General features: G+C 41.8%; 1 protein-coding gene and 1 non-coding gene across 7 annotated transcripts; both read left to right on the plus strand.

The window, feature by feature from the left end:
- Positions 1–54589: 54589 nt before the first annotated feature.
- On the plus strand, positions 54590–119538 carry TMTC4 (transmembrane O-mannosyltransferase targeting cadherins 4). Of its 6 annotated transcripts, none has more exons than XM_041731221.1 (18): positions 54590–54701; positions 60702–60917; positions 65157–65272; positions 66393–66609; positions 72107–72194; positions 90497–90597; positions 94041–94133; positions 94362–94526; positions 95381–95583; positions 96951–97122; positions 97210–97341; positions 104988–105067; positions 105228–105335; positions 105445–105586; positions 112288–112402; positions 113509–113621; positions 116958–117027; positions 118254–119538. In XM_041731221.1, the coding sequence occupies exons 2-18, from the start codon at positions 60756–60758 to the stop codon at positions 118400–118402; spliced, it is 2226 nt and encodes a 741-aa protein (XP_041587155.1). In that variant the 5' UTR covers positions 54590–54701; positions 60702–60755; the 3' UTR covers positions 118403–119538. The 6 variants fall into 6 exon arrangements, 5 of the variants coding, with proteins under 5 accessions (XP_041587155.1, XP_041587156.1, XP_041587157.1 ...); XM_041731222.1 differs by lacking the exon at positions 54590–54701 and adding an exon at positions 55241–55339; XM_041731223.1 differs by lacking the exon at positions 54590–54701 and adding an exon at positions 55380–55537.
- LOC121477222 lies at positions 65481–65585 on the plus strand. Its single transcript, XR_005984150.1, has one exon. It is a non-coding gene; the product is annotated as a U6 spliceosomal RNA (small nuclear RNA).
- Positions 119539–123658: the final 4120 nt, after the last annotated feature.

Raw genomic sequence — 123658 nt, forward strand, 5'->3', positions numbered from 1 at the left:
GAATGATATAGAAGAATATTTCAAATAGAAGAGATTTACTTAATGGAAATACAGGGACAACGTTTTAAAAATGATAACGAGAAAAAAAGATAATGAGATTATAATATACATCTTTCAGAATTTGACAGATCAAGTATAGAAAAATCAATAATGATATACAGGATTTAAATAATATAGTCCACAAGAACAATTTAAGAAGCACAGAGAACTATGTTTTCTACAAGCAGAGAATACAACTTTTCTTTTGTGTCCAGGTGACAAAAAATGATTATGTGCTTAGCCATGAAGAAAACTTCCCTGAAGTAGAAATTGTGTAAGCCATATTCTTGGTTCATACTCTTACAAGGGAGAAAAGATTGATGATAAAATGGTCCCAAAATGTGCATTATTAAAATTAAGGCACATTCCCTTAATTGACCCCTTTATCAAAAATATATCAAAATTTGTCTACAACCTACCTGAAATGCATCCTAAATCAAGCTGGATTGGTGAATAAACAGAGGAATGGGTAGTTCAATATATATGTGATCTAATAAATACAGCAAAATGTTCATTGGAGAATTTGATGGTAATGGTTCTGTATGATTCTTTCACATTTGCTGTAAGTTTGAAATGTTTTATAATAAATATTGGAAGAAATATATCAAAATCAGAAACAATTATCAAAAAAGTATTGAACGGAAGGTTTCATACCAAAACCATAACTAATTATGTTTTTGAAAATAATATTATCCAGGGGTGTCTGGGTGGCTCAATTGGTTAGGTGTCCAACTCTTTTTTTAAAAATTTTTTTAAAAGACTTTTTATGTATTTATTCATAGAAATGCAGAGAGAGAGAGAGGCAGAGACACAGGCAGAGGGAGAAGCAGGCTCCATGCACAGAGCCTGACATAGGACTCGATCCAGGGTCTCCAGGATCATGCCCCGGGCTGCAGGCAGCGCTAAAGCGCTGCGCCACCGGGGCTTCCCAGGTGTCCAACTCTTGATTTCTGTTCAGATCATGACCTCAGGCCCATGTCGAGCTCCATGCTCAGTGCAGAGTCTACTTCAGATGCTCTCTTTCCCTCTCCCTTTGTCCATCCTTCCCCCACTCATACACTCTTGCTTTCTCTAAATAAATAAATAAAATATTTTTTTTAATTTTCTTATTTATTTATTTATGATAGTCACACACACACACAGAGAGAGAGGCAGAGACACAGGCAGAGGGAGAAGCAGGCTCCACGCACCGGGAGCCTGACGTGGGATTTGATCCCGGGTCTCCAGGATTGCACCCTGGGCCAAAGGCAGGCACTAAACCGCTGCGCCACCCAGGGATCCCTAAATAAAATATTTAAATAATAATAGTATTATCAGGACTTCCAGAGAAGATGGTGAAGTAGGAAGATCCCAAGCTCACCCCATCCCATGGATACAGCTAGGTAACAACCAATCAGTGTAAATAACCCAGAAAATGATCTGAAAACTGGCAGAACAGCCCCAACAGCTAAATGTGGAGAAGAGTCTCCATTGAAGAGGATAGGAAGGGTTGAGACATGGTGGAGAGCTAAACCGACCCAAGGGACTGTCGGTGGGATGGAGGGATGCTACAGGCATCACAACAAGCACCTCAAGCATGGGGAACCCACACAGGAAAGATGAATCCCCATGACATTTGGCTTTGAAAACCAGAAAGGCCTAAGTTTCTTATAATCAATCAGCAGGGCTTAACACCTGGAACTTTAAAAATCAGCAGTTTGGCTTTGGGAAAACTGGGAGAGCAATAGGAAACTGAGTCCCCACCCTTAAAGAGCACAACAAAGAGCCCCCTGGAGATACAGCATAGAAGCAGCAATTTGAAAAATACCTGAGGTATGTAGGGAAGAGATTTATTTACTAATCTCAGAGTATGTGCTAGAGGAGCAGGGACTTTTAGGAGACTTCTCCAGCAACAAAGGAGCTGGCAGGTGTCATTTTCCTCCCCAGCCCCCCAGCCTAGACTCACAGACATCTATGGGAACCAGCAAAGCACCAACACTCTCCACCCAGCTTGCTAACAGCATGCCCTGCCACTGAGCTCTCCTGCAGACTTGTCTCCTCCAGCCTTTGGTGAGAATTTTCTAAAGTGGCTGCAGGTCTCTTCTCACAACAGATGTGCACAAACCTTGCTAGCACCACATGCCCTGCCCTCATGTTCTGCAGACCTGCTCTGCCCAACAGGCCCTTGGCTGGAGCCCATTCAAAGCCACAAGCCCGGCAGAATGCAAACAGCCCCCCAACAGGGCCAGCACCACTCCAAATGACTCCTGCCCTGGGGACATAGGAAAATTACCACATAGACAAATCCAATTGCAGCCCCAGCAGTGGGCTGGGAGAAAACATCTGGCCTCACTGCAGGCCCTGCCCACCAACCAAAGCTTCTCAGGGGACAACACAGGGAAAGCACCCTGCAGTTCAGTGCAACCACAGCACTGACAAACACCTGGTCTGACTCAACTCAAGCTCTAGGTGGCCACAAATTGTCCCACTAACAACAGAGGCCCAACTTTGCCCACAGTAAGCCAAACAGCAACTGCAGATGACTGGACTGAAAGCAAACCCAGCTCAGCCACAACAGTAGGGTGCTCACAACATACATAGGAGAAAACCCTGAAGTGCCAGGTCCTGGTGAACAGGGGGCATTGCCCTGCAGGGTACTACATGACCTCTTCTTCATAAGACTACTGCTTTCAGGATACATAGCTGTCATAGAAACAGACACAGAGAGTTAGAGAAAAATGAGAAGACAAAGGAATATGTCCCAGATGAAAGAACAGGACAAAATCACAGCAAGAAAGCTAAATGAAATGGAGATAAGTAATATGCATGATAGAGAATCTAAAGTAATGGTTATAAAGATACTCACTGGACTTGAGAAAAGAGTGGAGGACCTCAGTGAGAACCTCAACAAAGAGATAGAAAATATTTCCTAAGAGCTTACATATATTAACTCATTTAATCTTCACAAGAATCCATTTTTCAGGTAAGAAAACTTACCTGTAAGAGAGTTTAAGTAACTTATCCAACGTCAACCCAGGTACTAAGTGACAAAGCCAGGTCTTGAACCAAAGTAGCTAGTGTTCAGTTCATGAACTTAATCACTACCTTAGACTTCCCCTAAGTTTTTCAGTTTAAGGAAACAATAAAATTTATCAAAAATAAAGGAAGAAAATTGATTTTAAAGATCAAAGCTGAAAATAATTAAATAGAAAAGATAAAAATTATGGAAAGAATGATAAAAACTAACACTTATCATTTGAAAAGATTCCTGAAATAGAAAATCCCTTGAAAGCATAATTCAAAAAAAAAAAAAAAGAGAAAGCTAATACATAATTTATAGGAATGAATAAATAGATTTTACTATAGGTGTGAGATATATTAAGTTTCAAAAAATAATAGGTGCACTTTATAATAATACATTTGAATACCTAAAAACAAATTAGTATTACAAAAAAGCAATCTAAGGAGTTGAACACCTCAAAAGACCAATACCAAGAGATGAGATTGGAATATTAAAGGGCCAGTATTTAAAAAGACACATGGTCCATTTGGTTTTATTGCTGCTTTCAAACTTTTGGACAAGAGAAAATTCTTATTTCTTAGCCTTTCCTAGATCTTAGAAAAAAGTGGAAGACTTCCTTAGTATGACCTTCATATGAATTATGGAGAACTATGCAAGTATGTTCCATTTGTATAGAAGTAAACAAAAATTTAAGCCTTAGATATGTGTATACAGGTTGTTCAAGCATAAAAGGAGTTGTGAAAGGTTATAAACTAGGTTGCTAGTGTTATTTATTTCAAGAGATTGAAAGTTGGAAGGGGTGGAGGCTTAAAAATGGGCTTCAGGTCAGACAAAGCCAAGTTCACTGTATCTTCCTTTCGTGACCTTGGGATTTTTAGGATACCTCTGTCTTCATATGGGGTTATGATAACTAGCAGTGCATTTAAAATGCCTGGTGGTAAAGAAACACTGGCTATGACAACTAGGATTCCCTCTTCCTCCCAATGTGCTTTTTGTAGTTATAAGAAATGAGTCTCTGTGCATCCCACAGGGTCACTTCTCTAAATGTCAGCTGTATCCTGAAATTCCTATTCTGCATGTTTCAAGTGGGTATCATTAACTTGCAAATTTCCAAACTATGTCATAAAAAAATCAGTTGGGGGAGGTGGGCTATTCAGCAAAGCAACTCCCCTTATGAAGGGGAGTTGTCTTTATACAGAATATGCCAGTTTCCAGTTTTGCAAAAATTCAAGAATCCATCCCCCACAAATATGCAAAGATAAAATATCTAGTTAACTGCCACTTCCCACTGGTTTTAGAGATGTGGGCACAAGCTGTGGCCACCACAATCCCTGGCTCACTAACTCTAAGAGAGACCCAGTGCAGGGGTGGGAACACTGCAGGGAAAAGCAGATATGTGGGTGTCTCGAGGGGAGAGTTGTTACTGGGTGTATCCTGTCTCCTAGCAATGATTATGCAAAATTAAACAAGAAGGTTGACCTCTCTGATGTCCCAGTCAATTGTGCCTCTCTCCAGGTGGACATGAAATTACCCATAACTCACTCTTTACCTAAGAGTAGCAGGACTCAACCCAAATCCTCCCAGCCCAAGGATGAAAATGTTGTATGGAAAGGCTCCTGGAGCCCAGATATATTTTCTACACACTTGGTTCTGTTCAGCTCTTTTATCTCTTGTAGAAAAATTTCATCTACTCTATACAAAGCTAGCCTGATTGTTCTGTGTCACCTTTTTCTTTTCTAGGTTATCACAAATTGATTGTGCATTGACATATCCTAGTCACTTCCAAGTACAACAAGTAAAGGGAGCTGCTCTGTAATTACTGAACTTATCATTTGTCCTTTGAAAAGATGGACACAATTGCTGTCCTCCTCTGTATAGGGGACTTCCCACTCTTACCATGGATTACCATGATCAGTGTCTTTTATAATTAAACCCATCACTTCCTTTAGATGAATTCCTTTGTCCTGGAAGAATAGATCCCTGATTATGTTGGCCAAAGATGACTAGAAACATGTGCAATGACAGATCAGGAAACCCCTTGAAAAATAAATGCACTGTGCATACCTAAGTGCCAATGGTGTGTGTTTGTGTTCAATGCAATCCAACGCTTTTAGGGAGGTTTCACAATATTCCTGACATGTTACCATAGAGAAAACTGTCCTTCTGCCATAACATTCCCAGAATTGCTTAAACTCAAGCCAGCAAGAAAAGCATATTTCTGGTTCTAATAGTGGATATGAAACTCTGAAATTCACACACACACACACACACACACACACACACACACACCACATGGATTGAGGACCTGTGTGGTGCAATTGGGACCACCATCCAGCTGTCAGTGGGCTGCCAAAAGGAAGAGAGAGAAAACTTTTGATTGTGGTTCCCATCCTCAGGGAAGGGGAAGAATGGGGGTTATGATTCTGACCCTCTTATTGTGTACATGATTGACTTCAAGCAACTCAGTTTCTAACCTAATAACTTGGTCATAAGCTCTATTTAGATATAATTCATCACCAACAACAGACTGAGTTTTGTTCACCCCCACCCAAAATTCACATGTTGAAAATCTGACCCTCAAGGTGATTATATTAGGACATGGAGCCTCCTGGAGGTGATTAGGTCATGAGAGCAGAGCCCCCGTGATGGGATTAGTGTCCTTTATAAAAGAGAATCCGGAGAGTCCTCTCATCTCTTCCAACATGTAAGGTTACAAAGAAAAGACAGTGTCTAGGAAGTAGACTCTCAGCAGACATCAAATATGCCAGTGCCTTGATCTCGGACTTCTTAGCCTCCAGAACTGTGAGAAATATATGTTTGCTATTTATAAGCCACTGTCTACAGGTTTCTGTTATAGCATTCCCAGCAGACTGTGACACCTGCTAAAGATGATGCTTACATTGCCACCCTGATACCAAACATCAAGGTTTTACAAACTGGACTTTCACAACTCTCACTGAGAAAAGCCAAATAGGAAGCACAGTATAATTTTTGGTAGAACACAAATGCCTTGTTTGAATCCATATTTTTTTGTGCACAATATATCAGAACCAAGAAGTGTAAAAGAACTGGAGAGGGTAGGGAACAAGCTAAAGCCATATCTTTTGGGGAAGTACCTCTAGAAATTGTTTTGTTCTGGAAATATGGACCATATCTCCAAATGCCAAGTTAACTGAGGAGATTAGCTCTATAATTCAAGGTTCCCAATTACTTTCACTGGAAAAAAATATCCTGCTGATCATGCAAAACTGTTTTCTGTGAGTTGAATAATGTGGATAATTGCCTCAATTCTCGATTACATTTTGACTATATCACTGCCATCCAGTCAGCAATGTGTGAACTAACTAAAGCTTTAAGTATGTTGCCAATGTAAAGCTTGTCTTCTTCCCGCATGAATCAATCCCACATTCTTCACAACTAGCTCATCTACTGCTGCCGGGCGCCCTGCAGTACTGAGAAACAGCCAGCCAGCTGTCAGGGAGGCTCCAATAGGTCACGGTTCTCAGTGCAATGTATGTCCCACAAGCCCCTAACTTTGGGGACCTGCCATTCACCCCAGCACTGGCTGGCACATTGACAGTTCTGTCTAGGGAGGGGTCTTCACCAGCACTGTCCTCTTGGACAGGGGTTCAGATGATGGGATTCTGCAGATACTCATCTTTTGATGAATACTTGAGGGCATATCATCTTGCCAAATGAGGAAGCCAGACAACCTTTGGGGTTCCCTCAGTGTCCAGTGCAGAAGAACACATGTAAAGTCACCTTATGCAACTTCACCTGGCCTTCGGATAGCTGCTGTCGAGCAGCAGGAACAGCCTGAATGGCTGGCAAACTCAAGTACCAGTGGGTGCAGATCTCTTTATTTCTCATAGTTCTGAGGCTGGTAGGTGCCGGTAGAGGTGCCAGGCAGTTAGGGTCCTGGTGAGAGCCCTCCTCCTGGCTTGCAGATGGCCACCTTCTCACTGTATCCTCAGGAGAGGGAGAGAAAAAGAGTGAGGCAGGAGAGGGGGTAGGTACCTGAGAAAAGTGCATGAGCCTTTTTACTTGGCGAACCTGCCTCCCTCTGCGGTCTGTTTCTGGGACCATGTCTTCACGTGATGGTTCTAAGACAAACATAGTCCCTTCTTTGATTTTCTTCTTATCCCTAGCACCAGCAAAGAGCCTGGTCCAGCACTAACCAATGCTTGAATGGATGAATGAAGAGCCATAATTGAGTTTAAAGTTAAAGCTAAAGAACCTCGGGGAGAAGATACAGGTGGAAATAAGGAAAGGAGAAGGAATGAGGAGGGGGCACCAAGTCCAATCTAGCCCCACAGACATCCTTGGGTGGTCAGGGCACACTGAAACAGCTGAAATGGGGAGCTTCCTCCTGTTTTCCAGATGATATAGTAGGTGCCTCTTGTGTGCACCTCACCTTGGACTCCTGCTGCAGGTGTGGACAGCAGCCCCAAGGAGCTTTCGATCTATTGTCTGCCCAGGGACCTGCCCTTCACCCTGCACCTCTCAGAGAACAGGGAAGGAGCCTACTCCATCCACTTCCGTGCAGAGCTTGGGAGTGTTGGGAGCAGTCCCTATTCTCAGGGCAACCCGGGGTGGGAGCCATAGGACAGATGCTCCTCCAAGACCATCCCTGTCTATGGGATGAGTTTGAAAAATGAGTATGATTTTTTTTAAGATTTTGTTTATTTATTAGAGATGGAGAGAGAGAGAGAGAGAGAGAGAGAGAGAGAGAGGCAGAGACACAGACAGAGGGAGAAGCAGGCTCCACGCAGGGAGCCTGATGTGGGACTCGATCCTGGGTCTTCAGGATCAGGCCTTGGGTGGAAAGTGGCGCTAAACCGCTAAGCCACCAGGCTGCCCAAAAAATGAGTATGATTAAGGAGGCAGAGAGAAGATAGTGCATTCTGAGCCGAAAGTAGAGTGGAAGCAAAAAGGAAGGGAGGTTAGAAAGACAAAAGGAGGAGGGAGATCATCCTTTGCTGCAGTTACGTCCATGATGGGCGTGATTCCGGGTGGAGCTTGTAGCCTGAGCAGGTGGACAGATCACAGATGAACATGCAAGTAACAGGCCCACCCTGGTTATCAAATGCTGTAAATGTGTCGGGAGGAGCTGGGCAGAGGGAGAGCGCAAAACAGCAGTGTACATATGTGTGTGCAGCCACAGCCCTGGAGAGAAAGTCATCTACATGGGTGCCTCCTGTTTAATAACGTGAAGCGGCATTGCCAAAGCCATCCATCGAGAAGTCCTATCTCTGTAGCTTTCCAATCAGCTTAAATTGGCTTGATCAGTCCTAAACACGAGGACCGTTGTGCCACCTTCATGATGCATGAGCTAAGACATAAATATGTAAGCAGTTCCATATTAGCGTTAATTAGCAGCAGTAGCCTGGAAAAGCTTAGCATAACGCTGGGAAGCACTAATGGAATTGTGTATCTTTCTCCTCCAGTAGGAGCAGTCAAGAATCATGCATAATGTAAAAGCGTGGAGTGCAGCTGGTAGCAGCAGGCTGGATCACAGAAGATGATTTCAACTCGTTTTTATGATTGTGCGGAACTACCTTTCAATCAGGCCCCCAAAGCAAATACTATCTTACAGCCCCAGGGGTGTGGAGGGACGCAAAATCATACTACATAACAGTAAATAACAATCCCACTTCGAGACCCCAACGCTGGCTCTTTGTTGACATTCGATCCACATTTAGAGAGTCTAAGGGAGTGTGTGTGGCGGCAAAAGAAAGCAGATGCCACTCGACCTGCCACCTGACCATAGGCTGGTTGAAACTCAGGGCTTGAGCCCTTCTCTGCTGGGGCAGAGGGCTGGTCAGCCCTGGAAGCAGCCACTGGACATGCTGTCGTCTAATTTTGAAATTGTTCAGACTCAAGACAGAAAGGCAGCAACAGAGGAAAGCCTGTTAGTCTCAGCTCCCCAGCGGGTCCTAACCCACCCTCAATGGTGGGTTAGAGAGCAGAGGAAAATCAAGGAAAATCCCAGCAGACTCCTCAGTTTCACCTGTTCTCCCTGTCTTCCTTTTCTCAACCGGTATGGGTTTTTGGAAGGTTTTTTTTGTTTTGTTTTTTGTTTCTTTTTTTTACAGCTTTTTTGGCATGTAATTTGCATATTGGATAACTCACTGATTTAAAGTGTTTAATTCAATGCATCTGGGTATATTACATTATTCATTTTTTGAAGTGAAAATATATAACAAAGAAGCTTCCATTTAAACCGTTTCAGGTAGGGTAATTTTTATTATGGTAAAATATACATAACATAAAATGTGCTGTTTTAACCATTTTTAAGTGCACGGGCCATTAAGTACATTCACACTGTACAACCATCACCAGGATCCATCTCTGGAACTCTTCATCACCCCAAATATAAATTGTCTGGTCACAAAGCAATAACTCTCCATTCTTTCCTCTTCTCTGCCAGGCCCAGGCTGCCTCTAACCGATTTTCTGTCCCTCTGAATTTACTTATTCTAGATATTTCACGTGAGTGGAATATATGATATTTGTTCTTTTGCGTTTGGCTTATTCGACTCAGCATGATATCTTCAAGGTTCTTCCACATGGTAGCCTGTGTTAAGATTTAATTCCTTTTTATGGTTGAATAATATTCCATAATATGTATATACTGCATTTTACTTATCCATTCATTTGTTGATGGATACTTCAGTTATTCTCACCTTTTGGCTATTGTGAATGATGCTGCTATGAACACTGGTCCCCAAGTGTCTGTTTGAGTTTCCTTTCAGTTCTTTGGTATATACATCTAAAAGGGGGTCGTATGTTAATTTAACTTTTTGAGGAAGCACCAACCTGTTTTCCACAGTTGCACCATTTTACAGTCCCATCAGCAATATATAAGGGTTCCAATACACTTCTTATTTTCTGTTTAGGGTTGTTTGTTTTTAATCATAGCCACTAGAGTAGTAGTAGTATGATTAGTGAAGTGATGTCTCATGGTTTTGACTTGCAATTCCCTGCAGATTAGTAATATTCAGCATCTTTGCATGTGCTTACTGGCTATTCGTATATCTTCTTTGGAGAAATGTAGTAGTTTGCTAAGGTTGCCATAACAAAGTACCATAGACTAGGTGACTTAAATCACAGAAATTTATTTTCTCACAGTTCTGGAAGCTGGAAGTCTGAGTTCAAGGTGTTAGCAGATTTAGTTTTGTTTGAGGCCTCTCTCCATAGTTTGTAGAGAGCTGTATTTCTCTGTGCCTTCATGGGGTCTTTTTTCCATGCCTATCTGTGTCCTAATCTCCTCTTTTTATAAGAACACCAGTCCTTCTGCATTAAGGCCCACACCGGTGACCTCATTTTACCTTAATTACCTCTTCAAAGACCCTATCTAATATTGTCACATTTTTAGATACTAGGGGTTAGCATGTCAACATATTAACTTGGGGGAGGGAGAGACACAATTCAGCCCATAACAAATGTCTATTTAAATCCTTTGCCTATTTTTTTTCAATTGGGTAGTAACCGCTGTCAGTTTTGATGTTGGCTATATGGTTTTATTGTTTATAGAGGTAAAGGTAGGGATAGGAGAATAGGAGAGAGGAAGGTTATTACTAGGTTTTTCATCTTGAAATGTCTTATTTGATTAGATGTAAGCACCCTCACACTGTCCCAAAGGACGTCTTCCCATTCTTTTTCCCTATAGAGTTCCAACCATACTATCCCTCACGAGAATAATGCAATAATATCCAACAGCAGCAAGCAAGAAATCACTACATCATGCCTGAATCATAGTAAATTACTTTTCAAGTGCCTACTAGACTATAACTTACTTGAAGGCAAGTGTCATTTCTTTTTTTTTTTTTTTAATTTATTTATGATAGTCACACAGAGAGAGAGAGAGGCAGAGACATAGGCAGAGGGAGAAGCAGGCTCCATGCACGGGGAGCCCGACGTGGGATTCAATCCCGGGTCTCCAGGATCGTGCCCTGGGCCAAAGGCAGGTGCCAAACCACTGCGCCACCCACGGATCCCGCAAGTGTCATTTCTTACTCAACTTTGAGTCTGCCTCAGTATTTGAGTCCCAGGCCATGACAACATTTTCTCATGTGAGAAACATAATAATCTATGTAGTAGCTCTTATTATGCCCACGACACAGATGAGGAAACAGAGGCTCAGAAGGATCAAGGGGGCTTGCTCAAAGTTACAGAATAAGCAGCAAAAGGACAGTATAGACCTGGACCTAGCCAACTCATCCTTCTATCCACTGTGATTCCTTTCCTGTAAGGGTAGAAATGGGGCATAAGTGCACTGTAAGCAAGCAGCATTGAATCCACTGAGATTTCTGAATGACCTGAGCTCATCTCCAAGTGGTAAATGCTTACCATTTAGAAGGTGGCACTGTCTGGGTTCATAATATATCCCCCCCTCTTCCTTACTTCTTAACTTCTTATTTTAAGTCTTGCTAAAATCAAGGGAGATTGCATCTCTAAGTTAGACTTTTCCTACCAAAATATTTAACAAAATAATGGGTCCTGAATGAAGTTGTGCAATGTATTAAAGACTCTCCTGTCTTCAGCGGTACATAAAACAGCCTTGTAATCAGATCAATCTCTCAATAGCACTTCAATTTTACACATTCACTGATGAGAATCCTCTTGGTATTGTTAGCATAAGCTAAGCTTATTTTTTGAAGTGAGGTTTTCTAATATCAGTCATAAAGGAATAATATTTTAGTATCTCACAAATCAATTAAGTAGATATACTAACACAGGAAGTTCCGTCAATATGCTACATTCATGGTGACTGTAATAGAGACAAAGGATTTTTTTTTTATTAAAAATGATGAGATGGGGAAAAAGGTTATTAGATGACAGTTTCAATACACCAAAATATTGAAAGCTGTCAATGATTATTGTACGTTTTTAAAAGATTTTGTGTTTATTTATTTGGCAGAGAAAAGGAGTGAGAGAATACAAGCAGGGAGAGCAGCAGAGGGAGAGGGATAAGAAGGCTCACGCTGAGCAGGGAGCCTGACTCAGGGCTCCATTCCAGGACCCTGATATCATGACCTGAGCTAAAGGCAGATGCTTAACAGACTGAGCCACTCAGGTGCCCTGATTATTGTACTTTAAAAAAAAAAAATTCTCATAATAAGACAGTGAAGGCAGCACACACAAATTATCCACACTGGCTTTCAGCCCTCTGCTGTTAAGGTGAATTTTTCTTTCTGGCTTTTTTTTTTTTCCAAACAAATTTATCTGTTTTAAAGGATGTATATCACACAGTTTCCAAGTGGTAAAGTATACAATATTCTTCCTTGTAAATTTTAATTCTTTTTTTTTAAGATTTAATTTATTTATTAATGAGAGGCACAGAGAGAAAGAGAGGAAGAGACACAGGCAGAGGGAGAAGCAGGCTCCTTACAGGGAGCCTGACGTGGGACTCGATCCCAGGTCTCCAGGATCAGGCCCTGGGCTGAAGGCAGTGCTAAGCTGCTGAGCCACCCAGGCTGCCCTCTTCCTTGTAAATTTTAGTCAATTTTTTTTATAAATTTATTTTTTATTGGTGTTCAACTTACCAACACACGGAATAACACCCAGTGCTCATCCGGTCAAGTGCCCCCCTCAGTGGCCGTCACCCAGTCACCCCCACCCCCCACCCACCTCCCCTTCTACCACCCCTAGTTCGTTTCCCAGAGTTAGGAGTCTTTAAGTTCTGTCTCCCTTTCTGATATTTCCCACTTATTTTTTCTCCTTTCCCCTTTATTCCCTTTCACTATTTTTTATATTCCCCAAATGAATGAGACCATATAATGTTTGTCCTTCTCCGATTGACTCATTTCACTCAGCAAAATACCCTCCAGTTCCATCCACATTGAAGCAAATGGTGGGTATTTGTCGTTTCTAATGGCTGAGTAATAGTCCATTGTGTACATAAACCACATCTTCTTTATCCATTCATCTTTTGATGGACACCGAGGCTCCTTCCACAGTTTGGCTATTGTGGACATTGCTGCTATAAACATTGGGGTGCAGGTGTCCTGGCGTTTCATTGCATCTGAATCTTTGGGGTAAATCCCCAGCAGTGCAATTGCTGGATCATAGGGCAGGTCTATTTTTAACTCTTTGAGGAACCTCCACACAGTTTTCCAGAGTGGCTGCAGCAGTTCACATTCCCACCAACAGTGTAAGAGGGTTCCCTTTTCTCCGCATCCTCTCCAACATTTGTGGTTTCCTGCCTTGTTAATGTTCCCCATTCTCACTGGTGTGAGGTGGTATCTCATTGTGATTTTGATTTGTATTTCCCCGATGGCCAGTGATGTGGAGCATTTTCTCATGTGCATGTTGGCCATGTCTATGTCTTCCTCTGTGAGATTTCTGTTCATGTCTTTTGCCCATTTCATGATTGGATTGTTTGTTTCTTTGGTGTTGAGTTGAATAAGTTCTTTATAGATCTTGGATACTAGCCCTTTCTCTGATACGTCATTTGCATATATCTTCTCCCATTCTGTAGGTTGTCTTTTAGTTTTGTTGACCGTATCCTTTGCTGTGCAAAAGCTTCTTATCTTGATGAAGTCCCAATAGTTCATTTTTGCTTTTGTTTCTTTTGCCTTCGTGGATGTATCTTGCAAGAAGTTATTGTGGCCAAGTTCAAAAAGCGTGTTGCCTGTGTTCTCCTCTAGGATTTTGATGGAATCCTGTCTCACATTTAGATCTTTCATCCATTTTGAATTTATCTTTGTGTACGGTGTAAGAGAGTGGTCTAGTTTCATTCTTCTGCATGTGGCTGTCCAATTTTCCCAGCACCATTTATTGAAGAGACTGTCTTTTTTCCAGTGGATAGTCTTTCCTGCTTTGTCGAATATTAGTTCACCATAAAGTTGAGGATCCACTTCTGGATTCTCTATTCTGTTCCATTGATCTATGTGTCTGTTTTTGTGCCAGTACCACACTGTCTTGATGACCACAGCTTTGTAGTACAACCTGAAATCTGGCATTGTGATGCCCCCAGCTATGGTTTTCTTTTTTAAAATTCCCCTGGCTATTCGGGGTCTTTTCTGATTCCAGACAAATCTTAAAATAACTTGTTCCAACTCTCTGAAGAAAGTCCATGGTGTTTTGATAGGGATTGCATTAAACGTGTAAATTGCCCTGGGTAACATATTTTAGCCAATTGATTTCAGCCAATTGATTTTAGCCAATTGATTCTCATAGAACACTTTCCTTGATCTTTTGCCAAACTCTTATGTTTACATAAACCCATGATTGCAACTGATAAGCAAATGTAGTCTTGACAAGAATGTCAGTTGATGTTTTTATTTACATTAACAAGTAGGGTGAACCAATGAAGACATTCAAACTTTCACTTAATCATCACTGACATTATTGACTTCCTTGTTGAATCTGATAATTTTCTAATGCAGGAAGAATATTTCCTCAAATTTTTGTGCCATTCACAATGTAATGACTACAGATGTGACCATCTTAAAGTTTAGTCTGTATTGTTAATATTTCCACCATCCCTTCTTATGTCTAGACAGTCATTAAACCAGTAAATCGAGCCCTAACTTGTAGCAGTTGTCAACTCCCATGTCATTATTACTCCCACCATTGCAGACTTGAAGCTACCAAAGTGACATTGAGAGAGATGCACAGTAGCACACCATTATATACTATTGATACCATATAAATACTGTAGATTTACCCCAAAGATTCAGATGCAATGAAACGTCGGGACACCTGCACCCCGATGTTTCTATCAGCAATGGCCACAATAGCCAAACTGTGGAAGGAGCCTCGGTGTCCATCGAAAGATGAATGGATAAAGAAGATGTGGTTTATGTATACAATGGAATATTACTCAGCAATTAGAAACGACAAATACCCACCATTTGCTTCAACGTGGATGGAACTGGAGGGTATTATGTTGAGTGAAATAAGTCAATCGGAGAAGGACAAACAGTGTATGTTCTCATTCATTTGGGGAATATGAATAATAGTGAAAGGGAATATAAAGGAAGGGAGAAGAAATGTTGGGAAATATCAGGAAGGGAGACAGAACATAAAGACTCCTAACTCGGGGAAACGAACTAGGGGTGGTGGAAGGGGAGGAGGGCGGGTGTTGGAGGGGAATGGGTGACGGGCACTGAGGTGGACACTTGACAGGATGAGCACTGGGTGTTTTTCTGTATGTTGGTAAATTGAACACCAATAAAAGTTAATTTAAAAAAATAAATAAGTAAATAAATTGTGAAAAATAAATAAAAATCTCAGAAGATTAGACAGTAAACAGGTGACGAATTTGTTTTTTAATATAACTGATTTAATTATAAGTGCATACAATCTAATTTTTAATAATGGCTGTGTTTAACAACTGGTTCTGAAAATTTCTGAATTTAACCATAAGTTCTTGAAAACCGGTAGGAGCCAAATTCAGCACACAACTGCATTGAACCCACAAAAGATTACATGACACTACCAATGTTAGGGAATGCTTTAAACTATAGGTAATAGTATCTGGCTAAGAAGGGCTAGAATTAGCTCTAGGATGTCAAGGATCTTTGTTCACTGAGATCTCTTAATGTACCTAGAACAGCTCCAAACACATTAGAGATGCTCCTTAAACATTGCTGAGTTTGTTGAAATAACAGAGGGATTTAGTTACTACACACAAAGAAGTCCAAGTGCAGGTAGTTTCCAGAGCCAATCCATCCAGGGCACTCCATCAACCACTTTGTAAGTTTCTGGCCTTCTTATGGCTGGCGAGGTGGCTACCACAGCCCCATTCATACCCTCACAGCACAACACTGAAAGGAGGAAGTAGCACTAGCCATGCAATGAGGGACATGTCCTCAAGTGCTCTCCTGTTTTCTCAGGTAGGTCAAACACAATCAGTTGCAAGGAGGCTGAGAAAGCAGAAGCCCCCTTTTTGGACCCCGTGATGAGAAATAGGTAGAGAAAAGGAAGGTCGGTTATCAGTACACCATCTAATAATTTCCTTGGTTTCCTACTAGGCCAATTCAATGTTAGGAATCGAGTAGCATAAATACTTATTATGGTTCAAGTGTCATCTGAATATAATCATTGCTCTGGAATTCTCTCTTTGTATTGAGCTCCTTGAAGTATTGTTTTAAAATAAAATGTGTAATGACTCTTCCTGATTACCAAATGATCAACCTTTTGAAGGAAATCTAGAAGGTCTAAGTACTTATGAACAATTTGATTAAAGGAGGTCTGTATCAGATTATCACAAATCAGATTTCTAATATAATAAACAGAACTACAAAGAAAAAATTCCTTGTAAAAATTCTCCAGCCCATAAAACATTCAAATAAAATACAGCAAATACAGTAACATTCTGCAGAGAATTTGAACAGTTTTTACAAGTATATTTTCCTAGGCTTTTGATCTACGTTAGTATTACTAACAAAGAAAACAACTGAAAATTATTCACACACAAAATATTTACATTCAAGCAACCCTCAAATATTTTGAGGAGCTTCCTTCCACGCAGTACTCAGAGAGCCCAAGGAAATAAATGCAGCTTACTTTGGGCTCCCAAGGCTGTCAGCAGAGATTCTGGTCACTGAAGAAGATTCTTTCCCATCTGTCATGATCTGTGGCAGAAATAATCCCCGAGTTCAGGAAAAGGCAGAAAATAATTGTCAGAATTAGTACCATCTGGGGTTTACTCTTTTCAGACTCAGATAACGATCATAGGACTTAGAACTACGATGGACTCTAGAGATCATCTTCTTCACTTACATTCAGAACTATGTTATCCTTGCTCAGGTCATTCTAGAAAATGGTTTTATACAGAAGAAATTAGGGCTTTTTACTCTAGACTTCTTTCGTGTCCTGTAAATCTGAACAACTACAATACCTAGCTTTTCCAAACATGATGTGACCATGGAGTGCCCACCCCCTTTCATTTTGAAATGGGGCACATATTTTTTAATTTTTAAAAAATTATGGTAAAACATATAATAAGCCCCCTGGCTTCAATCAGATTACATGGTTATTTAGGGGCTTTTCTGGGGTTGCTGATAGCTTTGTCTTTTTTTCTAATGTCCCTAAGGCATTTCTGAAATTTCTAATATCTGCAGAGATGCTTACCCTTTATACTTAGACAGCCTGTTTACTTTGGGCAGGTTTCAGGAGGAAGATGATGACTTATGTAGTAGGCAAAGGCTCTCCTACTCAAGCCACCCCTTGATAATGCTGTGGAAGAGCTGATATGAGGATTCGTGAGCAAGGGAGGGAATATATATTATGTGTAGAAGGCATATGAATTGTTGTGCCAAAAGGTGTCCTCTGCCAGATTGTGTTTTCTAAACATTGCACCACAACAGGTCCTGTCCCACATGCTCTTCTTGCAATGTGACCTAGACACTCCTCCCAGGGTAGGAGAGTCTCTACCTCCTTCTCATGAGTCTGAGTGCCACTTTGACTGCTTCACCAATATAGTAGGTGGAAGTGACTCTGTGACTTCCAAGGCTTAACAATGCCACACATATTTGCCTTGGGAAGCTGATGTTTGGAATTCAGCCAGGGTGCTATGAAGAAGCCCAAACTAGTTCGTGTGGGGAGATGCTGTGGGAAGGACACATATAGGTGTTTAAGGTAAGAATCTAGCTGAGAACCCGGTTGACAGCCAGCACCAAACACCAAACATGTATCTGAAGACTCTACCAAATGATTCTAGCTCCTAGCCTTGGGCTACTTTGTATCTTCCAGTCTTCCCAGCTGAGTATCTAGACATCATGGAACAAAGACAAGCCAGCCTTGTTTCTCCTGCCCAAATTCCTGATTCCCAGAATCCATGAACATAACAGAAGGGTTATTTTTTTAAGACTTATTTATTTATTCGTGAGAGACAGAGAGAAAGAGACATAGGCAGAGGGAGAAGCAGGCTCCCCACAAGGAGCCTGATGTGGGACTCGATCTGGATTCCGGATCACACCCTGAGCCGAAGGCAGATGCTCAACTGCTGAGCCACCCAGGCGTCCCGGAAGGGTTATTTTATGCTCCTGAATTCTGTGGTGGGTTATGAGACGATAGTAATGGAAATGAGTAAGAACAAGAGCTATACATCTTATTTGCTGGATTTTTCTTTGTCCATTCCAGGAAAGCCTTTATGTTTCCTTTCCTTAAAAATAGACTTTTCTGGAACCCTATCTCTCTTTTGCAGGTTACATCCCAAAGATGGAAAGGAAGAAAATGAGTGTGTGAGAGAGGGGGGAGGGAGATGGAAAGGCATGAAGAAGAAACACAGCAAATAAAAAGAAATACAAATAAGGGAGATCCCCTAAACGAGTATACTAGAGCAGGGTAGAGGCAGGAACTTACAGCTCGCCACCAGGTCCCCCATGACAGCCACCAAAGGTAGCCTAACCACAGGAGAAAGGCTGATGTCATCCTAGAGAGACTGGATTCCAGGCAAAGGGCACAGCACTGGCAAAGATTTCTGTATCAGTGGTGATATAGAAGTAGCAGGACAAGCAATTTGTTTTGGCAATGGGATTCTCAAGGGTAACCAGGGCAGACCACAGATCTGCTCCCAGGATAGCTACCTGCTAACTACCCCAGAGCCTTATTATTTAATGAGGGTACCCCAAAGTGATTGAATGCTTTTTTTTTTTTTTTTGCCAAACAGATAAAATGGTTACTTGGACTTTAATTTGATATAAAATGAATGTCCCATGGCAGATTGTCAACCCCTTTTATATGAAACTCATAAAAATCATCACATAGAGACATTTTAAAAAGTACAAAAATGAATTAAAAGAAAGAAAACACTGGGACAACCAGAAACTGTAAAGACTCTCTTAAAATTACAAAGTAGGCAAGAATACATTAAAGAAGAAAAACTGCAGTCCGGGATGAAGATGGGAGAATTCTGCTAAAAGCTTCAAGGGCACACCAGACCAAGTGGGAGGGAATCCAGAAGGGGGCACCAGCTCAGAGCCACCAAGGCAAGAACAGCAAGCAGCCCCTGAGCATCCCGCCTCCACCCCAGGCATGGCAGCAGGCAGCCATGGTACAGATTCTTACCTTTCACAAAGCAGTGGGCACAGGAACTCTGGGAGAAAGAGAGAGAGGGCAGGGACCTGGTGTCCCTTAAGGACATATCCTGACACATCACAGAAGCTCCTGCCATGCTCACTAAAAACATGAGTACAAGCCTGAATGGCAGTCCCCACACTCCCTCACCCAGTCTGCATAAATTGTAACAGCACATCTGTAACACATAATCTTATCATTAGGTACCTAAGCAAGAACCAAATATTTGAAGAGAGCCAACACCATCAGATAGAAGGAAGGGCACCTGGGTGGCTCAGTGGTTGAGCATCTACCTTTGGCTCAGGGTTTGATCCCAGGGTCCTGTGATCAAGCCCCACATTGGGCTCCCTATGAGGAGCCTCCTTCTCCCTCTGCCTATGTCTCTGCCTCTCTCTGTGTGTCTCTCATGAATAAATAAATAAAATCTTTTAAAAAAAGGGAGTGGGGAAATAAATGGAAAAAAGGAAATGTACAACTAAAGAAGCAGATTGAATAGTGCAATCATAGAAGGTTTTTTTTTTTTTTGACATGTAACTATAGCAAAGGTTTAAAGAAATAATGCAATCAAAAGAATAGATAGAACTAATAAAAGCTGTTGGGCATTAAAATTATACTTCTTGAAATTGAAAGCTTAATATGATGTATTGAGAAGCAGAATGGGCACAGCTGAGGAGCAAATCAATTGGAAAATGAAGCTGTAGAATTTGCTCAAAAGACAGGAATTAAGATACCTCATAGAATAAATCTAATTCCGGCATCCATTTCATAAAAAGAATTGCAAAAGAGTCTACAGAAAATGAAAACAAAATTTAAAGAAATAATTGATTAGAAAATTACAGAACTAAAGTAAAACATGAGGTCTCTGGAAGAACTCATCACCCAGTAGGATCATTTCTTAAATTATTCAGACACAATTGATATTAGAAAACAGTTGTGTCCACATGGCTTAGCTCTTGGGACCAAGAACCAAAACCACCTGTTTCAACATGACTTGTTTGTAGCAGGAAATCCTTGCCCAGAAAGATAAGGCTCTAAATCAATAAATACTTGCCTTTTTCCTCAGGAAACTCCTGAAAACCAATTTGTCTGGGCAAAGGGTGTATGCATCTGGGCAAACAGTTTTCTTCTCTCAACAATAGTGTTTACACCTGAGCAAACAGCTCATTTATCAACAACAGTATATATGTCAATATTTGTTTGAGCTTCACTGTGTCCACCAAAACTAAGCTATTAGTGAGGAATTTTGCCCAATCCTAGTCAGTTCCCTGCATTGAAAGACCTGCCTTAAATCACATGAGCCCTGACTCCAGAACCCTATAAATATCTACCTTGGCTTTCCCCTTCTGAGGCACTCCTAAGAGCCTCTCTTAGGTGAAGGTCTCCCTTTCTGCAGTAGGTTTAATAAACTCAGCTTTGCTTATCAAAAAAGTTACTTCCAGGAGACATTTTGGGGAGTGGGCTATTGAAAATCCATGGAGAAACTTCATTAAAGTAAAAAGAACATCCTAAACCCTCCAGAGAGGTATGTACTGGTTGTCTGCAAAGGAAGATGAACCTGGTTGATGTCAGGCTTTGTGGCAATGGCAGTGGATACAGAAAGACACCGAAGCAATCATCTTCAATATATAAAGGAGAATAACCTTTGAGCCTAAAATTCTATACCCGACAAACTAACATTTAAAACAAAGATCAGCAGGGACACCTGGGTGGCTCAGTGGTTGAGTGTCTGCCTTCAGTTCAGGGAGTGATCCCAGGGTCCTGGGATCGAGTCCTACATTGGGCTCCCTGCAAGGAACCTGCTTCTCCCTCTGCCTACGTCTCTGCCTGTCTCTGTGCCTCTAATGAATAAATAAATAAAATCTTTTAAAAATATAAAAATTAAAAAAAAATAAAACAGAGGTCAGCAAAGTATGGCCAGTGGACCAGCCACCTGTTTTTATAAATAAAAATTTCTTGGAACACAGCATGCTCATTCACGTACCTATTGCCTTTATATATGTAGTTTGTGGCTGCTTTTGTACCACAATGGCAGAGTTGAGTGGCTGTAACTGAGACCATATGGCCTGCAAGCCTAAAATACTTATTATTTGTACCATTTAAAGAAGTTTCTGGGGGTGCCTGGCTAGCTCAGTTGGTAAAGCATGTGACTCTTGTTCTCAGGGCCATGAGTTCAAGTTTCACGTTAGGCATAGAGCTTACATTAAAAAAAAAGTTTCCTGACATCTGCTTTAACGTAAAGACACTTACAGACATAAGCTCTTATGAAGTTTACTATTCAGTGACTCTTCTTGGAAGCATCATGATGAAAATTATGGGGGTGGGAGAAGGGAGTTTCAGGATAAAGAGGGAAGATTTATAAAGGAACAAGTGACAATCACAGTGGTAAAATTAATTGTTACATTAAAATAAGTATTAAAGGCGGCACCTGGGTGTCTCCGTGGTTGAGTTTCTGCCTTTGGCTCAGGGTGTGATCCCAAGGTTCTGGGATCAAGTCCCACATCAGGCTCCCTACAGGGAGCCTGCTTCTGCCTCTGCCTATGTCTCTATCTCTCTCTGTGTGTCTCTCATGAATAAATAAATAAAATATTTTTTTAAAAAGTATTAAATATTTAAGTTTTAGGGCAGCCCAGGTGGCTCAGCAGTTTAGCGCCGCCTGCAGCCCAGGGCGTGATCCTGGAGACCTGGGATCGAGTCCCACATCGGGCTCTCCGCATGGTGCCTGCTTCTCCCTCCGCCTGTGTCTATGCCTCTCTCTCTCTCTCTCTCTCTCTCTCTCTCTGAATAAAATAAATAAATAAATAAATAAATAAATAAATAAATAAATAAATAAATAAGTTTTAAATCAGGTATCCAATGCAGGTGGAATTTCATGGAGACAAGTGAGATTGTGAATAGGTAGGGAAACTCTGAAGGGCAATAAAGTTCTTGCCTTTTTGTTGGGAGTGTGGATGATCGAAGATAAAACTAATTCCAGGCAAAGTTTATTACTTCCGGATTATTTCCAAGTAATTATGCATTCTAGACAATGTTTAGCATTTAAGGGTAAGCATTACAAGATTACATACAAGGGTAAGCATTACATGTCTACAAGGGTAAGCATTACAAACTTACATTTTTAAACTTACAGAAGGAAAAAGCAGAAAACAAACAAAAACCAGTTAACTCAGTTATACACAACTCAAAGGCAAGAGAAATGCAAATAAGACAGCAGGAATAAACCCAAACATGTCTATGAATTTGATCCATATGACTCAGGTTACTTTTAGTTCAACATTGTTTATCATGTGCATCCTTCGTGACTGGCATTCTTATAGGCTCTAGAGACAACAGAAGCTTACATTCCAGTAAAGACACAGACACAAACCAACAGGTATGTAATATAATCTCACATAGAGGTGCTATTCATAAACAAAACAATCAGGAGTACTTGGGTGGCTTAGTCGGTTAAACATCCAGCACTTGGTTTTGGCTCAGGTCATGGTCTTGCGATCACGGGATAGAGCCCCGCTTCAGCCTCTGCATGCAGTGTGGAGTCTGCCTTAGATTCTCTCTCCCTCTCCCTCCCACTCACTCTCTCTGTCTCTCTCTCAAATAAATAAATAAAATCTTTAAAAAAAAAAAAGGCAGAGAAAAAGGCTGGAGAATGATGTAAGTTGGTCACTTTGGAGGCTACTGTGTCAGTCCAAACAATATGTGATGGGCGCTCAGATTAGAGTGATATTTGTGGAAGCAATGGCAGTGATAGCATTTGGGGGAGATTATAGAGGGTGATATTTGTGGAAGCAATGGCAGTGATAGCATTTGGGGGAGATTATAGAGAAAGATGACAGGATTTGCAGACATAACCTATGAGAGGTAGGGAAGGGTCAGGTTACATTGACACATTACAAAGGAACATTCAGTTCTGTGTCAAAACATATGGACAAGCGCACGATCAGCCATATTATTTGTAATATTTGAAATTGCTATCCATCATGTATTGCAGGGTTCTTGCCTCACAGAGTCGAAGAATGAATCTCTTGGACAATAAGGGGAAGCAAAGTGAAAGTTTATTAAGTGAAGGTGAGAACAGAAAGGAAAGCTCTGTAGAGTGAGAGGGATCCTGAATAGGTCACCACTGAGGACTTTTATGGTCGGTCTTTTTTTTTTTTTTTTTTTTTTTTTTTTTTTTTTTTAAATTTTATTTATTTATGATAGTCATACAGAGAGAAAGAGAGTGGCAGAGACACAGGCAGAGGGAGAAGCAGGCTCCATGCGCCGGGAGCCTGATGTGGGATTCGATCCCGGGTCTCCAGGATCGCGCCCTGGGCCAAAGGCAGGCGCCAAACCGCTGCGCCACCCAGGGATCCCTATGGTCGGTCTTTTATAGAAAACTGACCAGGGAAGAGAGTTAATAAATATTCGAGCAGAACTCAATTAAAAAGAGACCAGAAGAACTGTGGAACAGATCAACAAAACCGAGAGTTGGTTCTTTGAAAGAATTAATAAGATAGATAAACCATTAGCCAGCCTTATTAAAAACAAGAGAGAAAAGACTCAAATTAATAAAATCATGAATGAAAAAGGAGAGATCACAACCAATATCAAGGAAATACAAATGATTTTTAAAACATATTATGAGCAGCTACATGCCAATAAATTAGGCAATCTAGAAGAAATGGACACACTTCTGGAAAACCACAAACTACCAAACCTGGAACAGGAAGAAATAGAAAACCTGAACAGGTCAATAACCAGGAAGGAAACTGAAGCAGTCATCAAAAACCTCCCAAGACACAAAAGTCCAGGGCCAGATGGCTTCCCAAGGGAATTCTATCAAACACTTAAAGAGGAAACAATACCTATTCTACTAAAGCCGTTCTGAAAGATAGAAAGGGATGGAAGACTTCCAAACTCTTTTTATAGGCCAGTATCACCTTAATTCCAAAACCAAAGAACCCACCAAAAAGGAGAATTATAGACCAATATCCCTGATGAACACAGATGCAAATTCTCAACAAGATACTAGCCAATAGGATCCAACAATACATTAAGAAGATTATTCACCATGACCAAGTGGGATTTATCCCTGGGATGCAAGGCTGGTTCAACACTTGTTAAGCAATCAACGTGATAGATCATATGAACAAGAGGAAAAACAAGAACCATATGATCCTCTCAATAGATGCAGAGAAAGCCTTTGACAAAATATAGCATCCTGTCCTGATCAAAACTCTTCAGACTGTAGAGATAGAGGAAACATTCCTCAGCATCTTAAAAGCCATCTACGAAAAGCCCACAACAAATATCATTCTCAATGGGGAAACACTGGGAGCCTTTCCCCTAAGATCAGGAACATGACAGGGATGTCCACCCTCACCACTGCTATTCAACATAGTACTAGAAGTCCTAGCCTCAGCAATCAGGCAACAAAAAGAAATAAAAGGCATTCAAATTGGCAAAGAAGAAGTCAAACTCTCCCTCTTCGCCGACGACATGATACTGTACATAAAACCCAAAAGACTCCACCCCAAGATTGCTATAACTCATACAGCAATTTGGCAGTGTGGCAGGATACAAAATCAATGCCCAGAAATCAGTGGCATATATCTGCACTAACAACGAGACTGAAGAAAGAGAAATTAAGGAGTCAATCCCATTTACAATTGCACCCAAAAGCATAAGATACCTAGGAATAAATCTAACCAAAGAGGTAAAGGATCTATACTCTAAAAACTACAAAACACTTCTGAAAGAAATTGAGGAAGACACAAAGAGATGGGAAAATATTCCATGCTCTTGGATGGGAAGAATTAATATTGTGAAAATGTCTATGCTACCCAGGGCAATTTACACGTTTAATGCAATCCCTATCAAAATACCATGGACTTTCTTCAGAAAGTTGAAACAAATCATCTTAAGATTTGTGTGGAATCAGAAAAGACCCCAAATAGCCAGGGGAATTTTAAATAGAAAAACCATATCTGGGGGCATCACAATGCCAGATTTCAGGTTGTACTACAAAGCTGTGATCATCAAGACAGTGTGGTACTGGCACAAAAACAGACACATAGATCAATGGAACAGAATAGAGAATCCAGAAGTGGACCCTCAACTTTATGGTGAACTAGTATTCGACAAAGCAGGTAAGACTATCCACTGGAAGAAAGACAGTCTCTTCAATAAATGGTGCTGGGAAAATTGGACAGCCACACGCAGAAGAATGAAACTAGACCACTCTCTTTCACCATACACAAAGATAAACTCAAAATGGATGAAAGATCTAAATGTGAGGCAAGCATCCATCAAAATCCTAGAGGAGAACACAGGCAACACCCTTTTTGAACTTGGCCACAATAACTTCTTGCAAGATACATCCACGAAGGCAAAAGAAACAAAAGCAAAAATGAACTATTGGGACTTCATCAAGATAAGAAGCTTTTGCACAGCAAAGGATACGGTCAACAAAACTAAAAGACAACCTACAGAATGGGAGAAGATATATGCAAATGACGTATCAGAGAAAGGGCTAGTTTCCAAGATCTATAAAGAACTTATTCAACTCAACACCAAAGAAACAAACAATCCAATCATGAAATGGGCAAAAGACATGAACAGAAATCTCACAGAGGAAGACATAGACATGGCCAACATGCACATGAGAAAATGCTCCGCATCACTGGCCATCAGGGAAATACAAATCAAAATCACAATGAGATACCACCGCACACCAGTGAGAATGGGGAACATTAACAAGGCAGGAAACCACAAATGTTGGAGAGGATGCGGAGAAAAGGGAACCCTCTTACACTGTTGGTGGGAATGTGAACTGCTGCAGCCACTCTGGAAAACTGTGTGGAGGTTCCTCAAAGAGTTAAAAATAGACCTGCCCTATGATCCAGCAATTGCACTGCTGGGGATTTACCCCAAAGATTCAGATGCAATGAAACGCCAGGACACCTCCACCCCAATGTTTATAGCAGCAATGTCCACAATAGCCAAACTGTGGAAGGAGCCTCGGTGTCCATCAAAAGATGAATGGATAAAGATGTGGTTTATGTACACAATGGACTATTACTCAGCCATTAGAAACGACAAATACCCACCATTTGCTTCAACGTGGATGGAACTGGAGGGTATTATGCTGAGTGAAGTAAGTCAATCGGAGAAGGACAAACATTGTATGTTCTCATTCATTTGGGGAATATAAATAATAGTGAAAGGGAATATAAGGGAAGGGAGAAGAAATGTGTGGGAAATATCAGAAAGGGAGACAGAACATAAAGACTCCTAACTCTGGGAAACGAACTAGGGGTGATGGAAGGGGAGGAGGGCGGGGGGTGGGGGTGAATGGGTGATGGGCACTGAGGGGGGCACTTGACGGGTTGAGCACTGGGTGTTATTCTGTATGTTGGTAAATTGAACACCAATAAAAAATTTATTATTAAAAATAAATAAATAAATGGAAAGAAAAAAGACCCCAAATAGCCAGGGGAATATTGAAAAAGAATTCCAGAGCCGGGGCATCACAATGCCGGATTTCAAGTTGTACTACAAAGCTGTGATCATCAAGACAGTGTGGTACTGGCACAAAAACAGACACATAGATCAAAGGAACAGAAGAGAGAACCCTGAAATAGGCCCTCAACTCCATGGTCAACTAATATTTGGCAAAGCAGGAAAGACTATCTACTGGAAAAAAGACAGTCTCTTCAATAAATGGTGCTGGGAAAATTGGACAGCCACATGCAGAAGAATGAAACTAGACCATTCTCTTACACCATACACAAAGATAAATTCAAAATGGATGAAAGATCTAAATGTGAGGCAAGCATCCATCAAAATCCTAGAGGAGAACACAGGAAACACCCTTTTGAACTTGGCCACAGCAACTTCTTGTAAGATACATCTATGAAGGCAAGGGAAACAAAAGCAAAAATGAACTATTGGAGGGATCCCTGGGTGGCGCAGTGGTTTGGCGCCTGCCTTTGGCCCAGGGCGCGATCCTGGAGACCCGGGATCGAATCCCACATCAGGCTCCCGGTGCATGGAGCCTGCTTCTTCCTCTGCCTGTGTCTCTGCCTCTCTCTCTCTCTCTGTGACTATCATAAAAAAAAAAAAAAATTAAAAAAAAAAAGAACTATTGGGACTTCATCAAGATAAGAAGCTTTTGCACAGCAAAGGATTCAGACAACAAAACTAAAAGACAACCTACAGAATGGGAGAAGATATTTGCAAATGACGTATCAGATAAAGGGCTAGTTTCCAAGATCTATAAAGAACTTATCCAACTCAACAGCAAAGAAACAAACGACCCAATCATGAAATGGGCAAAAAAACATGAACAGAAATTTCACCAAAAAAGACATATACATGGCCAGAAGCACATGAGAAAATGCTCCACATCACTTGCCATCAGGGAAATACGAATCAAAACCACAATGAGATTCCACCTCACAACAGTGAGAATGGGGAAAATAAACAAGGTAGAAAACAACCAATGTTGGAGAGGATGTGGAGGAAGGGGAACTCTCTTGCACTGTTGGTGGGAATGTGAAATGGTACAGCCACTCTGGAAAACTGTGTGGAGGCTCCTCAAAGAGTTAAAAATAGAGCTACCCTATGACCCAGCAATTCCACTGCTGGGGATTTACCCCAAAGATACTGATGCAGTGAAACGGCAGGACACCTGCACCCCAATGTTTATAGCAGCAATGTCCACAATAGCCAAACTGTGGAAGGAGCCTCGGTGTCCTTGGAAAGATGAATGGATAAAGAAGCTGTGGTCTATGTATACAATGGAATACTCAGCCATCAGAAATGACAAATACCCACCATTTGCTTCAACGTTGATATAACTGTAGGGTATTATGCTGAGTGAAGTACGTCAATCGGAGAAGGACAAACATTATATGGTCTCATTCATTCAGGGAATATAAAAAATAGTGAAAGGGACTATAGGGGAAAGGAGAGAAAATGACTGGAAAATATCAGAGAGGGTGACAGAACATGAGAGACTCCTAACTCTGGGAAACGAACAAGGGGTAGTGGAAAGGGAGGTAGTCAGGGGTTTGGGGTGACTTGGTGACGGGCACTGAGGGGGTGCCCCCTAGTGTGTTTATATTATCTGGGTTTAGAGAGAAGAGAGCTCGAACTCTGAGAGCTGGTAGATCTGGTAGTTGCTCAAACCACTTGACAGGTGCCCTCAGCACCAAGGGCCGAGCACTGGATGATATGCTATATATTGGCAAATTGAACTCCAATAAAAAAAAAAAGAAAAGAAAAGAAAAGAAAACTGGCCAGGGGAATAGGTAAATATCTTGTCTGTAACATTTAAGACAACAAAATGGATTTGTATATATTATGGAAACATCTAGACTATATTTAGAACAAACAGTGGATTTGTTATGTTCCCTTCTCTCTAATACCTCGTCCATAACATTTTTCCACATCTGGGATTTCTGTGAGCCTCCTTACTTAGCCCCCTGAATGAGCCTGGTCACGTGGCCCCTACCTGTCTCTCCCTACCTAGTCTTGCCTGTCCTTTATTCACATGGACAACAGAGACTTAAAAATGCCAGTAAAATCTTGAACATAGCATCTCACATCCTAAAGAGGGCTCAAACTTGCCAAGGAAGGAATATTCCCTCAGGACAATGGAGAGTTCTCAGAAGCTGTTCTAAGGACCACCCTTGTTGGGCACTCTAGAGCAATTTCCTGTTCGAATTAATAGATTAGCTCTTGAGAGGTCACGACCGTGGTTCTGCACAGGTGTGATTGATGAAAAGCTGCACAGTTGCTTGGGGAACACAGTGATTTATTCCACCTTTGAGGTGGAAGGAGTGGCCACCGCAGCTGCCTCACAGTCGCTGGGAAGCAAGGAAGGCTGCACTGGCGCTGTATTCGAAGCTAGGCATTTGATACATCACGTCCACCAGCAATCTTTAACGTTTTTTCACTGGTTTTCCATCAAGCAGCCACTATAATTACAAACAGACCTTTGAATCGTAAATATTTCAAAGAGATATCACAAGAAATAAATGGAAGTTGATTTTAGGCTTTATCTTTTTGTTGTTGTTGCAACTTTCTTTCAGATGAAAACAATATAAATCTTAATACTTCCGCTTTTCTGACCAAATTTTCCAGCAGTTTTCACATGGAATAGAGAAAAGACATCTCTTATCTTCTAAAATGCTGTATTAAGGAAAGTAGATGGTGGCTGGAAAAACCCTTCCCTCCTCAACCTGATGTTCTGTTTTACTAACAGGTTTCCTGGAAAAGAATTAACAGATTGCAGGAGAATTAGACATGGGATAGTTAGGCTTGAGAATGGAGAGTAACCAAAATATAACTGATTCCAATGCCATCGGGTACAAATGCTATTTCCCTTTGCTAACTTGATTCACCTGCCCCCTACCAAGATCAAGTCAGTGGAGTTAAAAGTCCCTGGCCATGTGGAGGATTCTGCTTTCCTGGGTTATTGTCCTCTCTTGCTTCTGTGTGTGTGTGTGTGTGTGTGTGTGTGTGTGTGTGTGTGTTTCCCTTCTGGCACTAGCTCACAGATATTCCTTCCCAAAGATTCAGTCCCACACCCCAGAATTGCTCAAACCACCCCCACCATCAAGCTAGACTGGACCCATCGCTCTATGCTATGGAGTGAAATTGTCCCCCACAAAGTTCATGTGTTGAAGCCTAAACCCCCTATTGGCAATATTTGGAGGTGGGTCCTTTGAGTGGTAATTAGGTCTTGAGGATGGTCCCTAGGTTAGGAGGAGTGCAACAAGGAGATGAAGAGACCCAAGCTCGCTCTCTCTGCCATTGCAAGAACATAGCAACAAGGTTTGCCGATGGAGGGTTCTCACCAGAACCCGACCATGCCAGCACCTTTGTCTCAAAGTGCCAGACTCCAGAAGTGTGAGAAAAAAACTTTTGTTGTTTAAATCCCCCCAATCTGTGGTATTTTTGTGATAGCAGCCTGAATTTACTAAGCTGGCCAATCCCCCCTTTCTCTGTATTCATCTCCTGTTGCTACCATAACCAATTACTACAAACTTAGCAGCTTAAAACTATACAAAAATGCATATTTGCTCCTGGAATTCTGGGTGGGCTCAGCTGTTTCTGCTCTGCGTCTCACAGGCAGAATCAAGATGCTGGCCTGCCTGGGCTCTCTCTCATCTGGAGACCCTGGGGGGAATCTGCTTCCAAGCTCATTGATATTGTTGGCAGCATTTACAGCCTTGCAGCCAGCTATAGGACTGAGGTCTGTTTCTAGAAACCTGTCTGAACTAGTTAAGACCGCCTGAGTTCCTCATCTTGATTCCCCCTCCATCTTCAACTCAGTAATGGCACATGGAATTCTACTTACATCTGGAGTCTCTCTGACTTCTTCTGTCCTTTCTCTTGGACTCCATTCAGAGAGTGTTCTGCTTTAAGGACTCATGGCAGTGTGTGTTCCCCTCTCTCCTTCCCATCTTGATCCAGAATAGTCTCCCTATCTTCATGTCAATCAGCTATCAATTACAAATTTTTATCACATCTGCAAAATCCTTTTTGCCGTGTAATGTCACGTATTCACAGGCTCTAAGAATTAGCGTGTGGACATCTTTGGGGGCCATTCTATCTCCCACCCACCCCCAAGTTTCCTTTGATGTCAAGCAGATCTAGAATCTATTGTGCCTAGAGCAAGCCCTCTACACCCAGGAAAGCCTTTGAGTGCTGCACCAAGCCCTGCAATCTACCTACCACCTTGATTCCTTAATCCCACCCACTGTCCTGCCAGGGACTCAGGTCTCCTCGGCATGACCTGAGCACCCATCTGAGAAACTGGTCCTCCTCTCGCCCCCCCCAAGCCCCCCAGGAGCTTGACCACAGGTTGGTGTTGTACTACAATTGTACAGCACTCCAGGAACTGCCTGACACCTCCAAAAATCTTTTATCGTGGTGAACTGGCCTCCAACATGCCATGTCCCCAGGATCCAGTACCACTACCAGTACTCCCAGAATCAGCCTCCATTTTCTCCCCACTATGGCCACCAAAGAGACTTTCCTCACTAAGGCTAGCAGCAGAAAAACAGGAACAATAATCCAATAAAGTCATGGATTGCCTGTATAAAGCATAAATTAGGACCAGTTCGTTTTTTTGTTGGAAATCTAGTGAATATTTCTAATGAAACCACATTTTGTAATCTAACGATGTAGGCAATATGTTCTAAATCTTGCTTGTTTTGAAACATTTCTCCCCTAAAAAAATATGTTCGAGCTCTCTTCTCTCTAAACCCAGATAATATAAACACACCAAGAATTTATATAATAGAGATTCAGTATTTCCCAAGTTCCTTATCATTTCTACCCTGCTTTCAACTCCTACTCAGTGCATTTCCCTAAGGGAGCCTAACTTCTTACCTGATTCACAAACAAAATCCTGACACAAAGAACAGCCACAAAATCTGTAATAAGAAGGGAAGGGAATCTGCACACAAAAGTAAACAAACATGCTCCTTGACACTAACCAGGGGTGGCTAGATAACTGATCTATCTCTCCTACTTGGTCTTCCATCCCCTCAAGTCTTGAATGTTTCCATACACACAGTCCACCCTGTGACCTCGAAAACACACAATGTGAGACAATTTAAGTATTTATTCTGTGGTCCTTTTCTTGGTGTTAATTTCATATAAGTATCCACAATTCACAATCCAGAAACTCAGGTGCAAAAAGCCCCCATCTCCTTATTTATATCAATCAGTTTGATTTCTGATTCAATTCCAATAATGCCAGTCTGGTAGAAAATGGAACCTCGATCACTTTCAGGGTTTCCCGATGGTTCCTTGGGGTGCTTGCATGGAGGTTTGTCACAGTTCTGTGATGAGTCCCCTGGACAAGGGTTATCAGGTTGTCATTTCTCCTTGCATGGCCGGGGAGGCTTGCCGAGGCTCTGCTGTTGCCATCCACATGTGGGAGCCTAGCTGGGTCCAAGGACTTCTGGGAAGCCATAAACAAGACACTTTCCCCTCCAAGACCCTGAGACTTCCCTCTCCTTTGATCTAAATTCTTTCTAATCTGTGATGGAGAGTGGCTCAGATGGAGGGGGGAAAGCTCCATCACACCTCTCATTCCTCCAAGCAGATCTCCAAGCATTAGAGTCTTATTGGGGCTTCCTGATCAGGGACCCACAGTCTTATCTCTTCAGTGGGTTGGGTTTGGAAACAAATCAGTCAGCTGCAAACCTTCTCTGAATAAGGAACATTATGGTCTACTATCTGTTTAAATAAGTGAGAGGAAGGGAGAAAACTGGACTGAAATACAAATATCTCAAAATGCTGCTTAGCCAATAATAATGAAATATGCAGCCTTTTAAATTTTTTTTTAATTTTTATTTATTTATGATAGTCACAGAGAGATAGAGAGAGAGGCAGAGACACAGGCAGAGGGAGAAGCAGGCTCCATGCACCGGGAGCCCGACGTGGGATTCGATCCCGGGTCTCCAGGATCGCGCCCTGGGCCAAAGGCAGGCGCCAAACCGCTGTGCCACCCAGGGATCCCTGAAATATGCAGCCTTTATACTCAAAACAGTTTATGCTCATGTTTGACAGAGAATGCCTGAAGTCTGGATGAGCCCCTGCCAGTTTCAGTGGTTTAAGTTTTTCTTCAAGTCCTGAGCTAAGAGGGGAGATCTAAGCTATATCTGCCCAAACTGTTCTTTCCCTTTGAAGGTAAAACAGCATCTCTCCTTCTGTCAAAAGTCTACAAGTTATTTTACCACTAGTGTACAAAAATTTTAAAAAGAAATTATTTAGGAGAGTACCATAGGTGTTTTTCAGCTAGTTGCTGCAAGTTTGCACTCCCAACCTTCCCTGATAGAATGAATGGGTCTTTCCTTTATTCCCACACAGTGTGCAGTTTTTGAGGTATCTTTAGCACTTACTTCCTTCTGTCTTCTCTATGTGTCCATAAATGAAGACCACCCAACTAAGAGTGGGCAAAGGCTACTTATTTAGAGCTTGCCATGTCAAGGGAGTGGACCACCACCATTTGTATTTCAGAGACTGCAAGGAGACAGCAGAGTGGAAGTGCTTTATAATAGAAGAAGGGAAGGCTCCAGGGGTGCCCTGATTGGCCTGGAGAAGCTGGAGCTAGGTCAACAGGGAGCAGGGAATCCTGAGCGATTGGTTTGGGGCACATCTTTGGCTTACTGTGGTTGGTGCCAAGGTGGAAGCAGAGACAAAAAGAGAATTAGGGAACTGTAAGATATTAATCAAATCCTGACCACTTGGGGCCAATCATTATAGAGGTTATTGTACGGCTTCCTGGGCTGGTTGCCAGAAATAGTGGTCTGACTTCCTACGAGTCTAACCTATAGATAGTAGTCTGGTCTTCTGAGCAGCTTACTCTAGATAGTGGATTGTTTTTCCTGAGCTGGTTGCTGCAGATTTGAGGTCAGAATTTTATTTTTATAGTTTAATTTTCTTTTATTATAGGTCTGGCCATTGTCCATTTTATATTCAGTCTCTCATCTATTATAGTTGCCTATTTATGTTCATGATTATAAGCTACTTGAGAACAGAGATCAACTCCTTGTGTTTGTGTTTCCAAGACCCAGAGTCTAAGATAATTATTTTGAGAATAAAACTGAATCCATCTCACATATGTTTTTGGGAATTAAGTTGACTATATTTCATTTTCCCTATTATGATCATTGGCTTTATTTTTCCCTTTAGCACAAAATTCTAAATGCACGATACTATACCGTCCAGCATTTGAAGCAAGACATTTGAAGCAAGCTCCCTCTGCTAACAATTCTCCAGACTCCACTTGTGGCTGATTTGACCTCAATTATATATCTGTCCTCTCATCATCTTTGTATATCTCCCCTTGCCTGGATTCGGTTGAAATTAAGATGACAGGTCACCAATGAGAGGCAAAATACTATCTCACTGGGCTCATGAATCAGTGTTTTATTGTTATGAAACTGAACTCAATCTACCTTTCCCAAGTTGGCTTAAAAACAAGATGTATTTGTATTGAACCGCTGTTTCCTTGTATGATTTCTTTCTGGAGCATGTTTTCATTGAACTATACATTTTTACAGCTATATTTTGATTGCCTGTATGGGACTAACATAACCCTCTCTAAGAAAAATAAGATTGGTGGTTTAGGGGATCGAAGAGATGCTTTCATGATTTTTTAAAATTGTTTTCTTTTTGTTTCTCCACATAGATATTCATGCCAGAAACCTGGGTGTAATCCTAGCTTCTCACCCCTCCCTCATTACCCACACTGAGGCATCACACTGCCATTATTACCTAAATATTTCAAACACCTCTTTTCTCTTTCTTCCCATTGCCACCATCTTGGTACAGCAGACACCCCTTACTCCCATCCTGGACAGCTATAAATGCATCTTGCCTGGTGTCCTGACTCCAGTCAATGCCCCACACTGCCAAAGAGGATTTTTCCACACTGAACATCTAGGCACATCACTACTCTGCTTATATCCTATGATGGGTTCCCTACCACTTGCCATATAAGTCAAAATTGTGACCATGATTTTAGTGATCTAAGAGCCATCTGACACTTCTTCAATCTCCACTCTGTCTCTCTAGAAGCAGCCAACTTCAGCCACATGGGACTAAGTGCCAGTCTCTAAAAGGATCCAAATTCTCTTGCTCACTTGCTTTTGCACCAGAATCTCATTCTACTTCATGATTCACATAAGTGGCTAGTCTTCCCTGACCTTCTTTCCCCAAGACTGAGTTCTATTTGGTTTTCATTCCTAGTACTTAGGAAAGTAACTAAGGCAGAATGGGCAGGCACTACCTACTGCTTTGATGCAATAAAGACATACACAACTTACATTACGTGCATATCATCTCCTAAACCAGGAGCTCATTAGACATTAAGCCTCTTAACATCCTGCTTCCCACCTAGTCATACCTTGGAAAATATACTTTTTGGTTTGCCTCCAGACAATGGTGTGGTGAGCTTTGTTTGGTAACCGGTTCTCTTACAGGACAAAGCCCTGATATGTAGCATCTGCCGATTTCTTCAGTGTAAACTCTGCCACGCAGGACCAGCTACATAGTTTATGGGCCTGCCACAAAATGAATATGTAAGGTTCACTGTTAAAAAATTATTTAGACTATCAAGCGACAAGAGCATTAAACCAAACATGAGTTCTTGTGCAAAGACACAGATTTCACATTCAAGGAGCACTCGCTTTGGCCAATGAACTCCAAGTTGGGGGGATTTGCACAATGAGCTTGTGCACAGGCAAGCCGTTTCCAGAATACCACTGCCTCCAGAGCACTTAGCATCACACAAAAGGCCTTCTCTTTCTACTTCTACAGCCCCAACTTCCAGTCCCTACCTTACTTTCCTCTACAGGAATTGCTTGTAGTTCCTCCAACTACATCATGTTTTTTATGCGATGCTATTTTGTTCATGCTGTTTCCTCTGACTGCATTTCCTTCTTTCCACTCCTCCTTCCCAAAGTTATCCTCTAAATGGCTTCAATTTGTCCTTCAGTGCTCAGTGCAGACAGGAATTTTCTCCTCCGGAAAGTTTCCTCTGAAATCCCTTCGACCAGGAGATTCTTCTAGATTGAAGGAAGGGTAAAGAATGGAGAGCAAGAGGTCAGCCTGTTACACATTTCTCCCCTTGCAAAAGGAACAGTAAGAATCAGAATGCCTTTGTTTATATTTCAAAGACTGAGTATATTTTGATGTAAAACGTGCCGTGAACTAAAGATAACTATGAAGAGATCCTTTTCTCCCCTATTAGTGGCTTTCCTAGGTGAGAGAATTCAGACTGCCTAATTGGTGCCCCTTTAGCTTTGGTCTGAACACAAATAACTAGGTCTCCCCTCTCTGACTCTCTTCTCTCTCTGTCTCTAATTGAGGTAAAATTCACATAAATAAAATTCACCATTTTAAAGTATACAATTCAGAAACATTTACGGTATGCTCAAGGTTGTACAATATCACCTTTATCTAGTTCCAAGACATTTAAATTTTCATTACCCTAAAAGAAACTCCATGCCTATCCTCATTGTCCAAGGCAACCACAAATCTGTTTTCTGTCTCTGGATTAATCTCTTCTGGATATTTCATGTAAATGTCTGGAATGTCCTATCAACGACTGGCTTCTTTCACTTTGCATGTTTTCAAGAGTCATCCATATTGTAGCATGTGTCAGAAATTCATTATCTTTTACAGTTGAATAATATTCTCTTACATGGATAGATCACATTTTGCCAATCCAATTCCTCAAGTAATGGACATCTGAGTTGTTTCTACCCTGCAGCTATTGTGAATAATGTTGCAACACGTTTCTGTGTAGACATGTTTTCATTTCTCTTCTCTCTCTCCTATCTACCTAGGAGTGGAAATGCTGGATCAAAATTCCATATTTAACTTTTGGAGGAGTCACCTCGCTTTTTAAAGTGCCAGATGTAAGGAGTGTTCAATCTGTTTGAAACATGCTGCTGGCAATGGAGAACTGGAATGGGCTTTCTGTAACCTCCAGCAGTGTCCCTTCCTCTCTGCTGTGTGGTAAGACCTCTGTGTATCACACCACATTGTGCTGAAATTATCCATTTCCAATGGCAGTAATCCTGACTAGCCTGCAAGTCTTTGTACAGCAAGAGCCAGTGTCGTATTTAGCACTATGCCTAGCACATAGTAGGAGTTCAAAAACATTGGTGAGTCTAAAGGAACTCATGAATGATTAAATTAATTTAGGCATCATGCTTCAGTGTTTTGGTCTTCATTTACTAAATACAAAAATTTTCCCCAGGATCCCCACAGAGAGCTGCTGATAAGGCACAGCACCATCGTCTAACATGAGGGGCGTGTAAATTTGGAAAGCAATAAACCCCAGATACACTAATAACAATGACAACAACTCTGCTCTGGGGTGGTACATTTAACTTGTGATTAAATTAAAAGTGAAGCGCCCCTGAGTATTTCTCAGTTCTTAGTACAAGGGCTCATTATCTTAAGCCAAATACAATCTTAGATAACACTGACAATAAAGCTAAGTGTTGTGTCTGTAAGAAAAATTATTTCAGTGATACTCTGGTTGTATTATGTTTTTATCATTCAGAACGTTTGGCCTGTAAGTTCACCCCCACTCTGCTTCAGCAGAATAATGAGTATATTGTAGGATCATGAAGAAGGACACAGTTAATTTTTTAAATGTGCAGTAAACTCAGGCCTACAGTTAAATGGAACAGTTTCACAGCTCAGTACTCCCAGCTGGCTGCTCAGTTGGCATTAGGTGTTATCTAAATGCAATGCATGCCATTCAAGAACCGTTGGAGGAGACAACACGCCACTCTGTGAAACTCCCTGTCATTGCAATGAGGAGACCTCTTTCTCCCCGCTGTAAACTCTCTGTTGATGTTGAAATGCCGAGGCTAAGAATGATCAAATACCAATTAAGCCACAGCAATCTAAGAATTATGCAAGATGATGACTAGGAAGGGACTGTCTGGTCCTGAGAGATAAATTGTGAAGCATGTAAGGGGAAGAAATATTAATTCTGGGTTAAAATGGGTGGTTTCAGTGAGGCAGAACACAGGTGGAGACCAAGTTCACCATTTCTTTCTAAATCCTCCTTCTTTCTGTGCATATGGTCTCCCCATGTCTCCACATGCCGAGACTCAGGACAAGACATCAGCTTAGGTGCCTTTTCTCTCAGCCTTGGTGTTAGTTCCGTCCTGTGCCTATAAGTCCCCCTCAAGTGTGTGCCATCCTTCACCTCCTGCTGCCGCGTCCTACAAACATTTTAAACTCATGGTAATGGGGTTATTGAAAGAGCCTTCTAGCTGACTTACCACATCCAGATTCCCTACATTCTAACTTATTTATTAATCCCCTTCACACAGAGGCTAATTCACATTGAGAAACTGCTAATGAGGGCCTGCTCCCTCCAGAATAAAGTACTAATGCCTTGCTGGGCTGTCAAAGCCCTCCGTAACCTGGCCCCGACTTACCTTTCTCCACCACAGTTAAAGTCAGCTATTTCTGTTCTCAACACACGTTCTTACGATTTCAGTGGGGCTTCCCCAGGGTCCTTGACATGATGATTAGTGTGCATGACTTATGGAGGCAGCTAGACACAGGAGGGAAAAAAGCGAAGAAGGTGTGTCATTTCTGGTTGGGAACATAGGCCTGATCCAGCATGGGGAAGCTGCAACTTTAAAGTCAGCCTCGGAAACAAAGTTATTGGCCTTCTTACTCTTGCACCAGCGAGTCCTTGGCTAGGGGCTGGGCAGGGAAGGTGAGATGTAAACTCTAGGCATTTCTGGATCTCTGTGCAAGGAGACAAAACTGGCCCAAGTAGTCCAAAGGCAGTCCTCCAAGAGTCAAAGGTGCAGAGCTGTTGAAAGCAAAACATATCACAGTCCGTGTAGGGGGTGAAAGATGAAAAAAGGTAAAGGAACCTAGAGGGTTTGGGTGGAGTAGTAACAGTGCCTATCACATCTACCTGGTATCTTACTTCTACCTCATACTAGGAAAGAGCTTACTCCTGTAGCTAGGAAAGAGCTTTTCATCTCTACTTCCCCAGAGCCTGACCAGTTCCACAGCCCAGCTCAAAACTGTCAACACATCTTCCCTCACTGGCATACACATGCACACTCACATACACCAAATGTCTTTAAACAGATGAATGAATAAACAAAATGTGAGATATCCATGCAATGGATTATTATTTAACCTGAAACAGGAACAAAATCCTGGTACATGTTTCCACATGGATGAAACTTTAAAATATCATGGTAATGTAAAATAAGCCAGACACAAAAGGGAAAATACTATATGTATGATTCCGCTTCTCTGAGGGGGGTAGAATTGGCCAATTTTGTAGAGACAACAAGTAGAATAGTGGTTGCCAGTGGCTGGAATGGGAGACGGGGTGTAATTGTAAATTTCCATTGGAGCTTATGAGAAGTTCTGAAGCTCACAATAATTTTTTAAGAGTACAACAAGAACTTTAAAAAAAATGCTCCTGATAAATAGAGGTGAGAGTTCTAAGGATTTCACTCATCTAAATATAAGGATATCTCAAAAAAAAAATCTAAGTTCCAACTCATTCTTCTTTCCAAAGGTGGATGCTCTCCTCACCTAGCAGAACCCCTTAGGAGTCCGTCACATACCCACAATAGTGCCTCCTGGTAAGTGTCCAGTAAATATGGGTGGAATGATTCTTCTCAGTTCAAAAGAAGGCCCAGAACCCAGTCTGGGATCAGGATAGAGAGCTAAATTGCTATATATAATTCAGTAACATAAAGTTTTTAGTCTTACCCAGGGGAGTTGGAAGAAAATTTTGGAGTGGATGTTAGGACAGGGCAGAAGCATGGGAAGTAGTTTAAGGGAGACAGGGTGAGAGAGGCAGCCAAGCAACACGGAAGAAAGCCAACCTTTATGAAAGTTGCCAAGTAAGCTATTCTCTGTGCTGAGCTTAGGCAAAGAACTTCAAGATGGAGATAATTAATATTGGAAATATGGAGCTAGAGATGAGCACAAGATCAGAAACTCTAAGGAAATCCTCCAAAGTCTGTAGATAGGGTGCCTGATACTCTACTATACATGAAATGTGCACACACACACACACACATATGTGTGTGTGTTGACATATCTGTATGCACATATATATACATACCAGGATATACCTAGTCATACATATGTACATACATATATAACGTTGTATATATAGATACATATATAAAATCTCCCTGGTGTTAGAATGGATGACTAGAAAAATTATGCTCTTTGGTTTTACTGTGAAGAATTGCATGATGCATAAAATTCTCACATCCAATACACACTTGTGGCACTTCCCGCATTGGACTACAATAGTTGATAATCACTACAACTCTTTGTTAAATGCTTCGGTAATGGTCCATCTCTATCAGTCACAACATCAATAAAAGGATACGAGCTATGTACAATTCACCCACAGCAGCTTGCCCTCTCTCTGTGACTTTTAATTGAATAGCATGTCAAAATATTAAAAAATTAGATAATAATCATTGACTTTGTAAAGTCAGCTATCACCAACTGACAGTGATACAGAGAACCCACAGTTCAGTGTTCCTTAGAATGACCTGGGCGGGTCTTCCTAGGTACCACCTTTAAGACATTCATATTTACAGTGCACTGGATGATGAGGGTAAAGACAGGAGAAGGAAATAAAGCCATGTTAAGAGTCATATACTGCTTCCAAAACCAACAGGTCTTGGCAAGCTCAGCTATTATGGACTGAATTGTGTCCCTCCCAAATTCACATGTTGAAGCCCTAACTCCCTCATAATGTGACAAATTTTGGTTCATTTTTTTAAATAAATTTATTTTTTATTGGTGTTCAATTTGTCCAAATTTTGGTTCTTTAAATAGGATCTCTAAAGAGGTGATTAAGTTAAAATGAGGCCTTTAGGGTGGGCTCTAATCCAATCATATTGGTGTCCTTATAAGACAAAGAACGTTGGACACAAAAAGAGACACCAGGGGTACACAGAGAAAAAAGATCACAGGAGGGACCCAGCAAGAAGATGGCCATCTGCAAGCCAAAGAGAGAGGTCTCAGAAGAAACCAACACAAAATAACTAACACATCAATCTCAGACTTCCACCCCCCAGAATTGTAAGAAAATACATAGCTTGGCCAAGCTACACAGTCTGGTATTTTGTTATGACAGCCCTAGCAAACTAATAAACCAGCCCTTCTTACCTGTTTCAGAGCTGGCTCACAGCCTGTAGGAGTTGGTTTGAAATGTGTCATCACAATATGGCTTTCTTCATTTCTGGGATGCCAGAATTTGGGGAGTGAAGGCTACAACTGTCTGTTTATTTGGGAAAGAGACACTGAAACACAGACTATCAACAATTGAGATGATACACTTGTGTCTGTTAAGATCTGACCACAAGCCCTCACTCTCATGTGATTGAGTGAAGGGAGTGGGCCCCAGAGGCTGACTTCTTGATACCAGAAGCTGGATCAGCTTGATAAAGTGTATTCATCAGCATTTACATGAGCCAACGCTTTGTTGATTTGATTGAAATCACTCAAGTATTAGGCATCAATGACATGCTGTCCGATTGCAAACCCCACTTGTCAGTAAAGGCAGGATCCATTGGAGGAAATATAAAATGGGTAAATGGAGTTGATGGATTTATTAAAAGTTTTATTGCTGAAGTTAAGAGCTGTAATCCTTTCCTACTTATTTAGAAATCTACTGCTGTACTTTATCAAAATCTGACACTATTCTGGCAGGTATTATGAAAGTGGTTGAATAATACTCACTTAATTAGATTAATTGCCTGCTATAATTATCTAGAGAATTTCTTCATCCTTATCTCCCTTCTTTTTTCTCGGCTCTTTCCTTCCAGGTTATTTACCAATGGGTGGTATGTTCAAGATGGCAGGATATTGAGAGAGGAGGAGAGAGAAAGCAATTGCTAAAACATTGTCATTTCTCTCCTTTATTCACCTCTGGGCCTCTGAACCACCTCCAATGGAGGCAACATCACCACCAGGAGAGACATAGGGTTTGGTTTACACTGGAAATGAAGAGGAAATGAACCACCTCCACTGGTCTGGGGTGGAGGTGGATGAGAATGGAGAGTACAGATGTGTGGAGAAAAGGGAGAAGAGTTAATAGAATTGTGTTCTCTGCCAAAAAACAGGTTGGAGTTATATTCCCATACCTGTGAATATGACCTTTTGGGAGATAGGGTCTTTGCAGAATTAATCAAGTTAAGAAGAGGCCATATTAGAACAGACTGGGCTTTAATCCAACATGACTGGTGTTCTCATGAGAAAAAGAACATTCAGGTACAGACACAGGGGGAAGACAGCCATCTGAGGTTAAAGACAGAGGCTGGAGGGAAGCTGCCACGAACTAAGGAACACCTGGAGCCACCAGAAGATGGCTCACTCACAGGGCTGGCATGATGTGGGTGCTGGCAGTTGGCTGGGAGCTCAGGTGGGCACATGTTGTGCAGAGCATCTCACATCATGGTGGCCAAGTTTTGAGGATAAGCATTCTAAAAGAGAGGAAGCAGAGACTACCAGTCCTCAAACTGACAATGGTTCATTTCTACTGCATTCTATTGGTTAAGTGGTCACCAGGGTGGCCCAGATTCAAAGGCATGGGAAATGAAGTCCATCTTCTAGTGGGAAAAATGACCAAGAACTGGTTGCCATCTTTAATTAACTACAGACAGCTAATGGAGCTTTTAAAAATGGGAATGTCTTCTATCTCATTAAAATTGTTTGTTTTGCTTCAATTTAAACTTATCTCCAATCTCTCTGGGGAATGTATATTGTTTATAAAAGCTTTGTATACAAAAAAAAAAAAAAAAAAGCTTTGTATACATGGATTTTTTTTTTTTTGAAAATCCAAACAAATATTGACTTTTACTTCTAGATTAATGCAGGATAAAATAGATACAGCAAAGGTATGGATGCAGAAAAGTAGAAAGGACCATGAGAACACGTGTCCTTGATAATTTAAAGGAAATCAATATGTTCTCTTACATTGATAAATACATAGAAATACAACAGTATTAAGTTACAGAAATAATCATTATGAATAATAAAAGTAGAAATATTTAAAATAGGGAATCTTTTTTTAGGTTTTATTTATTTATTTATGAGAGACACAAAGAGAGGTAGAGACACAGGCAGAGGGAGAAGCAGGCTCCTTGCAGGGAGCCCAATGCAGGACTCAGACCCCAGGACCCTGGGATTATTCCCTGAGCCAAAGGCAGAAGCTCAACCACTGAGCCACCCAGGTGTTCCAAAATAGAGAATCTTATAGAGTAGAATTAGACACCAAGGTGGTATAGAAAATACATGAATTTTAAATTTTTTAATATTTTATTTGTAATATTTTTGAAACAAAGGAAAACTTTGTCTCTCAGGTGGGCAAAGATTAAATATATTGACAAAACCTGTTTGGGCAAGGTACTGAGAAATTGGCTTTCATGAACTGTTGTACTAAACATGAATAGGTATAACCTTTTCAGAACTGTTTTTACAAAAATGTTTGCATATTATTACTAGCAATCTCATTTCTAGGAGTTTACCTTAAGATGATAATTTTTTGAAGATTTTTCTGCTTTTTCTTTAAAAAAAAAGATTTATTTATTTGAGAGAGAGAGAGGAAGAGAGAGAGTGCGGGAAAGGGCAGAGGGAGAGACTCTTCAAGTAGACTTGCCTCTGAGCACAGAGTCAAATACAGGGCTCAATCTCATGTCCCATGAGATCATGACCCGCACCAAAACCAAGAGTCAGATGCCTAATTGACTGAGCCACCCAGGTGCCCGCACCTTAAAATGATAATTACCAAAAATGTCAAAAATGTAGGCACGAAGATGTATAGCATTGTTTATAATGATGGACAATCAGAAGCAACCTAAATGACCTTCAATAGAGAACTAATTATGGTACAGACAATGTGATAACCCCCAATCATTATTAGTGATTTCTAGATCCACATTTATGAAGATGGAAAGGTGTCCATGACAAATTATTGTGTGATGTTGTTGGTTGTAAAATACCAATGTTTATATGAAGCTGTATACATATATTTACATGTGTCTCTATGCACCAACACAGTCATCATTGTGAGGCAGACTTTCTAGTATCTTCTCTCATAATTTTTCTGCTTTACCTAAATATTTTATAATAAGTAACATTTTAATAAGATTTTCATTTTATTTTAAAAATATTTTTATCTATTTGAGAGTGAGCAAGAGACAGCATGAGTGGGGCAGGGGGAGGAGCAGGGGAGAGTGGTAGAGGGAGAAGCAGACTCCCCACTGAGCAGGGAGCCTGATGTGGGGCTCAGTCCCTAGACTCTAGAATCACGACTTCAGCTAAAGGCAGACACTTAACCTACTCAGCTGACACACAGCTTACTGAGCATCCCACAGTATACCCTCTGTATACTTATTTTAAAATATAAAGCTAACTTTGAAAAGAGCTACAGAAAACAATAACAGCATTTGCAACAGTTCAAGATTATACCTAGGGCTTTTTTTTTTTTAAAGGTATTTTTATTTATTTATTTATGATAGTCACAGAGAGACAGAGAGAGAGAGAGAGGGGGGCAGAGACACAGGCAGAGGGAGAAGCAGGCTCCATGCACCGGGAGCCCGACGTGGGATTTGATCCCGGGTCTCCAGGATTGCGCCCTGGGCCAAAGGCAGGCGCTAAACCGCTGCGCCACCCAGGGATCCCCTATACCTAGGCCTTTTGTATAACAACTACTTGGGAGACATGACAGCATTTTATAAAACAAATACCATAAAGAATACAAAGCATACTTTTTTGCAAATGCCATAAGCAAACAAACAGAATGTCATCATCTGTTTTGAATGACATCATTCTACCCACTTCTCTGGAATGTTCTTCCAAAAATAAAACAACATTTCTAGTTAGAAACCCAGAGTTTTCATATGAAAGAGAAAAAGGAAAGATTCACTTACTTGGGGGGTTACTTGCAGCAAGAAGAAAATCAGGCAAAATATTATTGAATTTCTTGTAACTAGTTGAGCCATCTTATCAACCTGGGAGAAAACCAAGGTAATTATTGCTTTTAATTTTCTAATTTCTTCCTTGAACATTTACCTGCCCTATTTATCAGAAATTTCATTATCTTCTCCCAGAAAGCTTCCTTATACCTGCCATCTCAGTGCCAAGAATTCAAAGTTCAGTTGCCTATCCCCTAGGCCCAGGCAGAGGAAAATCTGAGTTTTGTAGATCAAGCTCAGCACCATCTCTCTGGGGCCGCCACTATGCCTGACAGATGCCCAGTTGGCAGTTATGGCTTCTTGGTTTCAGACACAGTTGTGTCTTGCACCTGGATCTTACAGTTATATCACCTTTACTTCAACCACATGGTTGGCTATTTTTTCCAGAATGACACTCTGCTAGAACAGATTTAGGAAGACCACGAATATTTAAGGCTTGTGCTGAGCCTAGTTCACCAGTCCAGATATATCCCCACCCAAACAGATAGATTAGATAGGTAGATAGCTAAGTAGCTAGGTGGGTAGGTAAGTGAATGGATAGATTTGAGTCCTAGGTGACCTTTTCCAGCAACTGACTTCATCTGGGTCAAAGCCATCTTGATTCATCAGAAAAAGCCTTAAGAACATGGAATCTCAAAAAAAAAAAAAAAAAGAACATGGAATCTCAGGAGTGAAAGGATAGATGAGCCTCACTCCTCTTCCTCCCAAATCTACCCACCTGCTAATTCAGTAACTGTCTCCACCAGCCAGGGGGTTTTGGTACAAAGTCCAGCAAAAAGACCAGAGTAATGAATCCCTAGTCAAATTACATTTGTATGACTCAGGGGCCCTTGAGGTGACTCTTTTCTCCAGCAACCCCAAAAATTAACTCTAAAGACGCTTGTTACAAAGGCTAACCTGGCTAAGTGCAGATAGCTCCTCTGTTATAAAATCCTAAATCCTGGCTAACTGGATATCTTATTAAGAAGCTTTCATTTAAACAAAACAAGAGGGCAGGGAAGCTGCCTGTATAACTTAAAATTTTCTCCTCTGTTTTTAATTTGTGTCAAGACCTACTCTCCTGAATCAGCCTTAATAGTTCCAGGGACACATTACATACCCAAACAGCTCATGACAATGACTTCTCCCAAAATGGTAACCAAGTGACCTGAGACCTGCACTAGAAGTATTAAAGCCTTTTGTATGATTATATTCAAGCATCCCTATGTGATCTAGACCTTACTTTTTTTAGACACATACTTAGTATCTTTCTTTTGTATCATGTCAATGCATATAGAGCTAGCCCCAGCTGGATGACTATGGTTGAAATATATTAGACATCAGTGGAAAGACCGGCAAGTGACTGCTGCTATTCAGAAAAAGTCTTTAAAACTTGGAAATAAGGTCAAAAAAAAAAAAAAAAGAGTAGGTGGCATGTCCCATTACTCCCTTAGGTTGATTACACACCACACACACACACATGTATACACACAGCAAATTCATGTCCTTCCCAGAACCTCAAAATGTGACCTTATTTGGAAATAGGGCTTTTTGCAGATGTAATTAGTTAAGATGATGTCATACCAGGGTAGGGTGTGCCCTAAATCCAATATAGCTGGTGTCCTTGGAAGAAAAGAAAGATAGAAAAATGGTCAGACACACAGGGAAGAAATGCCATGTGATGCAGAGGCAGAGATTAGAGCGATGTGTCTCCAGGCTAAGGAACCCCAAGGATTGCCAGCAACCATGAGAAGCTAAGAGAGAAACATAAGACAGATCCTCCCTCAGAGCTTCCAGATGGAACCAGCACTCAGGACAACTTGATCTCAGATATCTGGTCTCTTGAATAGTGAGAGAATTACATTTCTGTTGTTTTGAGCTCCCCAATTTGTGGTGATTTGTTACAGCAGCTCTGGGAAGCTTAACACACTGAGGCATTGTTTAACAGGCTCATCCAAGTATTATTAAATTTGGGGGGGATTGTCACTTTATTTGCTTTTTCTACTTAATATTAATAAGAGCTCTGTCTCTGTGTGGTTACTATTAACTTTAAGCCTTATCCAGGAGAGATGCAAATAATTTCCATCTAGTAAAAAGGATAATCCTAAAGGTAACAATTGTATTGCCCTGTAGACATTAACCAGTTTTATTTCACACTTGGCAGTTATATCAGAATAAGTAATTCCTATTACTCTAATTCTTTTTTTTTTAAATACTCATTTCACCATTTCTATGGTTATACCTACATTGCAAGTGTTTGCTACATTTATTCTCCAAACTGTTTCTTGCAGTGCATTTGCCTTATTTACTTTGAATTTTAAATAAAAAATTTACAAAATTTGCCAACATATCTATTCCTCTAATTTTTATTGAACTGGTTTTACCACCTCTCTAGTTCTCTCATTAGAAAGCTGGATGAAAAAAAAAAAAAAAAGAAAGCTGGATGAAATCTTTAACACTTTTTTATTCTATACATGTATGGGAGGCATGTTTTCAACTTTTTTGAAAATTATACCTTAACAGCACCAGAATCATTAAGATCAAGATGTCCTTTACAGGTCATCTGATTCAGTGTCCTTCTAAAGGCAGGAAAGAATTCCCTTCTCTGTACATATGCCATAGGTTTGTTCACCCTATGCTTAGAGATGTTGCTTAATGGGGAACTCAAGATTATTTTTAAGGCAGCCAGTTTATTGTTAGATATTTATTATTAGAAAGTTATTTCTCAAACTGAGATACATTCTCTTTCCAACTCTTACCCATTAGTTTTAATTGTGTTTAACTGAGTAACAGTCCTTGGGATATTTGAGATCATATCCCTATTGGTATTTTCTTCCCTGGCTAAACTGAGATTAGATTAGATTCGATATATTAGAGTCCTATGCACACTAGAGTATTCCTAGTTGAATTTGGAAGTTAAATTCAACAAACACATTTTCTAATAAAAGATTTTATTTATTTATTCATGATAGACGGGGGGGTGGGGAGGTGGGAGAGACACAGGCAGAGGAAGAAGCAGGCTCCATGCTGGGAGCCCGACTCAGAACTCGATCCCGGGACTCCAGGATCAGGCCCTGGGCCAAAGGCAGGCGCTAAACTGCTGAGCCACCCAGGGATCCCCCAACAAACACAATTTTTGAGCTTCTATCATGTTGGACCCTGAAGCCATAGAAAGGGAATCACACCATCTGAATTGTGTAGATAACACTACATTTTTAAACAAATCTCTACAAGAACAGTTAATAGGTTGGAAAGAGTCTCACAGCTTTATGGGATCCGAGGAAGAGCCAAGAGAGGGCATGATTAATTCTACCTGGGGGGTTGAAAAAGGCTGACCTCCAAAGAAAGTGCCCCTTGAACTAGGTTCTGAAAGTAAGTGGAAAGTCTCTGGAAGGTCAAAGTGTGATGGATATCCTAGACAAAAGTAGAAAAACATATGAACCAAAAAGCCAAGGGAAAATCCTCAAATGGTCAGAAGGTACTAGAGTGCCCTCCAAATTCCATGAGAGCTACAACAATATAAATGTAATTCATAAAAAATGAATTACAATCATGGACATGTAATCCATTACTAAAAATGTAGACAGGAGGGTGGTGGTCTGCACAAACACCATAAAACTTGAGCTTAAGAGCAAGAATTTGGCAATCCAAAGAAATGGGAGCATATGGGAAAGAGTCTAGTATTTTGGAGGAGAAAAGCAAAACTTTGAAGAAACAGTAATCAAACAGGAGGCAATCCTATATAATGATTCAAAAAATGGGATCTGGTACCATGTTGCCCAGAGCAAATCCCAGCCCTGCCCCTGGCTTTCTTCATGACCTTGAACAAGCTACTTAGCATCTCTAAGACTGATTTCCCCATCTGTGAAAAGGGGAAAATTAGCACACTGCAAGGGTTATCAGGTTCATATAAAATCATCTATGAACACATGTATCATATGCATATGCCTGAAGCATACTAAGCTATCAGTGAAGATTAACCATTACTATTGCTGATTATTCCATGATTGTAATATTTATTTTAAATAGAGATTTACGGTAAGACAGCTGGAGATAAGGAGACAGGGAGAAGGAAAAGAAAATAAGCTGCTGAGCAGAGGAATATTAAAGGTCAGGCAAAGGAAGATTGAAAAGAAGAAAGGAGGGGGGCACCTAGATGGCTCGGCCCATTAAGCGTCTGTCTTCAACCTAGGTCATGATCTTGGGGTTCTGGGATCTGAGCCCTGCATTGGGCTCCCTGCTCAGCAGGGAGTCTGTTTCTCTCTCTCCCTTTGTCCCTCTCCCCGCTCATGTGCTCTCTCTCTCTCTTTCTCTCTCAGATAAATAAACTTTTAAAATCTTTAAAGAAAAGAATAGAAGAAATGCTGAAGAGATAATGATGCAACTTTTGACAAGGAGTTTGTACAATTCTTGGTTGATATGCACCCCAGGCCATGTAGGAGTGGAAGACAGAACTGGTTAAATCATGATCCTTGCCTGGCCAGACTGCCTGGCCCTAAACCCTAGCTCTACCCCATACAGCTGTTACTTCTCTGTGCCTCAGTGTCTACATCTATAAAATAGGGTACAATATTAGATCTACCTAATAAGGTGTTGTCTGGACCTAATGAATTAATACACCTAATGTGCTTAGGACAGTATGGCACAGAGAGAAAGCACACTTTCGTTCCCTCTTCTGGCGTAATACTCTTTCACCAGCCACTTATAGGGCTTAAAGTTTAGATTCAAATATAACTATATTGGCTAGACAAACTTGTTTGCTTAATGTATTACTACGCACCTAGTGTTGAAAATGCACATTAAAAATGAAAATGTATGGAAATACTATGTAAAATATGATGCTTTAAAATGAAGCAAATAAAACCACTTAGCATTTCTCTCCAGAGTATTTTTAGTGTTTATACCAAAAAATATCTACACTTCACAAATATTGATTGACCTACAAAAGTTCTTACCAACTCTTGTGAAATTTGGGAATTCTAAAAACAGAGATGATCATGGGCTTCTTGAAAAGAGAAAAATTTAGAAGAAATGAAAGAAAGGAGGTAGTTAATTTTTTAAAGATTTTATATATTTATTCATGAGATTTTATTCATATTGATTTATTTTTTATATTTATTCATGAGATTTTATATATTTATTCACATTTATTCAATATATTTTATATATTCATTCAATATTTTATATTTTTATATATTTATTCATTTTTAAAATATTTTATATATTTATTCATTTTTTAAAGATTGTATATATTTATTCATTCAATATATATTTATATATATATTTATTCATGCAAAGAGAGAGGCAGAGACATAGGCAGAGGGAGAAGCAAGCTCCATGCAGGGAACCTGTGATGCAGGATTCAATCCCAGGACCCCAGGATCAAAACCTGAGGCAGATGCTCAACCACTGAACCACCCAGGTGCCCCAAGGTGTTAATTTAAGGGTAGATAGCCAATTTGTTGACCTTGGATAAACAAATTGTTTCCCCCAAATTAGACAACACATGAATGGGAGGTTTATCTTATTTAGCATCATTAAATATTCCTTAGCTTAAGAGGAGAAAGGTATCTATTCCAACCTGTACCCTGGATTTGATTTTCTTCTTAGTTCCTCAGAGACCACAGTCCATATCATTTTCCCCCCTCCTTTCTCTTCAACCTCTCCTCTCCCTGGTTTTTACTTCTCAACATACAAATTCAACTCTTTCATGTGTTAATAGTAAAATTCTCCCTTGATGCTCTATCCCCTTCCAAATGCCACCTGGTAAAACATGCTAATGGTTACCTATCCAACATCCATTCCTCCCAACAGAAAACTCCAAGTTGCCAGCCCAACAACTGCTCCCACCCCTCTGTGATTTAGGGAAACAAGACTGCACTACCGTTAAGTCCTGATCAGTCTATAGTGGTTCTCTTCCATTGCTGGTAGATGATCTGTGGGTGAACATGTGGCCAGGATCTCAGGTAGACAGTTTCTAGGAAAGATTTCTACCCTCCTAACAGACGTCATTGGAGAAGGTTCCTTCCTGCTTTTAGATTTTGCCTTTCCAAATAAGACACCAGGAACTGGGAGGGCCATTTTATACCACGAAGGGAACTGAAATGCCACCCCAAAATGGATGGCAGAACAAGGAGATGGAAAGAACCTGGGTCCTTGATGACTAAGCCAACCCTGGAGCAAACAACCTCTGTCCACCTTGACTCTGGCAAGACCATAAATGTAAGGGGACTCTAAGGTTCCCTTCTTGCTTGCCGCCCACCCCAGTTAGAAGTGCTATCAAGGAACACAGGTGCACTGAATAGCAGCACCAGCATTCAGGGTATACCAATGAGAGGCAAAAGTGTGGCAGCTGGGCAAGGTGCCCCATAACACCTGTCCTCAAAAAATTATGTGGTCGGGCAGCCCTGGTGGCGCAGCGGTTTAGCGCCGCCTGCAGCCCCAGGGTGTGATCCTGGAGACCTAGGATCGAGTCCCACGTCAGGCTCCCTGCATGGAGCCTGCTTCTCCCTCTGCCTGTGTCTCTCACTCTCTCTGAATAAATAAATAAATCTTAAAAAAAAATTACGTAGTTGCCCTTCAAATGGTTCACCTCCCTCTAACAACTTTTGACACCTGCTACTAAAAAAAGAAAAAGGGAAAATGTATGGGGGTTGAGGGGAAAGGAAGACAATACTTAACCATCTTCTCAGTTCTAGTTCTTTCCTGCCCTGAATATCAACCTCATTAGGTATTAGTGGTTGAGTGTCAATAGTTCTTTAAATCTCCAGCTACATCCCTCAGTTGTACACTCAGTCTTGGCTCCACTAAGAAATGCTCTGGCTAAATTTGCAACAACAAGGATGGAACTAGAAGGGATAATGCTAAGCGAAATGAGTCAGTTCGAGTAAAACAAATACCACATGATTCCACTCATATGTGTAACTTAAGAAACAAAACAGATGAACATAGGGGAAGGGAAGGAAAAATAAAATAAGATGAAAATTGAGAGGGAGGCAAGCCATAAGAGACGCTGAACTCTAGGATACAAACTGGGGGCTGCTGGAGAGGAAGGGGGTAGAGGATGGGGTAGCTGGGGGATGGGCATCAAGGAGGGCCCTTGATAGTAATGAGCACTGGGTACTATTTGCAACTGACAAAGCACTAAATTCTACCTCTGAAACTAATAAAAAAGAAGAAGAAGAAGAAGAAGAAGAAGAAGAAGAAGAAGAAGAAGAAGAAGAAGAAGAAGAAGAAGAAGAAGAAGAAGAAGAAAGAAATGCACTGGCTAAAAGAAAGAAAGAAAGAAAAATGGACTGGCTATTTGCCTCTGGACCTCTATGCTTCGTTTTCCTCATCCATAGGCTAAGGATAATGATATTCACTTGTTAGAGTTTCTGTGAGGATCTTTAAAAATAGCATATGCAAACACGGTTTAGAACCATGCCTGGCACACACTAAGCACTCAACCAACCTGCTTTCTATGTGTGACAGTGACCCAAGAGGCTGTGGTCAAAGGGTGAGGGTCAGTGTATAGAGGTATTCTCTGCATCTCATACTTTTTTCTTTTTTTAAAGATTTATTTAGAGAAAGAGTGTGTGTGAGTGGGAGAGGGCTAGAGAGAGAGGGAGAGAGGGAATCCTCAAGCAGACTCCCCAGTGAGTGTGGAGTCTGACTCAGATTTAATCCCAGGACCCTGAGATCAGGACCTGACCTGAAATCAAGATTTGGCCCATTGGCCACTTAACTGACTGTGCCACCCAGGTGCCCCTGCATTTTTTATTTTATTTTATTTCATTTTATTTATTTATTTATTTATTATTTTTTTAATAATAAATTTATTTTTTATTGGTGTTCAATTTGCCAACATACAAAATAACACCCAGGGCTCATCCTGCCCCTGCATTTTATACTTCTTAATAAACCACAGGACTGTGAAAGGTGGAATCAGCACTTTGTTCACTTTAATATTCACAGAGCCTGCCCCATCCTTGGCACATAATATGATAACACTTTAATCATGGCTGGCTCAGCAATTTATGGAATAGAATTCCATTGGATTAAGTCAGGAGATTCCAATTCTAACTCTAGCATCGCCAATAACAATGTAGTATGACTTTCAGAAATGTACTTCTTTTGAAGAGACATTGTCGAGTGCCTGCTCTGTGGGAGGCACAGCACCTGCAGCGGTACAGTATTTAAGACAGCCATGTCCCTTACCTCCATGGCATTCAGAGTCTAATGATGGAGCTAGATTTTGTACAAGAATCACATGGGTAGTTATACTTGTGATAAGAACAATGAGAGCACAGGGGCGCCTGGGTGGCTAAGTGGTCAAGCATCTACCTTTGGCTCAGGTCATGGTCCTGGGGTCCTGAGATCAAGTTCCACATCAGGCTCCCCACAGGGAGCCTGCTTCTCCCTCTGTCTATGGCTCTGCCTCTCTCTGTGTGTCTCTCATGAATAAATAAATAAAATCTTTAAAAAAGAGAGAGAGAGAGAGAGAGAGAGAGAACAACGAGAGCATATACAGAGGGACTTAAGGGTGTTTGGGGAGATAATTCAGGGAAGGCTTTTCTGAGAAATTGACATTTGAGCAGTGACCTGAAGGATGAATTAGTTAGCTGAATGTCAAGGAGAGCAGGAGAGAGTGCTGCAGAGTGTGTGACCAGCCCACGATGGAAAGGAACATAGCACACTGTAGGACTATAAAAGCTCAACGGAGCTGAATTCGGGAAACAGGCGACAGGCACATGAGACAATTTGGGAGCAGTAGGCAAGGGGCCAGGTCATGCAGCATCACTGGGGCATTCTACAGAACGTGTTTGTTGATTTTTTGCTGAAGGCTTGTAATTCAACTGCGATTTCACAAAAGGATTGTATCTCAATCTGCTCTTTTCTCAATAGTTATTATCACTAAATCTGATATGTGATCTGCTAAGCTAAGCTGTTTTTTACCCTGTATAAATAAACCCATTAAACTACAATCTTTTAGCTTCAATACTAAGCACAGCACATTTTAAAGTAAAACAACAAACTAAGCTCTGATTCATAGCGTTTGCCAATTTCTATGGTGTAGATACCCTCACCATGGCTGACTGCAATCTGCCGATGTGACATCACGGAAGGTAGGTTAGGAAGACCCATGCACAGCAGCATGCTATTTCCTTTTGGCAATGGAAATGGAAAGAAGTGGACAGATTTGATAGACATTTAGCAAGTAAAACCTTGGTGATTTGTTAGATGCCAAGGGTTTGGGAAATACTGGGCAGGTGGTAGTATTACAATCACATCACTTATTACAGGGAGACCTGAGGGGGAGAAAGCAGTGAGAGCACGCATTCCATTTGGGATGTCTTCCATCCTCGGTGCCAGTGACACAGCCAGGTGGAAGCTAGATAAATGGGTTTGAAGCTCAGATAAGTAAGGGCTGGAGCTGTATCAATCTGGGATATATTGATTGAAATGTTGGCAGTGGATTAAATCATACAGGGAAAAATTGTAGCATGAAAAGACTGAGACCTTAAAAACATGCCCTTTGGAGGTCATCAAGCAGCAGATGAGCAAAGTAAGGAGACTGGGGAAAACAAGGGAGCAGCACACCACTAGTACCAAAAGAGGTGTGTTTGAGGAAGAATACTGCTGAGAGATCAAGTAAAATGAGACAGGAGAGTGTCCTTTGGACTTAGTGATTGTGGGTGACTATAGGAAAAAGGCAGTTTCAGTGGAATGTGGAAACCAAGAAGTGGCTCGGAGCTTAAAGACTAGAAAGGGAGCGGGGCATGGGGACCGGCAGCTCTTTTAACTTCAGTTATGGAGAGGAGGAGAGGGAACAGGGTGGCAGCTGGAAGGGTAGGGTGAGGGGCAGAGGAAGGCTTGGGACTGATTAAACGCTGATGACAGGGGTCCAGTCAGGAGGGAGGGATTGATGTCAGACTGGATGGGACTGTGTCATACGGGGGGGGGGGGGGGGGGTTGGAAGCGGGGAATGAAGGGTGGAATCCGCGCTGGAAGGTTTGTCCGTTTGGCGGTGGAAAGTGCAAGAGGCTCCTCTCTTCTTGCTGAGGCAGCAGAGCAATCTGCTGAGATGGGAGTTCCTGGCGGGTGGCCTGGCGATCCGGCTGGGAGGAAAAGTTTAGGACAAAGTGACTACTGGTGAGTGGACGCCTGGATGTGGGCTGCAGCCGGGGGAGGGGCCACAGCGGGGACCGTGCATCGGCAGGAGAGCGAAGACCCGAGCCGAGGAAGAGGAGCCACGGAAGACCACGGGCGGCAGGCAGGGCCCGGAGGGGAACGCGGCTCAGTGCAGCTCCGAGAGGCGCCGAGCGGAGCCCCGCAGACCGGAACAGCCCCTCCCGACAGGAGGAGTCCCGACCGCCCTCACCGGCTCCTCTCCCCGCAGCGCCGCGCGGCCCCCGCCGAGCCTCCGCCACCCACGGCGCCAGGGGCGCAGGCCGAGCGCGGGCAGGGCCGCGCGCACGGCCGGGGGGGGCGCTCCGCGGCCTGAGCCCGCCCCCGGGGCCAGCAGGGGCCGCCTCTTCCCGCCGGGCCTCGCCGGGCCTCCGCGCCGGGAGCTCCGCTTCCTGCGCTCCCGCCGCCGCCGCCGCCGCCTTCGCCTTCGCCTTCGCCGCCGCGCCTGGCCCTGCGCCTCTTTCGCCGCCCGCCGCCTAGCGCCCGGCGGTCCGACATCCCCGGCGCGGCCGCCAATGAGCTGAAGAGGAGCGGGCTGCGGCGTGGGAGTGACGGCGGGCGCAGCCAATGGCCGCGAGGAGGGGGCGGGCCGAGGCGGGAGGGTGAGAGCGAGCGCCCCGCGCGTGGGGAGCCGCGGGCGGTGCGGGCGGCGCGCGGCGCGGGGGGGCGCGCGGCGGGGGGCGGGGGCGGGGGCGCGGCGCGGGCGGCCCCTCCCCTGCCCAGCTCCGGGCGGGCGCCGAGAGCGGCCGGAGTTCCCGCGCCCGGGAGGGAGACGCGGCCGCCGCTCGGGCTCCTTGCAGGTAACGCGCGGGGCGGCCCCTGCAGGGCCGAGCGGCCGAGCGTGCCGCGAGGCGAACGGAGTTGGGCGCGCCGTGGACGCGGGGTGCCCGCCGCCCGGCCCGGGCCCCGCGGCGGTGCTGCAGGGAGTTGGCCCCGGGACCTGGGCTGCGGCCGGGGTCACGGGGGACGCGGTGCGCCCGGGTGCGAGCTGCCCGCGGGGCGGTGGGCGCGGCGGGGGGGTGCGCGCTCCGCCCGCCCTCGCCCCGCGCCGCGGTCTCCGCCGCCACCCCCGCCTGCAGCGCGTCCCCGGAGCGGCCACCTGGCCGCGGGGCCCCGCGCCTGGCCGCCAGCTGGCCGCGGCGCGGGCGACGGCTGGGCACAGCCGGGCCTCTTGGCCGCCCGCCCCGGGTTAAAGGCGGCCCCCCGCGCTGGGGCCGAGCGGAGCGGCGGGAGAGCCGCGCGCCACCGGCCGGGTGCCCGGGGCCACCGGGCCGCCACTGCCCTGCGCGGGTTTGGAGTTTGGGGAAGCCGAGCAGGTGGCGCAGCCGCCGCCTCACCTGCGAACTCCGCGGGGCTTCTGGTCTTGTTGGTGTTTTGACTGTGGCTCTGTGTGTGTGTTTCTTTTCTTTCTTTTTTTTTTTTTTCAACCACACACAAAAGAAGGGAGGAGTTAGAAAAAAGATCAAGCCAGCGCGTTGTGAGTCATCATCCCACACTGTTATCTCTGGAAGAGCAGACGGACGCGCAGAATTCCTGGAGGAACAATCACCATAACGACTGGCTGGGTCCCTCTCGGTCCCCCTCCCGCCGGGCCCGGCCATGCCTGGCACACCCCAGAGGGACGTGGGGTAGAGTGATGCGCGCTGACTTAGCTGGGAAAATGGCTACAAGCTAGCAAGCTGGAAACTTTCTGGGACAGTGTAACCGTGGATGTCGAACCACACGCAGTCATTCTTGCTCTAGGCAGGCGCGGCTCCCGCCTGTTACTGAATTAAAAAGAAGAAAGGCTATCACAGGAGGAAGATACATTGAGTAGCATTTGTTTTTCCAGCTCTGCGTGGGGGAGGGCGGTGGAGATGACCAGCTCCCATACCTTGAGGGCCCCAAGAGAGCCCCAGCCAGCCCAAGTCTTCAGATGCTGGGTCAGAAATGATGGTGTTCCTTAACCTGATTTCCAGAAGCACTGTCTCATCTCAGCCTGGTAGAGGGCAGCTTGGCATGGATGGATTGTTACTGATGAGGTAGAAAGGTCGCCCGGAGGCCAGCAGGCCCTTCCATGCATGTGGAAGAATATTCTGTAGTAGTTGGCTGCTGCTTATAAGTCCAGGGTGAATCCTTGGGGTTTAGTCTCATCATTCCTATTTCCTGCCGTCCAAGGCAGCTGTGTCAGCTGTCACTGGGTCCCCAGGGTTCACAGCTCTGTGACATTTGTTTTGGGAGGTCGAGTCCTTGTATGAGATCTTTCTGACCATTGACGATTGATTCATTTGTTTCAACCTCCTGGCAATAGAGGCTTCATATTAGGAGTTTTGAGAAATCGAGACTAGAACCTTTTGCTTTGTTCCAAATTCAATTACACCTGGGGCCAGTTAAATTCGGAACAGTGGGAAATGAGCACAGGAGTCAGGGGTCAGAGCAGAGCAACCTTACTGGTAGGCAAGCTGGCTGCAGCACCACTTGGGACTGAGCTTGTGGCCTACATGAGGCCCCCTCCTTTTCACCCCATATGGTGAATTTACTGTCCAGCCACCCCCCAGAGCCAGGGCTTCCAGGCAGGACACCTGGAGGAGAGAAACGAGACAGTGCAGCTGGGGACCTATCAAGAGAAAATCAGAATGTGTGCCATCCCATTTCATGGCCTGCATAAACAACAGGTGGAGGGGCGGGTACACCTGTCTGTATCCTCTCACTCTGGTAGGGCTTCTTTTACTTGAGCACCAAGCCGTCTGGGATCATCACAGAACAAAGGCCGTTTCCTTTTGGGGGAAGTGAGGTTGGGACCAGGGTCACCATGATATACTGTGCAGTTTATGCAGGACATACAGACTCCAGCCAAGCACATAGTGCCCTGGACCCATCCAAAGAAGGGCACCTATTCTCAGTTATATCGGGACACTGGATGGGCTACTGCTGGCCTTGGTTGGTAAGCCCATCTACAGGAATGAAGAGTTGATGGCATCAGTGTTCCCAAGACAGGAGATCAGGAACCAGGCCCTGGGAACTAGTTTCTCCGAAATAGTAACAATAACAGGAATGAATTATTTCCGTACATTCTCTCTTCTAAGCCTATGACAACCTCCCAGAGTATGTAGTGGTACCCTGTTGGGCCTGTGAGAAACTGATCCTCAAGGTATCAAAGATAGCAAGTACAAGTCTGCTTGCCTCCAGAGCCTGAGTTCTTAACCCCTGGGCGACGCTCCGAGAACTTTGCATAGGTTCCTAACACACTATGGCTTTTATTGCATTGACTAATCTACAGTATTCTTTCAACCATCCCAGTGTATACGTTAATCATCATACCTTAAGTAAAAAGGGCATTTGTGAGTATTTACAGGGACAGCAGAGTAGTGAGAACCTCAGAGACTTGGGAAGAAGCTGCCATGAGGTGGCAGGAGCCCAGCAGAAAAGAATAAGCTGGAGGGTGAGGAATGGGGCAGACTCTAGGTTTGCTGATGTTCTTGCAATAGAAGAGGGGGAGATCATTCCAAGATTGCCTCAGCTGACCTGGGAGTGCTCCGGGAGTCCGGGCCTGGCCCACCAGGGCACTGCAGATCTTCGGGTCTATAGTCTGCCTTTCATATGTTTCGGCTGGTGCCTGACTACGAGAATGATTCACCTGTATTACAAGTCATCTGAAATGAAAAGTGGGGCAGGACAGTGACTTCAGGAGCGCAGATTATCTCTTGCTTCGGTATTCTTCCTGTATGGGTATTGGAACCTCACAACAGCCTTTTGTGAGATAATAATAATACTCAAATATTTGGGCCTAAAGCAGGTAACATCAAGACCAGCTCTGTGACCATGCATCAGCTCACAGTTCTATTGTGCACTTAAAACTGATGTGTTTTAGGGCACCTGCATGGCTCAAACCATTAAGCATTCAACTTGTGATCTCAGTTTAGGTCTTGATCTCAGGGTCATGAATTCAAGCCCCTCATTGGAGCTCAATGGCCAGCATGGAGCCCTACTTAAAAACAAAAACAAGCAAACAAAAAACATGTATTTTCCTTCACATTAATTTTCCAAATCCAAGAACACTTTCCCTCCATGTTAAGTCGTGGTATCTTTCTAACTACATAGTCTTTGTGATTTTTTTTTTCACATTTTTGTCTGTTTTGCTTTGTTTGTTTTTTTGTTTTTTTAGTAGCGATTTCTTTAGCTGAAATGCAGACACAGTAGTAGGGGCCTGCATGGTGACCTATATTGTATATGCAACTGTAAATTTGGATATTACCAATGGTTTAATCCTTTCAGTGGAAAAGAAAAAGGCAGCAGATAGTAAATGGACTATTTCCCTCCAGCATTTGCTGAGAGTGTGAGTTACATTAGGTGGAGAAGCTTTGAGGGACCTGCAGTGAGAGATGCAGAGCATTTCCTCTCTGGAATTGTAAATCTAGACCTCTTTCCAACACCCGGAAAGGGACAATGTTACTCGAGAATAACGTGTCCCATTGACTGTTGGATCTTTCTCCACATTTACTCAGATAAAAGCCTGTAGAAAAGATGCCTGTGACCTCAGATGGCCTATTTGACTGATTTCTTATTGATTGTGTTATCCGGGGTATTCCCTTGGAGGCCTGGAAACAAATACATCTAAACTGCCTTCCTAATCAATGACTCTGGGATTCTCTTCCATCTTAGCATTAAAGGACTGGGGGCCAGGTCCCTTTACGACACCAGATAATAAACCAAAACACTAAAGGGGATTTTAAGAAATAGTTCTTTTGCCTGTGCTTTTACCCTTCTTATAGAAAGTGTTTGTAATAATAGTTACCTCCCCTGAGCATTCATTAAAGCCAGACTAAAGTTCTAAGCACTTTAGGTGGGTATCTTGTTTAATGGCAACCACGTAAGGTAGAAGAATTATCTCCATTGTAGAGGCCAGGAGACTGAGGCCAGAGAGGTTAAGTAACTTGTCCAGAGTAACATAGGACTGGAACCTGAACAGTTTGAGCCAAACATGATTCTGGTAAACCCAGAGAAAGCACCTCTTGAGGGTGTAGTGAGGATAGGGACAGATAAAATGTGATTTGCAGGATAGTTTTATATTTGGGCAAATTCCAGAGCAGGAAGCTCTCAGGCAGATCTCACCACTGGAAAGTCCTTATGCTTTGCTGAGTGGCTCAGGAAGTGGACTTTGAAAGGGCAGGTGACACACATGAGGCCACAGAACTAATAAATGGCAAGGCGGAGAGACAAACTCTTCTGGCTTTAACATTTTGCCTGTTAGAAAAAGTTAAAAAATAAGAGTGTATTTTTAACTTGACTCTTTCACCAACAGTGAAGGTCATATCCTTACTTGGAATAGCTTCCCCTCTTCTCTGTTAGGATTCAGTTCAGCCCTTTCTGGACTAAGGTAAACCAGTCCTTCCTCTGTCTGTGTGTGAACCTCTCACCTGGCCATCGATCGTGTGCTGTGCCTCATCATCTGTGATAAAACTCTTCTCTCTCCCAGATCCTCATCTAACTGGAGTTCGTGTCTGAGTTGTAGAGAGACTGTCAGCTCTTTCAGAATCAGGACCATGTTTTGTACCCTAATACGTAGACCTACACCACATGCTAAGACCCAACAAGGAATATTTATTGATTACTCTTGATTGAATGAAGCAACATGGTGACTTTTTTTTTTTTTTAACTTTGGTGTAAACTAGTTCAAGGATTATAAAAACAGTTTGTCTTAAGGGATTGATATATATATACCAGATTCTCTGAAATTAATGTTTCTCAGGATAATCCTGTATCAGAAACCCAAAGGCTTCGGTTTGCTAGGTTGCCGTCATGCCCAGGGAGAATTTACATGTGTTGCGGGTGACTCTTCTGCCCATAGAAAACCACGACTTGAAGTTTGTAATGACCACATCCACGAACTTGCAGCATAGATGGCTGCTAGGTACACGTGTCCACTGCAGAAACATTCCTAACAGCGTGTTGATGACTGTCTGTGTCGTGTCACTTTTCCTGTAGATTTCTAACCAGCATAATGCTGGAGCGAGAGGCCGGCAGGCTGCAGTTTTCAAAATGACCGGGTTGGACGCCGATTTGGATCACATCATTCCATCTTCTGTCCTGCCCCCTTCCTGGGCTAAGTTAGTGGTGGGATTTGTTTCCCTCGTGTGTTTCGCCCGTAGCTACGATGGAGATTTTGTCTTTGATGACTCGGAAGCTATTATTAACAATAAGGTTCGTATCGGAACTCCTTTTTGGTAAACTTGTGTTAACCATTTGCCTGTCTCGTTAATAATCACAGTTTGTGTTGAATAATTCTGTGTTAAGCTTTGGTTAAGCATTCTAGATTTCCTACCTCTTTTAGGTCGCATCTCCTCAATTTGGGACCCCTTTAATTTATTATTGGAAGCAGGCTCTCCAGCCCCCTGCCTGACCTCAAGCTTTACCCTCACCATGTACCCTTTTCGAGGCTCCAGTCTACTCACGTGTCAGAGAGACTATTTCTCTCAGATTACAAGGCAAGGAAGGGTATTGCAAGGCATTGCAGACTAAGTATCTTAGGTTTTAGGACAAATTTCCAGAATCGTAGGCCACAGCTGTCCTCCCCCTCCCCACCCCTGCCCTGCCCCAATATGCATTTGCTGTAGCAATGGACCAGTCTAATGACCTACCAAGAGGTGCGTACTTAGCAGCAGGCAGTGAGTTGGCTGTGCTTCTTTGTCCTTTGGTGATAACATCAGGACAGCCTGCTGGTAGCTGCTGGAGAGTGAGGACTGTGTTGTCCTGGAAGCTGCAGTTCCTGCTCATTTCTTGTGTGGAGACTCAGATTTGCTGAGTTTGCAAAATCCCAGCCAGTTTTGCTCACCAGTGGGTGCTATATCGGTGCAGGATAAATGATACTGCTTTTCACTAGCTGGAGATAGAGAAGAATAATTAGGTTTGGAGGAAGGGAAGAACAAAATTTAAATGAGCTAAAAAAAAAAAATCGAAACAAGAAACTGGGAAGTAAGGAGAGCCAGAGGAGAGGAGGAGAAAGAATGCAGAAATGGCATAGATTAGAATTTTTATGATGACCCAGTTACTCAGCAGATAGAGTCTGTGTGTGCCTTAACCCAATGAAGAGAACCTGAAGGAATACATTAATCTCTCTAGTAGATGCAACTGTAGCAACTCTGCAACACTGTGGTTGAATGCTCTTAGCATTTCAAAATCATGGATTTTTCCCAAATAAGAAGAAAGTCATTTTCATATTGAAAATGTTGAGAAAACGTCTCTGCGACCAACATGTGTTCTGTGGGTGAGGGTGGGGGGAAGTAGGGGTGACTTGTGCAGGTGTTTTATTTGTAACATATTGTCTGTACCTGATTGCCTCTATTTTGATGACATAGACCACAGCCTCCTTGATGTTTGTTTTTAATCTGGGTTCTTCATGTGTAATATTTCTCAGATTCACCAGGCAGTGGCTGGGGTGTTTTGTTTCTTTTTTCAGCCATGCTTAAAATCAAAAGTAGTAAGTTTGTAGCTCCCAGCAACTGTGTCACATTCGTGGCTTGTGGCTGTTAGAGTTGGCTTTTGAAACAAAGACAGAAGCAGATGACTTAATTTTAAAGCCCATTCTTCATTTCGTTGAGGGTTTCTTAACCCTTCCACTTTTCCAAAGTGGAAGATAGATACAGTATTAACTTAGGATGTATGTTGAAGACCTTTGATGAACAAGGCAGGGGAAGGTGCACGCTCTGTTGTATGTGAGATGCCCTGGTATGCGGCTATAATTCTTCCTTCTGTGTGGGGTAAGGCAGATGAAGCCATTTTGTGGCTCTGCTGCACATTGTCTTGGCAGTGTTTTCTAGAGCATCACACTGTGCCCCTTTGTTAACTTCTTAGCCTTCCTTTTTTCCTTTCCTGTTTAATGAAAGGCTCTGCTCTGTTCGTTGGCACTGTGCCCACCATAATGTGAAACAGGCTGTTCCTGGGTTTTATTGGTGTTAAAGACTGTTTTCCAGATGCTTCCTTGTAGGGCTGAGTTGCCTTTTTTCATTGAGATGGTGATTTTCTTTGAGACAGTGGAGTTAGCAGGAATTTCAGACACACGTCTTTTCCATAAATCATTAGGAGGAAAATTGACCTTTCTTCCTGTAGTGCGCCCTGCTGTGTGTAGGCTACACCTAATCAAATATTTAGAGCTTCGTTGGTGTTCATTTTCTACTCAAACGGAGGGAAAGAGCCTACGCCCAGCTCCTGCACAAGTGAACAGGTACTTCTGGGAGAATGCAAAAGAAGATGGACTTCCAGTTTTATAACCGAGCAAGCCAAATTAGTGGGTAGTTTCCAAGATCTTCCTGAAATGTCAAACTGACTCGTAGAAGAGGGGACAGTATGCTCCAGGGTGGTGAAACCGGTATGCAACAGAAGTGAAATTCACCATCAAAGTGGGTATGGGGTGGTCAGCTTTGCCTCTGTCACCCATTCCCAACCTTGCCCTTTGAACCCATGAGCACTGAAGTCATAAATACTTACTGAACTCCACCATGTGCCATAGACACTGGGTGCTCTCCTGGGCCAGCCATGATCTGACATTCCTGCTTGAGGCTTTCCCCGACTTGGCTGGTCAAAGCTGCAGAGACTGCCTGGGTTGGGTGCAGACTTGGGCGCAGGCTCTCCTCTCAGGTGCACCCACCTGTTGGAGTCAGGAGCTAGCCACACAAAGAGGACAGGGCCTGGAAGTGGCTGGGCAGCCTTAGCAAGGTGTCTGGCGGTGTGATTTGTGGGTGTGCATTTGGCCACAGAGCCCCAAATCTGGGAGCCCACCTGGGAATGGAGAGCCTTGCCATCTTCCCTAATGCATTTCTTTTGTGCTTGTTAATCAGAGTTGATTTTAGTTCCTGCAATGAAGACTCTTGATTGATACACTGTATGTGCTTAGCATGTCATAATTGCTAGTCCCTGAAATATTCCTGTTTAGTTATGCTTTAAAGAGAGAATTGATATTCACTTGTGTCACTTACTCTGTAGTGCCTTATCTGCCTCTCTTCTTGTTAGATACAGTTTAAGCCATCTAGTGTTACGTTTATTTTTTAAGATTTTATTTACATATTTATTTTAAAGAGCAAGTGCACATTACTGAGGGAGGAACAGAGGGAGAGAGACAAGCAGACTCTGCGCTGAGCACAGAGGCCGACACAGGGCTCGATCTGACAACCCTGAGATCATGACCTGAGCGAAAATGAAGAATCAGACACTTAGCCAACTGAGCCACCCAAGCGCCCCTGTATTATGATTAAATGTTTTTTTAAAAGGTGCATTTTTGGGGGCACCTGGGTGGCTCAGTGGTTGAGCATCTGCCTTTGGCTCAGGTCGTGATCCTGGGTCTTGGGATCGAGTCCCACATCGGGCTCTCCACGGGGAGCCTGCTTCTCTCTCTGCCTGTGTCTCTGTCTCTGTGTGTGTGTCTTGCATGAGTAAATAAATAAAACCTTTTAAAAATACAAAAAGTAAATTAAAAGATAGATTTTTAAGCATCTGTAGTATAGGACGAAATTAAATGACCTTAATAGAAAGATAAGTATAGTTTTTTTAATATTTAGTACTTTTTTATCTTTAAAAATTATGTAGAAGTTGGTTTTTTCATCAATTTTCTGTTTAGCTCATGATATAAAATAAACATATGCTTCTCCACTCATGTTTTAACCGGGATATTATAGGGAAATTAACTTATGTATTGAATATGAAAAAGCTATATGATCCATTAGTTCATTCAACATGGATTAAGCACCTTCTGTATACTGTATACTCCCCAGCCACAGAAGTGACCTGGTTCTCCTTGACCCTCAGCTGTGGGGCAGACAGATGGTAGTTAGAGATGATAAACCACCAGTGTGCCAGCTGCTGTGAGGCTGGGTGCGAGATGCCCTATGACCCATAGAAGGGGAATTGCATCAGCTGAGGAAGGTCACAGCTCACTGGTTGGGATATGAATGGTGGGATGCGCTGGGCTGTGAAGAGCTGAGGGATAACTGGTGGACACCTATGTGTGCAAAGCCTTTGGGGTAGTTGGCAGCAGGTGCTGAGTGGGTAGGACAAAGATCAGGGTCTGAGTGAGAGGAGAGGTGCAGGTAGAGCTCGGCAGGAGCCAGAGCACCCTGTGGCCTGTGACGTCCACATCAGGATGTAGGCTTTGTCCTGGGGGAGGAATGGAGCTATCACAGTGTTTTAAGCAGGGTAGGGTGGGTGCCCAAATCTGTATTTTGGAGAGGTCAACCTGGAGAACATGTCACAGGGCATAGTGGACCCGCTGGGAGGCCTGGCTGTATCCTAGATGAGAGATGATGGTGGCCTGGCCCAGGACTAATCGGAGAGGTGGAGCCTAGGGCAATGAGCAGCTCCAAGGAAGAGCTCAGGGTGAGGGCTTAGACACGAGATGAGGGTGAAGTCCTGACTCCTTTGTCCAGAATGCCCTCTGTTGTGTTCCTGCAGGACCTCCGAGCAGACACCCCCCTTGGGGACCTCTGGCATCATGACTTCTGGGGCAGTAGGCTAAGCAGCAACACCAGCCACAAGTCCTATCGCCCTCTGACTGTCCTGACTTTCAGGTAAGATATGATAGTGTGGGCTGCATGCGATGCTGTACCAGGTTCTGTGTGATAAGGCTCCCAGTGTGGGGTAGTCAAGCCAGTGGATCCTAGGGAAGAATAAACCACTTATTCATATGGGTCTCTAAAAAGTATGTGCCAATTCCAACTGCTAGGAATAGGTCACAGGAAGATGGAGAGAATGTGCATGAGGAAACACGACTCCAGGGCTGGCTCTGCCAGTACAGATACTAGAAGTGGAAGGATACAGAGAAGATGAGCATTGGCCCCTTGCAAAGATGACACACAAGTTAGTGAAATGTTCCATATTTTGCACATTTCTTGGAGGTTGGACCTTTGTTGGTGTTAACCAGAGAAACAGTGTGAGTCAAGGCAACATGTGGCATCTAATGAAATTGTGAGGTTTTTTCCATTACAAAAATAAGGTAAAAATCTTCCTAGTGTTACCAAGCCAATAGGCAAAAAAACAAAATAAAGCTAAAAAGACCTCTCACTCACCTCCCCATTTGCATTAAGTAGATTTATTCACCTCACCAAAATTCCCATTCATAGCTATATCTCAGGTGCATTAAACACTTGTGTACAATCTCTCAGAAGCACAGAAATGATGAATTAGAACTGGTGGTAATTGAGAAGCAGTCAGAAATAAGAATCCATGACAGTGAGAATGTTTGTTGGATGGAAGGCTGATGGATGAACTATCAAGGAATGCTTCCTGTCTTTTGGATAAGCAAGTCACATGACTGTCTTAAATTTGGGTCCCTGTGGGGTAGCCAGGAGGAATGTGGGCTATGTTATATCATCTTGGCATGCAGTCTTGCCTTTTTAGCACTTAAAAATTTGTCCAGCTCTCCTCTTGCTTTTCCTCTCCACATATTATCTGCCTCACTCCTCTGACATGCTCTTCTCTTCCATTTTTGCCATCTGCACTTAATTATGCTCTTACCCTTTCTTCAACCTTCCAAGCTTGATAGACATTATTCATCTTGATGTCACTTTCACCAGAACTTTCTCTTCCCCCTTTCATGCTATTACTCACCAACCTTTTCCTCCAGGTGGTTTGTATTTTACTGTGCATGCTTCTGTGCATCTGGTATGAACAAACACCTTTCACTTATAGGATTAACTACTATTTATCTGGAGGCTTCCACCCCATGAGTTTCCATGTGATCAACATCCTACTTCACGGTGGCATCTCTGTCCTCATGGTGGATGTCTTCTCTGTGCTGTTTGGTGGCCTGCAGTACACCAGTAAAGGGCGGAGGTTGAACCTGGCCCCCAGATCGTCTCTGCTGGCCGCTCTGCTATTCGCCGTGCATCCGGTACACACCGAGTGTGTAAGTAGCATCTGTCCGCGGCATCCGTGCTCGTGTGAGGACAAGGAGCCTTTCATCTGTCGGCTCATTCCCTAAAACAGGCTCCCCTTGAAGAGCCTTATTGCAGTACCAAGTGTACGGTGCTACCCCCTGCCAGACACCTGAGCCACTTATTTGTAGATCCCACAGGTCTCTCTTAGGAAAAATGCAAGAGTCCCAAGATGGGCAAAGACCTTATAATACTGATACGATGTGATATCTGGTCACGCAGACATCATGTTTCCCTTGCGTGACCACACCATAAAGGGTAAATCGTGAATATCGCCAGGTTTGGAAGTCTAAAGGCCAGAAGAGAGGAGCTTATCTTCAGCAAAGGGTCCAATGCAATTTTTTTTTACCTCCACTGAGAGCAGTCTGGGGGCAGAACTTAAATTCTGGTGTCTGAGGCCCATGCTGGGGAGATGCCGGCACTGGGAAGGTGTGGTTTCCACACGATGCTAGGGACTGGTCTGGAGCTCTCCCACCTTCCTTCTCTTCTTCTCTGCTGCCTGGATGGTTCTCCTTCCCTTGAAATACTCTGCCCAGGTGGCCCAGCTGACGTGGCAGCTCCTGACAGGGCCCTCACCTGCTGTCCTGCGGGCCACACCTTTATTCCATTGAGTTGCCACTGAATGTATTTGGTACAAACTGTGTTGGGATTTAACCATATGTGTGGGGATTTCAAGAACCACCCTATTCCCCTGCCACCATGGAACCCTTTAAAAATGAAAGTCTGCATATTTGCTGAGGTAAAAGATGTGATTTTAGCCATTTGTTCTGTGAGCTTGAAGCACCTGGTATAAAATATTACATGTTTCTTATTACTTATCCACAACAGATTTTTTTGCATTTCATGTGTGTTTAAATCCCCACATTTAACCAAATGTATTGAGCATCTTGAAGTGAGTTTCACTATATTGAACCGAATTCCTGCCTTTAGAATCTGCCTTTGTTAGACTCTATTCTCAGTATTAAGAGGATTGTAGAGTTGTTATCACAACCTTCTCTTAGTATCTTATCACTATAAAGCTTTTAAAAAAAAATTCTCATAATGTTTTACTTTAACAAATTCAGAGGACTGACAATCTGGAAACTGTTACAAAAGATTTGTTATAGACTATTTATATATAACTGTGACCAAATTAGAATTTGCTTCCATGTGAGTTCTCATTATGGCTTAAATGTTCGTTGGGACCCAGAAATAGTGTATGCGTTAATCAGAAATAGGGGAATTTCTGGCAAAAGTACTGATTTACAGTTTAATTTAGTGTGATCTTAAAGCAAAATGGAATATTTGAATTATTAACCAAAGAAATTTTCCAAAATTCTGAATTTAAATGTTGAGAAGTTAGTTTATAGAAAAGTTTCAAGTGCTAACAAGTATAGCTAGATACATACACACACACACACACACACACACACACACACCCATGCCCCAGTAAATGCCATCTGGGATCATATTAATCCTAAAATTCTACATTTGAAGTATTTAAAAAGAAGCCAAGGAAGGTCTAGCTATAGGAGAAAAGAAATATTTGAGAAAAATCTCTTCATCTCCCTCAACCTCCATTCCGTCAAAGTCCTTCAAACTCAAATTGTAAGAAAAAATTATGGGTCATTGAAAATCAGCATTCTTTTTCTGAGATTTTATTTATTTGAAAGAAAGAGAGAGAGAGAGAGAGCACCAGCAGTGGGGAGAGGGCAAGAGAGAGCAGACTCCCCGCTGAGTGGGGAGCCAACACAGGATCCAGGATCCTGATCTGAGCCAAAGTCAGACGCTTAACTGACCGAGCCACCCAAGTACCCCAAAATTAGCATTCTTAAATAATTTGTATGTTCATCTTTCATTGTTCTGGCAAATAGGGAGTATTCAGTTTCCTCCTATCTACACCCCCTCGTTATACCCCACTCTACATTTAACCCAGCTTTAAAAATAAGCCAGAAGCAGGACCCAAGGAGTTAGGAGGAAGGAAAGCCCTTTGAAGCCCCCAGTACAGTGCTGGGGAAGCAGCCCTGGGCTATGGACTCCAGATGAAGACCTGTGTGACAGCCCTTGGCACAGTGCCCCCAAACTGACCAGCGAGCTAGGATGAGGTCTGGGGGTTGGGGAGTTTTTGTGCTTCTGATTACATTTGTGAAGAGAAAGCACTGGCAATGTGGGTCCCTCCAGGTTTTAGTAATATAAATTTCTTTGTATTAGCATTTATGTGTTTGTGTCTTTATACTTTCTTGATATTAGCATTGAGGATGTTTTTGTCTGCTGCAAATAAGAATCTGAATTTCCCAGTCTTACAGGGTGACTAGCCATCCACTTTGCCCATTATTAAGGGGGTTCTGGGACGTGGGACTTTCCATTTCAAAACTGGGACAGTCCCAGGCAAACCCCAGGGTGAGTTCATCACCCTACAGTTTTCCCACCTCCCAGGCCCTGATTGGTAATGAATAATTTTTTAAAGATTTATTTATTTATTTATTTGTTTATTTATTTATTTATTTATGATAGACATAGAGAGAGAGAGAGAGAGAGAGGCAGAGACACAGGAGGAGGGAGAAGCAGGCTCCATGTCAGGAGCCCGATGTGGGATTTGATCCCGGGACTCCAGGATCGTGCCCTGGGCCAAAGGCAGGCGCTAAACCGCTGAGCCACCCAGGGATCCCCGGTAATGAATAATTTTAATGAGTGTTATTTGCTCTTCAACTGACAGGAATGTCTCTCGTTTTCAAGGATACCACTCCAAATCACTCTGGGGTGTTTGTAGGCCTATAAGGCCAGTCATTATGGGAGGGAGTTGAGCTAAGGGAGATGGTTGTCGAACCCCTCATCTGTGGCTGTCAGGATGGAGGCCCCAGCAAACACCAGTGCCACCATAGGGTTTCCTTTTCCTCAGAGTATTGGTGAGGATTTCAAGTATTGCCTGGATTTGGTATTAAAGAGGGAAACTCGGGCTTCTGTAGGAATTCTGTCTGTACAAACCCCAAACCCAAAGTTCAATACTCAGGCATTAGGGGGCAGCATTCCCCCCTTCCCTTCCTCTAGTTCCTTCTTACAAACCCATGTACATTGTTCCCAGTGGGGAAACAACATGACCCGCTCTGTGGATTTGAGGGAATTGCAAACCCTGATATGAGTGTTTCGGGTTATCTCTGTAGGGGTGGAAACATTTCCCTCTCTTCCCTCCTAGGTTTCCCGTCTGGCCTAATGATTACATTGGCCTAAGACAGATTAACGAGAGAAAAACAAATTTGATTCCTGGAACCCCATAAAATGTACTGGAGCCCTGTAAAAATAGGAGATTCAAAGAAGTGACCAAAGCAGGAAAGTTTTCCAAACTTGTGAAGAAGTATTGGCAGGACAAAGGGGTTTGGGCTTGGGGTCGTGAATTAGTGAATAACAGGCTTGTTTATTTAGCCTTCTGGGGATGAGGATGCCTTCTACCCTCCTGACAGAGGGAGGGTGCTTTTAATAGGAGAGATTTATTTCCTGCTTTCAGGGGGACAAAAGATGGTTAGATCATCCTTCTTGTCCTGTTTCTCAAGTACCTTTAATTCAGAATACTCAGTATGCTAAAGTGGCATATCTGAGGATAGCAGAGCCTGCTCCCTTTCCTTTGTATGAAAAAAAAAAAAAAAATAGGGACGCCTGAGTGGCTCAGTGGTTGAGCGCCTGCCTTCAGCTCGGGGCGTGATCCTGGGATCCAGGATCCAGTCCCGCATCGGGCTCCCTGCGTGGAGCCTGCTTCTCCCTCTGCCTGTGTCTCTGCCTCTCTATCTCTCTGTGTCTCTCATGAATAAATAAATAAAATCTTTAAAAAAAAAAAAAGAAAAAAAAGTAGCCTGCAAAGGCTATTATAAAGACGTTTGCCTGAAAATATATATAATGCAAATATTAGGAAAGAAAAATAAAACCTCTCCACACTCTTGCTCATGCCCCCAAACAATTGGACACAGTGCTTCCTTAGATAGCCCTTAAAAACTTTTTTCTGTGAAATCTGTCTTTAATCACGATGTCAAAAGTTCTTTGTAAGGACTAAAAACTCTTTGTACTTTAAAACGCCTGCTGTACTTTTTAAAATTTGTTTTTCTTTATGTCGGATAACATCATGTACATTGCTTAAAGACTTGGGAGTATTTTCACCAGTGAGCCAAAGAATGTTTGTTTTAAAAATAAGCTTATCACGGGAGCGCCTGCGTGGCTCGGCTGAGCATCTGATTCCTGGTTTCAGCTCAGGTCGTGATCTCAGGGCCATGAGATTGAGCCCCGCATGGGGCTCTGCACTCAGCTCGGAGTCTGCTTGGGATTCTCTCTCTTCCTTCTTAGGCGGTTTTTTTCCCTGTGGGTGGCATTCACAAGTTGGATTCATCAGCTCCTCCAGTCTTAATGATCGTGTGACACCTTGCACTGCCACGTGCGCTGCCATCAGGAGTTAATGATCAGAATGGATAATCACCTCCGACGTTTTATATCTAGCCATGGTAGCAGGAAACTGTTGTCAAAAAGCAAAAGTCATTGCTTGTCCACACAGTTGGGAATCATACATAAATAGAGTAATTTTCATTTCATTGTATATTCTCTTTACCTCCATTTATAGCTTACTTAGTCTTTATTCTGTCCCACATATCATGGAACTGTTGGAGAGGCCTGAGGGAGGGGTACCATGATATGTGTGCCATTGGAGAGATACCTAGAGAATCCCAGTAAGGCTTTGGTATGTGTCATATCCGAGTGCTGGTTAGCAAAGCATGCCGCATAAACCAGACCCACACTCCTGGGTGGAATTCTGTGTCTTTCTCTGCCAGGAGATTTTGGAGAACAATTACTGGATGTGATGTGAGAAAGCAAGGGAGGAAAGGGCATTTGTGGGGAAAGAAATGGTAGACATTTTATTCTGTTTTCATCTTCCTTCTCAATCACTTTTAAAGCATTCTGATTTCCAGGTCAACCCACTGAATTGATTTTGATCTTGAAGGGAGGAGGAGTGGCAGGGGCAAACTTTGAGTGATTATTCCCATACCTTTTTCTATTTGCCTGATACTTTTCACATTTATTTCCCACCTTTCCTCCATGTTTCCAATCAAATTTTCTTTACTAAATGTTATGCCCTTTGAGCCGATGGTTTTTTCCATTGACAATCCACATTGTGGATATCAGTGGGATGGGTGTCTGGGCTCCAGGGTGCAGTGTGCAGGGATGGGGCTCTCACAGCTCATGCAGGACTGTGTTCTGTTCCCAGAACAGCCATCAGTACGATCCTTGCAGCCTGGCTCTCATGGAAGCAACTAACTCAAATCTTAGACCAAAGAGGGGAAAGAAAAAACAATTGTAAGATAAGACCACAGGGCTGTTGCAAAGTTATTTTAACAGATGGCAAAATCTTGTAAGGTTTTTGCCTTGCCTTTCTAAGAATTTTTTTATGTTTCCTAAGTTTAGGATTTTTTAAATGTTTTTTTTACATAAATCTTTTTTTCTTCTTCTTTTAAGGTTGCTGGTGTTGTCGGCCGTGCAGACCTCCTGGGTGCCCTGTTCTTTCTGTTATCTTTCCTTGGCTACTGTAAAGCATTTAGAGAAAGTAAGGATGATGTTTGCCTTCTTAATTTTAAGCTGGGAAATTGTCCATTTATTTAATTTTATCACTTTGCGAGAATGTGGACCAAAAGATCTCTCTTTAGATACATGTTTATTCTGTTGCTTTTTTAATAATACAAAGTTCATACATTAGCATTCACAGGGGAGCCTTCTATTGGGTGCTCTTTACTAAAGCAGTTGTGATGGGTGTTTATCATTTTATTTGCACCAAAATTGTAGGGGAAAAACGCTTTTGTTTATTCTTTATTAAAACTTCTCAGTGAGAAAAATAGAAAAAATCTAAAATGAATAGCCATGGATGTGGACCTGGATTATGAAATTCTTGGTTTTGTCATTAGAAGAATATTAATACTTACAAAGAAAAGCATTGTTTCTGGAGTTGAAATGGCTCACTGAATGTATGTGGCGGGGAGGGAGGCATGGAGGAATGGTTTGCAGCAGCACAGCAGGTGCATTAACTGAGATGCAACAGAATCCCTGTATGGCTCAATGATCCCCAAGTCAAGTCCTACCTTCCCAATTGCTTTATTGTAGACATTGGATGGGATGAATTCAGCTTATGTACCTGTCATGCCTGCTAGCTCCAGTGATGCATATACATTCAGTTTCTGTATCTGAAGAAGTGAGAAGTGTATGGACTGTAGAACTCTCCTTGTATATCATAATCAATGATTTATATTTGGGGGGAGGGGAAAAGAGGGAAGGTGAGTGGGATGATTTCCTCTGGAATGTTGGAGTAGAGCAATTTAAGCAGGAGCTTGTGTATCTTGGCATGTTGAGGCTTTTTCCATAGAGTTTCTCAAAGCTCAGGTGTGGTCCAGAGCTGCCAGGGCTTTCATATTGTGGTCATGTACTGATTCTTGTACTTTGGTTTCTCCTGTGAATTAATCTCTTACTAATAATGAAGAGCAGACTGCTCATTGAGAATTTTGTGTGCTGGGGCTGGTGAAATGGAAATTTCAGGGTTAGTAAAGAAAGGGACCCAAGGCCAAAGCCAGCCCACTACCCCATAAACTTTCTCATGTGGCCCATAAACTAAGAATGATTTTTTTCCAAATACATGTTGAGCCACTACTATCTAATTTAATGACCACTGTGGCAAATTTTAATAATGATTTTTACATATTTTTGTTACCATTACAAAAATGATTCCGTTTCTTTTCCATAATTAAATTTCCACAACACCTCACAACTACTACAAAAGAAAACTTAAAAAAAATCATGTTTTACAGATCTTAAACTCATCTTTAGCATTTAGCTCAAAGGTCTCACCATCCTCAAAAAATAGTTTGCCTGGGGTACCTGAGTGGCTCAGTGTTGAGTATCTGCCTTCAGCTCAGGTGGTGATCCCAGGGTTCTGGGATCAAGTCCTGCATCAGGCTCCCAAAAGGGAGCCTGCTTCTCCCTCTACCTATGCCTCTGCCTCTCTCATGAATAAATAAATAAAATCTTTAAAAAGAAAAAATAGTTCTCCTGCTAACCTCCTGCTAATCAGCTTAAAGTTCTATCTCAGTAGTGAGAAGATGGTCTTCACTAGCCCATGGTAATTCTTTTCTCATTTTTCCTAGCCAGTTAGGGCTGAACAGCAGGGTAAGGCTCAGATTGGCAGGTGAGGGAGGAGGGACACAAGGACGAGTTTTCCCCAGAACAAGATGGCTTCTGAAGCTGATGGGAGAACAGAACTGTTGGAGAGGCCTGAGGGAAGGGTCCAGGCCCTGTATTCAGTCAGAGTCTCTGCTGGAAGAGCAGGAGGAGGAATGCTTGTCATGCTCATGGTGTTTATGCATCTTTTTATGAACTTTCTTCATTTTCTTCCACATCTTCTTGTCCATCACCGTTCCTCATGCTACCATGCCCTGTGCCCAGGGATTCACGGGAGGCGTGCCAGGAGCAGGTGGTGGGTGAGGACTGAGAGTTTGGCATCCTGGATACCCTGGTTGTGGTACAAGATGAGGGAGTGCATCTGGGTGGAAAGCTAGATTCCCCTGGGGAGCTGCCAGGGGAGTTGGAGAGAGTCCTGGAGGATAGGCAAGATTGACAGGCAGTGGATGGGCAGGATGGGCATCTCTGGGGATTTGGCCCTGGCTGCTCGGCATTGGGATTCCACACGTTCCAGAGCTCCCTCCAGCCTTTATGCCACCGCCTGGGCTTGACTCATCCTCAGCACTCTGATTTTGACATGTTTAAATGGTTAGGAAATAAGGAACAATAATAACATTTCATGACATATCAGAAGTTACATGAAATCCAGATTTCAGTGTCCATATATAAAGTTTTATTAAAACAGGCACACCCATTTATTTTCATTTTGTCTGTGGCCGCTTTTGCCCTTTGATGGCAGAGTTTCACGGTGTTGGTACAGGCCATCTGGCCTGAAAGCCTAAGACACTTAACTGTCTAGTTCTTTGCAAAGTTTGCCAGGCTCCAAGACAGATGATTCCCAGTGTAGCTGTCACCATCTGAGTAGTTCCAAAATTTGTTTTAGTAATGATTAATAGGGGTTTCCAGCAGAAGGTTTTTACTTTGGAACGTAGATGACTTTGCTGTTAATATAATAGCTGCCATTTTTTGACTGTCTACTGGCACATGTGTATTTGTGTGTGTGTGTGTGTGTATTTGTGTATATATATATTTTTTTCTTCTTTTAACTATGTAACAATCTTTAAAATAGGTAGAATTACTTTCCCATTTCTCCAGATGTAGGACTTAAAGTTTAAGTAACTTTTTCAGGGTCATACACTATTTATGGCAAAACTGGGTTCACACTGGAGTCTAACTTATTGTAGTCTAACTCACTTCAAAGCCAACACCAACTGCCTTGTGCTCTTCTGCTTCCTTATATTTATTGGATCAATAAGGCAAAGCTTATCAAAACCATCATTAAAAATAACTGGGGGAAGGGGGTGGGACACCTGGGTGGCTCAGTGGTTGAGTGCCTGCCTTTGGCTCAGGGTGTGATCCTGGTGTCTGGGATCAAGTCCCACATCATTGGGCACCCTGCAGGGAGTCTGCTTCTACCTTTGCATGTGTCTGTGCCTCTGTGTCTCTCATGAATAAATAAAAAATCTTAAAAAAAAAAAAAAACAGAGCAGGGTCACCTGGGTGGCTCAGTCGGTTGAGTGTCTGACTCTTGATTTTGGCTCAGATCTTGGAGTTGTGAATTTAAGCCCCATGCCAGGCTCCACGCTCAGCGGGGAGTCTGCTTCAGATTCTCTCTCCTCTCCCTCTGCCCCTCCCCACCCCCCACTTGCACTCTCTCTATTTGTCTCTTTAAATTAGTTAATTAGCCAGGAGACACATTCAATTCTGCTAACAGATTATTAAGATATGAGGCATGATAATGGCATCACAGGTATGTTTTAAAAACAATCCTTTACTTTTAGAGACACATGCTGAAATACTGACAGATGAAATGGAATAATGTCTGAGATTGGCTTCAAAATAATCTGAGAGGAGGCAGGAAGAATGTAGTCAGATTAGCCAGAAGTTGATAATTATTTAAGCTAAGTTAGAGGATGTAAAAATCACTATAGATAGCCATATCTATACTTTTGTATGTTTTTTGTTTTTTAAAATAGTTGGTTTTTTTTTTTAATGCCAGGTGAGTCACCAGATTAAGAATCAACAGATTTTGATGACATGCTGTTTTCATCTTTAAAACATTGTGTTTATCTCAGACAACTGGACGATATATTCTTTAGGAGTTTTTTTTTTCCTCCCTACATTACATGAAACGAGTGCATAGTTAATGACTTTTCATTATGGAATCAGGAGAGAAATTTTAAAACCAAAATGTAATAATATAATTTAGCAATTAAACGTGAAAAACAAAATACGAGAAAGGCAACTAGAATACATTTGTAAAATATTTGAGACACAAGAATGCAGTTGATATATAAGTAGTAAGCCAGAATTCATTTCTGTAACTCATAACTGTGAACTCATTTCCCAACTTTTCAAAATTAAAACAGTTTAAAGACTTTGCTTCTTCCCCTCTCCCCCACCACCTCGTCTCCAGCCCTTTGGCCGCTTGGGACCATCCCTGAGTCCTGGGGCTCTGCCTCTCCCGAGGTCTCTGTGGGTTTGGAAGACAACCACTTAGAAGGTTGAATAGTCATCTCCCTATGACTCCCAGGTGGTGTCCATCTGCACAGTAAATGTAGGCGAGGCTACTTAACCTTATTATTTGCTCTCAGGATTCTGAAAAGAGTTTCTAATACAGTCTGCCTTCCAAGAAATGCTGTCCTAAGTTGAAAATGGCACAAAGACCAGATTCTTCTTGTGATTTTTTTAATGTCCTGTGTACTAGTGAGAGTTCCCTAGCAGACACAAAAACAATTAGTTCTATTATTTAAATCCCAGTAGACTTTTCCCTCTTGTTTTTCTTGTGGTAAAATATACATAATATAAAAGGGACCATTTTTAAATGGTTAAAGCTTATTAAACACACTTATTAAACACGGTTGAGCTTATTAAATACATTCCCATTGTTCTGTAACCATCACCACCGTCCATGTCTAGAACTTGTTCATCTTGCAAAACTGAAACTCTACACCAATTAAGCAGTAACTCCCCATTCCCCCTTCCCAAGCCCCTGGCGACCACCATTCTGCTTTCTGGCCATGAATTTAACTGTTCTTGTTAAATTCAAGGATCATGCCCTGAGCATGGGCCTTGTATAAGTATAATTGTACAATATTTGTCCTTTTCTGTCTGGCTTATTTCACTGAGCATAACATCCTCAAGGTAATTCTATTCTGTGTGTCAGAATTTCTTTCAAAGTTGAATAATTCCATTGAATGTATATACCACATCTTGTTTATCTGTATATCTGTCAGTAGACATTTGGGTTGTTTCTACCATTTGGCTACTATGAATAATGCTGCTCTGCACATTGGTGTACCCAATGGACTGTTTTAAAGAAAGAACAATAGATTTCCTTTTAACCTTTTTTTTTCCTACAAAAAGATTTAGGCAGGGTTATAAACTCATCTAGCACTGCCCCTCCTGCATCCCATCCTTTACAGGCTGAACATGGGGCAGATTGTGCCTTGGAGCATCTGTTCTTTCAAACCTACAGCTCTGCTAAGATGCAGCAGACAGGTAACCCCAGTGACCCTAGGCTGTATAATGCTCACTCAGAGCTTGATTACATACAACAACTCTGTACCCACCTTGTTAGCATTATTTTATCATACCAATATAAGACCACCAGTTTTTTTGTGACTCACCATGTTTCTGATACAGCAGAGAGGTTGGGGACAGCTGAATAGAACAGCTTCAAGTACAGAGAATATTGGTGGTAACTTTTCTTCCTGAGACTGAAAGTTAACAATGAGACATGTCCTGCTCTTCCTGGGGTTGAGATCTCCCTACCCATCATGAGCATACGGTTCCTAAGATACACATGGCCCCAGGGACCCGGTGGGGGAGCAGGGGGGTGTACTCATAGGTGCCTAGCGTCATAGGGCATTCAGCACCATCGTGTGACTTTTCCATAAGACTGGCTCAGCACGGGAGTGGGAGAGCAGGAGGGGGTCCATTCACTTCTTACTCTTACACATTATAGATGGTGGTAATTCATGTATCTCAGTTGGCAAATCTGAATTTCCAGTTACAGAGGATAATCATTTACCAGTCATATTTTTCCTAAAGAAAATGAAAACTTAAATCTGTTGGCCTTTCTCAAAGACAGCTAAAGTTTCATGAAGAATCATTTTATTAATTTTAACATAAAGAATCTATTCCTTATTCTGAATGCTTGTCTTTGTCAAAGACATCAGAAGGGGTTTTTGAAGAAAATTCTAAATGTTGATAGATTGAACATGTGGGGGATGCCTGGGTGGCTCAGCGGTTGAGCATCTGCCTTTGGCTCAGGGCATGATCCTGGAGTCCCGGGATTGAGTCCCACATCGGGCTCCCTGCATGGAGCCTGCTTCTCTCTCTGCCTATGTCTCTGCCTCTCTCTCTCTCTCTCTCTGTGTCTCTTGTGGTTAAATAAAATCTAATACATTTATTAGCCTCTTTTAATGTGGAATATTCTCAGAGAAAGGTACAAAACTAAAGACATCTTACATTCTTCTTTTGGTTTCTTTAGTGTTACCTTTTTTTTTTTTTTTTTGAAGGTTATTCGTTTGAGAGAGAGCAAGCAAGCGAGAGCATGAGCAGGGGGGAGGGTCAGAGGGAGAGGGAGAAGCAGACTCCCCACTAAGCAGAGAGCCAGATACAGGGCTCCATCCCAAGACCCTGAGATCATGACCTGAGCCAACGGCAGATGCCTAACCAACTGAGCCACCTAGGCACCCCTCCTACTGATCTTTTTATTTCACAATGTACATATTCTGATATATGCATCTGTTTTAAATTCATTTGTAAATTACAAAATTATTTCTGAGAAGATAAAATTTTTAATAAAGCCTTCGGAAACTAATACCAAAGGTAATAGTGCTCCAATGTGTGATGGCTTTTCAACTACTACGTTGATTCTTGAGAAATTTACAAAGTCTGTTCCAGTCCTAATGGAACTATGTTAATTGTAGTGGCAATATGACCTTTCTTCTTTGGTCCAGTGGCATTCTTTTGACATTTATGTATTTGCTTTAAAATTAGAAAGAGCTGTTGGTAAATTGAACACCAATAAAAATTAATTTAAAAAAAATAAAATAAAATAAAATAAAATTGGAAAGAGCTGGTTGGGCCTTTAATGTTATATTTGTTAATGTTTTCAAGAAAGTTAACCTGGAAATGTTGAATGTTTGCACACAGATAGCAGTGGTAGATGTGGCTTCTGCAGAGAGCCTTTTAAGAATATGAATAGATTTTCATGAGGTTGAAGTTACTTAGAATGGAAGACAAATGCATCAATTAGGAAGTCTTTGAAGAAGTGTTGACCTCTTATCTACAGCACCTGCTTCCCACGCCTTCCCAGGGTCTGTTCTCCTGTTCACTTGAACCCTCCTTCAGGAAGAGGAAAGAGTAGATAAAAAGGAAGCCTGTGGCCCTGCTTCCAGACTGGAATGGTCTTTTACAGTCCCTGGCAGCTTATTTAGTCATTAGAAAATGTAAAGCTATGAGCTTGCTTCTCTCCACGCAGCCAGCCTCAGGGTCTTGACCCTGAAAGTTATTATTGACTGTGGTCTTTTGTGTCCTTTTTGTCCTTTCTTGTATCCACCTGTCCAGGTATGCTTTGAGTTACAGCTCATGATTGTTCCTTGTGAGTTTAAAGTAGGTGGTTGAAGACACCCATCCCTCAATCTGCACTCTCCATCATTTTGAGTTGGTTTTCACTGCTCTTTTCACTTCCCACTCATTGTTTCACGTCACAGAGTATGGAGGGCATGATTGAATTCTGCAGGTCTGGAGGCCCAGACAACCTGGATACGAAAGAGAATGGCTTACACTCAGCTGCAGGCTGCTGGCTGCTTGGGGGAAGCCCCGTGTCTGAAACAGATGGCAGGCAGGTCTCTTATCCCTCTGCACAAGGCTGTATGCTATGAGCCCCCACCTGCTGTACCTTGGGAGCAAGCAGAGCAGGGCAGGGCATGGTGACTGGATGCCCCACCTTGTCCCCCGCTTGCTCTGCTTACATCAGACAGCAGCCCTCACTGTGCCAGCCACCCCTTCCCTCCCCTCTCCCAAATACCCCTTTGTTTCATTACTTCCCCACCCCCCACCCCAAACCGGTGCCCATGACATCTGCTAGAGTCTTTCCTAGTCTCTGTGGACGAAAGCACTATGTTTTCAGCCACTTTTCTGTGTTTCAGATTTTTCTATACTCCTCTTTAACCATACTAAGAATAGAAACTACTTCTTTGTTTATAACTCTCTGGAATAATCTCTACACAACATGTTTAATGTTTGACTTCCTCCCTATGGTGGCTAAGAGTCTTTTTTTTTTTTTTTAAGATTTTATTTATTCTTGAGAGACAGAGACAGAGAGGCAGAGACACAGGCAGAGGGAGAAGCAGGCTCCATGCAGGGAGCGTGATGTGGGACTCGATCCCAGGTCTCTAGGAACACGCCCTGGGCCAAAGGCGGCGATAAACCGCTGAGCCACCCAGGCTGCCCTAAGAGTCTTTTTAAAGAGGAGCAAGACTTTCAGAAACTAATAATACCTTCACAGAGAAGTAGTATTAAGAACCCCATACGCGGGATCCCTGGGTGGCGCAGCTGTTTGGCGCCTGCCTTTGGCCCAGGGCGCAATCCTGGAGACCCGGGATCGAATCCCACATCGGGCTCCCGGTGCATGGAGCCTGCTTCTCCCTCCGCCTGTGTCTCTGCCTCTCTCTCTCTCTCTCTCTCTCTCTCTCTCTCTCTCTCTCTGTGACTATCATAAAAAAAAAAAAAGAACCCCATACGCAAAAGTAATTCTGGGGACACCTGGGTGTCTTAGTGGTTGAGTGCCTGCCTTTGGCTCAGGGCGTGATCCTGGGTCCAGGAATTGAGTCCCACATTGGGCTCCCTACAAGGAGCTTCCTTCTGTCTCTGCCTCTCTCTATGTGTCTCTCATGAATAAATAAATATTTTTTTAAGTAATTCTGGGGACACCTGGGTGGCTCAGCAGTTGAGCACCTGCCCCTGGCTCAGGGCGTGATCCGCTGTCTCAGGATGGAGTCCCACATTGGGCTCCCTGCCTGGAGCCTACTTCTTCCTCTGCCTACATCTCTGCCTTTCTCTCTCTGTGTCTTTCATGAATCAATAAGTAAAATCTTAAAAAAAAAAAAAGTAATTCTGGTAAGGGCATCCATAATAAGACAATTTTTCTGTTCTAAAAGTAGAGGCTTCTCAATTTTGATCATTTATTCTTTCAGCAATAATTAAACATTAATGGTGTCCGTGGTACTACGTCCTATGCCCTGTTTTGGAGATATAAAAACTAGAAAGATACATCTGTGCCTCAAAAGGTTTATAGTCGAGTGTGTTTTGATTAAAATAAAGTTGTCAGTATTGAGAATGCTCAAGGAGTAGAATGTTCTGGTTTTTCATACCTCCTTGTTAATTTTTTCCTGTACGCCCTTGCAATGGGCACTCAATAAGTATTCTCTTCTTAATATGGTGCATTAATGCAGAATTGATAACTATGGCCTTTGTGCTGTTAATTTCTTTGTTTGCCTTGGAATGTGCATTGTTTTTTTTTCTTTGAGATATAATTGACATATAAATTTTGTTGGTTTTAGGTGTACAAAATATTGAGTCAATATTTTTACATGTTGTGAAATGATCCCCACCTCACATCCATCACCATATATAGTTATAGGGGTTTTTTTTTCTTGTGATGGGAACTTTTAAGATATACTCTCTTAGCAACTTTCAAGTATGTAACAGTGTTGTTAACTATAAAACTATAGTCACCATGCCATACGTTACATCCTCAGGATTTGTAACTAAAAATTTTTACCTTTTGGCCACCCTTGTCCACTTTGCCCACCTCCACCCTCTTCCGGCAACCACCAATCTAGTCTGTCTATGAGTTTTTTAATTCTACATATAAGTGAGATCATGCAGTATTTTTCTCTGAGTTATTTTACATAACATAATGCCTTTAAGGGCCAAACGTGTTGTTGCAAATGGAAGGATTTTTTTTCTTTTTTATGTTTGAGTAATATTCTATTTTGTTTATACTGTGTATGAATATATATTTGCACAGTATATATTTTATATATATACTATATGTTTTATAGTATATTTATTCTGTATATCTTTTGGATAATACTATACTATAGTATTACATACTGTAGTGTAATATGCTGCACTATAATATGTTATGGTATTGTATAGTAATATACCACAGTATATAGTATATGTATATATATACATATGTAGTATATAGTAATATACCATGAAATTACATAGTATTATGGTATATATATATGTAGTACACACAGAGTATTTTATATATATATAGAGAGAGAGAGAGAGAGAGTGTGTGTGTGTGTGTGTGTGTGTGTGTGTGTGTGACAATTTTTCTTTATTCCATTCATTCACCAGTGGACATTTAGGTGTGTCCATGTCTTGGCTCTTGTAAATAATGCAGTGAACATGGAAGTACAATATCTTTTTGAGATAGTGAGTTCATCCATTAGATAAATACCCAGAATTGGAATTGCTGGATCATATGGTAGTTTTGCTCATGCTGCTAATTTCTTTCATCTCTATTAAATTTCCTTCAGTCCAACAGAGCAGAGCGGCTGTTATTTGTGAACATTCAGGTGTATATTTTTTCATCTGGCCTTTCAGATATGTTAAGAAATAGTCACTCACTTTTTGTTTTCTCCCATCTGGTCAGTATGGATTGTACAAAAAGCCAAGTAGTAAACACGTGTGGTAAACATGTTGTCTTGGCCATGATGATTCCTTGTGCCAGTTGCTCCTGTTATCCACATGTTTATAAGTGCTCCACTGAGAATCAAAGCTCCTTTGTGGTAGACGTTCAGGCCAGTATTTATTGGATAAAAATAAGAATGCTATTTATTGTTTAAACATAAGGTTTAAAGTGACCTGGGCTTTGTTCTTTTTGGATCTGAGCATAAATTCAAAGGTCTAGCATCAGTTACACAGAAACTTGTACTTCAAGAAAGGTTTTTTAACAATTTTTATAACGGAATGAAACATTGGGTACTCTGAAATTAGTGGTTTTAACTAGTTAAAGAGCTCTTTCAAAGGATACCTTTCTTTTTGATAACCTCATTAGCTTTCTTTATAGATGCAATGTCTGTATTTTAAACCTCAGGACAACTTTTAACTGCCTGAGTTTATTAAAAAGCAATTCTGTGCTAACCTCTAGAATCCCTGCATTTTCAGAAAATGGAAAAAAATCTACTCATGTAACATTTGTCTACTTTTTTTTTTTTTTGGTAGTGGTAATGAGGTATGGGGTACTTAAATAGAATATCTCCATGCAAGATATTTTGCAACAGAATCCTCTTTTAAAAAATAAATGTCCTAGGATGCCTAGGTGGCTCAATCAGTTAAGTATCTGCCTTCAGCTCAGGTCCTGGGGTCCTGGGATCAAGTCCCAAGTCAGGCTCCATGCTCAGCTGGGAGTTTGCTTTTCCCTCTCCCTTTGCTCTCCCACTCCTGCCCTCTCTCTCTCTCTCAAATAAATAAACAAAAATCCTTATTTAAAAAAAGTAAATATCCTTATAAGGGAAACCATACTTTTTCTTCGAAAAAAGAAAAACACAAAGTCAGTTAAAGTTGATGGTGTGCTGGTCATTGTTTCCAAATGCCCAAAACAAAAAGAATTCCTCTTGTGATGAGATATCTTGTCAACATTTACATCTCTGTGAAAGCCTGGTGTTTTGGGTTGGAAGCAGATAATTTCTCTGCACAGTAAACATGGTAGAGTAGCCAAAACAATTTCTCTTCTAAACAAATAACTTATAATACATGTTTCATAGGAGTTAAGACTAATGAGGAATTTAATTAGTTCATTTATGGTGAGCAGGAGAGAACTTTTTGTTTTGTTTTGTTTTAGGAGAGAACCTTTTTTTTTTTTTTTTTTTTTTTTTTTTAGGAGAGAACCTTTTAAGAGGAGAATGAATCGGCTACTTCCTAGAACAACCATTTTTTTAAAAAAAATTTATTTATTTATTCATGAGAGACCCAGAGAGAGAGGCAGAGACACAGGCAGAGGGAGAAGCAGGCTCTTCACAAGGAGCCCGATTGCAGGACTCGATCCCTAGACTGAGGATCACGCCAAGCCAAAGGCAAACGCTCAACCACTAAGCCACGCAGGTATCCCTAGAACAACCATTTTAAATTTCAAGTGATTGCAAAAGACAAGCTCCCAAATATGAGTCATTGCAAGCTCTTAAACTTTGTTTGTTCTATTGCTCTCCTTGCAGGAGTTCAGGCAGCTAAAATAGGATAATTCTTACTCTTGGGGTATCATGTCCTCATATTTGCATTCTGACTTAAGACATCTATTTTTCTTTGACTTAGAATCATGTGGCTCTAAAAAAAATAGGGCAATTGTGTAACTCACATAGCATGGGACTCTTGTTTTTAGATTTGGGGTCATTGCCGACTGAATTCTGATGGTGGGATTCATGTGGATTTTCTTTTCTCTGCTTTCATGTTTCTTTGGTTCCTGCATTGCTTGATTTTGCCCAAATGGGCTGGTGTTTTAGAATGACAATGTCTGACTTCTTTCATTCTGCGCGTGGAAGCACTGCCTGGTTGGCTCCAACATTTGGAACAGGAATCTGACGCTCATTGTGTCGCTCTGGCAGAGGGAGTAGGGGCCACCTGTCGGGGTGGCGTGGTTCCCACACACAACAGGACGTGCCAGTTTCAAGGCAGCAAAGATGCCAGGCATTGAGCAGTGAAGAGGGTAGCTCGTACAATGCTTTTTCTGAAAGAAGATCTTCCCACCAGAAAGTAGTGCCAAATCCAAGGCACATGGTTCATTAAATTGATCACATCTGTTGGCACTTGTGAGTGTTAGCACTGACAAGTGTCTTTCTGTTAGTGCATCTTAGGAGTGAGTTTTTTTTTTTTTCTGGGCTCCCTCCACTCCATTAACCTTTGCCTCCACTTATCTAAGTGGTTGTATTCTTAGATACTGCAGACATATACGGAAACAAGGAAAATGTTTTCTAGCCAGTTTATTAAGTTCTGTATCATAAACTATTGAAGTTCACTAATGCTGCATAATTATCCTAGAGCAGGTGGTCTTCTTATGTGATGAGAGATGTCACATGGTGTAAGGGTGATTCTCCTCTTCTCCTGGGTCATTGGTGATTACAGTTTTGCAGACTGGATGGAGATGAGACAGAGAACTCTGGGTACACGCAACATCCCGAAATGCTTGCATGTAGCTACATACTACTTAGAGTTCCCTATTTGGGGAAGATTTTTTTGAATAAAAATATTCATAAATGCAGTTACACTGGAAATAACATCTGACTCTCAGGATTTATTTTTACTGTTTTTAACAACTCTAAATTTAAAATTAATATAATTGATTTTGCTGTGCTTTATGGAATTTTTAAAAATTTTAATTCCAATATAGTTGACATACAGTGTGACCATTACGCTTATGTAATTTTTTTAAAACATTTTTTAAAGATTATATTTATTCATGAGAGACAGAGAGAGGCAGAGACATAGGCAGAGGGAGAAGCAGTCTCCCTACGGGGAGCCTGATGCAGGACTCAATCCCAGGACCCTGGGGATCACAACCTGAGCCAAAGGCAGATGCTCAACCACTGAGCCACCCAGGTTTAAAGACATTAAATTAATGTCATATGATAAGATGTGACTTCTGGCTATATGTGTTCACATTGAGCAAATTATTAGCTTTTTGGTATTATTACATATCATAATCGCATAAGAAATATGGGAATATAGTAAGACTTCTGGTAGACGTAGAAATAAATGAAAGTATTGATTCCCCAAATATTTGTTGAGTGCCAACTATATTGGAGGTGGCCTATCATTATCAGTTTCAGCTGTCCTATTAAAATAGCTTGCATTAGTTACTAAATCAGAGCATACTCCCAAAATTGCAAAGTCCAAATTCATCTAGGTATGTTGTATCTTAGCAGCTATTAGCATTGGTCACTTGACAAATCAACTCAAGAAAAATTTACCAGGGTAAAACTATGCTGCTGCAGGTCATATTACCAGAAGTCCACTAGGCTGGGCTCAGAACCAGTTTCCCAATTGATATTTAATTTTTATAAAGCCTTTCTTGAGCACCCCCATAATAGAAATACTGTCAATGCACATTGGTCTTCGCTTATCATGCACGTGTGTACCACACCTTTATAAAGAGGACCCCTTTGATTTATATGAAATCATTTAAAAACATTAGTGAAATTAAGCTTTCCTGTTTGAATTCTGGAAAAACTGAAGTGTTTGTGCATGCTTCATCTTATGACTCCCAATAATGTCAAGTGGCCAATCTGGTTAGGAGAATTGCAGGAGAAAGAGAGCTAAATAGGCAAACTCACTTCATAGTTTCTGAGTTTTCGAAGACAGACTTATAATACAAAGCCATGTGCAGATCATTTCCTCTGTGAACTGGGTCTCTGAGGACATAATATAGATATTACTGTGCAGTAGAAATATAGTATGAGCCATGCATGTAATTTTTAAATTTCTAATAGCCACATTAGAAAGAGACCCTGGTTAGATGAATTTTAACTACATTTTTTAGCCCAATATATCAAAAATATTATAATTTCAATATGTAATAATCAGTATAAAAATTATGAAATATTTTACATTTTTTCCATACTGAGTCTTCCAAATCAGGTGTGTATTTTATGCTTACAATACATCCCACTAGGGACTGGATAGATTTCAGATGCTCAACAGCTGTAGTGCTGACTCTTCTGGACAGTGGCAGTCTCGAATTTGATTTTCTGAATGTAAAGCCATCTCTGGGTTTGTAACCAATGACTGAAATTTTGCCTTTGATCAGAAATTGCCACTGTTAAGCAGTGGCATAATATTTAATAATCACTGTAACTGAAGACATTTCTTCAGCAAAAAAAATTATCTTTTATATGTCTTTTACTGGACATGTCTGCACAATATCAAAAGTATGAGAGATAATTAGAGAGTGGGACTCTTCCAAAAGAATTGTGATAGAGGATTTGAGAGGTGTGGGGTGTCCAGGTCCTTGCAAAAATCTGGGGTTTGAGAAGTGTGGTGAAATTATGGGGTGAGATTAGGGAGAAGGTTATCAGTAAATCTGAACACTGTGTTTTCTATAGAAGTTATTTTTCTGTATTCAGTGAAATCTTTGATTTAGCCATCTAAGGAAAAAACCGTTTTAAATTCCAGAGAAGTGGAACATGAGCTCATTACTTTCACGTCTCTCTACTAATTTAACATTGTGTTAATGGAGTGCATCAAAGCTGTCCTTTGGGTGTTTTAATGGAGGAACTGGGAATTTTTTCTTATCCAAAGCCACTGGTCCATGGTGGGGGGGGGGGGATTCATCCAGGTTACACAGTCAAGTAAAATACAAGCTCATTTAGTTTTTCTAGGAAGGAATATAAAATGGCCAAGGGACCTTCCTTCTTAATTTTTTTTAAAGTAAGTTCTACACTCAATGTGAGGCTTGAACTTACAACGCCCAAGATCAAGAGTTGGATGCTCTACCAACAGAGCCAGCCAGGCGCCCACAAGGTACCTTGTGTAAATGTTAAGAACAGTAGCATTAAATTGGGAAGTCCGGTTACATTTCATGAAGAGTTCCAAACACAGGTTGTTTGAATGAGGAAGCTTAGAAAAACCCAATCCAGGCAGTGGAGGAGAGGTCCATTTGGTTCCTAGTGAACCACCAAACCTAATGCTTAGTGGATGTGGAAGCAACTGGCCGAGGCCAGGGCCCACAACACATCTCTCACACTGGCCTGGAACAGGCCTTGTCTTGAGTGGCCTCCCTGGGGGCACATGAGCCAAGGGTCATTTACTCCCTTTTTCTGTGGAGGAGACCCCCTGGTAATACATGAGTTCTTTAATAATTAAAGGCAGCTGTCAACTGCTAATAAGAGAAAACCCTGAGAGTGCTTTGACACAGATGCAGGAAAATGTATGGTGGGAAAAAAGTGCAATGGACCCATACATCCACCAGCATGGAGAGAACAAGCCTTAAGGATGTCATTGCCTCTCCCATCTCCATCATATGTCAGAAGCATGGTGCATTGTGAACTCTGAGCACCCCTGGGCTGTGTTTCCACAACTTGTGAGGTCTTTCATAAAATCATAATTTAAAAGGAGCTAACCAGTGTGTTAGCTTTAGGGTTATTTCAGCCAAGATTTTATGTAAAAGCTTTGGGTCTATGATAGTGTCTGCTTTGATGTTGTTTGCTGATGATCATCAGCAAATCCCCTCCCCCCAAAATAGTAAGTTCCAATAAATATGTAAACACTCAGATACGATCATTGGTTTAATGGGGTTTGCTCATAATTGTGATCTTTCAGTTTCACATCCACGGAATGTCATTAATTTCTGCAAGTGAAATGACCCTGGGTTGGATTGATGGGGCTCTGTATACCAATATAGAATGGTTTTCAGTAATGAGAAATTAGCTTTCAAGCACTGTGCTTCCTGAAGAGTTGGAAAGGTGTTAGAGCAGAGCATAGCCAAACCCTGACATCTAGGGAAGCAGGTCTGGGCTCACCCTGAGAAAGAACATTCCAACAGCCCAGAGTTTAAGGACCAAAATGGGTCCTTGCAGAAAGAGAATACCCATCCCTGAAGTTATTATTGAAGTCAAGACCACGTGGCCCCCTGCTGGAAGCATCTTAGATTCCAGCACTTCCATCCCTGGTGCAAGGGAGGTTATCTGCACAGCCTCTAAGAAGCACTGCCATTTTTCCTGCATTGTGGTTCTAGGATTTGTTGACGTCTTGTCCCTTTTTGGTAGACTAAGACAGTAATTTCATTCACCAACCACGTGTTGCCTTTCCAGCGTCAGTCAGGTGTTGTGGATTCCTACAACAAAAGTTTGAGTTGCTCCTACGAGCCAGGCATGGTACCAGGGATGCAGCTGGGAGCAAGCTTCCTATCTAGGGTGATGCTCTCCAACCTATAGCAAGCAGCAGAAGCACCTGGAAGCCTGGTTAAAAGGCCAGATGCTAGGCTCCACCCTCGCATTTCTGATTGCACAGGTTTGGCTGGGGCCTGAGACTCTGCATTACTAACATCATCCAAGGGCAGGTGCACAGACCACCCGTTGTCAGTACCACTGGTTCACAGCAGTGGTCCCAATTGCAGGTGATTTCTGCCCCCCTCCTCCCAGGGATTTTTAGCAAAACCTGTGATGTTTTTGGTTGTCAAAACTGAGGCCCAGGGGTGCTGCTGGCATCTAATGGGTAGAAGCTAAAGATGCTGCCAAACATGCACGTGGTTAAAGAAAATGTGAAAGATACATGACTTTCTTTTTATTTTTTAAGATTTTATTTATTTATTCATGAGGGACAGAGAGAGAAGCAGAGACAGAGAGAGAGAGAGGGAGAAACGGGCTCATCACAGGGAACCTGATGTGGGACTCCATCCCCAAACCCAAGGACACTCCCTGAGCCAAAGGCAATGCTCAACCGCTGAGCCACCCAGGCATCCCGATACATGACTTTCCTCCTTTCACTGTCCAAAATTTTCTTCTTAGAACTGTTCAGAAACTACTGTGGTTGGTTTTGTGCATGTTTTCCTGATACGTTTTGCATTTACAAGAATGTTTATGTAATTTTTAACACAAATGGCCAGGTATTCTATGTAACTTCTCCCCTCTCAAATGTATCAGTAGGTAGGTAATGTTGCTCCCATTTTATAGATGAGGTCATTGAGACTGTGAGTGTCAATTTGCTCAGGGTCACATAGTAAACAGCAGAGCTAGAATTTGGACCAAGAGTTGTGGTTTTAATCAGAACGGAACCAGGATGCATAGGCAGCCCAGGCAAGCTAATGGTTTTGCTCTCTAAGCAGGTTCACTTTGCCCTACTTCATACCTGTCTTTCTGGAATGTTTGTTTACCATCCACATGGGTGAGGAGGTGAAGTCTTTACAAAGGAAGAATGGAGATGAACACCACATGTGGCCTTTCCTCCTTTTAAGCAGTTCAGCTCTGGCCCCCAAATTGCAAATATCCCCCACCAAACAGCATGGAGCCAGACCCTCCCTTTCCAGAAGTCAGTTCCAGGACTTTCCGTGATTCCTTGAGCTCATTCCCACCTCAGTCTCCTTACTCCGGGGTTCACACTCCGAGTGATGTTTTGGCTTGAGTCCCCATTGAGGTCAGCAGCCAAGCCTGACCTGTGCGGTTCCCTGGACTCATGTGCAGTTGTCGGGTTTCTCAGGGCCCCTCAGCCATTGCCCTCACCGCTGTGCTGACAACAGCAGTCACTGCTAGGGTCAGCCTATGACCAGATGGAGTGCCTACACTCTCAGGGGAGTGCGCAGTACAACTTGCCAGAGTGGCCTGTTAGGTGACTGTCAGGTCGGGCAGAAGGAACTTGGCCCAAGGGAACCTTCGATGAGCTATCTCTGTGGCCAGAGCTTTGCTGGAATGCCTCCCAGAGGCCGGGGGCACCTGCTAGGGTCTTCCTAAAGAGTGGGTGTGTATAGCATTTCGAGGGTGCTGTCTAACTAGAAATGCAGAATGTAATATACTTGCCTACAGAGAAATGCTACCAGAAGACCAAACTCTTTTTTATGCAAGGGAGGTTGTGGCTATTTTAAGGTACATGCTTAGAATTTTAGTTCTTGATGCTAACAAGTCTGAGCTGTATTGCATGACTTTTATGTTTCTCACTTCTCTTAATCAGCAGGTAACAAGGAGGGAACACATTCTACATTCTGGGTGTTGCTGAGTATCCTTCTGGGAGCAGTGGCCATGCTATGCAAAGAGCAAGGGATCACCGTATTGGTAAGAGCCTAGATGCAGTCAGGGCCTGCCCTTCTTCCCCTGTGGTAGAGACGTCTTGGGCTAGCCCTGCCTCTACTTCTCCACTCCATTGACCTTTCTGCCAGTTATTTGTGCATTTAGTACATCTGATATTTCATGGAAATGGGCTGTCTCAGTTGATGATCATTAGCAAACAGTGGGAAATGGGAAGTGGGAAGGACTTCAAGACAATGATCAGCTCCTGGGGGGTACCTGAGTGGCTTAGTCAGTTGTGTTGTACTTATGGTTTCTGCTCAGGATGTGATCTTGGGGTCATAAGATCAACCCCTGTGGGGATCCCTGGGTGGCTCAGCCTTTGGCCCAGGGCGTGATCTTGGAATCCTAGGATCGAGTCCCACGTCGGGCTCCCGGCATGGAGCCTGCTTCTCCCTCTGCCTATGTCTCTGCCTCTCTCTCTCTTTCTCTCTCTCTCTCTCTCTCTCTCTCTCTGTGTGTGTGTGTGTGTGTGTCTATCATGAATAAATAAATAAATAAATCTTAAAAAAAAAGAAAAGAAAACAAGATCGACCCCTGTGAGGCTCCACACTCAGCATGGAGTCTGCTTGAGGAGTCTCTCTCCCTTTCCCTCTGTTCTTCCCACTCGTGCACACACTCTCTTACTCTCTCTCTCTCTCTCCAATAAATAAATCTTAAAAAAAAAAAAAAGACCATGATTAGCTTTCACAGAGGTATACTGTAGAAAAAGAGAAAAGAGGAACAGAATGCCTGGGTGGCTCAGTGGTTGAGTGTCTGCCTTTGGCTCAGGTCGTGATTCTGGGGTCCTGGGATTGAGTCCCACATCAGGTTCCCCGCGGGGAGCCTGCTTCTCCCTCTGCCTATGTCTCTGCCTCTTTCTGTATCTCTCATGAATAAATAAATCTTAAAAAAAGAGAGAGAGAAAAAAATAATTTAAGTTTTCTAGGGTGCTCTCCTATTTTAGCAGTTCTGAATACAACAGTGGGCTGACCCCATCAATGCTTCCAGTCCCGATTAGAGAAGTATTGAGTGTATGGTGTGCTCAGCTTCAACTGGAAATATCAAAAGGAAAGGAGGAGCCTCTGAAGAGTACAGATGTACACCTCTTATGTCTGATTAGAATTGAAGCTCCAGGGAGGGAGAGGCATTGAAATTCATTTTCTTTTTTTTCCATTCTAGCCAATGTTATGCTTGACATTATTAGAGGAAAATTTAGAAATTAGGGATGTGATCACGGGTAGAGAAATGGAAAACAAAGATATGGGATTTGAATCACCCATATAGGAATAGCTTGGGAAAGAAAGAGCAGGTAAAAGCTGTATGGGATTTGATGTAAGTCAAAGCAAAGACCCATGGTTTTATTAGGCTCAATCTGTATTTTTATTTTTTTTAAGTTATTTTTTTAAGTTGGTTCTAAGGCAGTGTTTCTCAGATAGATTATTGATACTTTGGGCTGGATCATTCTTTCTTATGGGAGGGCTGTGCTGCACATTATACCACAGTAAGCGACATCCCTGGCCTCTACCCCCTAAACGTCAGTGGGACTCCCTCGGGTGTGACAACTTAAAATGTCTCTAGACATGTCAGGTATCCTTCAGGTGGCAAAATCATCCACTACTCTAAACCCTTGCTTCTCAAAGACCAGCAGCATCAACACCATCGGACACTTACTAGAAATTTAGGATCTCCAACCCCACTTTAGACCTGCTAGGTCAAAATCTCCATTTAACAAGATACAAAGTGGCTCCTGTTAATATTTGAAAAGCACTAAAGGATTAAGTTGAATTTATGTGACTAAAGATATGGTAAAATTTAGCTATTTCCAAAAATTTAATTAGAATGTGGAACTTAAAAAAAAAAGAATGTGGAACTTTTGATGATGCATTTATAAATGGCAAGTTGGAGAGTATGAAACAGAAGTGATGACAGGTCCCCTCACCCCTTGGTGATTGTTGTATAGCTCATAGGGAGAAAAACAAATGGTATAAGACAACAGCAGCTCAACAGGGAGCTTCTGCCTTCTAGAAAATGGTTTTATACCAAGGCAGAAATGGTCTGCTGTGACCCACTAAAATCCTGTATCACATGAGTGGATAAAATCAGAATTCTTTGACATGATTAACCCAGCACTAGCCTATGTATTAGATAATTAATGGCTTCCAGCATTTATGGGAGAGTGTTAAGTAGGGGTGTCATCCTTGCTCTGGAAGCCACAAATTACCACTGGCTTCTGATAATTTATGAACTTTTCCACCACAAGGCTCCATATTAAAAAGGCCAAAGTCATTTAGGGGGAACTTTAACCATATACGCCACATGTATTGTGACCACCTTATCTAGATTGGGCAGGGAGTTCCAGAAGATGACAATGCCTGCAGCGATGGCATCTATAGAAAGTCTCCTACAGGGTAGAGAAGGGAATCCAAGGCTCATCTAGCCTCCAGTCTATAATTGTAGGTATAGTAGTTCCAAAAGCAAACCTCACCTACTAGAAAGAAACTATTTTAATGCTACCGGAAGCTGTCAGCAGAGGTGGAACTATAGTATCACGTCCTAAAATCCAGTGGCTTCACATAATGGAAGTTATTTATCGTTCACCTAGTGGCTATGGGCAGAGGTGGCTGTTATCCATATAGTGGACCCAAGCTCGTGGAGGCTCTGCCATCTTGAGAATGTAGTTTCCAAAGTTGACCCAATGGTGTCCATCCCAGCCAGCGGGAAGAGGAAACCAAGTGGCAGAGTGTGCCCAGGTTATAACCAAACCTCCAAAATGAGCTTTATGGCTTCTACCCATGTTCTGGAGGCTGGAACTCAGTTATGTGACCACATGTATCTGCTGGACTGGCTGGGAAGTGCAGTCTGGCTGTGTGCCCAATGAGAACTGAAAACCAGCAGACAGCTAGGAGTCTGAACCGGAGAGATCTCCAAAGCCCTATCAGAGATTATTATGTATGGTGTACCCCTGCTACTACTCCACTTGCTGAAATCAGTGAGCACTTGGTGTTCTGGAGGTGCAATTAATTACTTATGTGCCTTGATTTTCGAGGTTGATGGCTGCCTTTATCTTTTGAGGCATAATTACTGTGCAGGGAACCCCTCCATTATATCAACTAAGAGTCTTTTATAGTGAAAGAAAAACAAGGATCTCTGCAGAACTTCTCCTGGGAACCCCAAAATTCCAGCTATCCTGAATCTTAAAAGACTCATACATGTAGGCTGTGAAATTATGACCAATAGGGATATCTTTGATAATAAATTTGATATATCACCATGAGCTGGTTTTATAGGAACAATAGTAGAGTGTCTGTTTTAGAGCTGAAGACTCCTTCCGTGATTATCTTATCCACTGCAGTTTTTGTTGGGATTCAGTAATAAAATTATGAAGTATAATTGCTGCCTAATCAGAGCTAGGCTCTCCCATCACTGATTGCCTTGCTTTGCTTCCTCAGGGTTTGAATGCAGTCTTTGACATCTTCGTGATAGGCAAATTAAATGTTCTGGAAATGGTCCAGAAGGTACTACATAAAGACAAATCATTAGAGGTAAGTATATACTTTTGTCTCCAACCCAGACGTGGAAAATGTCAAGTACCAGCTGATTTAGAAATGCCATTTTCAAAATATTTCTTGTGGTTCTGATTTTTAAAATAACTAGCCCTTTTAAGCACAGTGTCACCATGGTTCAGTCAGTATGCTGCATGTTTGCACCTAGCTTGGCTGCACTTACGTTTGAAAATCTGCACCATCAGGGGCTTTGTATTGTCCTTTCAGAACACTGGTATACTCAGGAACGGGGGCCTCCTCTTCAGAATGACCCTTCTGGCCTCAGGGGGCGCAGGGGTGCTCTACATGCGCTGGAAAATCATGGGTACAGGCCCCCCGGCGTTCACAGAGGTAGACAACCCCGCTTCCTTCGCCGATGGCATGTTGGTCAGGGTGAGTGGTGAGCCTGCCCCCCCCCCACCCCCGATGGATTGCCCACCAAATCTCAGAAAATTTGTCCTCCTCTTCTCACTTCCCAACACATCCACAAAACCCCTAATAAGTGGAACACCTCCACATTTGTTTGCTCTCACTAAGGATACTCTAGGATGAAACCAGAGTTTTAGTAGGAGATTGAGAGGGTATAAGCCCTTTGTATTTCCATTCTAATCAAAATTAAAGAGAAATGATTCTTTCAAATATCAGGTTTCCTGTCAGCCTCACTAAAGTGTCCCCTGACCCCCATTACTTTTGTCATAAAGAAAATGGATATAGCAGGATTAAGACAAAATAGAAGCACATTGGTTATATCTTTAAACATCCAGCAGTATCAAGACTCTTTATTGTAAAGGTTTGCTTTTTCTGAAGGCAAGGGTGTCAAGCCACAAATTCTTAGCTGTGCATTTCATAGAGATGGAAATCAAAAGAAGGAAAAACCCTGTTCTTATATTGTCAGGCACATAGGTGACCCCTGGGCCTCAGATTTCCTGGGTCACAGACTTTGGGCATCACTAAGTAAATGGGACATACTTTGACCAGAAATATAACAGATGTAAAACAGAGTCTGATGGCTTTGCTGTATTTTTGTCTGTTATAATCTGAACACATTTAATAAATGGCAAACCACGGCCTCATGTCCAATGTAGAAACTGGCAGTATTTTATTTTCTACAATTGCTCTCCTTGAATAGAATGGATGCCTCAAAAATGAAGTTACAAGATGTGTATGTGTGTGTGTGTGTGTATATACATATGTATGTATTGGAAGTTCTATATCAAATAAATGTTTGTTTTCCTGTTGACTGACAGGCCATAAACTATAATTACTACTATTCACTGAATGCCTGGCTGCTGCTATGCCCCTGGTGGCTGTGTTTTGATTGGTCAATGGGCTGCATCCCCCTCATTAAGTCGGCCGGGGACTGGAGGGTAACTGCACCAGTGGCCCTCTGGTTGTGCCTAATTGGCCTAATATGCCAAGCCCTGTGCTCTGAAGACAGCCACAGAAGAAGGTAAGAGGCAGCACTGAATTTTAACTTCCACACTGGGTTAAGTCCGAGCATTTTACTAAATCCAGCACCGATCATGTTCACAGTTTTGTCATGTCTAAGGACATTTATTTCCAATACATCCTTCCAGCCAGGATGAGTGCCGTCCCTTTGGAGTCCATTGCTGCTTTCAGCTGTTGGGGAGTGGACATGAAGAGGGGGGATGGCTGACTACCCTCCCTTCTCCTTCCACAATCCCCTTGAAGTAGCATCTTGAGATCCTACTCACTGTAGGTGGTAGAGAGTAATTTATGGTCAGAATGGAGAGTGTAATTGATGTGTGCCATGCCCATTATTTCATAATTCTCCTTCAGAAAGCCCTGATGGATGCTCTAGTGTGATTCTTTCTGTTGTTGTTTAGTAGAAAAATAAACTGCTGCCCCAAAGAAACTATTCTTTCTTGCCAAAAGAGAGAGAAAGAAAGAGAGAGAGAGAGAAAGGTTATTGAGAAAATAATTGAGGAGGGAAGCAAACACGTTTCATGATAATGAAAACTATTTAAGGTGATTGATTCCCTTTAAGCATAAGTGTTTATGGAATTAGATTAGTAATATCTCAAAATAAAATAAGTTTAAAGTTTATTAAATTATTTCATAATTCTAAAGAACAACTAACTTTAGTCCCAGCTTACTTATACATGTGCAATAGTATTTTTTTTTTCAGTCCTGGGGGCACAAGTTCCAGGAAAGAGCCACCAAATTTGACTTGACTTCTTAATTTAGTCTCTTGCATCACATGGGACACTGGGAATGTTGCCTGGTTCCAGAAGTGTCTTCTTGTTCCACTTTCTTTTTGCTTGACTAACATTTGTGGTAATGTACCACCCAAAAATGATTTCATTGATTTCAGATTTTTATAAAGTGTAAACTAGTAAAGTATTACTATTCCTCATAAGATTGGGGGGGCGGGATTTTTTTCCCCATGAAAGCTATATTGGACTAATTGGGACCAGTATTTCCTCTGATCTATTCAATGCTACATGGTTTGAGGTGAGGCTAAGGGTAGGTGAATTAATGAGGCCTCACACAATGTGATCATACTAATCTTACTCAGATGGATTGGGCAACTTACAAGTCCTATTCCAGTGTTTGATGCTAGGTGCATTAATAATGAGATTTTTTTTTTTTTTTTTTTTTACTTATCCCTAATCCTGCCAGGCTAAAGCCCTGGGCCCTACTAATGACATTTCTTTGCTACTGCTGATACCTTTTCTCAATTGATGGCATGAAAACAAAACAAAACAAAAAGAGGCTTTTATGACTATTTTAATGTTGACAGGACTTTTTTTAAAGGTCTGAAAATAGCCATTTCAAGTACTTCTCATTTTCCAGGATCCTTACACTGGGCCTGGGATTTCTCATTATCCCATTTCTTCCTGCAAGTAACTTGTTCTTCCGAGTGGGCTTTGTGGTTGCAGAGAGAGTCCTCTACCTCCCCAGTGCTGGGTACTGCATGCTGCTGACTTTCGGATTTGGAGCTCTCAGTAAACACACTAAGAAAAAGGTATTGGGCCCAGAGTGGCGCCATTCATAACCAAGACAATTGGACAGATCTTCCTTATGACATTTACTGTCTCTCTCTCTTCCTAAGAAATTGGTTGCTGCTGTTGTACTGGGAATTTTATTCATAAACATGCTGAGGTGCATAATTCGCAGTGGCGAATGGCGGAATGAAGAACAGCTTTTTAGAAGTGCCCTGTCTGTGTGTCCTCTCAATGCCAAGGTATGTTGGCTGCCATGTTTCTTTAGAAAGACTTCATTAGGATAGGCTTTAAGTTCAACTTAACAAGAGGAATGTTTACCTTCACACAGAATCTAGCATAAGACCATGACCAAATACTTGGCTTTTTCTTCAGTTTTGTTAATGATTTTGATAAAACTTATTACAATTCCACTTGACCAAAATAATTCATAAGAAATCATTACAACCAATGTCAGTGAAACTGTAATGAAGTTTTGCTCATCTTCCAGTTAGTCCAGTCAATCACCCTTTGAAATGGTGGCAGAGAAGTAACCCCACACATTCAGACTGTGGCTGGGAGAAGGACAGAGTAGGAATTTGTTTCACTTGTATTTTTGATGAATCCAGTCTCTTCATTTAACCAGCTCTGCCTTTTTGGGCAAAATAAACTGTTTTGAACTTTCAGTGCCCTTATCTATAGAGGGGAGATAATGTCTGTCTCCCAGGTTTGTTGGGAGGCCTTAATGAAATATGGCATCCAAAGAGCCCTAACATGGTAGTTAGAACATAGTAGGTACTCAAGAAATATTAGCTTTCTGGGGCTCATTTTGGTTTTGGGTTGTGTCATTAAATGACAAGAAGAGAATGCTAGTTTCCCAAAATAGGAGAAATGGGTTTGGTTAGGATAATTTTCTATCGGTATATAGATTATTAATAAATAATGATATATTCTCTCTCAGGTCATCAGAATAGGAGTTCCTAGGATGCTTAAATGTGATCCTCTAGGGGGAGAAAAAGAGCTCTCTGGAGTTCTTTCTCATTTCCATATTATATATTTAAGAGAAAGCAGTGATTTCAGACAAAATTATATGAATAAATCTAATGAAGAATTAACATCTTATTGTGATCCTGAATAAAGAATAGTATAAAAGGTGCTAACTCCTTGTTTGTCTTTTTATTGAAAAAAAAAAGCTTGTTCATGTTTTATAGTTAAGAGACTTAGATAAGAGTGAATTACTTCAAGCTTTTCTCCTTAATTTGATTTGCTGATCTATCCATTTATTTTATGCTACTAAAAATAAATTGCCTGTGATTGAATTTCATAAATGTTAATAGATATGCTTTATTTTTGCTTTTCTGTTTGAATAGTAATAATTATCCCTTCTATTTATATAGTTCTTTCCCACAAGGAACTCTGATATCTTTGTAGAGGCTCTATAATTAATCTCTATTATCCTCCCTCTAAGGTTTTTATAGAGAGGGTTTTCTTTTCCTTACTTTCCAAATGGAAGAAACTGAGGCATAGAATGATGGAACTGATACTATCTAGATGACTAATTTAGGTGGTAGATAGAGACATGGTATGATATACTGCCCAGGTTATGCAAGTAAGTGAAGGGGAGGGGTGACATATGTAATGTTTGAGCCTATATGTCTGCCCTAGTAAGTGATTTCATATGTTATAATAGGTGATTTCCTATATAAAGGTATGCACACATGGGCAGACAATCATATGTCTGCATGTGTAGGGTTTTTTTAATAAATTTAAGACATACATGTGGTGCCTGGGTGGCTCAGCTGGTTAAGCGTCCAAGCTGGTTAACCATGACCTGGTTTCAGCTCAGGTCATGATCTCAGGGTCATGGGATTAAGCCCCACACCAGGCTCTGCACTCAGCATGGAGTCTGCTTCAGATTCCCTCTCCCTCTCTCTCCCACTCTCTCTCTCTCTCTCTCTTTCTCAAATAAATAAAAGAAATATTTTTAAAAATTTAAGACATAGATACAAAACCTCATCCTCAAAATGGACCCAGTGGTGAAAGTCCTTCCTAAGAACCTTTCTCAATGTTACCATTCAGTATAAGCAAGATAGCAATTTGGGGGGTTTCTTTATCTGTTTCTGTGTATTTGTTTCTCTTTCCACTATAAATTGCCATGTAATAAAATTATGTTTCCTTTTTTTTCTTTTTGGAAAAAAGCTAGGCTGATTTCAGGGAAGAGACTGCATTTAGAAAGATGCTGTTTTCATTCAGCTCTGTTGCAGGAAATACATTTTCTATATTGGTTTCCACTTTATATTCATTGCATACTAAGTAAGTGTTTGGCACTTGGCTCTAGACTAGGCCCAGATTTACAAGCTGAGACTCATCTTTTCCAAATATTGTAATATCCATGTAGCTAAGGCCAGTGCCTGGTCTACAGTTAAATTACCCACACTGCCTTGCATGTGGTAGTCACTCACTATTAGTGATGGAATTGATTAACATGGAAATTAAACATCCTTAGCCTACAACAGATGCAATATCAAGGAGCATCTGTTTAATTATACTTAGTCATTTTTCATTTTTAAGCTTTAAAAATAATTGTGCCACTTTGTATCAATTCAGATACAATTCCAAATTCTTTTAACAATGAAAAGGATCAGACACCATGATGAGGTATTTCCTTAAGGATGAGCCAGGATAGTTTATAGGACTTCTAATGTGTTTAAAACATTTTAGCATCAAGTGTGAGCAAAATTTGAAGGCCATAGCTCTGGTGTTAATGTGCCTTCCATTGTTGGTTCACATGTCATGGGGCTAGGGTGGTGGTTTTTTTATTTGCAGTTTCTGTGCTGGTTTGATGCCTCAGCACATGAATCACAAAGGCTAGAGGCAAAGTTCAAGAACAAACAGGGTTTTTCAGTCTTTTACATTGTATGGAAACAAAACTCACTCATTCTTTAAACGCTGTTAGAAGTGAACTGTTAAAAAAAAAAAAAAAAAGAAGTGAACTGTTTAGGAGGGTTCGGGTGTTTATCCTTTTACAATGGGTTATCTAGACAGCTGTTTTCCATATAGATACTTCCCTCCATATAACCCATAGGATGAGGCTGGCTTCTGGGCCAGCCTGTTTATATCAATTCTTAATTATGGACAGCTTGCCTTCTAGGTCTGTGTCAGATTTTTAAGTAGTTCCATGGAAATAACTAGAGTCTGAATTTCCAGAGCACTCCATCTTTCTCCCCTGATCTCCTGGCTGCTGTCATTCTGGGTGCCTAACAGAACACCATGTGTACTGCAGAGGGCAGTTGAACTCTTTGTCTGAGCTTTTTATTGAGAAAACAGAATTTGCCCATAACAAAGAAAAGCAGAGGAGCCCAGGGGCAGAATGGGCCAGAGTCCTGTGAAAGTCTGAGTAGAAGCTGAATTTGTATTCTAGGGACCACACACCCACATTGCTCACCGGTTGAATTCTCCAGATTTGGCTGCTTTGTGCATGGGATGGGAGGTGAGGTAGCACATCGAGGCTGGGGCCAGGGCAGGCATAAGGTGAAACCATCTAGAGCCCAATTTTCAAAGCATGTGCTACAGCCATAGCATTAGCTACAATTTGAAGATGCTAATACCTATGAATGGACAATAATATGGGTCAAGAAGTTTAAATTATACCATATGCTGTGCAGTCCTGTAGATTTCTATCACCTGTGACTTCCCTGCTTGTGATTCCTTTTGTCGGATTAGATAAAAGTAAATGTATAGGCTTTAAAATTGGCAGTTAAAAAACGAATCCCTGGTATGTATGTGCTTAAAAGAACATCGCACTGTACCATACCCTTCCAGAAATACTACTATTTTTGAAGACAAGCTGTAACTGTAGGTTAAGATTGATACGGAAGGATGTGGTTATATTTCCAGAAGGGTTTTTGAAATATTCAATGTGATGCTACTTGAAATGCGCTTAAACCATTACCGTATTTCATGATATATTAATTGGCGGTTTAAATAAGAGACATTTATTTTCTCACAGTTCTGGAGGCCAGAAGTCCAAGATCAAGGTGTTGGCAGGGTTGTTTTTTCCTGAGGCTTCTACTCTCTTGATGTCCTCATGCGGTCTGTCCTCTATGTGTCCTTGATATCTCTCTGTGTCCCGATCTCTTCTTCTTACAAGGACAAAGGTCAGATTGGATCAAGGCCACCCCAATGGCCTCAAGTCAACTTAATTTTCTCTTTAAAAGTCTTGTCTCCAAATACAGTAACATTCTGAGGTACGGGGGTCGGGACTTCAGCAGGCGAAAATAAGGTGGGAGTGGGATACAATTCAGCTGTTAACATGCAACAAGAAACATGATTTACTTTAAGAAAAATAACAGATGGCATGAATGAGTGGGTCAAGAAATCATTTCAAGCAGCTGGCCCTGGCCCCATCCTCACCCAGTGCCCTCATAGATAGGTGTGATATAGTGAGAAAAGCACAGGTTTGGGAGCCTGGCTTCAGACTCAGCACCACATCCCTTGGGTGAGATGCTTGATGATACCACAGCAGTCCCCAACTCAGAAGGATAGCCATGTGGCAAGGCTGCCATGCAGAGAAGTCACATATGTATATGGTGCCAGCCTGGCACCGGGCTTGTGGTAACCCTCAATATGTGCAGCTTCCAGAATTACTGTTGTCATGAGCCACACTGAACACATCTGATTTGAATGAATTTCTCTGGCATCATCTCGTCTGAGATTGCTATTGGCCTATGCATCATAAGCCTCTAAGAGGAGTGTCCATAAATACTTCTGACAATAGTCCTTGTGAGTCTGTGATTCTGCTGCCCCAGCATCATTTTGGGTCCCAGCCCCTTTCCTTGTAATTTTTTCTGAGCCCATGTACAGTTGAGAAAAATGCCCATCGGTTGGCCTCCCGGGGGCCCTCAAGTTAAACTGACCTGAGAATTTCTGGTAGCTTTGCAACTCTGAGTCCAGTTTCTTCTAGTTAACTTTACCCCCATCTTCAATCATTTAAAAATTATCTCCTTATTCTCCCTTCCTTTACATTGAGGCAAAATTCTCATAAAGTTGACCATTTTAGTTCTTCAAAAAATTAAAAATATAATTGACCATATGATCCAGCAATTCCACTCCTGCGTAGATACCCAAAAGGAAAGTAGGATCTCAAAGAGATGTATGAACACACATGTTTTTAGCAGCATAGTTCCCAGTAGCCAAAAGGCAGAAGCCAAAAGGGTCTGTCAGCAGATGAATGGATGAACAAAATGTAGTATGTGCACACAATGGGATATTACTCAGCCTTGAAAAGGAAGGAAATTCTGGCACCTATTACAATGTAAATGAATCTTGAGGACATTACGCTATGTGAAACAAGCCAGTCACAAAAAGACAAATACTGTATGCTTACACTTCTGGAAGTTATCTAGCATAGTCAAATTCATAGAAACAAAGTAGAATGGTGGCTGCCAGGTGCTAGGGAGAGGGAGAAACAGAGTTAACTGTGTAATGGGTGCAGACTTTCAAATATGCAAGATGAGGAGAGTTCTGGAGATGGGTTGCACAATAGTGGGAATGCACTCAACCCTACTGAACTATACACCCAAAACTAATGAAACATTGTGTGCTAACTACACTCAAATAAAACTACACTCTTTCTAGTGGTTACGATGGTAACCTTAAAGTTACGTTTATTTTAAATTAACTAATTTTAATTAAAAATTTTTTTAAAAGATGGTAACCTTAAAGTTATGTTTATTTAAAATTAATTTTAATTAAAAATTAAAAAAAAAACTTCCCATGTGTTTTTTAGAATAAGATGGTCACTATTAAATACCTTTTTAAATTAGCCATTTCAAAGAGAACATGTACATGTAGTGACATGTAGAGTGTCATGATGTGGTGGGACCCACAGTTCTCTCTAGTTCTGGAACATTTCATCACTTCATTCTCCTGCTGCTGCTATATTATCCCCAGTTCGCAGTTTGATTAGAGAGGTTGAAACAGGAAAGTCTTATGGGATCTCTTCCTCTCCTGGCTGGCTTGCTCCACATGATCACAGGACCTGTGGCTGTACCACCTCAGCCTCCCTGCCACATTGGTGTCCCCAGCCTGCTCCTCTCCTGAGCTTAGGTGGCCACCTTGGTCTCTCTACTTGAGTTCTCCAGGGATTTCAAAATCAGCCTGATTCCTATCCCCCCAAGCAAGCCTAGCCACCTCTCCTATCTCCCTGCAAAGCCATCATATCATTCAGGTTGTGCAAGTTAGAAACCTCGAGTTCATTCTTTACCTGCTTTCCCCATTCTTCTTAATCCATCACCAGTTTCTCTGCCCTTTGCTCCCACAGTGTTCTTGAAATTCCTATGCTCTTTCACCACCACCCTGTTCAATCAGCTGTCCTCCCTTCCTGGGCCTGCTGCCCTGGGCTCTCCCTGGACCCCTGCTACCTGCTGCTTCCCCACTTACGTGTCTCCCACAGCATGACTGATTTGTTATAAACCTAACTCTGATTATGACCTGCCACCCTCCTACACCTGGCCGTGCTTATGGGTTGAATTGTGCCCCCCGAAAAAAAGATATGTTCAAATCTCACGCCTGGTACCTATGAATGGGGGCCTTGGCAGGTGTCATCAAGATGTAGGATGAGTTCTTAGTGGTACAGGGTGGGCCCTTAATCCAATATGACTGGTATCCTTATAAAGAAACACAGACACACGGGGAGAAGACCGCATGAAGACAGGCAGAGATTGGAGTGACACAGCTGCTAGCCAAGGCACACCAAGGATTGCCAGCGATCCTTAGAAGCCAGGAGAGAAGGACGGAATACCTTTTCCCTCAGAGCCTCTGGTAGAAATCAACCTTGCTGCCACTAATTTGCCTCCAGAATGATGAGGGAATACACGTCTGTTGTCTTAGCATCCCCAGGCCCCAGATTTTGGTATTTTGTTTGGCAGCCCTCAGAAACTCACACACCTACAGACCTTGTGCTGGTCTGTTACTGCTTCTGGGCAAAGACTAAACCAGACCCATCACTGCTTGGGGTTCCCTGTGCAGCCTATTCCCCCATGCCCTCCTGCCTGCTCTCCCTTGCCCTCTGCACTCCAGCGACACTGGGCTTCTTGTAATTACCAACTGAACACACTGGCTTCCTCCCTGCCCATTGCCTGCTCTGCCCTGCACACTCATTCCAGCCCCTCACCTGGTGACCCCCTGCAGATCTCCGCTGGAGGGAAGGCCCTGTGGCAGGACAGCCTTCTCCCACCCAGACCAGGTGCCACCCTGGGAACTCCCCTTCCTCCATAGCCCCAGGCGCCTTCTAGTGACACACCTTCCAGGAGGGTCATTTCACCCACAGCTGGGGCTCCAAGAGGCAGGGATCTGATGGGTTTGCTCGCCCCTGTGTCTCTAATTGCCAAAAGTGCCTGGGCAGTCACCACAGGCATCACCTAAAGGAACAAGGGTGTTAGAATTTCATTAGCATAAACTAGGATGTTTGCAATGCTACAGAAGAAAGGTGTCCTACAAGAAAGGGCTGTAGTTAAAATGCAGAATCCTTGTTTTTTCCTCTCACAGCTATGTGTGGTTGGATTTTGCATCTCAGCCCTCATGGAGGATGATGGGCATCTGGGAGGAGGGGGACTGAGGGTTTAGCAGTAAGACCAGCCCTGCTTTGTAATTTTTGAGTTTTCTTAAGTTAAATATCCTTCTGTCCTGAGTGATAACTGCTTGTTGCACCCTGTCCTTCTTTTTTCTATTTTTACAGGGTGGCCTGCCCTCTGTAGGGTTTTAGCCAAAGCTCTGGTGGGATTTTGTTCGTTTTTTTTTTTTTCTTTAACCTTTAGTTTTTCTTTTCAGTTAGAAGCCATAATAGGTATCCCTGCTCTGAACAAAGAAGCCTATCAGCTGATGGCCAAGTTTTTATCTGTATTTTCAGGTTCACTACAATGTTGGCAAGAACCTGGCTGACAAGGGCAATCAAACAGCCGCCATCAGATATTACCGGGAAGCTGTGAGGTACTGTAAGCTACTTGTCTCATTTATACCCATGTCTTGTTTTAACTGTCTAGGATTTAAAAAGACCCCAACTTTAAATTTCTTTGCCAATTCCTGACAATTTAGTGAAGACTAACTACTGAGCATTTACAGACAGCTCGGTTTCTCTCTCTGCTTTCAGATTAAATCCTAAGTATGTACATGCCATGAATAATCTTGGAAACATCTTAAAAGAAAGGAATGAGCTGCAGGAAGCGGAAGAGCTGCTCTCTTTGGCTGTACAAATACAGTAAGCATTGGTTTTTATAATTACGCTAACGGCAAAGAGATGGACTCCTGCATTCTGGGGTCTAAGCCTTTCTTTTCTTTCTCTTTTCATTTAAAAAATGCTCTTCTAGACCAGACTTTGCCGCCGCATGGATGAATTTAGGCATAGTTCAGAACAGCCTGAAACGTTTTGAAGCCGCCGAGCAGAGTTACCGGACTGCAATCAAACACAGAAGGAAGTACCCAGATTGTTACTACAACCTTGGGCGTCTGGTAAGTGTTAGGTGTCCTATGGCTGCAGAAGAAAGGCTTGGTTTTTCCTTTTTATAATAAAATGATAGAAGCAACATTGAATGCTAGCACGCTACATCTTATAAAGTGATATGCTTATCACTTGAAGGTAACTATTTGATTTCCTTGTCTGTAACTTCTTAAGCTCTAATTAGAGAGCAATTCAGCTTGACTTAGCCAAGTTTAAATTATCTGAAAGGCAACAGGTTACACCAAGGAATAAATTAGAATTTTTTCATGTCCCTTGTGCCCTGTAAAACAGTACTCTGAGGGTCACTTCCTGATAAACATCAGTTTCTTTGTTTTTAAAACATGAATAAAAGCAGAGATTAAAAAACAAACCCATAATGTGGTTTCTGAGTTTCCATCTTCTCCTTCTTCCAAGGACAGCTCCCCACATCCCTAGACATTCATACTAACTGTTCTTCCTGTAAAAGAAAGCTCAGAGGGATTTATTTGAAAGGGCCTCCAGATTCTCCAAAGGAAACAAGAAAGAATGTGTTCCATAATGACTTCCTTTTTTTAGTTACTGCTAAAGATCTGATTGCTCCTGATTGTCTTTTCTTATACTTTATTTTTTTATTCAAATAAATATTACAACAATAGCTAAAACAATAAGTTCAGTAATCCTAAAATCTGAAAACATGCATTGGTAAATGATGTGGATCCAGTTATTGCTACTGAAAAACCTCCATGAGGATGCACAGCTTAATCCTTAGAGCTCTGGATTTTCTTAATGAAGAACCATACACACAATGTTGTGAGGTGATGGAGGTGGTATAACTAGCCTTACTGTGGTAATCATTTCACAATATACACATTTATCACATCATTACGTTGTACACTTTAAATTTATGTAGGTTCTATGCCAGTTATATCTCTGTAAGGCTGGAGAAAAAAGACCCACAAACAGCAAAATTCCTTAAATAAGAATGATTATATTCTCCCTTCAGTTAAGCCTTTAATTTTATTTTAAGAAACTAACTGCATATGTTCCTAATATATTCAGTTTGATTAAATGAAATTGTTGGGGTTTTTTTTTCAAGATTTTATTTATTTATTCATAGACACAGAGAGAGAGAGAGGCAGAGACACAGGCAGAGGGAGAAGCAGGCTCCATGCAGGGAGCCCGACGCGGGACTCGATCTGGGGTCTCCAGGATCACACCCCGGGCTGCAGGCAGCGCCAAACCGCTGCACCACAGGGGCTGCCCGATTAAATGAAATTGTTAAGGGAAAAAGGGTTTGCTCATTTTAGCCAAACTGGAATACATATATAATGATGTAACTTTTAAAAGAAGTTTAGAGGGGTGGCTGGGTGGTTCAGTCAGTTAATCATCTGCCTTCAGCTCAGATCATGATCCCAGGGTCCTGGGATCAAGCCCCATGTCTGGCTCTCTGCTCAGCAGGGAGCCTGCTTCTCCCTCTTCATCTGCCTCCTGCTCCACCTACCTGTGTGTTCACGTGTGCACATGCTTTGCTCTCTCTGTCAAATAAATAATATCTTTTTAAAAGAAAGAAAAGAAGTTTAGACATAATTTTCCAGATTTCCTCCAGACTTGCCTCACAGGTAGGATTACATCAAAGTTGTTTTAAAGAGATACCTGTTTATCCTCACTTTAAGGGTCCTGAAACTTCTTGGTTTTATGGAGTCCTTGTGTTAGCAAAACCAGTGGTTTCTAAAACTGGTTGAATACTAAGTCCTTCTACCCCATCTCAGATTTATGGAATCAGAGGCTCCATGGATGATCCACATTTACAAAGCAAAGCAACAAAATTCTCCAGTCATTCCAATACCATATTGTTGGCCATATTTGGGAAGATCTATCTGAGCCCTGAGAAGACAGACCAACCAGCTCAGAGCAGAAGAGACTGTTTGGGGAGGGCAACTTGGAAATCATGAATTGCTTGAAGATTATTGAAAATCCAGGGTTCAGTTCTTAGCATGATGGGAATGTATGTGGTCTAAACTGCTGTTTATGGATCGGGTAGCCATGATTGTGGGTGTCATGGAGGCAGAATTTTATGAAGGGAGGAAACTAAGTGGTAGGAACGTGTGGCTAATGATGGTGAGGTTTTACCTCTCCCACTATGTATATGTCACTTTAAATGGACAGGTACTGTACGTGTTATACATTTTAAAGTGAAGTGGCTTGTGTGTTTATTATTCAAAGAATAAAAAACATGTTTCAGTTAGGATATACCCTGGGAAGATACCATCTCTATATAGATGCTCTAGTGTGGAAAAGAGGAATTGTTTCTTCCTGTGCTCAGAGGAAGGTGTCAGTAATGTGACTGAATCCATGCAACAGCAAGGTGTTTAAACAAGGAAAATTGATGGCAGGTGAATCCTGTTGTCCCACATAACTTTCTTCAGAGCCTTTCAACCTTTCCCACATTTCTATTTTCCTTTTACATTTTAAAATTCTGTGCTTTATGATCTAGTTACATACATTGATGTTGAAATAGATTTCTCTATGAAACCTAAGATTTGAGGAAAGCTGAAATTATTCTAGTGAGAAGCTGTTGAAGGACAATAAAAAACTTTACCCTCTTATGTTCTTTCTTTGGGGCCCTACAAATTAGACTGACTACAGACAGATTAACAAGAGAAAAAAAACAATTTTTTAACACATACATTGTGCATACACATGGGAAAAACTGATGAGTAACTCAAAGGAGTGGTTAGAATGTGGGCTTCTATAGCATCTTAACAAAGAACAATACATTTGTAAATAAGTGACAAGAGAAAGGAAGAGATTTTAGGTTTCCAAGGGTGGCAAACTGTCAGAAGGTAAATACATATGGAAACTAAGGTTTGTGTGGGTCCTTCTTCATGGCCATAAAATGCCCCCAGGAGAAGGGGGCATATGGCAGCCCTTATGTCTCTGTTTCTGCTTTTAGTCAGATAAGGGAAGCTCCATGAAGGCTTCTTTCTGCATCTGTCGAATCTCAAATGTCTTTAATGCAATAATCCTTATGTCAGACCAGTATATTTGGGATGGCATATTTTGATCCTGTACATTGTTCTCTCTGGGGCAGAGGGTAGGGAGACAGTAAAACTTCACCACAGTGATACAAGTAGAGACCAAAAACTTCAACCACATGCAAGGCAGGGTGGATCCTTCCAAAGTCAATGAAGTAAGAATGAGGGATGTGAGCAGGTTGGGTATTATCTGAACACTTGCAGGGATTACTGTTTCTATTGACTGTGCCTATTACACTAGGACTTGCATGACATTATATTTGATATCCATATGAGTTCTTTCATTTTTTTTCTTCTGTTTCGGAGGTAGCTTTCTAGGTTATTGTTTGCAAAGTGAGTGTATCTGCCTCAGTCTTCTAGGTCACACTTAAGGCTCTAATGCTTGGCAGTCTGTTTCCTTCCCCTAGTAACGGCCTGTCACTGCAATTCTGTGGGGTTTGGGAAATAGAGAATTTATGCTAAGTACGCCCTCTAACAGGTCCTAAGAAAGGGAAACAGACTATAAAAGTCAGGATTTTATCCATGGGCTCTAGTCCTTGGAAAGTCCTTCCCACTTTCATGTAGAATATCATCTGTAGTATTAAGTATATTAGACAAAAAAAAAAAAAGTATATTAGACCTGGTACCACTCTCTCTGTATATTGTTTACTAATTATGCTACTGTGAAATGATCTTCCTGTGTTCCCTTCTGCCAACTGTTCTTGCTTATATAAAGATTTTGCTTTCCATTGTTGTTTAATTATCCAGCTTTTGCCTGCTTGACAGCTTAAAAGCATTAAGAGCTTAATCTTTAACAGCTCAACCAACACATTTATATATTGATGAATAAGATGAACCTAATAACTTAAAATTTTCTTTTTAAAAATCCTCCTTAGTCACTCTTTAGTAACAAGAGGCAGAAACATGCTTTGATTTCTGCACTGAATGAGAAGGAGATGTAATGCAGTTTCCTTGTAAAATAGAAAATTGAGAAAAAGTGGCTTATTTGGGACATGTTACTATTAGAGAATTTCAGTAATAGTGACTGGAGATATTATTAGAGGTGATTCATTATGCAAGGACTGATTGTATCAATCAGGAGCCATTCAGGAAAACAGAAACTGTGCTAAGTATTGTATCTTATTTTTATTTTATTTATTTAGTTTGTTTGTTTATTTAAGTAATCTCTACACCCAATGTGGGGCTCAGACTCACAATCTCAAGATCAAGAGCTGCATGTTTTCCAACTGAGTCATCCAGGTGCCCCTATGCTAAGTATTTTAACTTAGGGAACTCCTTCCATTTCTGCTCTTCTAGCCTTCTCACAATTGTCTAGCCATGATGTTAACTGTGAGAGTATAAGGAAACCCTGTAGGAAACAAACAGGAGGAAGTGGTACCACCAAAACATAGGACTCAGAGAAGGGAGCCCCTGTAATCCCAGGAGCTGATATCATCAAGGAGGACCACTGCTTCCAGCCTGGAACTGTGAAGTTGGGGTGAGGGGGACATATCTCCTTCAGATGCACTACAAAGGGAAAGAAGGGACAGTGTGAGAGTGAGGGAAAGGATATCTCTTCCAACCATCTGATGTCATCTGTGACTCCTGTGGCAGAAAGCTAGCAAGGAGCAAAGTGGCAAAGGACCCTGAGAAATGCATTTTGCAAAGTATAGAAGGATGGGCATGAGGCTAATATGTAAATAATGTGTGCATTACCTGTCTGCTTTCTGCATGGGTAGTTCTGGCCAAATCACTGTTTTTCTCTATATTTCCCTGAAATATAGATGCTACAGAAGGGGAAGTTTGAAACAATATAAAAGTAAAGTAAATTTTACCTGATTTAGTCTGTTGTTGTTCTTCAGGAAATAGTAATAATAAGAAGAAAGAATAAAATATGTGAAGAATTTTGTTGTTGTGTACATGATGTTATGTTGGCTTGCCCCTGTGTGTTAGAAAGAATGTCGCCACAGATTTTGTCCCAACTGATTCAGATGCATGTTACTTGCAAGAGAGAATGGACCAAGAAATCAGTGGAAAGTCAAATATAAGCAACTAAATGTTGGTATAACTAGCACCCTAAATTATTTTACTTTTTGAACTTTTCACATCTTTTCCTCACTTATGGGGTGAAATATCGTGATTTGAGTTTCTGAGTCTCATGGAAAATCTGACAACATCATTAGCAAATGGATATCCATAAGGTTTCCATAATTGAACCTTTCTTTAAAAAATTTTTTTAAGATTTTATTTATTTATTCATGAGAGACACACAGAGAAAGGCAGAGACATAGGCAGAGGAAGAAGCAAACTCCCTGTGGGGAGTCCATGCAGGACTCGACCCCAGAATCCTGGGATCACAGTCTAAGCCAAAGGCTGACACTCGGCCACTGAGCCACCGAGGTGGTCCCATAATTAAACCTTTCCTTTCCTTACCTAATATGCCACCTGTTTGCTGTGTGAGTCAGAGCGAAAGTCAGGATGTTTCTGTTGTCTAATAAAAAGACTTGCCAGTAAGGAAGGAAATTGCCTTCAAGTCCAATAAATTGTTATCATTTCTAGTTTTTGCAGACAGAGGCAAAGGAAATAAGTTCATTCAAATGAGATGGGCATTTGAACTGAGTGAAAGACTGCAAGAAGTTCACCTGCTAAAAAAAATCTATCACTTCCTCACTTGGAGTACTTTTATTAACTGCAAAGTGAGAGCCACCATTTTGCATTGTCATCAGTGTTAAACAATGTACCCTCTCAAAAGAAAGCAACAGATAGGGCCACCTGGGTGGCTCAGTGGTTGAACGTCTGCCTTTGGCTCAGGTCATGATCCCAGGGTCCTGGGATTGAGCCCCACATCAGGCTCTCCACAGAGAGTCTGCTCCTCCCTCTACCTCTGTCTCTGCCTCTCTGTGTGTCTCATGAATAAATAAATAAAATCTTTGGGGGAAAAAAAAAGAAAGCAACAGATAATTCTCTCCTTCCTAAAGGAGGCAAACAAGCTTCGAATTGCCAATGCAGGGGTGCCTAGCTAGCTCAGTCTATAGAGCATGTGACTTTTGATCTCAGGGTTGTGAGTTCAAGCTCTGCGTTGGGTGTACAGATTACTTAAAAATAAACTTCTTTTTTAAAAAATTGCCAAGGGGTTTCATATTCCAAGGAATTTACTAAAAGTATGTCTAACACACTCATTTTGGATGTTGCTTAGATGTAGGCAGGAAGAGCCTACCCAGAGCATCATCACAAGATGAATTTGACACATGTAGCTGTTAATCACATTAAATATTTTCTTTACCCCTTTAAATAATACCTTATCAAAGCTAAACTATGTGGTCTTTCTAGAAAAAGTAATGATTAGATTTTTAAATTCTCTCTCCAGGAATCTCAAATATTATTTGACACCTAGAATCAATAAATTATGAATTACAGTTAAGAGGTTGTAGGCTCAGGAACTAGACTACCTGGTGCTCAATCCTTCTTTCCCATTTCTAGGTGTGTAACTTTGAGCAAATGACTTAATTTCTCTGTGCCTCAGTTGCTTCATCTGTAAAATGGGGCTAGTTATCTACTTCAGTGAGATATTTTGAGGATCAAATGAGTTAATATGAAAACTTAGAAGCTCAGTAAGCACAAGTTAGGCTTTGTTTAGTTTGGGGTTTGGTTTTGGTTATGTCTTAGAGAAAGCAATGACATTGAAATACTGATATTTAAGGGCCGTGCTTTATTTTCAGTATGCAGATCTAAATCGCCATGTGGATGCACTGAACGCGTGGAGAAATGCAACCGTGCTGAAGCCAGAACACAGTTTGGCTTGGAACAACATGATCATACTCCTCGATAACACAGGTACAGAAAGGCGCCTTGCATAATTCAGAGGACACTGTGCCACAGTGCCATTGGATAATCAGCAGATTAAATGTACATTCTTTCTCTAGTGTGTATGAGTTAAAAAGAATTAACATGGGATAATATTTTACATGACAAAAATTATTCTTCTAGAAAACAGAGTTTCCTTTGGCAAATATGTATGTGTGGGGAAATGGTGCACTTAGAATTAGTGCTGAGCCATGGGGGAAGGTGGGTGCTAGGATCTCATTTCTCCTGGAGCCTGTCATCTAGCATTGTCCATCATCTAGGATGCTGGAGGTACCCAAAAGTGATCAATAGTGGCTTTTGGGTTAATAAATGCGAGGTCCATGCTCTAAAGTTCACAGACTATTTTTAAAGGAGATGCCCTCAAACCTACACTGAGAGCCATGGATTCCTATTTTAGATCTAATGCTAACAGATTTGATGTGGTTTCTCAGCCAGGATCTTAGCTCTGTGGACTGAAAGTTACTCTACTCCCCTTCTTTTGAAAATCCAAGTATTCAGTAAGAAATGACAGTTTTAATTTGGCGGAATTTCAAGCCAGTGAGCCATCTAAGCAGTGTGGAGAAAAGATACACACTTGTTTCTAATGGAGGTATAAAATGTGTACTTCAACATCATAAATACTCAGTTATTAAAGTGTTACTATGGTTACTCTTATTCTACAGACTTGTTTTCTCATTTAGGAATAACTGGTATCTGGGGAAAAATTAAAACTAGGTTTTATATGCTTTTATAGCATTTAATCAAAGGCTGTTTATATATTATGTCAGAATTGGGCTGGACTCCAGTGGTTTTGCAACTGATCTTATCATGTGTGTGTTGTGTGTATGTATATGTGTTGTGTATAGTGCATATGTGTGTGTTGTGTGTCGTGTGTTTGTGTGTTGTGTATGTGTTGTATATATGTCTGTTGTATATATATTGTATGTGTACATGTGTTATGCATTCTTCATTGATTTTCTTAAGGAATTATTCATAATCATTGTGTACAATGCATATAATAACTGTTTGAGAGACAGAATGAACTACCAGTAGAATGTTAACATGTTTTTTTAAGTTTTTCTATGGTTTCCTCACAGGTAATTTAGCCCAAGCTGAAGCAGTTGGAAGAGAGGCACTGGAATTAATACCTAACGATCACTCTCTGATGTTCTCGCTGGCAAATGTGCTGGGGAAGTCCCAGAAATACAAGGTGTGTAAACTGCAGGCTGAGATTTCTTGCAATTAATGCCAGCATCTGACAGAAGCCATAAATGTTACTTCTGCCCAGTTAAATTCCAAATCAGGCCAAAAGAGCAAGGGCAGGGCACCAGTATGGCTTGGTCAATTTGCTTCCTAGAGAAGTTGCCCAAAAGATGGATTTGCAGGGTCAGACTTCATGTCTTTTCTCATCAGAGTTCATTACTGTTGCTCTAACATGGGGAGGGGAGGAGAAGACCACAGAAGAGACAGTGACAGCTCCTCCTAGCAGATGCCCCAGCCCCCACTCTGGCACAAAGCCCTTTGATGCTCTCCCTTGCTGTCAGGCTGGAGCCCTGGTTTATTTGTTGATGCCGTCTTCTGCAGTAAAAGAATTACAGCCCATGGGGAATACAGGACTAGTTCTTGCTGCTTCCAGGTTTTTCCTCATCTATAGTTACGTTGTAGGTCATTCTCAAGGCCCTGGAAGTGTCTGACCAAGGGAACCACAAGATACAAGATCAGGGCTCATTCTGACCAGGCTTCCAGGACTGGCCAGGAGTGACTGTGAATCAGAAGGGGCCAATGCCTGTGCCTCTAAAGGGACTCAGTGTTAGTAACACCCATGATCACAAACTTTATGTATCAGAACCAGTGAGGGGGAGTGTGTTTGATGCAGTTGCCCAGATTCCTCCCCACAAGAGATTCTATCTCAGTTGGTGGGGTACAGGGGCTAGGACTTTTAACTAGGATCCTGGGTTTCTAAACACAGATGTTACAGAAAACACACTTCCAGAAGCAGTGCCTTAATCCCTTGTGACAGAAGGATTTTCTTTCGGAATCTGGAGCTGTGATTCTGATCACACTAGATCTAAAAAAGGTGATTAATTCATGTTTATTCCATGTTATTTAGTTCTCCTCTGTTCATCAGATACCATTATCAGCACAGTTTTCCATAACAACAGTAAGATATTTCATGCACGTCTCTCATTTTTAAATATCAGAGAGGGTATCCCTGGGTGGCTCAGAGGTTTGGCGCCTGCCTTCAGCCCAGGGCGTGATCCTGGGGTCCCGGGATCAAGTTCCACATCAGACTCCCTGCGTGGAGCCTGCTTCTCCCTCTGCCTGTGTCTCTGCCTCTCTCTCTCTCTCTCTCTCTCTCTCTCACTCACTCTCTCTCTCTCTCTCTGGGTCTCTCATGAATAAATAAATTTCTTTAAATAAAAATCTTTAAAAAATATATCAGAGAGTTTAATAGCTTCATATTAACGTTTCTAGATTTTGCTCCAGAGAAGCTTTTTTTAAAGATTTTTATTTATTTGGGAGGGAGAGAGAGAGAGAGAGAGAGAACGCGAGAGCATGAGCAGGGGGTGGGGGGAAGGAAGAAGCAGGCTCTCAAATGAGCAGGGAACCCAACTTGGGACTTGATCTCAGGATCTCGGGATCATGACCTGAGCTGAAGGCAGACACTTAACGACTGAGCCACCCAGGTGCCCCTAGAGAAGCTTTTTGAGGGGGTTAATTTTTGTTTTTTTATGGGTTTACCTGTGTAGAGCTGGGGGAAGAAGGTAAGGTTTATGGTTTTCCCTTCCATTGACCTTTTCAGCCATCTTTGTCAACCTAAGATGGCTCAGAAGTGTCCAGCCACCAGCTACAGCCAGTCATTTTCAAGATACAGCTTATGTAACCATTGTATTGGTTTATTTCTATCATCCCACAGTCTATAAACTAGAATCCTAATAATGTGACCGAAATTTGGCTTCTAGTTCACTTGTTCATTTTTTTCTAGATAAAGTAGACAATACTCCATAGAGCAGAATGGAGAAATGGGTCTCCTACTTTTTCTATACCTTTTGCATCCTAATTGTCTAGGCCAGGATGCTGAGCCTAAGATAAGGAAAGAAAATAAGTTTTAAAGTCGATTTAGATTCCCTGGCCTTCCTATTTCTCAGATTTTAGGTTAAATGATAATGGACAATCATCAGAAAGAATAGCTACTTAGAGCATAGCTACAAATCTCTACAATCCTTAATTTTTTTTCCAGCATACCTAACATGGCAAGAGAACCTTACACTGCCTCAAAGGAGTTTCAGCTATTCTAACTTGGACCATAGTCATTGACTGAGTTCTGGTAGTGATATTTGCTGACATCTTGTATGTTAGCCTGAGATCTTCATTCATTCAGTCCTTTCTGGATGACATTCCCAAAATACAAATTTTCCTTTGCCAGCTTTCTCTAAAAGATTCTGGTTTCAAAGATGTTTTCCCAAGGGTCCAGCCTGCTTCTCAGGAGTTCCCGAGGCCATCTCTGGGCAAGGAATTCAGTCTTTCTATACCTTATAAGATGTGTGATCCTAGATGTGGGAAGCTCCCCCTGGAAATTCACAGAAGGTGCAGCTCGAAAGAGCAAACTCATCCCTGAACCACCAACTTTAGTTGATTTAGATTAGGGTTTGATACTCACTAACACATACGTGGCCCTTTAGGAACACAAATGTAGATGGTGTGAATAGCTACCCCAGCAGGTGTCAACAAAGAACAGTTAGGCATCTTTATTTCTCAGTATTATGGTAGAATGGGACTATCCAGGCAGCCATGGTCCCATAATGATCAGGTAAGAAGACACTTGGCCATGCCCCATAGCAACCCGATTGAAAGTGAGCACTGTTTGAAGGAAATGCAAGTCTATAGAAGAATCGGTTCGCGCCCATCAGGGGCATTTGTTCATGGTCACATGCAGTACTGTGACTGCTTAGATGACAGATGGCTGTCAAACCGTCATTCTCTCTGCTTATTTTTTCCAGCTGAATGGGCTACTTATGGATTGCTGAGAAGGTTGTGAGTTCTTGGGGGAGATTAAATTGGCCCCAAGCTCCTCCCTTAAGAAACCTGGAAATGAGTTTATTGATGCTAACTGAAAATGATACTTTTGTGGGTGTCCTTAGCAGCCCAGCCCTTTCCTGGTCATTTGACTTTGGCTCATCCTCCACTGCACCCTGGGATCTTGCTACTTGAAGTAAGTAGCAAAATCCCACCCTCCTCAGGGAGGCAAGTGGCAGAACTCATTTGCATATCCATCCTCTCTCTATGACTACCACTGCTTCCCACTGCCCATCTTCCCCTCACTGCTGTCCTGTCACCTTTGTCCTGCTGCACAGTGCCCTGCCTGCCCTTCCAAACCTCTGCACAGGGTGTGACCCTCCTAGTCTTCCCAAATGTTTCTGGGAAAAGGATGCAGTGGTACACAAGGAGAACATTAAGAAGTCTGAAAACCATACACAGCAAAACTGTGTTGCTTTTGCATCGTCCAATACCTTAATACCTTATTTTTTTTAATATCATTCTTCAGGAATCTGAAGCTTTATTTCTCAAAGCAATTAAAGCTCATCCAAATGCTGCAAGTTACCATGGCAATTTGGGTAAGGAAGTGTTTCAGTTTGAATCGTATTGAAGTCCTGTGGAAGTTTAAAAAAATGTGTGCATTTCTGTAAAATCAATGTTGGGAGAATGGTTTTTTCAAATCTAGCCTGTATTGGCCTTTATAATCTGGTTCTAAGATGTTTGTGTGTGTGTGTGTGTGTGTGTGTGTGTGTGTGTGTGTTTTAAGAAATTAACACATTAAAAAGGTATCTAAGTAAGTCATATTTACAAGTCATAATTGTATGACTAGACCAACTCCAATAATCCCCCACTCAGTGTATCCCCTTTTTATTGATAAACTTTGATTTTCTTCTTTTGTGTGAAAGATCCTAGAATGTTAAACTAAGAAGTACTTTGGAAGTTTCTGATCTAACTTATGTCCTCTCCCTTCTTCCCTAGTGGACCTCCCACTGTAGCCTGGTCTCCTCTGTGTTCTTATGTGTTCTCATATCTTGGCTAAAAGTGCATTTACAGTGATTTATTCCTTAAAATTGCTTTCTTCCATTTTTACATCGCAATAATTAAGATTTTTAGAGCATAACAATGTCAATGTTTAGAATGGTTCACGTGTGAATACATTTTTACCAAATCTGTTCCCTACAGACTCTGTAGCTTCTCATCATGAAAGTCATGAAACGGCAACAGTTACCCTTCTGCCCATGTCAAAAGTTGGTTTTACTCACAAAATCACAATAATAATCAGACATTTTATCATTCTAATAATTAGATTTTAGTTATCATTTTATGCAGATCTTAATGTTAGAGCCCTTATTTCCAGCTAGCAACAAACAAGCTATTATTTTGACAAAAGATATAGGGGAATCTTTTATTCAGATGCTGGGCTTCTGCGTGGTCAGGGCTCTGAGCAGTGGCGGACTCCAGCCCTATCCAGCCTTACTTCCTGGAAGTTTCATGGCAGCCTTCGTGTACTCTTCCTTTTACTTCTTTATGTAATAATGTTGCTTTAGGTAGATGGGTCATGTCTAGTGACATGTCTAGTGCATAGCAGAACCCCAGGAGTAACAGGAGGTGGTTAAACGGACAATCACCAGAGAATGTGGTTGTAATAAATAAAGTTTGTGGTACAGACAATATTATTTTAAACAACAATTTCTGAAAACTGTTTGCAGAGGTGCTGTGATTTTTTTTTTTTTTTACAAGTGGTTAGGAATACCTCAAGGTATTTAGAAGCATTTCCAATGAAATCCATCTCTTGCTATTTCAGCTGTGCTTTATCATCGTTGGGGACATCTAGACTTGGCCAAAAAACACTATGAAATCTCTCTGCAGCTTGACCCCACTGCATTAGGAACTAAGGAGAATTATGGCCTGTTAAGAAGAAAGCTGGAACAAATGCAAAAGAAAAACGTCTGATCCTTTATCCTACATTTTTGTTTGTGTGCATGAAGCATATCATTAATATGATGTGGTTATGTTTAACCATTTGAAAGTCTTAAGTGTTGTTTATTTTATTCTGGGTTTTTTTTTCTATGAAAACAAAGACATGCAAAAAGATTACAGCACCAGCAATATACTCTTAAATGCTTGATGTGGTTTTTGCATTGAAATTGTATTTTTTCAGACAACTCAAATGTAAATTCTAAAATTCCAAGAATAAAATCTTTTTTAATTAAAAAGAAAAAAGAGAAAAAAAATTATCTGGAGCGACTCGCAGTGGAATTAAACCTGCATTTGGGGTGTGAACCATGTTGTACAGAGACTAGTACTATTACATGTCAGTCCTGAACAAGAAATGACAAACTGACTCTTAACAATTTATATAAATATCAAATGTGTCTGTATATTAGAATTTTTATTTAATGACAAAGAATAAATTGAGATTTTTGTTTTTTTAATCATTTTTTAACAATACACCATAAACTTCATTTGTAAGGAAATATATTTATTTGTATTTTTATGTTTTGAACAGGGCAAATAATTGCATGAAGAATGAAGTTTTAACATCTAATATATTTATATACTTTTCCCCCCATTGGAAGACACTCACTCCTGCAATAATTTTTGGATTCTCCCAATTTGTGCAGCTTCATAACATAGGAAGTTATATAGTATTCATATTCTACTTAAGCTGTTACTATTAATAGAAAATTCAAGCCATGCTTTAGGCAAAAGCAGGCAGTCTGAAGTCTTTGTTTTTGTTATATCCGGTATTAAGAGGGCTACGTATCTATATAAGTTGCTTTTTCATGTTTTTAGCTGTAAAGCAGTTTTCCATTTGGCTTAATGGAACTGCAGTCATTACTGTATCCAGAAAATGCAAGAGGTAAATTTTCTCTTAAAAGGAGTCATACTTGGGGTGTTTGTGGTATTTTTAAGACTTGAAATTTTTCCTCTTACTTGATCAGAATAATCATGTTTGCTTTGTTTTGCTCTTCTATATATACTGTTGAGCTAATGATTTATGCAATCTCTGTAATTTCTTATGCAGTAAAATTATTACACAAACTGGTATAAAAATGTACTGCCCTCTTAATAGATGATTTTCAAAATAGTGAACTTTGTCTTCCATTCCCTTTAAAATGAAATCAAAGTGACCAGTTCGTCCTTTCTAGTATGTGGCTTCTCTTTGGTGTCAAGGACCATGTAATAGGGTTGCAGTCTGGAATATCCAGGTTTAGAGAACAGGATGAACAGATCCACAAGGAAATGAATTTAATTCTCTACAATCACATTTGGATGGGAGGGCAGGTCTGCATCAAATTGTAATTTAGAAATCGTAACTTATGATGGTTTAAGGTACTTCAGGAAAGAAAGTGCTAGTGTTTGACATACATCAGAAAAGAAAGTGCTGTGTTTCAAACATTTCTTAAAAGGTCCCAAAATAACAGTAACAATTTATAGATCTCTCAGGAGCAAAAGCTGTCATATTCTTATTTATGTTCCTACAGTACTCAGCTCGGCAGATAATAGATGCACTATATGCTTGTTGATCTTTTTTGTTTTTAAAGCAAATGTCTTTCTTTAAAACAGTACATGCCTTTTGAGAGTAAAGAAAAACATTTCTTGTAAAAGTTCCTTCAGGATTCTTTTTTTCTACTGATACTAAAACTTTCATGTCAAATCAAGACACACCTATCCGGGAGCCCTGCCTGCAGAAGGAATCACCTTAGCTTGCACTGTTCCAGCTCCATCTCTCAGGATTTCCATCACAGCTGCCTTCTTTGCAGAGAAAACAGTAGTTTGATTGGTACTACAGTCTCCTGTCTCTGCAGATCTTGAAAGTGCACCACACTGGTGCTCTTCCTTCTTTCTCCACCTTTCGATGGCACCTACCTTCTCCTTCCTGGGTTTCCATCCCAACCCTCTACCAGAGGCAGAAGCGGAAGACTGTCACCTTGTTCTCCCCCTTATTTTAATGTTTTTGTTACTGATCACTGTAGGGGGGTGGGATGGGTGGTTGTCCAAATAGACATGGTTAGGGGTAGTTTCCTGTTTGAGAAATCTGAGTCCTGATCCCCATCTTGCACCTCCCTGATGGTGAAATCCCCAAATCCTGAAAAGCAGTTTGCAGTTGTTCTCTCTTTGTTACATTTCTTCTTTGTTTACATGCAGTCTTATAAAGTAAGTAATTCTTAAAAGTTTCATCCTTAGACTTAGCCTACTGCCTAGATGGGGCCCCCGGGGGTTCTGATTCTATCCTATTTCTTAAGCATGGCCTTTGCATTTATTTCAAATTATTCACTTAAAATATGCAGGATAAAAGACTGAGCCCCACAGCAAAGCACTGGACATCCATGTCTGTATTCACATCTATCAGCTTAGACTTTGGGATGAGAAAACCTAGATTTGAGTCCAGGTTCTCCCACTGTGATGTCATAGGCAAGCCATTTAGCAATGTTTAAGCCTCAGTTCCTCATCTGTAAAATGGGGATAATAAGGCTTCCCTCATGGCAATGAAGTATTTGACCCAGTAGACCCTCAATAAATGATAGCTTAATTGAACACCAATAAAAAATAAATTTATTATTAAAAAAATAAATGATAGCTTGGATTTTGGAAGGGTGCAGATTTTACAGCAGATTTGACCTTAAACACACTCATTCCCTCATTCAAACAAATCTAAGTGCCTGCTCTGTGCCAGATACTCTCCTAGACATTGGGAATACAGTGGTGTGTAGAAGTTGACATGGCCCATTGCCCTCATGTCGCGGGTAGTAACCGTGAGAAACAATACTTATCAAATAGTCATAAAATTAATAATAGAAGAGGGAGATTGGATCTTGCCTGAAGGGGTTCCCAGGGAAGGTGACTTTTGAACTGAGATTTGATAGGCAGAGAGGAATGAGATCACTCTAGGCCAGTAGTTTTCTCACCCAGGGGAGATTCAGCCCCCAGGGGCCAGTTGGCAATGCCTGGAAATTTTTTGGTTGTCGCAACTGATGGTGGGTGGGAGGATGCTACAGTTGCATATCCTCCAATGCACAGGATGGCCCCCACCTAAGAAAATTATCTGGCCACAAGTGTCAGTAGTGCCAAGGTTGGGAACACCTGGGCTGTGTGCATAAGAAACCCCACATGCAAAGGCTCTTGGGTGAAAAAGAGTACTTGCGGAACAAAGTCCAAGGAGAAGGGGGAGGGGCACTTGCTAGAGCAGGTAAAGGTAACTAGAGCCAGATTCGCCAGGGTTTGCAGACTAAAACGGTCCTTAAACCATGGAAGGCTGCAAAGTAGAGAGGCGACACAATCAGATTTCTATTTTGCAAGGATCACTTGGGCTATCGATGGGGGAGGAATTGGAGTGAAGAGACCATTCCATGTGTCCAGGGGAAGGATGAGCCAGCTTGCTGTAACCAAGTGGCAGTGAAGTTGAAGACTTGTGAACTGATCTAAGAAATGCTTAGGAGTCAACTGGTAATGGATGGGAGGTGGGTGGGTGAGGGAATGCTAGTGTTCCCATATGGTTAAACATAGATTGATAGTAGCCGAGTCAGGACCCAAACCTGGTTGGAGTTTAGCTCTAGAAAAGAGGAAATAAAGTCCCCATATGTTACAGGTTACACAAAGAGACAGATGTAGACACATCTGTACATTTTTATGGTTGGCTAAACCCCAGTTTGGGAATGAAAATCATAAGGCCAGCCAGAATCTTCACAGAGGCTCTGCCAAATACGATGTCCAGCAGATGTTCAGGTCACTGGAGCCCTCTTCACTCTACATGGCATTGGGCCCGATCTTGTGATGTGTATTTTGGGGCCCATCATGCGTTCCTCCCTCCTGGGCAAGTAGCACTAAGCTCATAGCTCTCCACTTCTCTTTATCCCCCTCTGGGGAGCATCCACCCCTAGATTTCCACACACGTGTCTGTCTTGTGACTAGTGTGTCTCCTCCCTCAGGGGCTTCTCTCTTTTAAACAGTTTAGCTTAAGTAACTAACTGGAATTTAAATAAAAAACTTAGGGACGCCTGGGTGGCTCAGCGGTTGGGCATCTGCTTTTGGCTCGGGGTGTGATCCTGCAGTCCCAGGATCGAGTCCCACATCAGGCTCCCTGCTTGGAGCCTGCTTCTCCCTCTGCCTGTGTCTCTGCCTTTTTCTCTGTGTGTGTCTCTCATGAATAAATAGAGAAAATCTTTAAAATAAATAAATAACAGGGTTTAGCTTTTCAAAGTCAGTCTATCTTGACTCACATTCTACTACATTCTGGACTGCTATCACCTCTCTTAGATTGTTTTTACTCTCACATTACTGCTTTATTTTTTCTCACATCACTACTTTTCATTTGGAGGTTGTTGTCGATTCATATGAGTTGTAAGAAATAATACAGAGCTCCCAATACTCTACACCCAGTTTCCTCCAATAGTAATAGATTAAGTGACTATAGTATAACATCACAGCCAGGAAATTGACATCAATACATCTACCAACCTTATTCATATTTCATCAGTTTCATATGTCCTCATTAGCTCTATAAAATGTTACTTGTGAGGATTTGTGTGGTCATCATGGTCAAGATATAGAACAATCCCACCACAAGGATCTCTTGTGCCATTCTTATGTTACAAGTTTTCCCTAAATATGTTTTTTAATCTTAAAAAAATATTTAGGTATTTATTTTAGAGAGGGGTGAAGAGCAGAGGGAAAGGGAGAGAGAATCTCAAGCAGACTCCTTGCCAAGCTGGGAGCCCAACATGGGGCTTGATCTCATGATCCTGAGATCACGACCAGAGCTGAAATCAAGAGTTGGACACTCAACTAATAGCCACCCAGGCGCCACTCCGCTACAAAATAATTTCTTGTATACCATCTGTGCCAGCTGCTGGGGACACCAAAGAAAGTGCATACAAAGGGAATTCCTGCCCCTGTGGAGCTTTAGTCTACCTTACCTCAGCCTTTAAGCACTGTTACCATCCCCTTTCCAGGGAACTTCTCTTGGGGAGTCCACAGGCCTGTTGGTCAAGCATTCATGTCTTCTACATTTGTAGCTGTCCAAGTCTCATGTTGCCAGGGCATTTCTTTTCTTCTGTGTTCAAAATTCTCCACCAGTTAGTGAATCTGTTTTTCCTGGAGGCAATGAAACTTACAATCAAGTTCAATTTTCTATTTCACAGAAACAGATAATGGTTCAGTCACCTCTGCCTTCTCCTTTGGGCCTCAAATTTATAGTGAAAGCTT

This window comes from Vulpes lagopus, chromosome 16 (genome assembly GCF_018345385.1).
Source record: "Vulpes lagopus strain Blue_001 chromosome 16, ASM1834538v1, whole genome shotgun sequence".
Classification (NCBI taxonomy): Eukaryota; Metazoa; Chordata; class Mammalia; order Carnivora; family Canidae; genus Vulpes; species Vulpes lagopus.

Excerpts from the sequence above, each read along its gene's own strand:
- TMTC4 (XM_041731221.1), top strand. The coding sequence starts at position 60,756 with ATGACCGGGTTGGACGCCGATTTGGATCACATCATTCCATCTTCTGTC. Across the intron at positions 97,123-97,209 it reads GTAAACACACTAAGAAAAAG|AAATTGGTTGCTGCTGTTGT; the intron begins GTATTGGGCCCA and ends TCTCTTCCTAAG. Across the intron at positions 113,622-116,957 it reads GGAAGTCCCAGAAATACAAG|GAATCTGAAGCTTTATTTCT; the intron begins GTGTGTAAACTG and ends ATCATTCTTCAG.